Source organism: Dendrobates tinctorius, unplaced genomic scaffold, assembly GCF_039654945.1.
Source record: "Dendrobates tinctorius isolate UK_male_01 unplaced genomic scaffold, ASM3965494v1 ptg000165l, whole genome shotgun sequence".
Taxonomy (NCBI): domain Eukaryota; kingdom Metazoa; phylum Chordata; class Amphibia; order Anura; family Dendrobatidae; genus Dendrobates; species Dendrobates tinctorius.
The window spans coordinates 20,728,655-20,872,833 of NW_027361832.1; the positions used below are offsets into that span (position 1 = coordinate 20,728,655).

Here is a 144,179-nt window from a genome sequence, read left to right on the forward strand (position 1 = left end):
TGAAGCGGTTCAAATGGAGCTTCCTGCAGAACACTTAGGACCATGTTAAGGTCCCAGGCGTCTATAGGCGCCTTATAGGGAGGTACCAAGTGGGAGACTCCCTGAATGAAAAGTCTTCACCTGCCAATTAGTATAATTCTGCGCTGGAAGAGGATGTATAAGGCCGATATTTGTCTCCTGAGGGAACCTGGGGCAAAGCCCGGGTCTAATGCTCTACCGACTGAGCTATCCGGGCTCTCTAAGCCCGACTGGAGAAAAGCCAAGATGTTGGGGATCGAGAATCCCAGCGGGGAAACACTGCGGTGTCAACACCAAGCAAAGAACACCTTCCAGGTGTGGTGCTAAATTCGTGCTGAAGCAGGCTTCTGGGCACCAATCATTGTAGCGACCACCTCACTCCCGAACCCTGCCTGGGTTAGAATCCAAGATTCAACGGCCATGCCGTGAAACACAGGGTCCCTGAGTTCAGGTGGCCAATCGGCCCGAGACAGTAGATCTGGGTGCTCTGGCAGGCGCCAAGGAACGTCGGCGAGCAGCTGCATTGGATCTGCGTCCCACGCTCGACGGGGCCAGCAGGATAGCCGGCACGCCTTCCGTCTTGATCTTTTTGATGACTCTCGGAAGTAGTGGCAGTGGGGGAAATAGATATGGGAGGCGAAACTGGTTCCATGGCAGAACCCATGTGTCCACCGCGAATGCCTGCGGGTCCCTGGCCTGAGCGACATATATGGGCGCCTTGGCATTCACTCTGGAAGCCATCAGGTCCACATCCGGAGCTTCCCACAGTTGACAAACCTGCTGAAAAACTTCGGGATGTAGAGACCACTCTCCGGATGTAAGACCATGCCGGCTGACAAAGTATGCTGCCCAATTTTCCACGCCCCGGAATGTGGACAGCCGAAATCACTGAGTGGTTTGCTTCGACCCACTGAAGAACGAGCTCCCCCTCTGGTTGCTCTGCTGCGGGTGCCCCCTTGATGATGTATGTAAGCCACCACCGTGGCGTTGTGTGATTGAATCCAGACGGGGCGGCCTGCTAGAAAGTGAAGAAACATCTGCCGAGCCAGCCGAATTGCTCGTATCTCCAATAAGTTGATCGGGAGGCGTGCGTCCTGTGGCGACCACCGTTCCTGGGCTGTGTGGTGGCGAAACACCGCTCCCCCACCGAGGCGACTGGCGTCGGTTGTCATTACCAGCCAATGATATGGGGGAAAACGTTTCCCCTGGGCCAGAGAATAACTGGTTATCCACCATCCGAGCGGCTGCCTGACTTGAGAGGACAGTCGGCACCGCCGATCGATCGTGAAAGGATTCTTGTCCCAGGCTGACAAGAGGGCGTGCTGCAGGGGGCGAAGGTGGAACTGGGCGACAGGTATCGCTAAAGTGCATGACCCCGGACCTGCGAGCGTGGGCATGTCTCCCATCCGGGTCCCAGCCCAGGCTCAAGCTGCTTAGCGGCCACCACCTGACAAATGCAGTCACGCTCAGCCTAGAATGGCCGGTGGCCCACCATTTTCCCTAGAATCCTCATCCCGGATCGGATGGTATGAGGGACTGGTTGGCGAAGTGTCCGGACTCCCTGCCGGAGAGCTAGCGACTTTTCCTGAGGGAGAATTACCAACCCTCGGCAAGTGTCGAAGATCATTCCTAGGAAGGAGATCCTCTGAGCTGGCACAAGGGATGATTTCTTTGCATTGCCAACCATCCCAAGCGGGCAAGAGTATCTAGCATGATGTTGACCTTTTCCTCGCATGCCCGTATTGACGGGCCCTTGACCAAGAGGTTGTCCCGATAAGGCAAGACGACTGTGCCTCGAGAATGCAGTGTGGCCATGACAACTGCCATAACCTTTCCGAGCACTTAGGGAGCCGTGACTAGCCCGAAGGGTAGCGCTACAAACTGAAAATGTTGATCGCTGATGGTGAAGCGTAGAAACCTCTGATGAGGAGGAAAAATGGGAATATGCAGATATGCGTCCTGGATGTCTATTAAGGCCAAGTATTTTCACTGCTCCATGGCCGATATGACTGAACGGAGAGACTCCATCCGGAAATGTCTGATCCTGATGAATTTGTTCAAAAGTTTCAGGTCCAAAACAGGCCTGACAGACCCGTCCTTTTCGGGAACCGCAAAAAGGTTGGAATAGAACCCCTGAGCTCTTTCGTGTTCCGGTGCTGGAGCGATTTGATGGCTCCCAATAGAGCCCTTGCCTGGGCATCTACCCTGGAAAGCCGAGAAGAAAAAACCGTCTTGGAGGATATCTGAAAAATTCTATTCTATAACCCGAGGCCACCGTTTTCTTTCCCCATGCGTCGTGCGCGACATTGACCCAGACGTAGTGAAACCAGAGAAGGCGGCCGCCCACCTTGCCTGTGTTGTCTGGTAAAGGCCTCGAGTCATTTGGCCGACGATCTTTGGGATCTAGATCCCCTCTATCTGGGCTGCTGAGTATGCATTCTCCCCCAATGGGTTGGCTCTATACGAGACCCGCTGCTCCCTATCCTGGTTGGGGCGGCCTGAGGCGGCGGAATTGGCCGCTGTAGTCCACCCGGGGTTGCGAAAGGCCCGAAAACGTGCCTGAAAACGGGTGATGAAAAAGCGTTTTGACCTTTTGTTGAGGGAGAAACCCGTTCTTTCCTCCTGTGGAGTCGGAGATAAGATGATCCAACTTCTCCCCAAATAGGTAGCCGCACTGATAAGGCATGGAAGTCAAGGACTTCTCAGAAGTAGGATCGGCTCGCCATGTCCTTAACCATAGGGCTCTTCTGATAGAAATTGCATTAGCGGCAGCAAGTGCCGAGCAATTGTCCCCATCCCAAAACACATTGACTACATAGTCTCCGGCCTTCGCCATCTGACCTGCGACCTCCGAAATCTCTGCAGGTAGATCGTGCCCCTGCGCGACCTTGTTTAATGTTTCTGACCATGGTATCATAGCCTTGGCTACCCAAGTCGCTGCGAATGAGGGCGCGAGCGCTGACCCTGACGCCTCATATACTGAGCGAGCTATGCTCTTTATAAGGCGATCCGTGGGATCCTTAATTGAGGAAACACTAGGGACAGATAGCAGGGTCTTAGTGGCTAGGCGTGAAACCGGAGGATCCCCAACGGGGATTCCATCCATCTTTCACGGAGGTCCGGAGCAAACGGATACCTTGTTTCGAGTGCCTTTTGACCAGAGAAACGCCTGTCTGGACGTTCTCTGTACCGCTGCACTATGTCTTCAAACGCCGGGCGAGAGGAAAAAAATTCTGTGCGGGTGCTTCACTCGCTTAAATGCCACTTTATGCCCTGTAGCCGCTGCGGGATCATCCTCAATCCCCAGGGTCTGATTGACGGCTTCTATGAGGCTGTCCACTGTTTCACGTGACCCTGGAGTGTCCAGGTCAAGGGGCTCGTCTGAGTCGCAATCTGAGGTCTGCTCGCTACCAACCTCTGGTGACGGGGCGCGAGAAGCAGAGCTTACGGATGCCAAGGTACCGGATGGACTGGGCGACACCGTGTGGATTCGTTTCCTCCGGGTCTGCCTGGAGTGAGAGCGGCCCCTGCAGTCCGGAGGCTTTTGTGAGGTGGAGGTTCCTTCTAAGGCCGGCGAGCCATTGTCCCTGCCCCTATCTGGGGCTTGAAGGGACTCTATTGCTGTCGGAAGTGACACCATGGACTGTAACAGAGATAGGGCCCACTCCGGGGACACATTGGCTACAGTCGCAGGGGAAGGCTCCTGGGCGCGTTCGGAGTCACAGGCTTCAGGCTCTGTGCTCGTGGACACCTAACCCCACAAGACATGCAAGTGGCATAAAGGAACGTGTGCGATTTACCCTTTTCGGTCAAATTGCTGCCAGGCCTAATTTATATGAGGGTTGCGGGGAAGGGAGGGAAAAAAACCACCTTTTACCGCCCGTAGCGCGCCTCTAGGGTCGGGGGTCACACTTACCCCGTCCTGTGTCCCTGCCACTGCCTCTGCGCTACGCTCCTCTGGGTAAGCCGGGACATTCCTCTCCCCGTCGCGGCCTACCCTGCGATGAAGCCGGGGGCTCAATTTGCTCGGCGTCCGCCCTAGCCCGGGGGGCGGCACTGGAAATGATGTCCCGCACTGGCGGGAAGGAGGATTGCCTTACACTCCCTAAGATGCCTGGAGCTTCAGTGGATTCCCCGGAACGCTGCCGCAGGGCCCTCCCAAGCCCTTCATACCTGACTCCGGATCTAGCACACCAGGGGATGTGGTTAATTTCTGGACGGTGCAGGCACCCTAGCTCCGTCTAACCCCATTGGGGGGTGAGGAGAGGGACCGTCCGCCGCCTTGCAGCACTGCCGTCTAGCGTTGGTGGAGCAGTGGGGGCCGCACAGACTAGTCTTGTGCCTCTGTACAAGCCCATGGTTTCTATACCTAGGGGTGGACAGGGCTAAGTCCGGCATCATGTCCCACGTCGCGGGAGAGGATACGTGGAGGGACACTCGCATGTGCTCGCCTGTTGTTGGTTTGGGGAAATCGGACCATTTCAATAGGATCCGTTGCCCCTGTCTTATCTTCATAAAATAAAAAACAAAAATAGAAGTCTGGGGAAAAAGGCCCAGATATTTCCCTCTGTGTGGAAAAGGATACGTGGAGATGACACTCAACACATGCTCACCCGTTGATGGTTTGGGGAGATCGGACCCTTTCAATAGGATCCGTCACCCCTGTCTTATCTTCATGGAAAAAAGAAGTCTGGAGAAACCCAGACACGTGTGCCTCCAAAGACACTAAGCAAACAACTGAGTTCCGCCCGAAATAGGGGCGAGGGTGTATCACTTAGTGTCAGCCTCCAAGCGGCAGAAGCATACACCCACAGTATCTGTGTCCCCCAATGAGGCGAAGGAGAAAAAAAAAACAAATGTCAAAATTTTTGCAAATTTATTAAAAAAGAAAATCCAAAATATCACATGGTCTTAAGTAAACAGACCCTTTGCTCAGACTCATATTTAAGTCACATGCTATCCATTTCCTTGTGATCCTCCTTGAGATGGTTCTACTCCTTTACTGGAGTCCAGGTGTGTTTAATTAAACTGATAGGACTTGATTGGTAAAGGCAAACACCTGTCTATATAAGACCTCACAGCTCACAGTGCATGTCAGACCAAATGAGAATCATGAGGTCAAAAGGAACTGGCCAAGAAGCTCAGAAACAGAATTGTGGCAAGGCACAGATCTGGCCAAGGTTACAAAATAATTTCTGCAGTACTCAAGGTACCTAAAAGCACAATGGCCTCCATAATCCTTAAATGGAAGAAGTTTGGGACCACCAGAAGTCTTCCTAGACCTGTCCGTCCAGCCAAACTCAGCAATCGTGGGAGAAGAGCCTTGGTGAGAGAGGTAAAGAAGAACCTCAAGATCACTGTGGCTGAACTCCAAAGATGCAGTAGGGAGATGGGAGAAAGTTCCACAAAGTCAACTATCACTGCAGTCCTCCACCAGACAGGCCTTTATGGCACAGTGGCCTGACGGAAACCTCTCCTCAGTGCAAGACATATGAAAGCCTGCATAAAGTTTGCTAAAAAACACATGAAGGACTCCCAGACTATGAGAAATAAGATTTTCTGCTCTGATGAGATAAAGACAGACTTTTTTGGTGATAATTTTAAGCGGCATGTGTGGAGAAAACCAGGCACTGCTCATCACATTTCCATTACAATCCCAACAGTGAAACATGGTGGTAGCAGCATCATGCAAGGTGGGTGTTTTTCAGCTGCAGGGACAGGATGACTGGTTATCACAGAAGGAAACATGAATGCGGCCAAGTACAGAGATATCCTGGATGAAAACCTCTTCCAGAGTGCTCTGGACCTCAGACTTGGCTGAAGTTTCACCTTCCAACAAGACAATGACCCTAAGCACACAGCTAAAATAACAAAGGAGGGGTTTAAGAACAACTCTGTGACCATTCTTGACTGGCCCAGCTAGAGCCCTGACCTAAATCAAATTGAACATCTCTGAAGAGACCTGAAAATGTCTGTCCACCAACGTTCACCATTCAACCTGACGGAACTGGAGAGGATCTGCACGGAAGAATGGCAGAGGATCCCCAAATCCAGGTGTGAAAAACTTGTTGCATCATTCCCAAGAAGACTCATTGCTGTACTATCTCAAAAGGGTGCTTCTACTCAATACTGAGCAAAAGGTCTGAATACTCCTGACCATGCGATATTTCAGTTTTTCTCTTTTAATAAATATGCAAAAATTTCTACATTTGTTTTTTCAGTCAAGATGGGGTGCAGAGTGTACATTGATGAGAAAGAAATGAAGTTTTTTGAATTTATCAAATGGCTGCAATGAAACAACGAGAGAAAAATTTAAAGGGGTCTGAACACTTTCCGTACCCACTGTATCTATATCATATACACACACATTTATAATTTAAAATGTTTTACTATGTTTTTATAATTAAATAACAGAACACTTAAAAAAAGATTGTGTTATCATATTCTAGGAGCAATACATTTACTATTGCCTGAGATGTACGAGGGCTTGTTTCTTGAAGGATGAGTTGTAGCTTTCATTGGAACAAATTGAGGTCTACCACATTTTTTTGTGACGCAAAATTAACAAAAGACCACATTAACAATATTTTTTTTTTATTTTTGTTATGTATATACAAATTCTTCAATAAATATACAACTAAAAGAAAAGGACTTTAAATTACATTTGTATGGTAAACATTAAAAAAATGTTTTCTGGCTTTTTTTTAGTTTCCATATCACTATCTAAATAAATTAAAAAAAATCCCTACAATCTTGTAAATTTAGCTAAATATAACATTAGGATGATGCTTTATTATGCAGAGAGCTTTTCAGTAGTCCTTTGTTTAACCATCACAGACGGGACTACAACAAAAGTAGTACGGCTATATAGGCAACACAAGATCCATGCTTTAAAATAATTGGATAGTCACAGCTCACCTCCTCCGACTCCCTGCACAAAGAACCATTTTACCGCTATCATCGGTTCATGTAGCTTCTGTAAAGCATCAGCTACTTGGCTGCTACTATAATCAAGTACTAAAATAGAAAAAAAAAAATCTATAATCAAAAACTAAAAACTGATCTGAAAAAAAAAAAGTTTCCCTATCTGGTTTTAATTCTTAAATAAATAAGTGAAATACATGCCCTTTAATTCGCTTAGAAATTTTGAGGGCAAGCCTATTTAGTACTAAATTGAAGAATTGCATTGTGAGCAATCACTTAATATACATTGACTACCTAAATTGTACAATTTATACGTGAGTAACGAATTCCTGAATATTCCCAGGTTGGTATATCTTCACCAATAATCTGCATTTAATCACATTTTAAGTCCTTTTAAATCCTTCCCATGCTGCAGCTGTGTGGGGATCTGTTTGCACATCTGCCTATGTCTAATATACCATGATGAGGATGCAACAATAAAACGCTGCCTGAGAGAAGTAGAAAGCCAGACCTGCAGGACCTGTAACGGGCATTTCACTAATGCCGCACCAGGAATGAATGATGCAACATAAATAGCAAAGAAGCATGGAGGTGGGAGGAGAATTTCATGTTCACGACCTGTGTGGGGATAATAATGACACAGTGAAATCTATAGCTAACAATGTTTCGCATTGCCTAAAAATGAAATAAAAACAAAACTGCAACAGTCCTCAGTCTTTCTTCATTAACAAAACACAATGTGCAACAAGATCACAAACACGTTTAATTCCCTCTGCTAGACAATACAGTGACCATAAAGAGATGTATACCGAGTTACTTGCTGCTCCTGGCTCCTATTACAGGGGGATTCCCGTTCAACTATCTTCAGGATTCTAAGTCTAACGATGTTGAAAATAACAAGTAACTGCAATGGTCACCGTCCCCTGACCATTGATGCCTATACACCGGTGCTCCTGATTGCCTTCAGGCTGCTGCGGAGCTACTGAGCCCAGCGAGTGTTTACAGCGGTCACGAGTGCAGTAAACAATCATCGGGAGCAGAGAAGGGCGATTGTTGCGGTGCTTGTTATTTTTACAATCTAGAAGCCAATGGACTGAAAAAAGTTGAAAAAATATGCATACAGTTGTGAGAAAAAGTGTTTGCCCACTTTCTGATTTCCTCTTCTTTTGCATCATTTGTCGCACTTAAATGTTTCAGATCACCAAACAAAATTTAAATATTAGAAAAAGATAACACAAGTAAACATAAAATGCAGTTTTTAAATGAAGGTCTTTATTATTAATGTAAAAAGAAATCCAAACCTACTGGGCCCTGTGTGAAAAATGATTGCTCCCCCCTTAAAAAACATAAATTAAATGTGGTTTGTCACATCTTTGGGAAGCGGAGTTCAAATTCCCTAGTCACACCCAGGCCTGATTACTGCCACAACTGTTCTCAATCAAGAAATCACAAACAGGACATAATATCCTCAAAAGCTAGACATCATGCCGCGATCTAAAGACATTCTGGAACAAATGAGAAACAAAGCAATTGAGATCCATCGGTCTGGATAAGCTTAAAGTAATTTATAAAGCTTTGGGGCTCCAGTGAAGAACAGTGACAGCTGTTTACCACAATTGGTGACCGACCAACATTACCCCAAGAGCGCAGCGACAACTCATCAAAGAGGACACAAAAGAACCCACAACAACATCCAAAGAACTGCAGGCTTCACTTGCCTCAGTTAAGGTCAGCGCTCATGACTCCACCATAAGAAAGACTCAGCAAAAATGGCCTGCATGTCAGAGTTCCAAGACTAAAACCACTGTTGAGCAAGAAGAATAAGAATATAAAGGCTTGTTTCAGTTTTGCCAGTTCTTGATGATCTCCAAGCCTTTTTGGAGAAGACTCTGTGGACTGATGACACAAAAATTTTCTTTTTTGGAAGGTGTATGTCCCATTACATCTGGCATAGAAGTAACACAGCATTTAATGAAAGGAACATCATACCAACAGTAAAATATGGTGGTGGTAGTGTGATGGTCTGGGCTTTTTTGCTGCTTCAGGACCTGGAAGACTTGTTGTGGTAAATGGAACCATGAATTTTGCTGTCTACCAAAAAATCCTGAAGGAGAATGTCCTGCCATTGTTTGTGATCTCAAGCTGAAGCGCACTTGGGTTATGCAGCAGGACAATGATCCAAAACACACCAAGTCCACCTCTGAATGGCTTATGGAAAGACAGTTCATGCTCGGAAACCCGCCAATGTGGCCATTTTACAACAATTCAGCAAAGATCAGTGGGTCAAAATTCCTACAGAGCGTTGTTAAAGATTCATAACCAGTTATAGCAAACTCTTGATTGCAGTTCTTGCAGCTTAGAGTGACCCAACCAGTTACTAGGTTTAGGGGGCAATCACTTTTTCACACAGGGCCCTATAGGTTTGGATTACCTTTTTCCTGACTAATAAAGACCATCATTTATAAACTGCATTTTGTGATTACTTGTGTTATCTTTGATATTTAAATGTGTTTGGTGATGTGAAACATCTAAGTGTGACAAACATGCACAATAGTCAATCAGGAAGGGGGCAAACACTTTCACACAACTGTACATATGCACATTAAAATAACTTTTTAGAATAAGCTGTCAAGTGCATTCATGAGGAATAACACCATTTCTTGTATCCAGCATTTTAAACAGTTTTGCCCTCTGCAGGCTCTATCTCTAATTCGTTATTGACTCTGCAGTAGTGGAAGGAGACCAGCTGCCAAAATGTCTCTCGTATATTAAACACACGGACTTCCTGCTCTTTTTTCACTGGTAGCACACAGACAAGGTCAGCTATGGAATTGGAAGAAATTATATAGCAGTACTGATTGGTGTGGCTGCGAATCCAGCAATAGGAGAAACTAGCTAGAACCTGCACAAACTGTTCTCGGTCTCACACTCCTCCCCTTTCCATAGAGCAGAATAGGCGGTGTAACCTGATACTGCACTCAGCGAGCAGTTATTCTAGCCTTGAGCAAGATGAGTTTCAGCTGTTTTTCAAAGAGAATGATGAGTTCAGAAGGTAATGGATGAAGCGGTTCATAAGTGGAGATAAACAAGATTTCTCTGATAAGTTATATTACAAAGTTTGTTATAGTTTCTCGTACTGTTGAGGTGTGAAAAATGCAATGAAAGTACAGTTCCTACTCACCTGTCCTGCTATACCTTTATAGATGTGCACTGGATATTTTATATGCTGGTTGCACTGAACATGCACCATTCATTGATATATGCATTGCAAAGAAGTTTCTAAGTTTTGGGGTCAAATATGAGATCGGAATTACACTAAACGTAGGGTCGTAATTTATTTATGTACATGGGGCCTTAAAAAAAATATGTGTGCTGACCTTTTTTATTTAGTTTCCTGTAAATCAGTATTTTTGGGCATGTGGCCCCCTTGTGTTGTGAGTTATTACATACTCGGCTCTTCACAGCAGTTCGAATCGCGGTCACGCACTGGTCCTGCTCTGCCCTCATCTCTTTTGAGACCTAGTTGTCACAGACAGGTGAATCCCTAGAGTAGAAACCATCCTGATTGGGTACACCTTGTCGTGGCGGGATGGCTTTTATCTTTTTTTTTTTTTAAATAAAAAAAAAATGTTAAAAAGTAACTCATCATGTCAAAATACTCCATTAATCTGCAGGTAAATATTGTGCTAAAGCCGTGTGGCCGCCACACCGGAAACCCGGCTATTGGGACCAAACAGGTTTCCTGGCCCTTGTTTTTGGTTTGGTTAGAAAATAATTAGTAGGGTTTTCTCCAAGAGTTCCCTACTTTTAAAAGGTTGCAAAAATCTGGATTAGTAAACAGCACGTTGTGCGATTCCTTAGTCCTGTTTCACACATGAGTTTTCTCCCGTCAGACAAAGTCCGCCAATTTTTTAAAAAAACGGATCCGCAAAAAAAAGGGCAGATCCGTTTTTTCCCCCATAGACTTACATTTTTGGCGGATCTTGACTGACGGTCGTCCGTCCCACGTGGTTTTGTACGGATCCGCTAAGATTTTAGCGGCTCCCGGGCGGATGAGACGGACCCTGCAACGTTTTTTTTCGTTGACGGTCCACTAAATTGAGCATTAACCCATAAATGCCGTTTCGGGAGCCGCTAAAATATCTCTCTCTCTCCTCACCGGAATGGCGACCGGCCTCCCGCGAGATCGCGCCCATGGTGAGGGACGACCGGCCTCCCGCGAGATCGCGCCCATGGTGAGGGACGACCGGCCTCCCGCGAGATCGCGCCCATGGTGAGGGACGACCGGCCTCCCGCGAGATCGCGCCCATGGTGAGGGACGACCGGCCTCCCGTGAGATCGCGCCCATGGTGAGGGACGGCCGGCCTCCCGCGAGATCGCGCCCATGGTGAGGGACGGCCGGCCTCCCGCGAGATCGCGCCCATGGTGAGGGACGGCCGGCCTCCCGCGAGATCGCGCCCATGGTGAGGGACGGCCGGCCTCCCGCGAGATCGCGCCCATGGTGAGGGACGGCCGGCCTCCCGCGAGATCGCGCCCATGGTGAGGGACGACCGGCCTCCCGCGAGATCGCGCCCATGGTGAGGGACGACCGGCCTCCCGCGAGATCGCGCCCATGGTGAGGGACGACCGGCCTCCCGCGAGATCGCGTCCATGGGGACGGACGACCGGCCTCCCGCGAGATCGCGCCCATGGGGACGGACGACCGGCCTCCCGCGAGATCGCGCCCATGGGTACGACCAGCCTCCCGCGAGTTCGCGCCCATGGTGAGGGACGACCGGCCTCCCGCGAGTTCGCGCCCATGGTGAGGGACGTCCGGCCTCCCGCGAGTTCGCGCCCATGGTGAGGGACGACCGGCCTCCTGCGAGTTCGCGCCCATGGGGACGACCGGCCTCCCGCGAGTTCGCGCTCATGGGGACGACCGGCCTCCCGCGAGTTCGCGCCCATGGGGACGACCGGCCTCCCGCGAGTTCGCGCCCATGATGGGGACGACCGGCCTCCCACGAGTTCGCGCCCATGGGGACGAACACGGGCACTTTAAATCAAGCCACATTGCTTCTTCCACGGATCCGTTCTCCAACGTGGTCCGATGTCATCCGACATCGCTAAACGGAGACAGATCAGTTTCTTTCCACCTTTGGTGGATTTCAGCTGACCGCCGCCGACGGAGGTATGAAACAGGCCTTAGCATTTCATTGTAAGTAGCTCTAGAGGTGAGAATTCACTTTGTTATAGTAATTTCACGGCACAACCTATACTTCTGTACTAGCTTTGAAGTGTCCATAAAACATATGCCGTCAGTGTACAGTGTGGGCCATTTATATGGATACACCTGGTTGGGCCATTTATAAAGGTGCAACCCAAAATGGCCGCCACGGTCACCACCCATCTTGAAAAGTTTTTCCCCTCCCATATACTAATGTGCCACAGACAGGAAGTTGATCTCACCAACCATTCACATTTTATTTAGGTGTATCCATATATATATGACCCACCCTGTATATAGTGTTATTCAGAAATTATTCATCTAGAAATATACATTGAAAAATATCCACAAACTAAAGTAATAATTTACAGACACAACAACGATGACGACGACACTGGTTATAGGTGAACTCTTAAAAGGAGCCGAATGTCATCTAAGTTACCAACACACCTATGAACAGATGTAAGACTAAAGTCAGCGCAACGCTGGGCCAAGAGCTACAAGTCCTGCTGAATGTCACACAACGCGCTGGTCAGCCGCCTCATCTTCTCTTCCATGGCTTTCTTACTGGTTGCAGTTTCTTGTAGCAGGTGGCGCATTTCTTCCTCTACTTGATAAACCTATAACAGTAGGGTAGGAAAAACATAAGTATGGACATTGACACGAAGGCCGTATGTAAAAACGTCTATTGCAGATGGCTACAGATACCAGATGGGGCAGTATGAAACACACTTGGGAGTGTGGATAGATCCTTTAATTCTACAGTCGAGGCCACATGCTTTGATATGGACACACATTTTGGGTAACACAGTTTGCCACTTCTGTGTTTTTTGATATTTTTATGCCAAAGTATTAAGTTGAAAAACAAACAAACTGCCCCATTCACATAAATAAAAAGTAATTGTTAAAAGCGATTTACATGGCATTCTCCTATCGGACCTGGAATGCTTTCCTTTGAACGAATAAAAGGATCGCTCACAGCGGGAGGGCAGAGTTAGAATTAAGAATCGCAAGGAAAAACAGAAGATCACTCTTGACTGCATTTACCCCTAATGGCCAGGCTTGCTTCATAGATGTCGAAGAGCCGTAACTTTTTATTTTTCGGTTCTTATTGCTAAATAACCGCTTGTTTTTTTGCTGGAGGAGTAGTAGTTTTCCAATGGTACCATATTGCGGCCTAAGGCTAGGTTCACATTGCGTTAGGGCATCCGTTTAACGGATCGGTTAAACGGATGTGTTAACGCTGATGTCATTTTTGACATCTTTAGTGACCTATACCAAGAAAAAACCTCGGCACACAGTATAGTATGAATCTAGTGTCGCGACTCTTACTGGCGTCCGCCTGTGCGCCCCCTTGACGGTCACTTCTGGTGAAAGTTTTTTTCATATACTTCTCACATGGATTGAATGTATGGGAATCCAAATGGCAGCATAAGTGGACCATTTTCTATACAGATAAAATCTTGAGAAAGGCTTAATAGCCGAAACGTCGATTATCTGTCTGTATTACATTGGTCTCACAAAATTATATCAAGCTTTTTTGGGATGAATAAACACTAGATTCATACTATACTGTGTGCCGAGGTTTTTTTTTTGTTATATACTCTATTTTTTCCTCTGAGCACCAGATTAAAAGCAGTGAGCACCCCGTTCTCTATTATTATCTTTAGTGACCTAGCGCTAACGTTATGCGTTAACGCTAGGTTGCGCTCAGGTACCATGCGCTACCGAGCGTTAGCCCATACAGTTCTATGCACAGCGAACGGGTCTGTTCGCTGTGCATTACTGCCAACGCACCCAAAAACGCTGCATGCAGCGTTCGAGGGTGCGTCATGAATTAACGCATACTTTCTAACCCATGACGATTTTGGCATGCGTTAGTATGCGCATCATTGCGGGCAATGGGTGCGTTAACGGATCCGTTATATAGCGTTAGTGCTGCTATGTAATGGATCCGTCAGCGCATTGCCCCCTAACGCAGTGTGAACCCAGCCTAACTGAGATACTGATAGAAAACCCAGGAAATACAGTTAGGCCCCCAGCTGACATGGTAACCAATCTGCACCTCGCGATTACACTGCAAGTGCTAATAGGAATACAAAAGTAGAGCTCCCCCTCCCTGACAAACACTTTGGATGCTTGGCCACTACTAACCATGGCATCTAAAGGGGAAAGCTGCTGTCATTAAAGGTAACTCCAATGTCGGCAGTTGAAGCATGTGCCCGGTTAGGTATTATAGCCGCACTGCTGCTGGCATATTGTGAATACAGTGAACAGTACTAAATATATATATATATATATATATATATATATATATATATATTATATTATATTATATAACAAACTTCCTTCTCACCCCCCAATGGGGGTGGTCTTTGTTGTCCTTCCTCATTCTCGGGTCCTGTGCAGGATCTTAGTTGTTCCCATTATGGCGCTTTTCTGAACAGAGAGTTCAGATGTTGCTCCTGGGATCTGTTGTAGCCATTCTTCCAATTTAGGGGTCACTGCTCCAAGTGCTCCTATCACCACTGGAATCACTGTTGCCTTCACCTTCCATATCTTCTCCACTTCTCCTTTCAGGCCCTGGTATTTCTCCTGCTTCTCATATTCCTTCTTTCTGATGTTGCTGTCACTTGGCACTGCCACATCTATTATCATTGCTGTCTTCTGATCCTTGTCTACTATCACAATGTCTGGTTGGTTAGCCAACACCTGCTTATCCGCCTGGATCTTGAAGTCCCACAGGATTTTAGCCCTTTCATTCTCCACCACTTTCTCTGGGGTCTCCCACCTGGAATTAGGAGGACTTAGCCCATATGCCATTGTATACAATTCCTGCTACTTGGTTGTGGCGTTCAGTATACGCTGTTCCTGCTTGCATTTTGCATCCTGACACTATGTGTTGGACGGTTTCTGAGATTTCTTTGCATAGTCTGCACCTTGGGTCTTGTAGATCTCTAATATATACTTACCTTGTAATGTCTTCACATCCTGTTCCATCCAGATGTCTCCGGATCCCAGAGTTTACCGACCGCCATATTGGGAAAGTGATGGGTGTCTCAATATGGAAACTGCTGGTGGTACCAGCTTCTAGTAGCTAGGCCTATTTTGTGTATTGTGTCCTAGCGCTCTCTAGTCTGTATTATGCACTCCTCCTTATTTATAATCATGACCTATATAAGCTGCCAGAATTGGAGAAAATAATCATTGAATCTAATTTGCTCTTCAGCCTGAACCGCTCTCCGATAAAGACATCTAGCAATTTAGAAATATATATATATATATATATATATATATATATATATATATATATATATATATATATATATATATACACACACATACATACACATACACACACACACATACACAGTGTATATATATCTATCTATATATATATATCTATCTATCTGGCAAAAATTAAGAGACCACTGCGCCACTGGTAAAAATCAGCTTCTCTACATGTCTGACAGCCATTCCATTCCAGTGTCAGTTGAATTCCAACCAGAGTACACCTCATTCTACTTAATGTGCTTCTGATTAGGTGATCACCTGAACCAAATCTTATTTAACGACAGAAAGTATAAAATACCCTGCTGTTGTGTTCAGGGCAAGCCATGACAGTTAGGTCCAGAAATATTTGGAGAGTTACCGAATTTTCATGAGTAGAGCCCAATTAATTCACCTGTTGTGATCGCTTCCCTTTTTTAACCCCTTTCTGACATCGGACATAATATTCCGTCCATGTGACCTGGGCCTATTTGACCATGGATGGAATATTACGTCATTGCGATTGGCAGTGAGCACTCACGGTGCTAGTAGCGATCTCACCGCAGCTCAGCCGGGCTGGGAAAGGGCCCAGTGACCAGAGGTAACCTCTATGATGTCACCCTCGGTCACTGACGCTGCATTCCCAGCAGCTCATTCACAAGTGGCTCTCAGCCTGGACAGTTGCATCTTGGCACGGTCCAGGTTGAAAGCTAATTATCCCCCAGACATGGATTACAGCGTGTGACAGAACGTCGGACAGGTATGGTACACTGTTGTTTTTTTATTTTACTTTTATTAGATCGAGGGCTTCGGTGGAAAGAGGAGAGGCTATAATTATGGTTTAATTAAGATTATTAAAGGAGTCTGTGTCATTTTTTCAGTTAAAGGACTTTATTCTTGGTGTGTTTTTATACAATGTGACTATGAGGTTAGTAATAGGGGTGTCTTTATTGACGCCTCTCTAATACTAACCTCGGTGCTTGATGTCACCTGACAATACAAGCTCCATGGAAACACACTGACGTGCACAGACCCATTCACTTAAATAGGCAAATAGCGCTCCGTTCCTCCAGAGTCTCTCCATATGGCTAAGTAGTACTGTACAGCCATATATGGGGTAGAAATTGTGGGACAAATTTTGGTGGTAAAAAACGTAGTTATTTTGTCTCCACTGCCCAATGGTATAAAATTCTGTGACGCACCCATGGTATCAATATGATCACGGCACGCCTAGATTAATTAATTGAGAGGTGTAGTTTGTAAAATGGGGTCATTTTTTGGGGGGTTCTGCTGTTCTGGCACCTCATGGCCTCTCCCAGTGGGTCATGGCACCTGCAAACCATAACTGTAAAATCTGGGGCTCCTTGCCTTCTGAGCTTTGTACTGTGCCTCAAAAATATTCCCGATTCCATGTAAAGTATTGGTGCACTCAGGAAAAAATGGACCCCGGTTTGTTGTAAAAAAATTTCCTCTTAGCCTTTAGAAAAATTAAATCTTGGGGCCAAAACAACATTTTAGTGGTAAAAATGTAATTTATTCTTTATTCACCACTCAGTGGTATAAAATGCTGTGAGATACATGTGGTGTCAATATGATCACAGCACCCCTAGATGAATTCATTGGGGAGTGTAGTTTGTAGAATGAGTTCATATAGAGGGGGTTTCTGTTGTTCTGGCATCTCAGGGGCTCTGCCTATGTGACATGACACCCTCACACCATTCCAGCAAATCTGAACTCCAATATGGCGCCTCTTCCCTTCTGAGCTTTGCACTATGCCTCTAAAGTATAGTATTCCCCTTCATATGGGGTATTGGCGTATTCAAGAGAAATTGCAAAACAAGTTTTAGGGTCCAATTTTTCCTGTTACCCTTGGTAAAATAAAAAATTGGGGGTAAAAACAGGATTTTTAAGTTGCTTACCGTAAAATCTGTTTCTCGGAGCCTTCATTGGGGCACACAGAGACCATGGGTGTATGCTGCTGCCACTAGGAGGCTGACACTATGCACAAAAAAGGTTAGCTCCTCCTCCGCAGTGTTCACCCCACCGACCGGCAGGGAATTCCTCAGTTAGTGAGAAAGCAGTAGGAGAAGCAACAGAATAGATTGAAAAACAGAACAGACAACTCAACTGTAAATAACCAACAAACATAAGGACAGGAGTTGTAGAACTTGGGAGGGTGCTGTGTGCCCCAATGAAGGCTCCGAGAAACAGATTTTACGGTAAGCAACTTAAAAATCCTGTTTTCTCGTTCGCCTTATTGGGGGACACAGAGACCATGGGACGTCCCAAAGCAGTCCCTGGGGTGGGAAACAAACTTCCATCAGGCCAGCGGACTCACCACCGCCGCCTGCAGAATCCTTCTACCTAGGCTGGCGTCCGCCGAAGCGTAGGTGTGGACTCTGCAGCATTTGACAAACGTGTGAACTGATGAGCAGGATGCAGCTTTGCAAAGCTGCAGCACAGAAGCTCTGTGGCGTACCGCCCAGGAGGCACCCACTGCCCGAGTAGAGTGGGCCCTGATCCCGGAGGGGCTCCGCGACGCTTAACTCGGTAGGCTTCCAAAATTGCCGATTTGATCCAGCGAGCAACAGTGGCCTTTGACGCCGGGAGACCTTTCCGCGCCCCGTCTGGAATAATGAAAAGCGACTGTCTTTCGGAAGGGAGTCGTCCTCGACAGATAGACCCTTATCGCCCTAACCAGATCCAGCTTGTTGAAGGACCGCTCTCGGGAATGAGCGGGACTCGGACAGAAGGACGGCAGAACGATCTCCTCCTTGAGGTGAAACGAAGACACCACCTTCGGATGGAAAGAGGGCGGAGGCTGTAGAACCACCTTATCATGGTGAAGTACCAGGAAGGGAGATTGGCAAGAAAGAGCTGCCAATTCCGACACGCGCCGGACGGAAGTGATGGCCACCAGAAAGGCTACCTTCCAAGAAAGGAGAGAAAGGGAAATATCTCTGATAGGTTCAAAGGGAGGACCTTGCAGAACCCCTAGAACCAGATTAAGGTCCCATGGATCCACGGGCGCCCGGTACGGCGGAACCGTGTGAGCCACACCCTGAAGAAAGGTCTTGACCTGAGGACAGGAAGCCAACGTCTTTTGAAACAAAATGGACAGTGCCGAAACCTGACCTTTCAAGGAACTGAGGGCAAGCCCCGCATCCAGTCCTGCCTGAAGAAACGCTAGGATTGAAGGGAGCGAAAAAGACATGGGCGCGAAGCCATAGGACTCACACCAAGTGAAATAGGCCTTCCAAGTACGGTAGTAGATCTTGGAAGAAGATGGCTTTCAGGCTCGGATCATGGCCTGAATTACTTGGTTGGAAAATCCTGCTTGTTTCAAAACCTCGGTCTCAACAGCAACGCCGTTAAAATGAGCGGCCGAGAATTGGGGTGGCAAATCGGACCTTGAGACAGCAGATCTGTTCTGTCTGGAAGCTTCCAGGGGGCGTCCGCGAGAAGGTTGACAATGTCCGCGAACCAAGACCTTCTGGGCCAATTCGGGGCAAGGAGAATGACTGGAATTCCTTCTGCCTTGATCTTCTTCAACAGCTTGGGCAGAAGAGGCAGGGGAGGGAACAGGTAGGGGAGTTCGAACTGCGACCAAGGAACGGCCAGAGTGTCGGCGCCCACTGCCAGAGTGTCTCGAGACCTGGAAACAAACTGTGGGACTTTCCTGTTGAGGCGAGACGCCAGGAGGTCTACGTCCGGGGTGCCCCACCGACGGAAGAGCAGAAGAAACACCTCCGGATGTAGGGACCACTCCCCCGCCGCGAGGCCCTCCCGGCTGAGAAAATCGGCGGCCCAGTTGTCTACGCCGGGAATGTGTACCGCGGAGATTGTCAGAACGGAGATCTCTGCCCAAAGAAGAATCTTGGACACCTCCGCCAGAGCTGAGACACTCTGTGTCCCCCCTTGGCGGTTGACATACGCCACCGCTGTGGCATTGTCTGTCTGAATCCGGACAGGCAGTCCCTTGAGGAGTTTCTCCCAGTGAACGAGAGCCAGATGGATCGCTCGAATCTCTAGGACGTTGATCGGCAGAGCTGAATCCCGATCCGACCATCGGCCCTGAACCGTGTGGTTGCGGAACACTGCCCCCCAGCCGAGGAGACTGGCATCTGCTGTTACTATCTGCCAGTGAATGGGAAGAAAGGAACGACCCGATAGAATGAGAGGCGACGTCAACCACCAGTTGAGGGACCGCTTGATCCGGTATGAAAGATGAACAGGGCAATCCAGGGACAGAGGCGATCTGTTCCACCTCAACAGAATGGCCTGCAGGAGAGGTCTGGCGTGAAATTGGACAAAGGGAACTGCCTCTATCGCCGCCACCATCTTTCCCAGGACCCTCATGGCTTTACGGAGGGACGGGAGTCGTGTGATCTGCAGCGATCGTACTTCCTGCTGCAGGGAGAGAATCTTCTCTTGTGGGAGAAAGACCCTTGACCGACGAGTGTCGAACCGTAGGCCGCCTAGAAAGACAAGAGGTTGGGTAGGAATCAGAGAGGACTTTTTCCTGTTGATGATCCACCCGAAATTGGAAAGAGTGTCCAGGACGATTGACAAACTTTGGTGAGCCTGTTGAAATGAGGGAGCTTTGATCAGAATATCGTCGAGGTACGGGAAAAGAACGAGACCTCTGACCTTCAATGAAGCCAACAACGCAGCCATGATCTTAGTGAAGACTCTGGGAGCGGTGGCAAGACCGAAGGGCAGTGCGACGAACTGGTAGTGGTGCTGCCGAATCGCGAGACGCAGTAACTTCTGATGTCCGGAGAAAATTGGAACATGTAAATAGGCATCTTGGATGTCTATTGAGCACATGAATTCCTGCTCCTCCATGGAAGCGATGACCGAGCGAAGCGACTCCATGCGGAATTGGCGAAGGCGGACCCTCTTGTTGAGCGGCTTGAGAACCAAGATGGGTCGAGCTGCGCAGTTTGTTTTTTTTTTCGGCACTACAAATAGGTTCGAATAGAACCTTGTGAAGCGCTCCGATTCGGGAAAGGGCACAATCACCCCGGAACTGAGGAGAGAGGCGATAGCCGTAGAGAGCCCCGAGATCAAGGCTGGATCTTTTGGAGGCTGGGATTCGAAGAAACGATCCCGTGGAAGAGAGACGAACTCTATCTTGTATCCTGAGGATACGACCTCCCTGACCCAAGCTTCCTCTACGGAGGCCAGCCAAACGTCCCTGAAGGAAGCCGATCTCCCAATTGGAAGGACCCCTCGAGTGCCCGACGACAGTCATGCTGAAGTAGACCGTCCAGATCTAGATCTGGACGGTCTGCCCTGGGAAGAGTGGGATCACCAGGAAGGAGTGGGTCTGAAGGAAACTTTCTATCCTGGCGAGCCTGCGGTCTCTGTTGGCTGGAGTTGTCTGCCGTATTGAAACGGCGGAAAGCCCGAAAGGGTCGAAACTGATGCCTTAGTGGAGGACTGCGAGGCTTGGACTGAGGGAGGAGTGAACTCGTGCCTCCAGAGGCGTCCTTAATAATCTGGTCCGATTGGGACCCAAAGAGGCGCACCCCCTGAAAAGGCAGGTTAGTGAGGGACTTTTTAGAAGACAAGTCCGCTTGCCAGGCCTTTAGCCAAATTGTACGTCGAATTGCAACTACGTTGCTTGACGCCTGAACTGCGCAGGATGCGGCATCCAAGGAAGCGGAAAGAAGATAGACCCCCGCATGGAAGATCTGATTGGCGAGATCGGCCAAACGCTCCGGTTGCGCTTTATCCAAGATGCCCTGACGAAGGTAGTCTGCCCACGTGGCTATGGCCTTTGCTGCCCAGGAAGAAGCCAAGCTTGGACATACCGCCGCTGAAGCCGCTTCGAAGGCAGACTTCGCCAGGTATTCTATAATCCTGTCATTAGAATCCTTTAGGGACGCCACACCTGAAAGCGGGAGAACCGTATTATTGGAAAGCCTGGACACGGGCGGATCCACCGAGGGAGAAGCAGACCAGTTGTCCGTGAGCTCCTTAGCGAATGGATAGAGTACACCGAGACGCTTTCCTCTTTGAAAGCGTCTGGTCGGATCCTCTCTTTCCCTGGTAAAAATCTTTCCAAACTCGGAATGGAAAGGAAATACCCTGGAGGGAGTTTCTGCCCGTCTGAACGAAACCTCCTGATCTGAGGATTTCGCAGGGGAGTCAGCAATATCGAAGGTATGATGGATCGCTGCAATGAGGTTCTGCACTGTGAACTTCATGTTTGCATCCTGGTCTGAATCCAGCTCTAAAATCCCCTCAGATGACCTGTCCGAAAGCGCTTCACCTGACTCGGGAGAGGAGGCCCGAGTGGGAGGCTGCTGAGAAGGGCTATGCGGTGAGATGGGGCGAGGAGAGGATTCCGGCTGGGTCTTTTGCGACTAACGCTGGCTGACTCAGATGGAATAACTTGGGACCTGCTTGGCCCTGCCGAAGAGTCCAGGGGCAACGTATCCAGAACGGTCACCAGGGACTGAGACACCTTGGTGAGGTCTGCCACTGATTGAGATAGAGAGGAGGCCCAGCCAGGCGTGGGGGGGTTCACCCTCACCTGGGGCAGTAGATGGCCCCTGGACGGCGTCAGGCTGAAGTTAGACATAGTGAAAAGCTAAGGTAGTGCCGGAAGGTTGGGGGACAGAGGGCGGAGAAGGGTCAGTCTGCAGTGCAGAGCTACTCACGGTCCGGTGTCCCCAGAAGCGATGCTCTGCGACCTGTCAGTGGATGCGGGTCAGAGCGAAATCCGGCCGACAGACCACCTGAGCGAAAAACCAGCTGGCAGATGATGATATCCGGTGACGAGCTGGTGTCCGGCTGACAGGCTGGGAAAATGGCGCCTGCCTGAGAAAGAGCGCGCGTCCAGGAGACGAGGGAGGGCGGAGCACACCACAGGGTTAAAACTCTCTGCCCTCTGGCCCATAGCAGGCTGGGCATGTGAAGGACAGGCGGTGGGAGGGCCTGGGAAGAGCGGGAGAGAAGCCCGCTTAGAAGAAAGGGGCGGGGGGCGTGGCCGCGACGCTGCGGTAGGCCCGAACTAAAGCCGGGGCCTAAATTAGTTGCGGCGGCCGCCTGTCAGCAGGGGGTCGGCGCGGAGGTCGGAAAAAGGACGCCGCCGCCGCCGGAAGCCGCGTCCAAGGGAAGGAGGGGAAGAGGCCCTGTACTCCCTGTCCCCAGAAAGGGGGGAGGGAAGGGGGGAACGCGGGGGCCAGCAATATGGAGCATGGTGTGCCTATGGGCGTAGGGAGACTCCGCAGCGCCCGCTCCCTGTGCCATTGAAGAGGCGCACCCCCTGTCCGTCGGGAATGGGCAGCCAGGTAAATAAAAAATCCATACTCACCCATCCCCGATCCGTTACCTGGGACTGAAGAACTCCTGCGTCTCATCCAACCGACAGGCTCTGGTAGGCGAGTGGGAGGGAGACTGGCGACAAGGACCCCTGGAGTCGCTGGCACGTCTTGGTGTCGGCGTCCGTCTGGCTGGTCCTGCCGCGGAGAATTGCAAGGATACGGGGTGGCAGTACACGCCGTACTCGCAGACTCCATGTGGGAGTACAGATGTGACTTTTCACTCTGTATCCCTCCGTAGAACCTGTAAAGGAACGACGCACGACGAGGTAGATATGGGTCTAATGAAAGACCCGTGTCCACCTCCTACTGACACTAAGCTAAACTGAGGAATTCCCTGCCGGTCGGTGGGGTGTACACTGCGGAGGAGGAGCTAACCTTTTTTGTGCATAGTGTCAGCCTCCTAGTGGCAGCAGCATACACCCATGGTCTCTGTGTCCCCCAATAAGGCGAACGAGAAAAGATCATTTTTTTTAAAAAAAAATTGATTTTTATCTTTATGACTCTAGGTTATAATCTTCTGTGAAGCACCTGGGGGGGTTCAATGTGCTCACTACACATCTATATAAGTTCCTTGGGGGGAGTCTACTTTCCAAAATGGTGTCACTTGTGGGGGGTTTCCACTGTTTAGGCACATCAGGGCTCTCCAAACGCGACACTGCGTCCGATCTCAATTTCAGCCAATTTTGCGTAGAAAAAGTCAAACGGCGCTCCTTCCCTTCCGAGCTCTGCCATGCGCCCAGTGGTTTACCCCCACATATGGGGTATCAGCGTACTCAGGACAAATTGCACAATAACTTTTGTGGTCCAATTTCTCCTGTTACCCTTGGGAAAACAAAAAAAATTTTGGATCTGAAGTAAATTTTTTGTAAAAAAAAAAAGTTAAATGTTAATGTCTCTTTTTTAAACATTCCAAAAATTCCTGTGAAGCACCTGAAGGGTTAATAAACGTTTTGAATGTGGTTTTGAGCACCTTGAGGGGTGCAGTTTTTAGAATGGTGTTACTTTTGGGTATTTTATTTTATATAGACCCCTCAAAGTGACTTCAAATGTGAGGTGGTCCCTAAAAAAAAAAAAACGGGTGTTGTAAAAATGAGAAATCGCTGTTTAACTTTTAACCCTTATAACTTCCTAACAAAAAAAATTCTGGTTCCAAAATTTGTGCTGATATAAAGTAGACATGTGGGAAATGTTACTTATTAAGTATTTTGTGTGGCATACCTCTGTGATTTAAGGGCATGAAAATTCAAAGTTGGAAAATTGCAAAATTTTCAAAATTTTCACCAAATTTCCGTTTTTTTCCATAAATAAACGCAAGTTATATCAAAGAAATGTTACCACTATCATGAAGTACAATATGTCACGAGAAAACAAGCGTTCCAGAGTTATTACCTCATAAAGGGACAGTGGTCAGAATTGTAAAAATTGGCCCGGTAATTAACATGCAAACCACCCTCTGGGGTTAATGGGTTCTCTGAGAAATGCACTAAAATAAATTAAATACATAATACACTTTTAAAATATTAAACATTTTTCTTAATACCTGTATATAGCAAAAAGGTATGCTTTAGTTTGTGTACTCTGTCAGGATTCCAAGATGGCAGCTACCACCAATCACAACTGGTCCTAAATTTCAGAGGACATGCAGTAGGAGCAGGATGGGCTGCCAGAAGCAAGAGACAGAGGGCACGTCAGAGCAGTGTCCAGTCAGGCATCCTGAACACACAATCCTCTGTTCAGTCATCCTGACAGGACACGGAGTTGAGCCGGACTATAGGAGAAGACAAACACCTTTCCTCAGCTGACTGAGAATGATCATCCATCTCAATCACCCTGACAGGAGGACATGAAGTGGAGCCGGACTATAGGAGAAGGCAAACACCTTTCCTCAGCTGACTGAGAATGATCATCCATCTCAATCACCCTGACAGGAGGACATGAAGTGGAGCCGGACTATAGGAGAAGACAAACACCTTTCTTCAGCTGACTGAGAATGATCATCCATCTCAATCACCCTGACAGGAGGACATGAAGTGGAGCCGGACTATAGGAGAAGGCAAACACCTTTCCTCAACTGACTGAGAATGATCATTCATCTCAGTCATCCTGACAGTTTTGACTTGTTGCTTCTCGCAGTCCGTCCTACAGCCTGTCCCGGTACTTGCTTTATGTAAAATCCGGACAGAGCGCACTAGATAAAGCTTACCCTTTTTGCTATACATATTGCTAAAAGCATTTAGAAAAAAGTTTAATATTTGTGTATTACTTATTTTAATTATTACATTTCTTGGAGACCCCCGTTAACAAATCAGCTAAGTGTTTTAGAAAGCATTACTAGACCGGACAGGCAATATTCACACTGACCGTGCAAAATAAAGACACTTACTTTCTCATTGGCTGCATCTATGTCCTTTTGCTTCTTACTCGCTACTTTTACGAGCTCGGCCTGGTGTGTGGCCAGGATGGACTCTAACTGTCTCCTAAATGCGTCATCCACAGAATGAAGCTTCTCCATCACCACCCTGTGCACAAAGAAATCAGTGGTGAAAGGTGACCGGTGGGTGCACTCCACGCCCTTGATCATTAATGAAATGTCCGACTGGTCAAGGAAGTGAAAAGATGTATGGCAATCTATTAATTTCCGGAGGTGACCACTTGGGATTGAACGCCCCAGTATTAGATGACGGCAGTCATATCTCCACCTGTCCCGCGCAGAACTTCATGCATAGTGCAGGAACCCCACATAGATTTTTATTTGCAGAAATCTCTGCACTGAACTAAAGAGAGAAAGTGTTGAGGTACAAAAAAGCCAAACGTACAAAGGCTGATAGTCTCTCTCTGGCACCCCGTGACGCCATTTTGTTATAGACCTCTTGGAGTATAAATGATACGGATACACGATAGACAGTCATTAAACATCAAACACGGTCACTAACCATTTTGATAAAAAGGTGGGCTTCACTGCCTCCTTCCAAAGTTTCTGTAAACCAGAACAGCTTTCTACTTACTTATGGCTATGGAGGCTTTTGTCTCTCTCTTCAATCAGCTTCTTCTCCTTGGCATCAAAATTCTCTTTCATCTGCCTGACTTGTGTTTCAAGCTGGCTTAGTAATTCTGCTTTATGCTGCCACTTCTTATTCATTGCACTATGAATAGAAAGAGCAAATGCCTGAAATGAGCCAAGAGTCCACATCAAACAGCACAAGCTACATTTAGTAAAACCTCTGCTCCGCCGGCTGCCTAATCACCTGTAAGCACTCTTCACATCCAGCAGCTCGGCCTCCTTTTCTTCAAGCTGAAACTTGATTTCTTCTTTTCTCGCCGTCTGCCGTTCCAGCTTCTCTTTCGCTTCTTGCAATTGTGTTGCTCTTTCATCGTTTTGCTCTCTTAACGTTTTCTCTGTCTCCAGATTTTCAGCACGTAATTTTCTTATTCGTTCGTCCCTTTCCTGCAATCCCTGACAAAAGAATGTGTAAGAAATGTACCAATCCGTGTGAAACAGTTTCTTCCAGCTCAGATAGGAAGCGGAGACCGGTGGGGGATGCTGGCAACAACACGGAGGAGCGGTGGGGGGCTCGGGACCACCATGACCTCATTTCTTTTTTTATTTGATTTGTGGACAAACACTTTTGATTTTAGAATTTTCTTCTTGAATTGTGTGCAACAACACAGATGTATGTTTCCCATTTATTCCTCTATGGTCACTATTATTACCTAGCATACATTGGAGTGTGTATAAAGGAGACATATTACGCAGGCAATTGTTATATTAGTCAGGGCATAAATAGGTTTTACAGACATTTAAAGGGAATGTCAGATTTTTGCTGTGTAATCCAAGAACAGCACAATGTAAGGGCAGAGAGACCCTGATTCCAGCGATGGGTCACTTTCTATGTTGTGTTTCGCTGTTTCATTAAAATCAGTTGTTTTATCAGTATAAGATTACATGCGCAGTAGTTCTCTGCAGCTCTCATGCCCAAGATTCCCAGCCCCACAGTGCGAATAAATTATAAGCGACTGCGGGGCGGGATCTCTGGCCGCGCGTCAGCGCATTCACGATAGGAAGGCCAGGATGTGATGTGATAGCACGGGCAGCGCTAACTGCGCATGCCCAAGAAAATATAGTACAGCGCAGGCGCCAGGATTTCAAAAGAACGCTGAGGAGGCGGAGCAAGGGCTCAAGGAAGAAAAGAGTGATGGATGCGAGGCGTCTGTCAGAGGGGGAAAGACCTGCCCCCCCGGTCAAAATTCAAGTATTTTTGACCAATTTTAAAAACGATTATTTCTGCGGTGGAAGGGAGGCTAAGTAAAAGAGCCACCTTGGCAGAATGCAGCATTAGTGCTGCACAAGGTGGCTCTTTTACTTAAAAAAGCCTGGGGGGGGGGGTGACAGGTTCCCTTTAACCAAGACAAATCTACTAGTTTTTTTTTTGTGTGTTGTTTACGGGAGACATTGCACATCTATATAAAGATGCAAACTTGAGTCCTTTCTGCACCGCATGCCAACTGTTGCAGCAGAAGCCCTCCCATATTGTGTGTATATGTGATTTTATGTTTATGTCTAAAAGGTACAGTAAATCTATAAATAATTTAAAAAAAAAAGCGAAAGAGATACAAAAATACATAACAAAAAGAAGATCGGATTTTATGCATATACCTGGAAGACTTGGAGTTATCTTACGGCTTTCGGATAATATATTTTCACTTGATCTCTACCATTTTCATCTGTCAGGTAGATGGAAGGGCAGAGCCTACTGTAGGATGACCAATGGGGGGGGGGGGCTCCTACTGCAGCCAGCTGCTTACAACAACCAGGCACTTGGCTATAAGAAGGAGATTTGGAGAAATGGCGCATCTCCAGAGACTCAAATTATGTGAAATGTGAATATTATTTTCTCAGCTCTTATTCAAGTATGAGGGAGGATCTAATCATAGGAAAGGTGGAGATTAATGGAGGAAATGTTGGGATTTTTTGTGCTGTTTTATTTCTTCTATGTTTGGTATTCTTTCAGCTGGATTTAGATGGCCCAGTGGTCCCCTTTATTTGTGAGTGGAGCACTGCAGGCATTAGCCACTGGTCCTGCTATGCTGATGACCCTTTACAATACATGGTCCTGATTGTAGAAGGGGATGAGTAGAAGAATACTAAATGATGGTAGTAATGAAGCTCTACAACAGGAGCCGCCGAAATGAAAAGCAATCAATCCTGCCCAGTAAGTAGAGGGCGAGTCTGGGGCAACCTATACAAACTAATACGCTCATGGACTCACTTCTTTTAGTTTCCGAATAGTTTCAGTTTGATCATCCACCATTTTGCTTTTGATCCTCAGTGCATCATTATCTCTTTCATTTTGCTTTTTCAATGTCTCCAGCTCTGCGGAAAGAACGTCAATTTTTGCTTCCAGCCTTCCCCGGTCCTGGGCCAGTGCAACTCCTGGAGAAAAATAGTTGGATGTTTTCAAGGGATTATTTATAAATGAGATTTTCTCCTCACTGGAAATAAAGTGTATTCGGTGTATAACAAAACTTTCTTATACACTTGGGAGTATTCATCTTTCATGATTTTTTTTTTTTTTAAGATGAATGCCAGCTCTGATTGCATCTGAATCTCTTTTTGACCTGCTAGAAAAGGTTGCAAAACGACGCCTACACAGTTGGATGCGGCTGCCAGTGACTCCACTGTACAAAAAATATACTTAAGTCTGAAAGTGGAACTCCTTCAACAGAGAAAACGGGATCCAACTGCATCCTGGTCTAGCAGTTTGCATTAAACACATACGCCTCTGTTCACATCTCATTTCTCTATCCATTCTGCACATACACTGGTAAAACCCAAATGCAACTGCTAAATGCATCTTTCTGCCCCCATGCACCATCAAATGCTAGAAAATAATGAGATGTGAATGGAGCCTCAATTGTATGCCAAAAACACTGGGCACACTTAGCTTCACAAAGAGCTACTGTGAATGCATCCGGAAATGAACATTGAAGGTTTCTGGGAAATGACAAAAAATACAAGAAGTCACCGACACTGTGGACTGCATGGATAGTCAATACAATGCCGGTTCGCTTTGTAGCAGTCAGAGCGATAAAGGAACCAAATGTTACCAGGAATTGTAAAAGGTCAAAGTTGAGCAAAAAGATTTGCCAGAAACTGATCCCGCAGCCAAGTCGGTAGTCCATGGCTGCTGGACCAGAGACTTGCTAACCTTCTCATATCGGATGCCATTGCCTATCACCGCCACCAATTATAAGACCTGACGCAACTTCATCATTGCAGAGTCACACGCACATGGCGTCACACTGGGCCTACTAATCAAAAGACATGCTAGCAGGTAGGAGAAAGATGGCAGGGCTATCGTCTTCCAGCCATGGACTCCCGACTTGGCTATCAACCAGGGTACTGCAAGTCTTTTTGCTCAACTCTTGTGAACTTGCATTATTACAAAATGTAGTAAAAAATGCATGATTTTTCATTTAATATAGGTTATAATTACATACGGTAACTTAACATGAATGTTTAAGCGTGTATAACTGGGAAATTATTACTAGACGCACAATGTCAAAAGTCTCAAAACGTGCAGTTTTTCTATGGCCTGATCTCCCACAATGCTAACGACTAGATATTGTGGCTCGGGTGTGAAGAATATGGTCTTGTCTATCGTGAAGCATTTTAGGGTTTCATTACAAAGCACAATGGTTTTTACAACCCAATTTAGATAAAGTCTGGTGGGGGCAATAATCAGGGTCTTCTCCTTGAATCCACCACTATACTGTAAGCTAGATTGATGCTGTCTACGTTGGCCTCCATGTGATAATATATCTCCACATAGTATGCGCCCAGCCACACCGCTTCACCCAGTAACACCATCTTATCTCTGGAGATTGAAGCCAGGCGGGTGTCTATCAGTGGATTCCTAGAATAGCTTCTAGTTAAAAGGGGATTGTCTTTGTCATATACAATTAAAAAAGAAAAAAATTCTAAAAGTTCTGTAAAACTGAAAAATAGGATTCAATGGCTTCACCTTGCTGAGTTAATTCTTGTCCCCAGATTTTCCTTTCCGCTTTTAATCCATCGATCAGAGACTCTTGGGCTGTGAGCTGTGATAGGAGTTTGGATTTCTCCTGCTTCAGTAGCTCAATCTGAACAGTTTTTCGCTTTTCTTCTTCCGCCACCATCTCAAGGCTGCGGATTCTGCTCTATAGTAAGAGAAGTGTCCATATTAATCAAAGTGATCAAAGCCTAATCTACTATATAATCGTCTAATTCTGTCTGTCTGTTTGTAATGGAAATCCCGCGTCGCTGATTGGTCGCGGCCGGCCTGGCGCCACCAGAGACAGACGCAGTCCGGCTGCGAATTGGCGTGGAATTCGAGTGATGCACGCCACCGTCGGAGAGAGACCCCTGAAAGATAAGAAAAAAAAAAGAGTTAGATTATACTCACCGCAGCGTTAGGTCCGGTCCGATAGGTGTCACCGTCCCGTCCGGCGCCTCCCATCTTCATACGATGACGTCCTCCTCCTTGCTTCTTCGGCTCCTGCACACGCATACTTTATCGGCCCTGTTGAGGGCAGAGCAGAGTACTGCAGTGTGCAGGCGCCGGACCTCTCTGACCTTTCCCGGCGCCTGCGCACTACAGTAATTTACTCTACCCTCAACAGGGCAGATAAAGTACGCCTGCGCCGGAGCCGAGGGAGAAGCAAGGAGGAGGACATCATCGTATGAAGATGGAAGGCGCCGGACTGGACCGTGACACCCACTGCCCCCGCCCCCCGGTGAGTATAATCTAACATGTTTTTCTTATTTTTCAGGTTTCATCGGGGGCTTATCTACAGCATTACAGAATGCTGTAGATAAGCCCCTGATGGCGGTGGCCCCAGCTTATGGGTAAAAAATGGGGTGACAGATTCCCTTTAAATAAACTACATACATATCCTAGAAAACCTGATGCGTTAGAATTGGGCCACCATCTAGTCATAGATAATAACTCATGTAATGGGTTAACATGAACACTGGATTTGTGCAGCTTTTGTGCTGTCTTCACAGTTATTCAGCTTTTTCTCACAATCTACAGAGGATCTGAATAGTGTGAAAAAATAATGTAATGTGTCCTAAGGAATTGTGTGACTCATGGTCATCCAAAGGATCACATGTTCTTAGCATGTGAGGTGGGGATCACTAATCATGAGGGCCCCCTGCATCGACTGAAGCTTTGTGTCCTCCACCATAAGTCTTGCAGCAATATCATGGGACACCTTGGTAGTGACATCTCCAAAAGGTAGCTTTTACCATTGGTGAGGTCTGGGGATCACAGAATGAAAAGTGTAAAAACACGCCCATGTGATTAAAATTCCTAGTCTTTCCGAAATGAGTGGTTAGGAATTTCCTACCTCAAAGAATGAACTTATAAAAGGAACATGTCAGCTGGATTTCACACCCCAAACTATTTACCGTATTTTTTGCTTTATAAGACGCACCCCCAAAATGTTGAAGTAAAAAAGAAATATTTTTATGTTACAGTAAATGGGGGGTCTGTCTTATAATGCCAGTGTCCGTCTTACAAATCATATATATTTCCTTCATCCTGGTATCTATTAAACCCCCATTCTGGCACATGGCCCCCTTGTGCTGTCACATGGGCCCCCTGTGCTGCTGGCACAATGCCCCACTGTGCTGCTGGCATGCACATGGCTCCCCCATCCCATCCTGGATATGCCCCCCTGTGCTGCTAGCACGCACATGGCTCCCCCATCCCATCCTGGATATGCCCTCCTTTGCTGCTGGCACATACGTGACCCCCCCCATCCCATCCTGGATATGCCCCCCTGTGCTGCTGGCACACACATGGCCCCCCCCATCCCATCCTGGATATGCCCCCTTGTGCTGCTGGCACGCACATGGCCCCCACATCATATCCTGGATATGCCCCCCTGTGCTGCTGGCATGCACATGGCCCCCCCCATCCCATCCTGGATATGCCCCCCTGTGCTGCTGGCACACACATGGCCCCCCCCATCCCATCCTGGATACGCCCCCTTGTGCTGCTGGCACGCACATGGCCCCCACATCATATCCTGGATATGCCCCCCTGTGCTGCTGGCATGCACATGGCCCCCACATCACATCCTGGATATGCCCCCCTGTGCTACTGGCATGCACATGGCCCCCCCATCCCATCCCAGATATGCCCCCTTGTGCTGCTGGCACGCACATGGCCCCCACATCACATCCTGGATATGCCCCCCTGTGCTGCTGGCATGCACATGGCCCCCACATCACATCCTGGATATGCCCCCCTGTGCTGCTGGCACGCACATGGCCCCCCCATCCCATCCTGGATATGCCCGCCTGTGCTGCTGGCACACACGTGACCCCCCCATCCCATCCTGGATATGCCCCCCTGTGCTGCTGGCACGCACATGGCCCCCACATCCCATCCTGGATATGCCCCCCTGTGCTGCTGGCACGCACATGATAAAATAACAAACAGTTAACTCACCTTCCGATGATGGCTCTGTGCTCCCAGCTCCCCCGCGGCTCTTCCTGTCTGTGCTGACAACCAGGAGCTGCTCATACAGGCATTTCATTGTAGCTGCAGGACCTTCCATCACATGACCACAGTGCTGCACATTGGGAGTCACGTGACCGCAGGTCCTACTGGCACACACAGGAAGAGCCAGTGGGGAGATGGGAGCACAAAACCATCATCAGAAGGTGACTATAGTGACAGGGCAGTGGGGGGAAAGTGCAGGCACATGCAATATGCGCTGCTCCCTTGTCCACCAGCTTGGCGCGGCTTCAGCACCGAGGTGATGGACAGCGGGTGCAGTAAATATTACATGAGCCTAATAAGCGGGAGCACAGGACCTCACGCTGTCTCTGCAGCCAACTCACCCCAGCCCCCTGACACCACTCCAGAGTTGCCCACCCCTCCCCTCTACAGCAAACATTCGGATTATAAGACGCACCCCCCACTTTCCCCCAAAATTTGGGGGAACAAAAGTGCGTCTTATAATTAGAAAAATACGGTATATGTGAATGTAGCTCTTTCAAAGACAATTCCAGTAATACCGTTACATGGCCAGTCCTTTCTTCTTATATTGGGAAATCAGTGTTTGAATTGACATGCATATGGCTATTATACATCTGAAGCCTCTGTCACTCCAGCTCTGTTCCTCGCCTCCTCCTGCTTGACCAAAGACTCGTTAGCATGGAGTCATACATCATAGAGGCCATCGGTCAAGAAGGAGGAGGCGGCACTGGATGGGGAATAGAGCTGGAGTGACAGAGGCTTCAGATCTAAAAATTACTTCTTCATCCTCATTTGCATCTGAATTCCAACGCTGATTTCTCTACATGCACATAAAGAAATTTCAAAGAGCCACATTTATTTATATTATTGCCTTGTAATGTTTTCATTTCCTGTTCTGCCCAGATGTCACCGTATCCCAGAATTCCATGCGGAGAAAGTTCACTAACCGCCTTATTGGGAAACCCAAGTGATGGGTGTCTCAATATGGAAACTGCTGCTGGTACCAACCTATTGCGCGGTACCACCAGCGGAGCACTGTAGCACCACACACACACACACACACACACTCTCTCACAGCCTCTTGCGAGGCACCACCAGCGGAACACCGTCGCACTGCAATGCTGATCCCGGCGGCAGATGCGCGACTTGTCTACAGGCAGAGGAAGCCGGTCACATTAAAGTTGATTTTAAAAATTGTCTGTGTCGGACCGTGTATGGAGCATACCACATCTCCTGGGCAGGGGAGGAAGCAAAAGATAATACTGACATTACAGCAGGGGATCACAGAGGATTCATTTTGTGAGGTAAAATATTTCACTGACTGTTTTTAAACAATATTTTACCTCACAAAATGTATCCTCTGCGATCTCCTGCTTAATGTCAGTATTTGCTTCCTCCCCTGCCCAGGAGCTGCACATGGGAAGAGATAGAGTGGATAGGTGGGTGAGCACATGGGGAGAGAGATTCTCAACGCTGCAAAGCCTGCCCCCATCGTGACATTACCGTCCTCTAGATAGATAGATAGATAGATAGATAGATAGATAGATAGATAGATCTTGGAGGGTGAAATCCTGCTGACAGATTTCCTATAACAAGGTGAAGAAACACACAAAACCAACCTACTTTGAGAGAATTTGTGTTTTCTTGCTTTGCTTTGGTGAGGTCTGCTATTCTGGTCTTCTGCTCCTTTACCATGGTAGTGAGCTCCTGAATTAAACTCGCAGATTGCTTCTCTTTATGGCGGCTGTGAGAAAGCGCTTCTTTATGTTCCGCTAGCTCTGCCGTGACGATATCAAACCCATCTTTAACCTATCACATTGAGAACCACATTTATTTTCTACAAATCCTGCGGTTGTGATAATGAACAACTCATTTGAAATTTGCTTTACTTGATAAATTCTCCTAGATGCGATTGGTCACCAAAATATGAGGTCATCAAAAATAGCACAAACTGCCCCAAATCTGTCAACATTGCCCACGTGCCATGACAAATCCAGCAGATGTAATGATTCTCATATCTAAATCACTTTTATAGACACTTCTCAAAAGATTCTAGGTGCAGATATAAAGTGTGTAAAGCACATAATACACTGCAGGGCGCAGGTAATTTGCAGTGCAATCGGTGACAGAAGTCTGAAGTGATGACCTACACTCGCCTTTATACGAGAGTTATTGTCACTTGGCCATTACCACAGACCGTGCAGTGAATTATTCTGGCTGTGCGACATTATCCACAAATCCCTTACAAGTTTTACTTTGGAACTTTAGAAAATGACAGTAGTCATGGTAAGACCTGCTTAATTTCAGCCAACTATTCTCAAAAACAGCACAGCGTTTGTCAACTGGATGAGGACTTCAATAGAGAAGTGTGGAGGAGACGACGGGCAGAAAATCAACTTTCTTCTGTCGCGATAAACGGAGATTCATTGGGAAACATTCTAAAACAAAAGCAGAATTCAAGGTCACAGGGATGTAAAATAGACACGAGACCCACGGAAAAGTGTAAGCTCTTGTGTCTGCACATAAAAGAAATGACAAAGGCTTCATTTCCATTACGTGACCTGCCAGGAAAGACTGTTCTATAATTCTGGCCAGAAATACAAGGAGAGATCAAGGAAGATCTTTTCAGCAGCAAAATATGAAGTTTTTAAACTTTAGGTAAGAAAGGATTGAAAAAAATACCCTAAATTTTGTTAGTTTGTTATTTTTTAGGCGAGTTCCTTAATTATCAGGTGGTGGTTTGGCGGGAAACATTTTTTATTATGAGCCTACAATAAAAGAAGCACTTCTCACCTCACTGGTTACCTGCCAGCCCAATTCCCACTGCTCTCTACTTACTGCTGCAACAACATGTGACCACTGTAGGCAATCACTGGCTGCAGCGGGTCGCTACTGTGGGCCAAGGATTGGATACTGTGTCACATGTCCCTGAGTCAGGAGGTTGGTAGAAGATTAGGTAGCTAGGGTTAGGATCAGTGAGGGGAGTACTGGATTTTTAACATATTAAACCATTTTGAGTCTTTAAAAAAAAAAAAAAAAAAAAAAATCACTCACTTGACAACCTCTTAAAGTAACAGACGCTGAAGACCCGGTGTCGGGCAGCCATAGGTTGTAGCTTCCCTGTGAATTCCGCATTACTGTCCATTCATAGTGAATGTCCAGAAGTGACTTGGAATACAAGGGCTATAGTTATGGTGCTAGAGGGGTTCTGGGGTGGGGGACAAGGGCTATAGTTATGGTGCTAGAGGGGTTCTGGGGTGGGGGACAAGGGCTATAGTTATGGTGCTAGAGGGGTTCTGGGGTGGGGGACAAGGGCTATAGTTATGGTGCTACAGGGGTTCTGGGGTGGGGGTTTGATCACGTCAACAAACCACTCAGACTCAACGTATTTAAATACATGGCTACAGAGGTTTTGCACAAAATAACTGGATGAAGAAATTTAAGGAGACGTACAAAGAACTTTCCAGGACATAATTTGGGATCTCACCCAACTTGACTGGCCCTCACCCAATAAAATGTCAACTTCCCATTCAGTCGTCTCAAAAGTTGAGGATCCAAGAAAAGCACTTCTGAGCACTTTCTGTAGTACATATAATAAAGAACTTGAAAGATTTATATGGATTTCTGAAGAATTCTTATCACTAAAGCAGCACGGATGCTCAGAAGTGCTTTTCTTGGATCCTCAACTTATGATACCTAGTGGACGCTGTCCACCTGCACGAGCTCTGCAGCAGCTATATGACTGCAACAAACGTTGAGAGTGGTTGTGTCTGAACAAAACCCATAAAGGGTGAGTACTCCAGACTACTTTTATATTTTAATTGATTTATACCAGGTGAAGCCCTATGTCTGCGCCCCCTCCCTTGTTTTCTCTCATTCAGTCGTCTCCACATTCATCATACGGAAATACCTCTTTAAATCTTCCAGATTCAATAATTAGAGCAGTGCGAAATTCGTCTTCTAGATCCGTATATTGCTGTGACAGCGCTTTCATTTTCTCCTGAAACTCCTTTATCTGCTGATTATGGAGGCGTTCTGCTCTAGACACCTCCTTAGCCACAGCTTCTTGGAACTCGGGCCCAAGTAACGACACTCGTGTATCAAGCTCCTTTCTAGAGATGAAGAACGCACATTGTTATGGAAAAGATAATCCATGGACCCTCCTCCTTGTGTGTAAATCTAGAACAGTTAGCCAACTGGGCATGGTCCTGTTAAGAAAATGTTCCCAAAGAAAAGTTGGGGGGGGTCACACCCCTTTGACTGACAAGACTAGATTTATGTAGGGAGGGCAAAAAAAATATCATGTATCAGGAACATAGAGGCACAAGACAAAATAATGGCAGAATCAAGGGAACACAGAGGCACATACAGCAGGTAAAAAAGTTACATTGAAGGTAAGTGACAGAATGGCTTTAAAGGGAATCTGTCACCAAGTTTTTGTTCAAAAATCCATATGCAGTTTGCTCCCCCTAGTGGTTGTTGAAATCAGGCAGAATAACAGAATTCATTAAAGTGAATCTATCAGCACGTTTTTGCAACCTCACGACAGTATGAGGTAGAGGTTAAAACACTAAATTCAATGATGAGTCACTTATCAGGCTGTGTGCGGTTTACGTAAAATTAAGGTTTTATCACTAGAACTGGACTAGTTGCCTTATGCCAAGCTGTCTGATCACGCCCCCTCCTGTGATAAGCAGCTCACTGCCTATAGACAATGTACATACAGAACCTGCTGTGGTCGGAGGAAGCTTTATCAGCTCTGCTTCATCCTATATCCAAGAACTCTGAATCACAAATGCTGCACCCAGTAAGTGATACATTGCTGGAATTAGGGCATCTTTCCCTACATTACACTGCTCTCAGATGAGGTAGCAAAAACCTTGTGACAGCTTCCCTTTAAGCCAAAAAAACAAACAAAAACAAAAAAGCTTGACCATCCCGAAAATAATTAATTAAACCAAGACTTTAGCCTAAAAAAGAATGGGGAATATTAACTTGAATTAACACGTATACTACATATGACGTATATATACACATATGTCGTGTCTCCCCCCTCCCTTAGCGCCAGAACCCACATCTCTTCTGGCACATGACAGCTTATCTGATCAGCTGTTATGTAAATAGCGATCCAGCCGTGGCTGTTAACATGTTGAATGCAGATTTACCGGTTGAATGGGGATCTAAAACCATATGTACATGAGGCAGAATACATAAGTATGAAAATCAAAGCATACCGGGAGATCGTAAAATCTGCAGCAAGTCGACTGTTGTTGTCACTTGCCCCGATCTGTCATTTTCTTGTACTCCACATGGGGTTTTACAAGTAGCCTGGCACACTCCCATGTGTTGTATTTCATGGGCCTACATAATGCCTATATAATGCCTCCCAAGACCTACACCTCTGTGCAGAGGTCCAGTCCAAAGTCATCATGATGTCTCCTGGCTGTCTGCGGTGTGTTGTCCATGAGTTACTGGTCTGCGATTTCCGGTAACCTTGCTACCTGTCAATGGAGGACCTTGCCTACTTGTGGATTCCAGTATCGCAACAAGTCTGCAGGTTACCGGACCTCTTCCTGTCTTTCTGCGGCTTCCAAGGTATTCGGACTTTCTAGTTTCTCTGGAGTTTTGTCTGCCACCTGTCCCCGCTCTTCTAGGACCTCTTCTACATGCACGCCCGCGGTTTTCAGGATGTCTTCCTGGCTGTGTGCAGTTTCCATGGTATTAGACTTTCTTGTTAAACCTGAGTTTTGAGTACTACCTGTATGTAATCTCTTGGATGTTCCCTACGTTCCTGCAGTTTTTTTTATTATTATTTATTTATATAGCACCATTGGTTCCATGGTGCTGTACATGAGAAGGGGTTACATACAAATTACAGAGATCACTTACAGTAAACAAACTAACAATCACAGACTGATACAGAGGGGAGAGAGGACCCTGCCCTTTCGGGCTTACATGCTACAGGATGGTGGGGAAGGAGACAGTAGGTTGGGGGGTTGCAGCAGTTCCAGTGATGGTGAGGCGGTAGCTCCAGTAGTGGTGAGGCAGCGGGGATCACTGCAGGCTTTCCTGAAGAGGTGGGTTTTCAGGTTCCGTCTGAAGGATCCGAGTGTGGTTGATAGTCGGACGTGTTGGGGTAGGGAATTCCAGAGGATGGGGGCTATTCGGGAGAAGTCTTGGAGGCGGTTGGGTGAGGAGCGAATAAGTGTGGAGGAGAGATGGAGGTCTTGGGAGGACCGGAGATTACGTGAGGAAAGGTATCGGGAGATTAGTTCAGAGATGTATGGAGGAGACAGGTTGTAGATGGCTTTGTAGGTCAGTATTAGTAATCTGAATTGGATTCGATGAGGGAATGGGAGCCAGTGAAGAGATTTGCAGAGGGGAGAAGCGGAGGAGTAGCGAGGAGAGAGATGAATTAGTCGGTCGGCAGAGTTGAGGATGGACTGGAGAGGTGCGAGGGTGTTAGCAGGGAGGCCACAGAAAAGGATGTTGCAATAGTCGAGGCGGGAGATCATGAGGGCATGCACAAGCATTTTAGTAGATTGAGGGTTGAGAAAGGGACGGATTCTGAAAATATTTTTGAGCTGGAGGCAACAGGATGTGGATAGAGCTTGGATGTGCGATTTGAAGGACAGGGCAGAGTCAAGGGTTACTCCAACGCAGCGGACCTCCGGTACAGGTGAAAGCGTGATGTTGTCAATTGTTATAGAAAGGTCAGGTAAGGAAGATCTGTGAGATAGGGGAAAGATGATCAGTTCAGATTTGTCCACATTGAGTTTGAGGAAGCGAGAGGAGATGGAGGATATGGCTGATAGACACTCTGGGATTCTGGAGAGCAGAGAGGTGACGTCTGGGCCAGAGAGGTAGATCTGAGTATCATCGGCATAAAGGTGGTACTGGAATCCGTGGGACTTTATGAGTTGCCCCAGGCAAAGTGTGTAGATTGAGAAGAGTAGGGGTCCTAGAACAGAGCCTTGGGGGACTCCAACAGAGAGCGAGTGGGATGAGGAGGTAGTGTGGGAGTGGGAGACGCTGAATGTGCGGTTGGAAAGGTATGAGGAGATCCGGGATAGGGCGAGTTCTTTGATGCCAAAGGAGGAGAGGATCTGTAGTAGGAGGCAGTTGTCACCTGTGACAAAAGCAGAGGACAGGTCTAGAAGCAGGAGTATAGAGTATTGTCCGTTAGCTTTGGCTGTATGTAGGTCGTTGGTAATTTTGGTCAGGGCTGTCTCAGTGGAATGATGGGGGCGGAAGCTAGATTGTAGATTGTCAAAGAGCAACTTAGATGAGAGGGGGAGGAAAGTTCAGTGTGGACATGCTGCTCCAGGAGTTTAGAAGCGAATGGGAGCAGCAATATTGGGCGATAGTTTCCAGCATCCCGCCTGCTTGCCTGTTGTCTTGTGTACATCTCCTGCCTGTCATGGGTTTCCAGTATACCGCCTGCTTAACTGACGTCTCCTGGATGTCTCCCGCTTGCCAGCGGTTTCCAGCATCCTGTTTGCATGTCTGTGGCTTCCAGGACTTTAATAAAACATTATTTGCCTCTATGTGTCCGCCTGTGACTTCTAGTGACTCTGCTTTCCACGTGTTATACCACCTACTACGCAGACGCCTGTGGCCCGTATGCCCACCTGGACTTTGGATTGAGAGGATTCACCTCACTGCGTGAGCCAGCCTGCTTTGTGCTGCAATTCTCATGCAAATGTTTATAATGGATTCCACATTGGTCAATGTTCTGTACTGCAGCCAAATTAGAGACCCATTCAGATTTTTTTTTCTCACGCGTTGCATTTAAAAAAATAAAAACGAGAATTTATTATATTGTAGCTATCGGGAAACCCCTTTAACCCCTTAACGACCAGAGCTATTTTTGGTTTTGCATTTTCATTTTTTGCTCCCCTTCTTCCCAGAGCCATAACTTTTTTTATTTTTTGGTCAAAATGGCCATGTGAGGGCTTGTTTTTTGAGGGACGAGTTGTAATTTTGAACGACACCATTGATTTTACCATGTCGTGTACTCGAAAATGGGAAAAAAAATTCTAAGTGCGGTGAAATTGCAAAAAAAAAAGTGCAATCCCACACTTGTTTTTGTTTGCCTTTTTTGCTAGGCTCACTAAATGCTAAAACTGACCTGCCATTATGATTCTCCAGGTCATTACAAGTTCATTGACACCAAACATGTCTAGGTTCTTTTTTATTTAAGTGGTAAAAAAAATTACAAAGTTAGCTAAAAACAAAAACAAAAAAACCCGCCATTTTCCTATTCCCATAGCGTCTCCACTTTTCATGATCTCGGGTTCAATGCCGGCTTATTTTTTGCGCACCGACCTGACATTTTAAATTATATCATTTTGAGGTAGATACAATCTTTTGATTGCACTTTATTGCATTTTAATGCAATGTTGCGGCTAACAAAAAACTTAATTCTGGTGTTTTGAATTTTTTCTCATTACGCAGTTTAGCGATCAGGTTAATTTTTTTTTATATTGATAAATCGGGCGATTCTGAACGCGGCGATACCAAATATATGTATGTGTGATTTTTTTTTTTTGTTCTATTTTGAATGGGGCAAAAGAGAGGTGATTTGAAAAACTTTTTTTTTTTTTTTATACTTTTGGCATGCTCCAATAGTCTCCATGGGAAACTAGAAGCTGCCATAACCTGATCGGCTCTGCTACATACAGGAGATGATCAGATTACCTGTATATAGCTGAATTGCTATGAGCACTGGCCACCAGGCGGCGCTCATAGCAATCCGGCATTGACAACCATAGAGGTGTGCAGGAGATCTACAGTTGTCATGCCGAACCATCAGAGACCCGCGATCACGTGACGGAGGTCATCAATGGGCGGATTTCTGGCGCAAATGCCGGAATCACATGTTAAATGCCGCTGTCATTTGACAGCGGCATTTTTAGGTTAATAGCAGCGGCTGGATCACAATTTCACCAGCGGCTGTTTCTGGTACATGCCAGCTGTTCAAAACTGATGACGTGCTGAGAAAGATGTGGGCTCACCGCCGGAGCCCACATCGGCGTACTATTACGCCTGATGTCGGAAAGAGTTAAAAAAAAGCCTGTCACCCCCAAACACAAATCAAATCATCTGTACAGGTATGTAAGGGGCTTAACCCCTGTAAAAATCATACTTGTAGTATACATTTCAGTGGTGTAGTTGCTAAAAACACCAAATTATTTAGCATGCAAATGAGGGGCTTCGGTGCACCATCATTCAAGATATGACATAACTCATACCTGTGTACATGAGTGCTGCTGACAGTCATAGGTACCTGTGCACATGAGTGCTCCTGACAGTCACAGGTACCAGTGCACATGAGTGCTCCTGACAGTCACAGGTACCTGTGCACATGAGTGCTGCTGACAGTCACAGGTACCAGTGCACATGAGTGCTGCTGACAGTCACAGGTACCAGTGCACATGAGTGCTGCTGACAGTCACAGGTACCTGTGTGCTTGCTCCCTGGAAGTAAGCAATTCGTGGAGCTGCTGGACTTTTTCTTTGTGCTGACGTACAGACGAGCGAAGCAGCTCGTTTTCTCTCTGGGAGGCAGACACTTTACGCTCAGCTTCCTGCACGCGTTTCATCTGTAAGGAAGTGTATAAGTGTCATTTATATAATTAAAAAAACAAAAACAAAAAAAAAAAAACCCAAATACCGCACAAAGCATTCTTATTGAATGCTGTGATTACAAGATAAAGAAGACCAAGAATAAATAATAGCGTAAAACGGAAGATAACATCAGAAAATGACCTACAGTTTCTGTGTAAAAGTATTTTTTGGTAGTGGTTTTCTATTTCATCATCACAACCTGTGTTAAGAACAATTATTAGAAGTCTTGCAATTTTCACACAGGTCACTTGGGCTTTTTTTTTTTTTAGAAGAAATTTACCTTATAAGGTGTTCTCAGAGAAATGTAACGACAAATAAATAAAATACATTTAAAAATCACTAAATACCTTTATTTAGCAAAAATGTAAACTTGTCAGGATTTTAAACATGTCAGCTGCCATCTACAGCAGTTTCCCATATGATGTGCAATAGGATGTGTAGCATCGGGTGAGAGCAGCGTGCCGTCAGGTATCGTGGATGCGTATCCCTCTGTTCACTGAACCTGACAGCAGGGCTGTGGAGTCGGTGCTCATTTTGGTGGAGTCGGAAACGGTATAAAATGGACCGACTCCTAAAATATATAATAAATACAGTAGTTCAAAGCAGAATATGCTGAATATTTTTTCATAGGAATTTGGGAAAGTTATGAAATGTCCTATAAATGGCTGTTCTATTCCTGATCTAAGGCTACATTCACACACAGCATTTTTCCTGCCTTTTTTGCGGATATGTTTTTCAGCTGCAAAAGCAGATCAGCTTTTTAAAAAACCGCGTCACCTGAAACGTTTTTGAGCTCATAGATAATGTTTTCAATAGCAAAAGCAGATTAGAAATCTGCTCTATCTATCCATTTATCCATATCTTATCTGTACCAAAAAGAATGAAAGCCGGGTAGTACACAGACTAACACTTTTTTTTTTAGCACCAGTCAGGTACACCTCATAGCTGCCCAAAAGGACGCCCAGGACAGGCATTGCTCGTCTTCAGTAACACATCAACATCAATTGATAGTTGGAATAAACAGACTGCATTTATCATCACATCTTCTTAAGGTGCAGGCTTTATTTTCAAGTGTAGGGGTGTGCAGTATGAGGTTCTGCAGCAGCTGAGGTGTGCAGTATGAGGTTCTGCCCCCCCCCAGGTGTGATCCTGGCTACACCCGTGGTGTGAATGTAGCATGAGGATCTAGGGTTTGTCTTAGCTGAGGTAAGTCATAGTGATATATATATATTTATACTATATAAGTTGCCATAATACAAATTCTAACAGTCTATTCAGTAGGACTATCAGCTGTGTATCCACCAGACTTCTGCACAACACAACTGATGGTCCCAACCCCATTTATAAGGCAAGAAATCCCACTTATTAAAACCGACAGGGCACACCTGTGAAGTGAAAACCATTTCCGGTGACTACTTCTTGAAGCTCATCAAGAGAATGCCAAGAGTGTGCAAAGCAGTAATCAAAGCAAAAGGTGGCTACTTTGAAGAACCTAGAGTATAAGACATACAGTATTTTCAGTTGTTTCACACATTTTTGTTAATTATATAATTCCATATGTGTAAATTCATAGTTTTGATGCCTTCAGAGTGAATCTACAATTTTCATAGACATGAAAATAGAGAAAACTCTTTGAATGAGGTGTGTCCAAACTTTTGGTCTGTACTGTATACATGTATATGTAATCGATATTCCATAGTGTATTACATATTTACAATTTATTACAGTTTTTTGTGTTCTAAAGTTGTATTCCAATAAATATATATTATGTTCTATCTAAATATCTTGATTATTGTATCATAAAAATGATTAAATGTCTGATGTTCACATTGTACTACAATACATTTTTCACTTAAATACAAGCAATATATGTGGGAGTCGGAGTCGTGGAGTCGGTGTAAGGGAAATTGAGGAGTCGGAGTCGCAGGTTTGGCTTACCGACTCCACAGCCCTGCCTGACAGGATAGGAGCTGCTGTAAAACAAAACAAAATCTCTTCCGCAGTCCAAGCATTTCTGCTCAGTATGTCCGACAGAATCCTCCCAGTATCGAGAGTTTCTGGAGTAAAAATGTATGGATTGTCTATTACAATAGCTCCATGCCAACCTGCCCTCCACTAATCCTGTCAGGCTGACTGAGATTAATGTTTAGTCTTTAGCTTTAGTCCGCTCCTCCGTGGCGTCCTGTCAGCCTATACATATATTTTCATCTTTTACATTTGCAAAAAGGAAAATGGGCTGATGCAAAAGTTTAGGCACCTAGTAGCACCCCCTTTTGCAAGTATCACAGCTTGTAAACGCTTTTTGTAGCTAGCCAAGAGTATTTCAATTCTTGTTTGATTGATTTTCATACATTACTCTTGTTCTGTATGATTCCTGTGTCATCTTGCATGCTCTGCTATTTTGAGGTCTAGCCATGGATTTTCAATGATGTTCGGATCAAGGGACTGTGAGGGCCATTGTAAAACCTTAAATTTGCACCTTTTGAGGTCGTCTATTGTGGATTATGACGTGTGTTTAGAATCATTATCCATTTGCAGATGCCATCCTCTTTTCAACTTCAGCTTTTTTACAGGCGGTGTTATGTTTGCATCGAGAATTTGTTGAAATTTCATTGAATCCATTCTTCCCTCTACTCATGAAATGTTGCCCGTGCCATTGGCTGCAACACAAGCACAAAGCATGATTGATCAACCCCATGCCTAATCGTAGGTGAGATGTTCTTTTCCTGAAATTCTGTGCCCTTTTTTCTTCACACATAGCTTTTGCTCATTGTGACCAAGAGATCTTATTTAACCTCATCCGTCCAGAAGACTTGTTTTCAAAATGCTTCAACTTGTTTAGGTGTTGTTTTGCATTCTGAGGTTGAATTTTATTGTGAGCAGGAGACGTTTTCTCTCCCATGAAGGCCATATTTGTGCAGGTGTCTCTGTAAAGTAGAACAATGTGGCACAACTTCATAGTCTGCTAAATCTTTCTGATGGTCTTTTACAGCGAAGCGGTTTCTGATTTGCCACTCTAGCAGTCCTATGCGCAGCTGTCACTGAAGCTTTGTTTAGTCTTCCAGACCTTATCTTGACCTCCTCTGTTGCTGGTAACTGCCATTTCTTAATTACATTTCAAACTGAGGAAAGAGCAACTTGAAAAATGCTTTGCCATCTTCTTATACACCATTTTCAGAGTGCTAAGCATCTGCTTAGAAGAACCCATGGCTGCTGTTTTTTGGTACAAGATTAGAGGAGGCTGGGTTTTTTATAAAGCTGGGAAATTTCCATCACATGACCTTTCTAAAAGAGGATAGTGAACAAGCCATAACCATAACAGGCTAATTAAGGTCTGAAACCTTGCTCAAAGTTATCTGAGTACACAAATCTCCAAGTGTGCCCAAACCTTTGCATCAACCTATTTTCCCTTTTTGTAATTTTTAAAAAATTAAAATATGATTTTTTTTGCCTAAAATACAAATTAAATGTGTCATCTTGAACTGTACGCCTCTTAGAGTTCATTTCATTTTCAACTTACTTAACTGTTCACAATACCAGTAATTTTGACCAGGAAAGCCCAAACTTTTACATGCCACTGTACATTAGACCTATCTTCTCCCTCCTCTACCTTCTATCTTACCTCCCCAACTCACCTCTCCCCCTGACCACCATCTACTCACTTTCTCATCCCGCTCCTCATTATCTGCCACCATACTCAGAAATTACCACACCCCTGCAGAAACCTCGACACCTAGACATTCACATGCTCTCCAACTAGTCTACCACTGTCCTTTATATCTTCACATGACACAGACAGTGCCACCGTTTTCTACAACATCACATTAGCATCAGCTATTGACTCTGTCGCTCCTCTATTGCATGGAGGAATGTGACGAATCAATAGACAAGCTTGGAAGAATAACCTCCCTAAAAAGCTTTGACAAGTGTCCAAAGTTGCGGAGCGGCGTTGTGTTTTCTTCCATTTGGGTTCAAAACAGCAACTTTCACATTCAAAACGGCCCCTCACCTCTGCTAAACAGGTGTATTTCACAATCTATGCATCTTCTTTATCCCACAACCTCAAACAGTTATTCAACACTCTATTCCCTCCTCCACCTTCCACTGCCCGATCCTACCTTCTCGTCTCTGCAGAACTTTGCCGCACATTCAAAAAATAAGGTCAACCAACAAGGCAAGTCTTTACTGCCCATTCACCACAACCTCTATGTATAAAAGATCACTTCCACTGCCCCATAACCTTCCTCCCGACCATCACTTAGGGAGAGCTCACTCACCTCCTCTCTTCTTCAAATCGCACCTCACCGGGGGCGTAGCTATGCCGTGAACGGGAGAAGACGCTGGCTAGGAGAGCTCCTCAATATCCTGCTGCATCCTGGATTCTGGACCCCTTCCTGTTGGCTTGCTTTGCGCTGTCTGGACCCCCTAGACGTCGGTACCCTCCGGGTACCCCGCAGCAGGTCGTGCGGTAACTTCTGAGAGCGGGCGGCGGGGGAGACAGGAGCGGGTGGCTAATCCTCCACGAGGCGGCGGCCATCTTGGACGCGCAGCTCTGCCACTGAGAGCTGCGGCGTCGGTCACACCGCTGCACCGCCGCCGGGCAGTGAAGATACCGGCTGATAATCTTGAGGGGACGCGCGGTGTGTGCCCTGAAAAAGTGGGCCCTGCGTGTTATCCCTCCTCTAATATTTGCTCACTGCGCCGGCTGGCGCCATTACTACGGGAGGCTCTGCACATCCTCCCCCACTGCAGCTGTCTCTGTGGGGGCCCCTCTCCCTCCCCTGGCCACAAGGAACTGTGCTGAATAGTGTTGGTTGCCATCCTCATAATCCCTGTGGCACCCTTCTGTGGCCCGAACTATAATTAACCATTACTAGCCCTGCTGTGATCCCCATCTGTGGTGGGTGATACCCAGACCACACGTTTTCAACTATTTCATTAGACCGCACTGCAGATAACCATGAGTCGACTTAAAGGGTCAGGAACGGCGGAAAAACTGAAAGAGTTTGTCAGACCTGACCCCGCTGAAAGTGCACGACCTAACAGGAACACTTCCTCTCAGACTCAGCGCAAAAATCGCCCTTCTGGGGGTGAGGAGGAGACGGAACAGGAGGAATTGACCCTTAAACAGACGTCTGAGCACTTGATGCAGGCTCTCTCTCTGACAAGGACGTCCCTGACAGAGAAAATCGAGGATGTTTATACGGAGGTGGGGAGACTTCGTCAGGATATGCAGGCCATGAAGGGACACATCACGGAGATGCAGACGAGGGTGTCCAGGGTAGAAGACACCATCACACCTATGGAGGCTAAATTAACGAAGGTGGCGGGCTCCATGAATGCTTGGAAGCAAATGGCAGATGACCTGGAGAACAGAATGCGCCGGAACAATATCCGCATCGTTGGTCTGCCTGAGCGTTCGGAAGGTCAGCATCCTGAGCAGTTTCTGGAGGACTGGCTTAAGGTCTCCCTGGGAGATGAATTCTCCTCAATGTTCACTATTGAAAGAGCTCACAGGGTCCCTACAAGACCCTTGCCTCCGGGGGCCCCGCCCCGACCTTTCCTGGCACGCTTGTTCAATTCTAAGGACAGAGATACCATTCTGCGTCTTGCACGACTAAAAAGTCCTATTAAATTCAACAATGCTGTCATCTCCATCTTTCCTAACTTTTCCTTGGAACTGCAGAAGCAGCGGGCACAATTCATCAAGGTCAAGAAACGGCTCAGGGACAGGAACATTGTATACTCGATGATATATCCGGCCCGACTTCGGGTCGTTCATGAAGGTTCCTCCGTGTTTTTCACTGATCCAGCGGAGGCGACGGAATGGCTGTGGTCCCATAGGGGATCCCCTGCGAAGGAATCCTAATGTGGCGGCTGTTACTTTGGATCCTTTCAACCAAAGGTCTAATTGGAGCTCTCTCGGCGAGTATCCAGTTATCAACAATACCGGACACTGTGTTCAGTGATGGTATCCCCTTTTTTATTTTTTGATGGGGGAGTGAGACTGTGCTCCTATATAACTAGGTTCCTGTTTTGTTTTTTCTTTTTCAAAAGTTTTAGTTTGTATAGTTATTTAGGTAAATGCCACAGCCGACACCAATATTGCTGTCTGGGTAGGATCTCTGCACTCGGTTCGGGCACCATTATGCAACATATCCGGATGGACGGCAATGGGTTCTGAGTTGATTTGTATGACTTGGAACGTAAGAGGCATAAAAACCCCTCAAAAGAAAATTAAGGTGTTCTCACAAATTAGACACTATTGTCCTCACATTGTGGCACTGGTTGAGACGCACCTGACTAGGGATACGGATTGGTGGGTACAGAAACCGTGGGTACAATGGTTTATACATGCTTTTCACACCAGCTATTCGAGGGGAGTTTCACTGTTAATCCATAAAGATGTTTGGTGGGAGACCAGGAAGGCCCGGAAAGACCCTGAGGGACGATTTGTGTTTGTACATGCGCTGATTAACTCTATTTATAATCCCCCCCGGCCAATATGTCAATTATCCAAAAGGCATTGAGCTTCGATCTCAACACTCAGATGCATATGTCATTTGTATGGGAGATTTTAATTTGGTCATGAAGAGTCATCTTGATAAATTGATATTAGATGATGGTGTACAGAGTGGGGCCTCTCCCCGGTTACATCCCAACTGTCACAATTCATGGAGGGTAGTGGGTGGCTGGATCTTTGGAGAATGCACCATCCTGAGACAAGGGAGTATACTTGCCATTCCTCCACTAAACGCTCTCTGTCTCGCATAGACTACATCTTTGGATCCAGCAGTCTGGCGACATGGGTGGATGATATTGAACATGGCAGTAGGGGGATTTCAGATCATACCCCAGCTGTTCTTAAACTTAAATATGGACCATCGACTAATAGGATAACATGGAAGTTGAATCCTTTTTGGCTGAAGTTGATAACATCGCCTGATAGAACGATAGATCAGTTACGTTGCTTTGTCTCATCCCACCCTGAACCCCGAAATATTAATGTATTTTGAGATGCTCTTAAAGCTTATTTACGGGGTTGTTTATCCTCTACGATCTCTTAGGCTGTGTGCACACGCTGCGGATTTAGGTGCGGATTCATCCGTGCGGATATTGTACAATCCGCAGGTAAAACCGCAGGTCAAAAGACCTGCGGTTTTACCTGCGGATTGCTCTGCGGTTCTGCCCTGCGGTTTTTCATCTCCTCAATGTAGGAGATGGCAAACCGCAGCGGAATCCGCAGAAAGAATTGACATGTCAATTCTTTCTGCGGTTTCAAAATCGCAGAAAAACCGCGCAGAAAAATCCGCACCGTCTGCACTGCGGTTTTTGATTCCCATAGGGAATCATGGTACTGTATACCGCAGCAAAAACTGCTGCAGGTCCGCAGCGGCCAAAACCGCTGCGGAACCGCAGCAAAATCCGCAGCGTGTGCACACAGCCTTACATTAAACGGGTGACATCGGAGGAGGATGGCGAGAAGGAGCGACGTCTGAAAGATTCGGAGGCAGCCTATATATACAATCAAACTAACAGTAATAGGGTGGAATGGCTGACTGTTCAAAGGTTATATACTCAATATATTGACACCAAAACGAAATGTAAATTATTTTTTGCCCGACAATCTTATTTTGAGATGGGGAATCAGGCAAGCAAATTTTTGGCTTACTTAGTACGACAGCATAATACAACTAACACAATTCTACAGAATCGTGATTTGGGTGGTACTTTGGTTTCTTCAACTGAGGAGATACTGAAGTGCTTTTCTGACTATTATGGTTCATTATACAATTCTAAAACTGATGTGGATGGCCCGGGGTGTCTAAATTATTTGTCAGATATATAGTTTCCTACACTGAGTCCTTCCCAACAGGCCTTTATGGATGCTGAGTTTACTCTAGAGGAGGTAGAGGATGCCATAAAAGATATGGCCTCCGGGAAGGCCCCTGGGCTGGATGGATTTCCTGTGGAGTTATATAGTAGATATCAGGATATACTGGCGCCCCTTTTGTTGACGGTGTTTCGTGGGATTTGGGAGGGGGGATGTATGCCGGAATCCTTTTATGAGGCTAATATAATAGTTCTTAAAAAGGAGGGGAAGGACCCTTTAGATTGTGGATCTTACAGGCCTATATCACTAGTAAATGTGGATTATAAGATTTTTACAAAAATTTTGGCCAAAAGGCTGAACTCATTCATATTAGACCTCATACACTCTGACCAAACTGGTTTTATGCCTGGTAAGAGCATCTCCATCAATATTAGACGTGTCCAGTCAGTGGTCCAATATAGCTCTCTGGTACCAGATAATGAATCGGCATTGGCATCGCTGGATGCGGCCAAGGCCTTTGACTCTCTTGAATGGCCTTTTCTCCGTGCATGTCTGCAGAGGTATGGATTTGGTGATAGATTCCAAAAATGGGTCAGTGTTTTATTCATGAAGCCCAAGGCCCGGGTCATCGTAAATAACTCCATATCGGAGTCATTTTCACTGCATAGGGGAACTCGTCAGGGGTGTCCCTTGTTATGAATGAGTCACCGTAGGAGGCAAAAGCACTTATACAAGCTAAGTCCAGAAAACCAGAGAAGTTGGCAACTATCAGATTGCAGACCCCTGAACCTATCAACACAACTAGCAGTAGCCGTGGGGGGTTCCTATGATTCCCTAGACCCCTCGATCACAGCCGGAGAAATACATAGGCCTAAAGAAAGAAAGGGGAAATCTAAACTGCCCCAGAGCAGACCCCAAAGCAATAGGCAAACCCCAACATATAATGACGGTGAAGCAAGATGAAAATACTAACACAGACAGAAAGATAGACTGAGCAAAGACGGGGCCCCAAAACTACCTAGATAGGAAAGGAAAGGAAAGGAAGGCTGCTGTCTGCAATCTGCAAAAACCCTATCAAAGACATAAGCCAACCAGCTGATATGAAAAAAGGCCCTGAAGCAGCTAGGCTTCAAAAACTGAATCAGCACTCAGGTATTTTCAAAAGACAGAGCTAAATGAATTCAGCACACCCCAGAAGGGTATGGCAGAAATCCAGAAAAACAAAGCAAAAACAAAGTCAAAGCACAAAAGCAAAAGGCCGAGCAGCAAACTTAGCTTTGGAGGAGCAGGAATTCAGACTGGTCTCCAAGGATCCCACAGAGAAATCACCCGCAGGGCAGAAGGGCGTCGGCAGCATTATATCCAGTCCGTAACTCCACTCAGCCAGTCACAATCATCAGCCTCAGGTGTTTGACAATCAGGCTCACTACCTTTCTTTACCAGAAGAGGGAGTTCCTCGGGCCTGAGTAATGAAGGGGAAAATGAACTCACAACAGTCCCCTTTCCCCGACCCTTTTTGCTCTTGCTATTGAGGCACTGGCAATTCGTATAAGATCTTCCCCTAGTGTTGTTGGTATAGAAATAGCGGGTCGAACAGACACCATAGGCCTGTATGCTGATGATATGGTGATATTTATGGACAAAGCGGAGGAAACCTTGACAGGAGTTATCACTACCATAAATAAATTCAGTAAATATTCTGGCCTATACATAAATTGGGAGAAATCTGCTTTGACGCCCCTTTCCCACGCTCCAATGCCAAGACTTGAGACCCTCTCCTTACTGCCCATTGTAACCAATTTTAAATATCTGGGTGTCCTTATTTCTCAGGGCAGTAAACTTGATCTACAACTTAATATACAACAATTGCTGGAGATGGTCAGAGGTAAATTCGCGATCTGGGGTAAACTTCCACTGTCTGTAGCCGGACGTATTAATTTAATTAAAATGATATTACTCCCCAAGCTTAGCTACTTTCTCCAACATAGTGCAGTAGCGGTGCCCAAATCCTTTTTCACTAAATTCCCAGATCACATCCTTTATATGGGGGAAAACCAGGCCTAAACTTAAACTATCCACTCGATAGAGACCCAAGAGGGGAGGGGGGGCAGAGTTACCCGAATTCTTCCTATATTATTTGGCTGGACAGGCCAAGGCCATAAATACATGGATGCCTGGAAGTCATCTCCCTGATTCTGAACATCATCTGCTTCATGCTGCACAAGCTAGTTGCCCACTGGGTTTTTTGGAAATGAGGAAAATGAATGTCTCAAGATTGTTACCCCTGCTTCGTCTGGCACGATCGATATGGAGACAGAGTAAAGGGGTGGTTGGATTTGGGGATATTATAGCTGAAATGCCCCTATGGAATAATGGCTACCTCCCGGTGCTACTTGAACCCAAGTTTTGGGTTCAGTATGGTGTCTCTATGATAGGTGATCTATATGATCATGGAACTTTGATGTCCTTTGAACAATTACAAGTTAATCACAGTGTCTCGAGATCCCAGTTTTTCCGTTATTTGCAACTAAGGTCGGCTTTTCAATCGCACATGAGATGTATAGGTATGAATAATGCTGTTTCGTCTCTACCCTTGATAGGGATCCTTAAATCACAGGGCCCTCAGGGTCTCATTTCCTCTTTGTATACATATATGTTGTCAGTGGGGACAGAATGTACCTTAGATTCTGTTAAGAAATAGGAGAGGCTCATCCCAGATACACAGGGAGAGGAGTGGGAAGAAATCCTGGAGTCACCAATCTGGGTATCTCCGTCTGCCAATAACAGGATGATACAATTATATATTATTAATCAATCATATTTGACTCCAACTCGACTCTTTAAGATGTGCCGATACCAGTCATCGGAATGTTTGAGATGTCACTCAATAGATGCAGACTTTATCCATATGATCTGGTGCTGTCCTGTCGTTGCACAATACTGGAGGGAGGTGACATCACTATTGACATCTTTGGTGCAAATCCCTGTTCCTCTTGAGCCACTGGTCTGTCTATTTGGAGTATGGGATGAGGAGGCATGGGGTCAATATATTGGGATTTTTCTACGGGAGACACTGTTTATGGCACGAAAGGTACTAGTACTACGGTGGATGGGAAATTCACCTCCTTCTCTTGGGTCCTGGATCACTTTAGTAAATTCGATTATCCCATATGAACGTACATTGCATCAAAACAGAGGGTGCCCGGGTAAATTCGAAAAGATTTGGGAGAGGTGGAATTCCACTCACCTCACTTTGCAGAGTAGAGATTTTGCATAGTAAACAGCTCATTATGTGGAAGTAGGCTGCGGAATAGTTTATGTTTTTGTAGATGTAGGTATGGTTAAGAAGCTAGGCAGGTTTCATCATTGGAATAATAACACAAAGCTATTGTGATTTAATTGGTATTATGTTTTGCTTTATTTATATACAACTGATGCGCACATTATGCTTCACATTTTCAAGTCACCTGAACATATGTATATTTATTCGGACTCCCATGACAGCACCACGAGAGAGGGGATCCGCCCTATAGGAACAGGAAACCTACAGATACAAAAGGGCGGCACCTCTCCCACGCATCAGTTGGTTTCCTGTTCCTGAGGGGACGGGATCCTACAGAAGACCGGATCCCAGACCGGCCAGCCGATACAGGTAGTGAGGGGGTCTCCTACCTCGGCCTGGTGCGGATCTCCTGGAGGACGCCACGGTGGCCCAGGATGGGTGGCACGGCGGTGGCGTGTTCGTCAGGGAGCGGCGTCCGGAGGATGTCCGTCTCCGGGTTAGGCCGCCGCCGGTGAGTATGCTCCCCCCGGGGGTTCCCGGCTCTGGCGGCGCAGGTACGGCGGCAGCGCGGCTGCAGGGGGCTGTGACCGGGTGGCGCTGCTTCCAGGGCTCCCGGGCGTCCCGCGTGACTTCCGGTCTTTCCCGGGGTAGCGGTGACGTCGGGGGGCGGGCGGAAGATGCGCTTCCAGGTCGGCGCGCCACTGCGCATGCCCGAAGAATCCAAGATGGCGGCGCCCATCAGAAACACCGATAGCGTCGGCTTTCGGGCCGGGTGCGGCGCCAGCTGGGGTAGGGAGCCCTGTTAGGGGGGGGAGGGGCGCGGCATGGATACTGCTGACCGGAGGAGGGGTATTTAGGCAGGACCCTGGCAGGGTACCTTGCCTTGGCCACATTATTACAAGCAGCAGCGTACAGCAGCAGCAGTGGTAATGGAGAGTGATCGAGAGCAACACCAGCAGCAGCAGCAGCAGAAGCAAGGGCGACAGCAGCGGCAAGCATCACTGCCGCCCCTGGATGACCTTCGGCAGGTCAAACAGAAAAAGAAGGTGTCCCGTGACAGTAATGAGCGGGCGGGACGAAGTGACCAGTCCACTCGTAAGAGCTCCTCCAGGCAGACAGGAGCATCGACAGAGAAATCCCCCTCATTCTCCGGTACTTGATTGTGGCACTGGTAAGTGATCTTCGTGAAAGTTCACTCAGTGACGGGACCCCCCTTCTGTGTTTTTTTCTACGGGAAAAAGGCTACAAGTAAGACTAAACATAGGGAATGCGCACTCTGTGCATGCCCATTACCGGACGCATGCCTCAAAAGATTGTGCCCCCCCTGTATTCAGCAGACGGTGGCAGAAGAGTCGCCCGCGGTAGCGGCGAGTTTAAGGGACATTGTCAGGGCAGAAATGAGGGAAACCCTAAAGTCCTTGTCCCAGCCGGAAAGTCTAAGGGGCGAGGTCCCGGTGGAGTCCGATTCCTCGGTAGAATGGAGAAAAAGCAGAGACTCCCAGGCTTCATCTCCCTCGTCCTCCTCAGGAGAAGAGGATTCGGGGCGATTTTGTCTGCCTCTTGACCGGGTAGACAAGCTGGTCAAAGCAGTCAGAGGGACAATGGAGGTAGAGGAGCCTAAGCCCCAATTATCCATGCAGGATGTCATGTTCTGTGGGCTGGAACAGAGGAAGCGGAGAGTCTTCCCATTAAATCAAAAGATCCAGGATCTGATCCACAGAGAGTGGAAAAAACCGGATAAAAGAGGGTCGCTACCACCAGCCCTCAAACGCAGATACCCCTTCGACGATCCGGCAGTGAATACTTGGGACAGAGCCCCCAAATTAGACGCAGCCATTGCAAAGGCATCAAAAAGATCCTCGCTACCCTTTGAGGACATGGGATCCCTTAAATATCCCCTAGACAGAAAGGCAGATACTTTCCTTAAAAACACCTGGGAAATGGCGGCCGGGTCCTTAAGACCAGCAGTGGCATCAACGTGCACGGCCAGGTCCATGATGGTCTGGTTCGACCAGTTGGAGTCACAATTAAAACAGGGTACATCAAGACAGACAATTCTTGGGGCCCTACCAACCATCCAAGAGGGAGCAGCCTTCCTAGCAGATGCCTCAGCAGATGCAGTGAGAATGGCCGCCAGAGCAGCAGGTCTCTCTAATGCAGCTCGTAGAGCCCTGTGGCTAAAGTGCTGGCAGGGAGACATTCAGTCCAGGGCAAAGCTCTGTGCGATTCCATGTGAGGGCGAATATTTGTTCGGCGCTGTCCTAGACGAGCTGCTTGAGAAGGCGGGGGACGACAAGAAAAAATTCCCAAACCTTTCGTCTGCGTCCTACCGTTGTCCATTTGGTAGAAGGAGATTCGGCCAGGGGAGAAGGCGCAACTCTTCGCCTATTAGAGATCGCCCCAGATGGGAAGACAGAAGGAGAAGAGGTACGGGCTATAGGTTCACACGCTCGTCGAGAGATCAAAAGAGACCAAATCAATGACTAGCAATTCCCGTGGGGGGTAGACTGTCATCCTTCTTCCCGGCATGGTCACAGATTACAAATAGTGACTGGGTGCGCAAGGTAATATCCACCGGGCTTAGATTGGAGTTTACCCAGGTACCTTTAAACTAACCCCTTTAAGATCTTATCCTCTCGAACAGGCGGCTTTAGAAGCGGAAGTCTTGAGCCTATGCCAGAAAAATGTCCTGGTAGAGGTTCCAGAAGCTGAAAGAGGAAGAGGGTTCTACTCTCCCGTTTCTAGTCCAGAAACCTGATAAGACATTCAGAACGATTATAAACCTTCGTTTCCTTAACGAGTTTTTGATTAATCGTACATTTAAGATGGAGTCCATTAATACAACAATAAAAATATTGTTTAAAGGTTGTTTTATGGCAGTCATAGATCTGAAAGATGCGTACTATCATGTACCTATCCATACAGACTTCCAGCAGTTCCTGAGAGTGGCGGTTTCAGTAGGTGGCACAGTGCGTCATTATCAGTATAGAGCCCTTCCCTTTGGTCTCTCAGCAGCACCCAGGGTATTTACAAAGATAGTGGCCGAGGTTATGGCTCATTTACGGGAGGTTGACGTCTTAATCATCCCATATTTAGATGATTTCTTGATTGTGGGAAAATCGGTGGGTCATTGTAGATCCCAGATAGAAAAAGCTAAAACCAGATTAGAAAACCTCGGATGGATTTTAAACTACGAGAAATCCCGACTCCAGCCCTTAAAAATACAGACGTTTCTAGGCTTATTACTAAATTCAGAAACTCAGCAGTGCCTGATGCCACTAGATAAATTGCAAAAGATACAGGAGCAGGTTCTTCAGGCAATTGATAATCCGTCTATGACCCTCAGACAGGCCATGTCCCTGTTAGGCTCTCTAACTTCATGCATCCCAGCAGTCAGGTGGGCACAATTCCATACTAGAGCCCTTCAGAACGACGTCCTGGTTAATAGCAGGGCCTTAGAAGGCTCCTTACAAGGTCGAGTGTTGCTAAGCCCCTCAGCTGTTACATCGCTTAGATGGTGGCTCGATAGCGAGAACCTAGCATCAGGGGTGCCCTGGATAACACAGATAACCCGTATTATAACCACAGACGCTAGTTCCTTCAGTTGAGGAGCCCATATGGGGGACATAGTGGTACAGGGACATTGGGGGTCTGATTCTGAAATCTCATCCAACCAGAGAGAGCTATTGGCGATAGGACGGGCAGTCAAGAAACTCATTATGTACCTACAGGGCCATCACGTGAGGATACACTCGGACAACCAAGTAAAGGTAGCATATGTCAACCACCAAGGTGGAACCCGCTCCAGCGCTCTGATGCAGATAACAGAACGGCTCCTTCAGATAGCAGAGAGAAATTTTCTATCTTTAACCGCACTCCACATCAGCGGAAAGGACAACGTAAGAGCAGACTTTCTAAGGCAAGGAGAATGGGCTTTGAACAAAGATATTTACCACCAGATTGTCCGCAGATGGGGTCAGCCAGAGGTAGACCTCTTTGCCACCAGAGAAAACAGAAAAGAAAAATCGTTCTGCTCTCTGAACCCCAGGGAAAATCCCCTGGCGGTGGATGCCCTCCTGATAAGATGGGACTTTTCTCTGGCATACGCCTTCCCGCCATTCAATCTTCTTCCTCTGGTAGTCAGGAAGATCAGAGAGGATCGGGCAAAAGTCATACTAATTGCCCCCTTTTGGCCCAGGAGGACCTGGTTCGCATGGTTGAGGACCATGTCGGTATGCGATCCCTGGGTACTGCCGAACCTTCCGGATCTCCTCTACCAGGGGCCAGTCAGCCACCCACAAGTAGCAGGACTTCAGTTGACGGCGTGGTGTTTGAAAGGTCACTGTTAAAGGATAGAGGGTTCTCCAAGAACTTAATTGACACCCTCCTAAAGAGCAGAAAATTAACTACCACTAACATCTATGCTAGGACCTGGAAACGATTCCTGTCCACCTTTCACTTTGACGTCAGAGACGGAATTTCTCCAGAAAGGTTTCGAATTGGGTCTCTCCACAAGTACGTTAAAAATACAAGTTTCAGCCTTAGGAGCCCTGTTTGCAGGTGATATTGCAAAAAATTATTGGGTAGCAAGGTTCATCAGAGCAGCGGCCAGATCGAGACCTATACACAAAGACAGATGTGTGCCGTGGGACTTAAACTTAGTCCTTACAGCCATGACGGAAAGTCCGTTTGAACCTTTAGATTCTGCCTCACTAAAGGTTATATCTCTTAAGACAGCATTTCTGGTAGCGATAACATCCGCACGTAGGGTGAGCGACATACAGGCACTTTCCAGATTGCCCCCTTACACAGAGTTCTTGCAAGATAGAGTAATCCTAAGGCCAGATCCAGCATACCTTCCCAAGGTAGCAAGACAATTCCACAGGACACAAGAGATAGTTCTGCCTTCCTTCCTCCCTAATCCAACCAACCCTAAAGAGCAAAAACTTCAGGCATTAGATATTAGGAGATGCTTACTTACATATTTAGCAGCCACGGATCCTTGGAAGAAGGAGAACGCATTATTCCTATCCTTCCAAGGTCCCAGGAAAGGATACAGAGTATCAAAACGCACGTTAGCAAGGTGGATTAGGGAGGCTATCTCTCTTGCCTACACAGCAGGTGGCGGCCCAGCTCCACAGAATCTGAGGGCGCATTCCACTCGGGCCATGGCATCATCCTGGGCAGAAAGATCTGGAGTATCTATTGATCAGATATGTAAGGCGGCCACCTGGTCATCTCCTTCCACCTTTTTTAACCACTATCGGTTAGACATGGGTGCCTCCTCAGACCTCACCTTCGGGCTAAGGGTGCTGCAGGCTGTAGTCCCTCCCTAAGTTAGTTTACATCTCTGTAATTCTCTCGTGGTGCTGTCATGGGAGTCCGAATAAAGTATTAAGTTACGTACTGTATTTTTCAGAAGCCCATGACAGCACCCTTAGTTTCCCTCCCTTGTTCACGTATAGGGGTGCACTCCTTTAGAAGACTGTTCATAAAATTACCTTATGTGGGAGATGGTGTAAAATAATTCTGGTAAATAGGGTAGATAGGTTGTATATATTATATGTTGTGTACTAACCATGGTAGCCTCTCAAGCTCTGTAATCCAACTGATGCGTGGGAGAGGTGCCGCCCTTTTGTATCTGTAGGTTTCTTGTTCCTATAGGGCGGATCCCCTCTCTCGTGGTGCTGTCATGGGCTTCCGAAAAATACCGTTACCGGTACGTAACTTAATACTTTTTTGTATCAAGTTTAACATCATATACTAAATGTGTGTATTGTATAACTGCTTCCGGTTTAATAAACGAATTAAAAAAAAAAAAAAAAAATCGCACCTCACCACTTGTGCGATTGACCCCATCCCATCTCACCTCCACCCCAACCAACCTGACCACCATGATTATCCTAGCCTTTTCAATGTATCGCTATTCTCTGCTAACTTCGCTTCTACTATCAAATATGCAACATTCACACCTATGCTAAAGCAGCCATCCTTCGACCCTGACCTCTACGTTCAGCTATCGCCCCATATCAGTGCACCCGTTCTCCTCTACTCTTCGAACAGCACTGAACTTTCCTCCCTTATCTCATCCAACTCCCTCATTGACTACATACAATCCAACTTCTTTCCCCACCACTCCACTGAAACTGCCCTGACAAAAATTACTGATGACTAACTTACAGCTAAAGCTAACAGAAAATTCTTTATACTCCTCCTTCTAGACCTGTCATCTGCCTTTAACACAGTCTACCACTCCCTACGACTACAAATCCTCTCTTCCTTTGGCGTTAAAGACTTTGCCATCTCTTGGAGGTCCTCATACCTCTCCAACTGCACATTTAGCATCTCCCACTCTCACACTACCTTGTTATCCTGTTCTCTCTCTGTTGGAGTCCCTCAAGGCTCTGTTCTGGCGCCCCTACTCCACTCAAACTATACCTTTGGCCTGGGACAACTCAAAGTCCCATGTCTTACTGTACCACTTATATGCTGATGATAATTTGATCTACCGCTCTGGCCCAGATGTCACCTCTCTGCTGTTCAAAATCCCTTAGTGTTTATCAGCCATATCCTCGGTCTCATCACGCTTCCTAAAGCTCAATGTGGATGAAACAGAACTCATCATCTTTCCTCCATCTCACCTAACTCCCCTACCTGATTTATCACAGAAAATGATATCACGGTTTCCCCTGTACCGCAAGTCCGATGCCTCGGAGTCACTCTTTGACTCTGCCCTGACCTTCAAACTGCACAACCAAGCTCTTTCCACCTCCAACTCAAAAATATTTCCACAATCCATCCTTTCCTCAATGATGCATCTAATAAAATGTGAACGCATGCCCTCATCATCTCCCGCCTCCACTACTGCAATATCCTCCTCTGTGGCCTCCCCGCAAACACTCTTGCACCACTTCAGTCTGACCTTCACTCTGCTGCACGACTAATCCTCTCTCCTAGCTACTTCTCCGCTCTGCAAGTGCCTTCACTGGATTCCAAATCAACAGCATATCCAGTTCAAACTATTGACACGAACCTAAAAAGCCATCCATAATCTGTCTCCTCCGTATATCTTCAAACTAATCTCCCATTACTCAGGGGTGTAATTAAAAAAAAAAAAGAACACAACAATAATTACCTCCTGGACCAGCACCTCTTTTCAACTCTCCAAGTTGCCTCCAATGGGTATAATGCATCTAATACGATGCTATGGCAGAGGATTGCTTACCTCTAGTGCTTCTTGCTGTATGCTTTGAGTCTCTAGTTTGGACATTCCTTCTTCCATTTTTTTGAGGCTTCTTTGGTAGTCATCTTCTCTACTAGCAAATTGTTTAATTTCATTTGCCAGCCTTTCATTTTCCTCTTTTAATTGATGAATGAGTGCTTGCAGTGTAGTTTTGGCATTTTTTTCCTTCAAAAGCAATTCTTTAATACTTCAAAAAAAAAAAAAAAAGAACCATGAGAATAAAAAAGTAACTTTTTTTCTCTCCTTACAACACTAGCAAAATCTTTAGGGAAAATGAAAAGTTGGATCACAGTGTCTTATAGCTGTAGAGTGTTCTTCTGAGAACAGCATTCAGAGAAAAAAAATAAAAACAATTGTATATTCTTGGGTTACATGAGAGGATCTTATACCCTTGTTCATTTTAAATGAAAAAATTCCTTTGAAGGTCAAGGACACCTTTGATCTGGTAAAATTATTTTCAGCCATGTTACTGGTTACCTTTAGGGTATGTGCACACGTTGAGTATTTGATGAAAAAAAATCTGCAACACATCCCTAGGAATTTGATCACCGCAAAAACGCAACAGAAAAAAACTTACATTTTTTATGCGCTATTGTACAGCAATGAATATTTTTGGAGCTAAATAAAAATATTTGAAAAACGGGAAAGTTTTGTGGTGTAATTTCTTTGTTCAACCCTTCTTTTTCGTGCTTATTTGTCCCGTCCCAGGCTAAAATTACCAGCCCTCAGCTGCTCCAGAAATGACACTTCATATTTGAAACGCCAATTCTGGCACTTAGCCCAGCCTCTTTCCAATGCTCTGGTGCAGTCGAATCGGGTTAACGGGATTAGGGTCAGTAGCTGTTGCTAACAACAAGCCCTAGGTTTAGTAATGATCAGGTGTCAGACAGACACCCTCATTACTAAACCTGTAAAGGCCCTGTCACACTAAGCGATCTCGCTAGCGAGATCGAAGATTTTGTGACACGCCAGCGAGATCGCTGTGTGTGACGGGGATCAGCGACCGGCCCCCCTGCCGGTTATCGCTGATCGTGCTCGAGCGGCCTGGGCCGTTTTTCGATCGCTGGTCTCCCGCTGCCCAGTGCGCATCGCTGCGTGTGGCAGCGAGAGACCAGCGATGCTGGTTGCTAATGTAAACGTCGGGTATCCAGGAGCCGCAGCTCCTACATACCCTATGTTTACCTTGGAAACCAGCGTGTACGCCGGTTTCCAAGGTAAACAGCGGGTATCCAGGAGTCGCGCGGCTCCTGGATACCCGACGTTTACATTAGAAACTAGCGTCCAGCGTCACTGGTCCTGATCGCTGGAGGGGCTGTCTATGTGACAGTTCACCAGCGATCAGCCTAACGATGTCCCAGCGATCCCATCATGTCGATCGTTGGTGGGATTGCTGGGACATCGTTTAGTGTGACGGGGCCTTAAGTAAGAGTTAAATAATCACACACAGAGAATATAGAATTGTAGCGTCCTGAAATTGTCCTCTTATATTGGACTAGACTCCCCAATGTAAGTCAATGGGTGCGGGAGAAAAAAAAGAAAAAAGAAAAAAAAAGCACGTCACTCGGACCATGTGAGTGCCATTTGATTTTTACACACCCATTGACTTAAAAACCTTACATTTCATCGGCCGCGTACTGTAAAATCACAGCATGACCTGACAAAATATGACATATACAATCATTACAGTGCTTGTGCAGCTTATTGTACATGTATTTAATAAATGATTAATTTTCTGCAAAAAATAGCGTGGGCTCCCATGTAATTTTCATAACTAGCAGAGGGAAAGCGGACAGATATGTTTATAGCCTGGGAAGGGGGTAAAACCCATGGAGCTTCCCAGGCCTTTAATATCAGCTCACAGCTGTATACAAAACATGAGAGAACATGTGGGAGCTTTAGATCTCCAATCAATAAAGAGAGAAAAAATAAAATAATATTCAAATAAATTCTGAGTCTTGTTTATAACAAAGTACAAAATTATGTTTTTATTTATAATCACATAAACAAGACTTGCTGATATAGACTTTTTCACCACACACAGTATATCACAGAGAATGTAAATGGCGGGCAGTGATGCAACTCTGAGGCAGCGAAACAGGCAAATCAATGCAAATCACTGCCCCCCTGAGGAAGCAAGTGCGAAACGCGAGTTGCGGCTTCTGCACAGCATACAGGACTTTATAACATGCTTGGCTGAGTCTTAGGGAGTTGTTGTGGCTACCATGCCCTGATGAGTGTATTGATGCAACACACAGCATTTTCAGCTGCATATTACTCTATGTGTTTAAAACCAAAATTGCATGTTACTTATCTTTATATCTGTGGTTGTCGGTTGTGCTGTGTGTGTGTCACTTATCTGTTACCTCCCTCCCCTGATCATAAAATGCTCGTAGCTGCTATTTTGGCTACTATGCTAGTCCCCTACCACATGTTTTGATTTGCCTGTTTCGCTGCGTCACAGTTACATCACTGCCGGCCTTTTACATTCACTGTTATATATGTGGTGAAAAAGTCTATACAACATGTCTTATTTGTGTTATCTATATATATATATATATAAAATTGAATGTGTGTGTGTGTATTTGTGTATCAACAACTAATCACGAAGCATCTTTCATTTCACCAGAGCTGTTTAAAAGAAGCTGAGCTGTGATTGGTTGCTATGAGCAACAGTTTTCCCACTCCACAACAACACCTCAGTAGACACTGACCGGGTGGGAGAAATCTAGCATCCCCGGGAACATAAGCTCCCAGCCATTGGCTGCCCCCCAGAAAGGAGCAGAAAGCACATGACAGAAATGAGTCACCCCCTCCCGTGCCCATATCCCCATCACACATCCTCCATCCCATAGGCACATCTTCCTTCTTAAAGGGATCCCCGGTATGGAAGATAGGGAAAATCCCTCAGCGCTCTTATTTTCACCCCAGGCTTCTATTTAAGGGATCATTGGTATGGAAGTCAGGGCAAGTGCATCCAGCGCTTTGGTTTTGACCCCAGGCCTCTCTTAAAGGGATCCCCGGTATGGAAGTTAGGACCGTTCCACTCAGCGCTCTGGTTTTGACCCCAGAGTCTCTTAAAGGGATCATTGGTATGAAAGTTAGGGCAATTCCACTAAACACTCTGTTCTGACCCTAAGCCTCTCTTAAAGGGATCTCCAGTATGGACGTTAGGGAAAATCCCTCAGCGCTCTGATTCTGACCCCAGGCTTCTATTAAAGGGATCATTGGTTTGGAAGTCAGGGCAAATTCATCCAGCGCTTTTTTTCTGACCCCAGGCCTCTCTTAAAGGGATCCCCTGGTATTGAAGTCAGGACAATTGCCTTCAAATGCTCTGGTACTGACCCCAGGCCTCTCTTAAAGGGATCTCCGGTATGGAAGTCCTTCAGCGCTCTGATTCTCACGCCAGGCTTCTATTAAAGGGATCATTGGTATGGAAGTCAGGGCAAATCCACTCAGCACTCTGGTTCTGATGCCAGGCCTCTCTTAAAGGGATCCCCGGTATGGAGGATAGGACCGTTCCACTCAGCGCTCTGGTTCTGAACCCAGGCTGACAGGATGATATGGGATATTAGGGGTTTAGCCCCCTGAGGAAGCCCAAGCAAAACGCGCGATGGGGCTGCTTTACATGTGGTAATTTGGACACAATAAGTAAGAAGTCTTTTTTATGATTGTAGTTTTGTACTTTAAATATTTTTGGAACTTAATATCCTGGGTATAGGTGATTATTATGCACTTAGTGATATAGACTAGTCTCCTATTTTAATTGGTCACATAGGCACCGGGATAAATGGTTGTGCAATACCTATAGATAATTTAATTCAGATTTTTGTACCCTATCCTTACAAGAATTATTCATACCACATTGTCACTGTTCATGTCCTTTGTAATTTTAATTTTTGAATTATTTTTGAACAATGTATTGTCCTTAAAATAATTTTTTCTATGATGTAATATTAATAAAATGTGATATTTTTAATATTATATACAGATCTTTGTACTCCTTTTTCTCGGTTTTGGGATATTAGGGGTAGTAGTCCACTGGCTCTGGTTGACGGAATGATGTGGGATATTAGGGGGAGTAGTCTGGTGGCTCTGGCTGACGGGATGATGTGAGATATTAGGGGGAGTAGTCCGGTGGTTCTGGCTGACAGGATGATGTGAGATATTAGGGGCAGTAGTCCGGTGGCTTTGATGTGATGGTGTGGGATATTAGGGGTAGTAGTCCGGTGGCTCTGGCTGACGGGATGATGTGGGATATTAGTGGTAGTAGTCCGGTGGCTCTGGCTGACGGGAAGATGTGGGATATTAGGGGTAGTAGTCCGGTGGCTCTGGCTGACGGGACGATGTGGCATATTAGGGGTAGTAGTCCGGTATCTCTGGCTGACAGGATGATGTGGGATATTATAGTGAATATGGCTATGCTGAGTCGGGGGGGCTCTACACTCAGCTTTATATATATAGATATAATCATTATAAATTATTTTATCCATAGTTAGTTACTATGCCCAGGCAACGTCGGGCTCTTCAGCTAGTTATAAATAAAAAAATAATTGTGTACTTTGTTATAAACAAGACAGAATTGATTTTGAATATTATCCACATGTTAGAGATTTAAAGTTCCCACATCTACTCATGTTTTCCATTTGCATGGAAAGTTTCTCTTGGTAAATAATATGTTATCTTCCTTAATTCACATCTCTATCTATGTGTTTATAATCACAGCTGTATATGAAGTCTTTCCTGATAATTAAAATGGGGGACCCCCCAAAAAACCTGACATGGGGTCCCACTATGGCTTGTCCCAGAAAAGGCGCATCCATAAGATGCGCTAATTCTGGCATTTAGCCTCACTCTTCCCATTTGCTCTGGTGTGGTGGCCAGTGGGGTGATAGTTGGGGGGTCGATATCACCTCTGTATTGTCAGGTGACATCAAGCCCAGAGGTTAGTAAAGAAGAGGTGTCTATAAGACGCCCCCATTACTAACCTTTGAAAAAAAAAAAAAAACACACACCCAGAATAAAGTCCTTAAAGGGAATCTGTCACCCCTTTTTTTCGAATATGAGCTGCCGGCACCGACATCAGGGGCTTATCTACAGCATTCTGTAATACTGTAGATAAGCCCCCGATGTAACCTGAAAGATAAGAAAAATGAGTTAGATTATACTCACCGGGGAGGGGGGGGGGGGGTGGTCCGGTCCGATGGGGGTCGCGGTCCGGTGCCTCCCATCTTCATACGATGCCGTCCTCTTCTTTCCTTCCTGTCGTGGCTCCGGTGCAGGCACACTGTTCTGCACTCGGAACTCTCCCGGCGCCTGCGCACTGCAGGACTCTGCTCTGCCCTCAACAGGGCAGAGCAGTGCGCTTGCGCAGGAGCTGCGACGGGAAGGAAAGAAGAGGACGGCATCGGATGAAGATGGGAGGCGCCGGAAAGGATCGCAACACCCATCGGATTGGACCGCTCCCCCTCCCCTGGTGAGTATAATATAACTCTTTTTTCTTATCTTTCAGGTTACATCGGGGACTTATCTACAGCATTACAGAATCCTGTAGATAAGCCCCTGATGTCGGTGCCGGCAGCTCATATTCGAAAAAAGGGGTGACAAATTCCCTTTAACTGAAATAATGAGACAGACTCCTTTATTGAATCTAAATTAAAGCATACTCATGTCATCGACCATTCCACTGAAGCCAACGTCTCCTGTAACAGAATGAATAAACAACAATATTACTCACCTGTCCGAAGTGAACAGATAATCCATAATGTCCCACAACGATCCTGATGACTGAGAGCAGTCACTGATGTAACTGCTCTTAAGCATAGCTGGCTACACACTGGCACAGGAGGTAATCGTTCCTGCAGTGTGTAGCGCTGAGCTGCGGTGGGAAAGTTCACAGAAGTTTATCAGCTGATGATCCACGGTGATCTCACTTACGTTACCTCTGCTGTGTGAGAACTTTCTGTGTGACCATCTGCGGGTCATAGCCACATCTGCGCTGACATCTGACAGCATGACCCTGCAGTGCTTTGACCGACTGTAACGATCTACTGGCAGTAACGTTACCTCAGATTAGAACTGCTGCAACGGAGTTTTTCACGTTGCCAAATGCAAGCAAAAACTCAGCAAACACCATAGCCAGCATTTTTGCTGTGTATTTGACTGACTCAATTGAAGTCAATGTGTGAAAAACGCAGCAAAAACGCACAAATAATTGACATGCTGAGAATTCAAAAGCAGCACAATCCAGAAAGGAAAATTACTGATCATGTGCACACCACTTCAGGATTCTCACTGACTTTGCTGGCATAAGGATTCCCTTGCGCTTTTGGGCCAATTCCATACGGAAAAATGCCGCAAAAGTGCACACAGACTTGGTTAATAAAATTGCCATCTGCAATTTTTATTCATTTTCAGATCTTCTGAAATGCTGTTTGCAGCGTGATCCAAGTTGCAGATTTATTACTTATGAGATTGTCGCTTCCAGTATTATAGGTTAGATGTAAGGTCTGTGTGTATCCTGTCTTCATTAGCTCAGCTTCTATCCTGTACTTATTTCCTCATGTGCTTTCCTACTTTTCAATAGACTATCTCTAACACTTAGAGAAGGGAGAAAGCCATGAAAAAAGTAAATGGATTTGTAAAATTCTTGGAAAAGAACTGAGCTAGGCAAAAAACTTACAGACATACGAAGCAGCAAAACTATAATGAACACAACTGTGAAAGTTGCTTAGCTTTACATATTTGAAGCAAATGAATTAAAATAAATACATAAATATATGTATGACGATATACCTAAATTTATGGTTTTTAATGTTCATTCACTATTGTTTGAAGGTAGAGTTAAGCAAGACCAATGTTGAAAGGACCTTATAAAAAAGTTGGATGGTGCATTTTGAAACGGGGAATTACCAGTAGATCTATAGGTCACTGTTTCCAGATAGTCCCTCAGGACAGCACATCAGGAGGTAGTCCTACTTGACCTATACAGGGACAGGATCAGAGAGGCTACATGGCCCTTTCAACCTCCACCCTCCTCTGGAGAGAACACCAGGAGCAATACCAAAGCAACAGCACCTGGGTGGTTACAAAATCCCTAAAGGACCATAGTCCAGGGCAAGAACTAGATTAGATAAAGAAAATGATCTGGAAGATCAGCAGAAGATATAAACAATATAATCAATTTACCATGTTCCTGAAAACCCATAAAGTGCATCTCCCGTTCCTTAACCAGGAACAATATGCCCAGTTCTAGATTTATATCTCCATGGAACAGCAAAACCCTGATGAAAACAAATTGGAAATATCAAATTCTTGAAAGGTAAACCATAGTACTGAATGTCTGATATATATGTATAATGCTAAATATTCTGCATCAATGTGGTAAACCAATCATTATATGACAGAACCAGGATCGAGCGCGACACCCTACTGCTGTATCACAACACCAATAATGAACCACAGTAATTGTGATAGATGAATTATGCGGAAGAACCACAATGTCCACAAAAATCCACAATAAAGACCTCAAAAGGAGCAAGCTGAAGGTTTTACAATGGCCCTCACAGTCCCCCTGATCTGAACATCATTGAAAATCTGTGGCTAGACCTCAAAATAGCAGAGGATGCAAGACGACCCAGGAATCTCACAGAACTGGAAGAATTTTTTTAAGGAAGAATGGATGAAAATTCCTCAAACAAGAATTCAAAGACTCTTGGCTTGCTGCAGATAGTGTTTACAAGCTGTGATATTTGCAAAAGGGTGTGATGCTAGGGTATTAACCATGGAGGGTGACCAAACTTTTGCATTTGCCCATATTACTTTTCAGAATTTTTAAAATGTAGAAGATGAAAACTTTTTTTTTGCCTAAAATACAAAGGAAATGTGTCATCTCTAACTTTAGGCCTTATAGAGAGATGCACCTTTTCTGGACTGCTGTGGGCTGCTATTTTTAGGCTTGGGGGGTGGGGCAATATCCATGCCTGGGAATATCAGCCTGGGAATACCAGCCCCCAGCTGTCTGCTGCTGCAGGGCTGGTTGTCAAAAATGGAGGGGGGGCCCAATGATCTTTATTAAAATTATTTACTTAAATAATTACAAAAAAACAACGTGGGTACCCCTCTATTCTTGACAACCAGCCTGGCTAACGCTGACAGCAGAGGGTTGTGAACCTTTTACCTCCGATCACAGATGTGGGCTCACGCTGTCCTTTGACAGTGTGGGAACTGAGGCTCTCTGATCTGCGGTAATGATTTTACCGCAGAACAGAATCAGTGTTTGCCACGCTGTTAAGCACATAAAAGTGTGGCAGAAACTGGATGTTCGGGAACCCCATTCAAGTGAATGGGTTCCGGATACCGTTCTGGTACTCAAACTTTTTTTTTTTTTTTTAACTATGCAGCTGGACCCGAACATCCAGGGGTCCGTCCATCTCTACTCATAAAGGACTACGGGACTCAAATAAAAAAGATAAAATATGAAGCCGATTTCCTGCAGCAATTAATCAGATGTCTCCTTGCCACTCTCCACGGCAGCTAAAAGCAGTGACTTTGTTCTGTGAGCATTTGCCTCATTATTTGTCTGCACTATTTACAAAAGTAGCCCTTACTCATTTTTTACTAGTAAGACAAGGGCACGCATATTTTTGACACTAAACAGCCACATTGAAAAGTACAAACTAATACTTAAAAAAAACACAGTTAGAATAGGCTCATTTTAGCAAAACTCTTAAAAGGAGAGATCTCAAAAAGAGGTCCCTCCTCTATGGGGGGAGCAATGTTGCTTCAAAAGTCTAATGCCAGACTAAGGACGATGACTTTCATGCGATTTTGTAATTATAATCTACATATCAGAACTTTCTACTCCTAAAAATGTTCAGTGAATGGTTGGGCATGAACTACATGAACTAAAACGCCACTTCATTCAATGCTCTACTTCCCACAGTTCATTGATGTTTACCCACCGATCAGTAGTGTACATGGCCATGCTGTTAATGTCTTTCTCTTCCTTTGCCTGGCTTTGTAACCCTTTGATATTTTCCGTTAACTTCATCACAAGTTGTTCAGCCTTCCACCTTCGCTCTCGCTCCAGATCCAATTCCTGAACGAGCGCCTGCGGAATAATAGGAAATATGAGTGGACTGATAATTGTTACTTGCGGATGAAATATACAGGACGGTCTCTCACCCTGTACGTAGATTCCTCTACTGCTTGGGTACCGGGTCCTGCGCCATCTCTTATACTTGGTGGAGATCTAGACGTTCCTGACAGTTTGACGCTGTGCACTCTTTCTGAAGAAAAGCTGCTTGGACTTTCAGCTTTCCTAAGAAGAGAAGGACTTTTTTCCATCCTTGTGTTTTGCCTTGGTCCACTATAAAACAGTGAAATACCATTATGTAGCCTAAATATAATATTACACAATGGCTTGTCAGTTACTACTTCTGCCTGAAGTTCGTATGCTCTCCATGTCTTTGCATGTAATTCCTGCCAGGTTTTCTTCTCCCCCCTTCCCACTAAAACAAAAAAAGATGAAGTGTAGTTGCACTTTAAGGTAATTTTTCAGGTGCTTTGTCTGGGAGTGATAGGGAAGGAGGGCTTCATAGAAGTTTATATGGGTTTATATATTTATAGTTTGTATATGAAGCCTCCTCCCTGACAAAGCAATGTGTAAAACGCACATTGGAGTGTGGGGCAGCAGTGGCAGCAAAGGCAGGATGAATCCTGATTAGTATACTTACTTTACTTTCACTTTTATGGAGGTTTTCTTAGGCTGATATACTAATTGAGACACTCTACGGTGTTTATATACATATAGACACCGCTTTACATGAACCATATGTTTATATATTTTTTTATAATTTTCTAATAACATTTGGATCATTACTACGCACAGCACTTTATTATTTGAAATATATAGGTTGATATTACGGTTATAAATTCTCCTTTTGCATTTGTCATATACTCCTTGATCATGTGTACACTTCGTGTGGTGCTCTGCTCACCCTGTTTTTAATTGCATATTATACCCTTTTTATCATGTCCTGTCTTTTTACCATTTTAACCTTGTCCGGATTGGTGTACCTAATAAAAAACAGGATTTTTGGTTACTTACCGTAAAATCTGTTTCTCGGAGCCTTCAATGGGGGACACAGGAACCATGGGTGTATGCTTCTGCCACTAGGAGGCTGACATTATGCACATAAGAAAATTAGCTCCTCCTCCGCAGTATACACCCCACAGACTGGCGCTGAATTAGTCAGTTAGTGAGAAAGCAGTAGGAGAAGTAGTAGAATAGAGAACAAACACACAACTCAACTGTAACTATAATACACAAAACCAATGACCGAAGTTGTGAAAAATGGGAGGGTGCTGTGTCCCCCAATGAAGGCTCCGAGAAACAGATTTTACGGTAAGCAACCACAAATCCTGTTTTCTCCATCGCTTCATTGGGGGACACAGGAACCATGGGACGTCCCAAAGCAGTCCCTGGGAGGGAAAGCAAACTTCCATCAGGCCAGCGGACTCACCACCGCTGCCTGCAAGATCACTCTCCCTAGGCTGGTATCCGCTGAAGCATAGGTGTGGACCCTGTAGAATTTCACAAACGTGTAAACAGATGACCAGGTTGCAGCTTTGCAAAGCTGCAGTGCCGAAGTTCTGTGGTGCACCGCGCAGGAGGCACCCACTGCCTGAGTGGAGTGAGCCCTAACCCCTGGAGGAGGCACTCTGCTCTTGGCCCGGTAAGCCTCCAAGATTGACGATCTAATCCAGAGAGCAATAGTGGCCTTGGAGGCCGGCAGGCCCTTTCGTGCACCATCCGGTATGACGAAAAGGGAGTCTGTCTTCCGGAACACCTCGGTCCTAGCCAAATAGACCCTCGTGGCCCTGACCAGGTTCAGTCTGTTCAAGGAGCGTTCCCAGGGATGAGATGGAGCCGGGCAAAAAGAAGGTAAAACGATGTCTTCATTCAGGTGGAAAGCAGATACCACCTTAGGAAGGAAGGAAGGCTGAGGTCGCAGTACCACCTTATCCTGGTGAATCACCAAGAAAGGGGGGGCGACAAGAAAGGGCCGCCAATTCCGAGACACCGGATGGAAGTAATGGCCACCAGAAAGGCCACCTTCCAAGAGAGAAAGGATAGAGAGACCTCCCTGATAGGTTCAAAGGGGGGACATTGTAGGGCCTCTAGGACTAGAGTTAGATCCCAAGGATCTACAGGCGCTTGATACGGCGGTGCAGTGTGAGCTGCCCCCTGCAGAAAGGTCTTGACCTGCTGACGAGAAGATAACGACCTCTGGAAAAGCACGGAAAGAGCCGAAACTTGCCCCTTTAAGGGCAAGTCCAGCGTCCAGGCCCACCTGGAGGAAAGCCAGAATAGAAGGGAGCGAAAAAGACATAGGCGAAATGCGATTGGATTCGCACCACCCAAAATAGGCCTTCCACATTCGTATATTCTGGAAGAAGACAGTTTCCTAGCATGGATCATGGTGTGAATTACTTGGTCTGACAGGCCCGATTTTTTCAGAACCGCGGTCGTCAAATTGAGAGACCGAGAATTGGGGTGGCAGATCGGACCCTGAGACAGTAGATCCGGTATGTCTGGAAGTCTCCAAGGCGCATCCGCGAGAAGGTTGATGATGTCCGCGAACCAAGCCCGCCTGGGCCAATCCGGCGCGATGAAAATGACTGGCACCCCTTCTGCCTTGATCTTCTTCAACAGTTTGGGGAGAAGAGGAAGGGGAGGAAATAGATAGGGAGTGCGAACTGTGACCAAGGAATGGTCAGAGCATCGACACCTACCGCGAGAGGATCGCGTGCTCTGGACATGAACCGAGTCACCTTCCTATTCAGACGGCACGCCATAAGGTCCATGTCCGGGCTTCCCCATCGCCGACAAATTTGATGAAAGACCTCCTGATGCAGGGACCATTCCCCTGCCGCGAGGCCATTGCGCCTGAGAAAGTCGGCAGCCTCGTTTTCCACACCGGGGATGTGTATCGCGGATATCGCTGGAACTGAGGCCTCTGCCCAACGAAGGATCTTGGATACCTCGGCCAAGGCCAAGGCACTCCGAGTCCCTCCCTGGTGGTTGACATATGCCACCGCCGTGGCATTGTCCGTCTGGATCCAAATTGGCAGACCCCTGAGTTGCCTGTGCCAATGAAGAAGGGCCAGAAGAATTGCCCGTATCTCCAGGACGTTGATAGGGAGGGCTGCCTCTTGCTATGACCAACACCCTTGGACGGTCAGATAGCGAATTACCGCATCCCAGCCGAGGAGGCTGGCGTCCGTCGTCACCACCTGCCATTGCACCGGAAGAAAAGACCGGCCCTGGGAGAAGAGAGGTGATGTTAGCCACCAATTAAGGGACAGTCTGACTCGAAACGTGAGTCGGATTGGACGATCCAGGGAGGACACTGATCTGTTCCACTGCGCCAGAATGGCCTGCTGAAGTGGTCTCGAGTGGAACTGGGCGAAGGGAATCGCTTCCGCCGTTGCTACCATCCTCCCTAAGACTCTCATGGCTGAACGCAGAGAAGTGGGACGAGGACTCTGAAGCAAGCGAACATCCCGCCGGAGAGTTACTCTCTTCTCTTTGGGAAGGAAAACCTTCGCCTGACGGGTGTCAAAAAGTAGGCCTAGAAACACAAGACGTTGCGTTGGGATCAGGCAGGATTTTTTCCTGTTGATAATCCACCCGAATCGGGAAAGGGTTTCGCAAACGATGGCGAGACTTTCGTGAGCCTGGGGCAGGGACGGAGCTTTGATGAGGATGTCGTCGAGGTATGGGAAGAGCACGAGACCTCTGATCCTTAAAATGGCCATCAGTGCTGCCATGATTTTCGTAAAAACCCTGGGAGCAGTGGTGAGACCGAGCGGTAGAGCGACAAATTGGAAATGCTCTTGATGTATCGTGAACCGCAGGAATTTCTGATGTCCTTGGAAGATGGGAACATGTAGATAAGCGTCCTGAATGTCTATGGAGCACAGAAACTCCTGTGCCTCCATGGAAGCGATTACTGAACGAAGGGACTCCATTCTGATGCGTCGCAAGCGGACCCTTTTGTTTAGTAACTTTAGATCCAGAATGGGCCGAACCGTACCGCCTTTCTTTGGTACTACAAACAAGTTCGAATAGAAACCCCTGAAGCGCTCTGCTTCTGGAACGGGGATAATCACCCCCGAATCGAGGAGAGGCGATGGCGTTATGGAAGCCCGGGATCAGAGAGGGATCTTTTGGGGGTCGGGATTCGAAGAATCGATCCCGAGGACGAGAAACAAATTCTATTTTGTATCCTGAGGATACAATTTCCCTGACCCAAGCGTCTTCCACCGAGGCGAGCCAGACGTCCCTGTAAGCAAGAAGACGGCCGCCCAAGCGGTGGGATGTGCCGGGGTTTTGACGCCTGTCATCCTGAGGAAGACCTTCCAGGTCTAGACCTGGTGGATCTACCTTGAGAGGAATGGGAGCGCCAGGAAGGAGTGGGCATAAATGAAACTCTTTTCCTATCTTGGCGCACTTGTGGCCTCCGTTGGTTAGAAGGCGACTCTGCTGTCGCAAAACGACGAAAGGGTCAAAAGGGCCGAAACTGACGTTTTGGAGGAGGCCGACGAGGCTTGGACTGGGGCAGAAGGGAGCTTGTTCCCCCAGTGGCGTCCTTAATGATCTGGCCTAGTCTGTCACCGAAGAGGCGCAAACCCTGAAAGGGTAGGCTGGTGAGGGACTTTTTTGATGATAAGTCCGCATGCCAGGCCTTAAGCCAAACTGTGCGCCGAATAGCCACAACGTTGCTAGATGCCTGGGCTGCGCAAGACGCAGCATCTAGGGAGGCAGATACCAAATATTTGCCCGCATGGGAAATCTGGTCGGCGAGGTCCGCCACTTGCTCTGGACGAGCCCCGGCCAGAATGCCTTGTTGGAGATCCTTAGCCCAGTTGGTTATGGCCCTAGAAACCCAGGTAGAAGCGAAGGCCGGACTTAGGGCCGATGCCGCCGCTTCGAAGGCTGATTTCGCAAAAGATTCTATGATTCTGTCGTTAGGAACTCCTAGCGACGCTCCCCCAGAGATCGGAAGGACAGTGTTGTTAGATAGTCAGGAAACCGGCGGGTCTACGACAGGAGAAGTTGACCATTCTGCAGTAAGCTCCGGCGTGAAAGGGTATAAGACACCAAGGCGTTTCCCTCTTTGAAAGCGCCTGGTCGGATTCTCTTTCCCTAGTCAGAATCTTCTGAAACTCAGAATGAGGAGCGAAGACCTTGGTAGGCGGTTTAGACCGCCTGAACGAAACACCCTGATCTGCGAGTTCCGTGGGCGAGTCCTAGATCTTAAAGGTTTGGTTGATCGCACCAATGAGGCTCTGGACCATATCCCTCATGTCTGCGATTTGGTCCGTGTCCAGCTCCAAAACATCCTCGGAGGGCGCGTCCGAGTAAGTTTCGCCTGGTTCAGGAGAAGAGGATCTGGCCAACCCGGGCCGCTGTGACGGGCTATGGGGCGAGACGGAGCAAGAAGACGAATCAGAGCGGTGCCCCTGTCTGGATCTTTTGCGGCTAATGTTGGTAGGCTCAGCTGGAGCTTCCTGTGGCCTGCTGGGCCCTGCGGAAGTCTACAGGGGCAACTTATCAAGTACAGAAACCAGGGTCTGAGACACCTTGGTGAGATCTGCCACAGATTGAGAAAGAGGAAGCCCACTCTGGAATAGGGGTGTCACTCTCACTTGGGCCAGCCGGGGGCTCCTGAGCGGTGGGATCAATGGGGTTGCTGCAGTCCTGACAGGGGAGAGGACTGGCCTGATGGAAATTTGCATTTGCAAGCAGAACATGCAAAGTAACTGACCACAGCTGAGGAAGAAGAGGAAGTTGGGGGGCGAGAGTGAAGTGGCTTAGAATTAGACATGGTGAGCTAACCCACTAAGCGGCGCCATACGGTCAGGGGACCAAGAGCTGAGGAGGGTGTCAGTCTGCAGTGCAGAGATACTAACGGCACCTGTGAAGCAACTTTCAGCTATTGCTCGGCTCGCTTAGGAACGGCTCCTGTAGACAGGGAAGGCAACCGGCTCAGGCTGAAGAAAATGGCGGCTGCCTGGGAGAAGACGCGCTCTGCAGAGGAGAAGATGGGCGGAACAACCGCGCTTGGACGCTCCCCCGGCAGAATTAGTGGGTGGCAAACGTGGCCGGAGGAGAAGGTGGGCGGAACAACTGCGCTTGGACGCTCCCCATGTAAAAGACCCGCTCGGAGCCCATAGGACGGCTGGGGGGAGAGGGCGGAACCATTTGCCACCCCTAGTCCCCTTAGTGTGGCGGTGGGAGGTACGAGACGGGCGGGAGAAAGCCTGCCCGAGCGAGTGGCGTGGCCTCGCCCAGCACAAGGCCCGAATAGAAGCTGGGGCCTAAATTTGAAGCGGCGGCCACCGGAGGGGCGCGGTGCGGCGGTATCCCGCCAGCCGCACTGTCGCGGCGCTATGAGGGCACGGGCTGGAGACGCCGCAACATCCGATGCCTAAGCCAGCGCTTGCTGACTTAGGACCCCTGGAGCAGCGCTGTCACCGGGCTTCCCCTGGAAGGAAATGTACCACAAATCCAGGTCGCTCTGTTGTGGTGCTCTGAGAGCCCAGGGCTGTGGACGCTGCAACGTCCGATGTCTGAGCCAGTGTTTGCTGCATTAGGACCCATGAAGCCGCGCTGTACCTTACATCCAGTGAGGAAATAAGACGTCCGTACCATTCAGCGGACGTCTGTGCCTTCATCTACCGACAGGCTCTGGTGGGCGAGTGGGTGTGAGGCAGGGGCTAGGATCTTTTTAGTTCTTGATCCTGCCGGCTAGACCTATGAGGATATGGGGTGGCAGTAAACGCCGTACTCATAGTCTCTTTGTGGGAGTACAGATGTGACTGTTCACTCTGTATCCCTCCGAAACCTGAAAGGGAACGACGCACACTGAGGTAGATAGGGGTCTAATGAAAGACCCGTGTCCACCTCCTACTGACACTAAGCTAAACTGGCTAATTCAGCGCCAGTCGGTGGGGTGTATACTGCGGAGGAGGAGCTAATTTTCTTATGTGCATAGTGTCAGCCTCCTAGTGGCAGCAGCATACACCCATGGTTCCTGTGTCCCCCAAAGAAGCGATGGAGAAACTTTGTTATTCTGATACATATTTTTTGCATTTATATTTTTGCTTATCTTAGTGCTCAAGCAGTTTATGTATAGTTTCTGATATCTACATGAACCTTATATAGTATAATACTAGCTTACATTAGATTATTAAATTACTCCTTGTTCTTTTTGGTATAAAGATTATCTGTTGTAGATGTAGCAGTGCTCTGAATGTTGAGCTGTGTATAACTTCGCCCACACCTCTGATTGGCTGCTTCCTCTCCACAGTAGAGTGTACATTGCCAGTAAGCGGCCAATCAGTGGTGAGGGTGGGGGTCACACAGATTAGCCTGACTGATCTGCACTTGAGACCTAGTCAAGCAGTCATAATCTCCGGTTGATAAAACACTGATTGTATTGAAACCACAACACAGTCTAATAAGTGACATATCCCTGTCATCAGGCTCTCTAGTTCCATGCTGATCAGAGATGAAGTAGCATAATACTGGTGACAGATTCCCTTTAATTGCACCATTGACTTCCTAAATAATAATCCATTTTCTTATTCTTTGTACAGTACAACAGAATATATCCAGGCCTCACAGGTTACAAAATAGCAGAAATATCAGAAACACTAATAAACCTACTAGTATACCTGGTTACAGATTTGGTCTTGTTTTTTTGCAGACTGTGGCATTTTGGAACATGGCTGTTCTTCCTAGAGCCGGGGATTTTGCTCTTTTTTGTCACAGAACTTTTGGCGTTCTCTTTGCCGCTTTCACAGTCGCTCTCTGTTGTGAGGTCAGTGTCTCTCTTAGGTGTCAGGATTTTTTCTTCCCTCTCAGTTTTGGAATTGGAAGTCTGTAACATACATATATGAAAAGCCATAAAATATGAACAGAATACAGATCTGTGTGCTGTGCGGCAAATCCTGCTATCAAACCTTCTTCAGAAGCTCGGATATCTGATCTTCTAACTTCTTAATCCTCATTTCTCGCAGCATGTTGTTGGCATCTTGATTTTTCATAAATTCTTGCTCGGAGGACGAAGACATATCCGTACAGCTACTTTTATATCCTGAGCCAGAGGTAACAGGTCGCTTTCGGTACTGAGATAAAACCTTATCAATTTCGGGAGTAACAACTGGAACATTTGTAGAATTCTAATGATACAAATGAAAAGATTATTAAACATAAAGTTAACTGTTTGTGGCGCATCCAAAAACCTAAAAACGTCAGGCTAATCTTGCATACTACTCTGCAGTGACAAAAGCAGGGAGCCAGTTATCAGAGACGGCCAGACTCCCCATGGTGGAAGCAGAAACGGCTTATTACCGTGTCTGCCTTCTTCTACATAGAGTGCTGAACAAGCACTGCATATACAGTATAACAAACGCCTTTAACAGCTGTGGGTGGATCTTAACATGTGATCGCGGGGCGCTGATGGATTTTCATGACAGCCGGAGATCTACAGAAAACGCCTGTACTTGTCATTACCATACTCCTGTGAATGCCAGCTCATGGCCGTCGTTCATAGTCGTGATTTCTGCTATAAAACAGCAGAGCTGGAGTACTACTATGTATAGCACAGGGATTTTATGCATGTTTGGTATCTGCATACTCGTAATGACCTGGAGAATCATATTTCCAGGTCAGTTTTATCATATAGTGAACATGGTAAATAAAAATCCCAAAAAATAATTGTGGAATAGAACTTTTTTTTTTTTTTAAACTTCACTGCACTTAGAAGGTTTTTCCTATTTCCCAATAAGCTATATGGTAAAATCAATGGTTTTGTTCAAAAGTACAACTCGTTCTGCAAAAAACAAAGCCTCACACTGGTATATCGACAAAAATCCATAAAAGTTATGGCTCTGGGAAGAAGAGGAGGGAAAAAGTAAAACAACGGAAAATGTCCACGGTGTGAAGGAATTAAAGACCTGATGCTTTTTACCGATTTTGCACATGTGATGGTTTATGACCAAATCATCAGAAAAATAACCCATTGTTTAAATCTGGGGGGGGGGGTTGTGCATTAAATGTAATTTTTTGAAAACTTTGGCAATGTGCATATTAAAAAAATCTTGCAATTTTTTTTTTTACACTGGCCCCTACAGATATTTTAGACTCACACATCCTGTCATGTTCTGTACATATTACTTTTCAGCAGCCTCATTATCATCACAAGCAGGATTATAATGACTGGTAACACATGATCCACCAACCACAATAGGTGAGGTCACAGCTCGCCTTGTCCTCCTCCATTGCTTTAATACAAGAAATGGGGTTACTGTCACCCTATTGCTGCTAAAGATCATGTGAAGTTTGAGTTTAGAAACTACGCAGAGGTCAGTGTGAAAATTTCAAGTTTTTTTTTTATTATTATTAAATACTGATTATGAAAAAGAAAAAAAAATTCTGTACATATTTCCCTATGATGATGTTTTTTTGCATGACATATTGCTACAGTGTATCAGGTGAAAGGCAGTTCTCTTCAATTAAAATAAGTACACCTATGTGTAACTATAGAGGTCAGAACAGTCACCTTTATGTCCTTATCTGCAGAGTCACTGTCACATGTAATCAGATATTCCAGGAACTCCAGATCCGGCAGATCTGCGGAATCTATGTCAAATCCAATACCAGATTCGCCCGATCTACTTACACCATCAAGGGCTTTTAACTGTGACACATGTCCAAGAATTAAATCTCTGTATCCTAAGCAGAAAATAATAATAGATTCTTTAATGAAAGCCACAAAAGTAACAAGCCATGAAATGGTTACTTCTCTTGTACTGACCCTGACTTAGGGGTTGTCTGGGCACATATTCATGACCTAGCCTCAGGATAGGACATCTATATCAGATTGGTGGGTCTTTGACACTTGGCACTCCCCCCGATGAGCTGTTATTAGCCTTGGTGGCAGTCAGATGTAAACATTAAAGGGGTTATCCGGGAAGATTTTAATTTTTGCTTATGGGCCCAAAAACTTACCGTACCTACCTGTTCTGCCCGGAGTGGATCTCTACCGGCTAAGTGCGGTCACGTACCGCTTCTGTGGCTTCCAAAATAGTCACATTGGCAGAGCAGCCGCTTCTCTTCCACTCTGCTCCGTTCACTGGGTGACACTGCTAATGTCATGCTGATTGATATCTGGATCCCTGCTGACTCGCTGTAGGGAATGGGCTGTCAATCAGCATGACATCGGCAGTGATGCGTCATTGACAGAGCGGCCTGGAAGAGGTAGAGATGTTCTGTTGACAAAAGGTCAAATGAAGCAGCAGAATTGCTGACACGAGCGGTCCGTGAATGCCCCAAGACCACCTGCATGTCAGTCCTTAGCACCATGAGAGGAAAAAAAAAAAAAAAAAAGTGTTGGATAACCCCATTAAACAGAGTCGAACATCATACCTGCCTTCAATGTGCTGCGACAGCTGCTAGGTACTGTAGATCAATTAAAAACACATGTGACCTGCACAAGTGTGAACAAGTCGGTAAGACAACGTTCACACCACCCACTAACTGAGACATAGCAAGAAAACAGATTTGCAAAAATACTCTGCAGTAAAATATATGACAGTAATCAGCAAGTGCTGGATAACAAATACAGGGTATTTAGTCGATACGTTTTTTTCTTGGTGTACATTTTTTTGCAAAAAATAACCTATTTGCTGCATTTAGTTCAAATCCCACCAAGGACAACATCAGCAAGTAGTTTGTATGTTCTCCCTGTGTTTGTATCCCATATTTTTTGGACTATAAGACGCACTTTTTCCCAAAAAAATTTGGGAAGAAAATGGGGGGGTGCATCTTATAGTCCGAACGCAGGCTTACAGAGGGCTGCGGCAGTGGTGTAGCAGCGGAACCGGCGGCGGCAGATGTGTGGCGATGCTGAGGCTTGGTGTCAGCGATGGGCCTCCGGAAGATGGCTACTGAGAAACTGGTGATGCACTCATCTCTGCTTGCCATGGACAACGGGCTGCGGCGTCGCCACATTTCTGCCGCCAGCATCCTGAGGAAGGGACCCTGCTCTGCCTCACCGCCGACACCGAACCTGCAACATCGCACTCCGGGACTGCAGCATTGCCCCACTTCTGCCGCCACCCGCTTCCTGAGGAAGAGACCATGCCTCCTGTGACCCCGCTTCTACCACCGCCGGCCCTCAGGTAAGATACATTAAATTCGGACAATAAGGAAGACACCCATTTTATAAACATCTTTTTTTGCCATTTTCCACCCCAAAATTTGGGGTGCGTCTTATGGTCCAGTGCGTCTTATAGTCCGAAAAATACGGTAAATGAGCATAATAAATAGATTAAAAAAAGGAGATTTTTTGTGTACTCACCGTAAAATCTCTTTCTCTTAGCCTCTAATTGGGGGACACAGAACCATGGACACAGAACCATGAGTGTTATGCTGTTGTCCACTAGGAGGCGACACTATGCATAATCTGAAAAAGATTAACTTTGGCTCCTCCTCTGCAGTATACACCCCTGGTGACGCCCTTCTCCAGTTTTTTGCAAAAGCATTAGGAGGAACATAACAGAAATAACATAACCATGCCTGTAAGAAGGCTACTATGTACGAGCTCAAAGAACAATATGAGAACTCAACCGTAACAACGGCCCGTAAGGGCAACAGGGTGGGAGCCGTGTCCCCCAATTAGAGGCTAAGAGAAAGAGATTTTACGGTGAGTACACAAAAATCTCCTTTACTCTGTCGCCTCATTGGGGGACACAGAACCATGGGACATCCCAAAGCAGTCCCTGGGTGGGAAGCAATGGATGAATATTGTGCTGACAGGTCCCTAAACTTGGGGCACTGCCGCCTGCAGAACCCGTCTACCCAGGCTCGCGTCCGCTGAGGACTGGGTATGAACTTTGTAATGTTTTGTAAACGTGTGTAGGCTAGTCCTTACACACTTGTTGTGCCGAAGCCTGGTGCCGAATGGCCCAGGAGGCCCCTACCGCCCGCGTAGAATGTGCCGTGATACCGGCCGGAAGAGGAGAGTTGTTAAGGCGGTAAGCCTCTTGTATGGTGGACTTGATCCACCTGGCAAGGGTAGCTTTGGAAGCCGGCAGACCCTTGCGAATGCCTTCCAGAAGAAGGAAAAGGGAATCAGACTTCCGGAAGGGTGCAGTCCTAGACACGTATATACGCAATGCCCTGACGAGGTCAAGCGTATGCAGAGCCTTCTCCACTCTATGAACCGGAACCGGGCAAAGGGATGGCAGTGAAATTTCCTCATTGAGGTGGAAGTTGGACACAACCTTCGGAAGGAAGGATGGAACCGTACGGGGAACCACCTTGTCCTGGTGAAAGGCCAGGAAGGGCCGTCTGCAGGAGAGTGCCGACAGTTCAGACACCCTGCGTAGCAAGGTGATTGCCACCAGAAAGACCACCTTCTGTGATAGAAGGCAGAGTGGGACTTCTTTAAGGGGTTCGAAAGGTGGTGCCTGCAATGCTGTCAGGACCAGGTTGAGGTCCCACGTCTCCAGTGGACGTCTGTAGGGGGGAACCAATAGGGAGACCCCCATGGAGAAAAGTCCTCACTTGCGGCTTGTTAGCAATGCGTCTCTGGAAAAGCACTGAGAGCGTTGACACCTGGCTCTTAAGCGAGCCAAGGGATAGACTCGCGTCCAGGCCCGATTGAAGAAAACCAAGAACTTTTAGGAGGGAATAAGGGAGTGGGATCTGGCCGCGGGATTTGCACCAGGAAAAGAAAGCTCTCCAGGTACGGTAATAGATCTTGGCGGAGGCTAGCTTCCGTGCCCTGATCATGGTTCTAATGACATGCGGTGAGAGCCCTGCCTGGGTTAGAACCCAGGTCTCAAGGGCCATGCCGTCAAATTGAGGGCCCCTGAGTTCTGGTGGAAGAACGGGCCTTGAGACAGAAGATCGGGATGGTCGGGGAGACACCAGGGGGCGTCTGCTGTAAGTTGTACGATGTCGGCGTACCATGTACGTCTGGGCCAGTCTGGCGTGATCAGGATGGTTGGAACTCCATCTTGTTTGATCTTCCTCGCGACTCTGGATATCAGGGGGAAGAGGTGGAAAAATGTACAGAAGCTGGAACTGGGTCCAGTCCTGAACCAGGGCATCTGCTCCGAGCGACCGTGGATCGCGTGTCCTGGCCATGAAATTGGGGACCTTTGCATTGAGATGGGATGCCATTAGGTCCACGTCCAGGGTCCCCCAGCGATGGCAGATCTGGCGAAAAATTTTCGGGATGGAGAGACCACTCCCCCGAGTCCATTCCTTGTCTGCTGAGGAAGTTGGCTTCCCAGTTGTCCACACCCGGAATGTGGACCGCAGAGAGTACCGACCTCGTGTCTTCCGCCCAGTGGAGGATATGTGCCACTTCTCTCATCGCCTGGACACTGCGGGTCCCGCCTTGGTGATTCACATACAGTGGGGCAAAAAAGTATTTAGTCAGTCAGCAATAGTGCAAGTTCCACCACTTAAAAAGATGAGAGGCGTCTGTAATTTACATCATAGGTAGACCTCAACTATGGGAGACAAACTGAGAAAAAAAAATCCAGAAAATCACATTGTCTGTTTTTTTTTCATTTTATTCATACTTTTTGGCCCCACTGTATGCCACCGCCGTGGCATTGTCCAACTGTACTCTGATATGAGAGGCTGCCAGCAATTGACGAAAAGTTCTCAATGCCAGGAAGATGGCCCGAATTTCCAGGATGTTGATGGGCATGTTCGCTTCCACTGGTGACCACTTACCCTGTGCTTTGTGATGTAGGTGCACCGCACCCCAACCTGTCAGGCTCGCGTCGGTGGTCAGGACCTTCCATTGACCTGAAAGGATTTTCCCGTTGCAAGTGAGGTTGGCTTGAGCCACCAGTGTAGGGACCTCCTGGTTGCCGATGTTAGCCGGAACTCCCTGTCGAGGGAGAAAAGATTCCTGTCCCTGGACTTGAGGATGGCTAATTGAAGAGGCCTGAGGTGAAACTGGGCAAATGGTACCGTCTCCATTGCTGCTGCCATCCTGCCGAGTACTCTCATGGCAAACTGGAGAGATCGGGGGGAATTGCGGAGGAGTATGCGGACTCCTAGACGGAGAGCCAGTGACTTGTCCCTGGGAAGGAGCACCAGACCTCTGGAGGTGTCGAATAACATTCCCAGGAAGGTCAGAGACTGACTAGGGATAGTTGATGACTTTTGTAAGTTGACTAACCAGCCCAGGCGAGTCAGGGTGTCGATAGTGATTGAGACGCTGACCTCGCAATCCATTAAGGTGGAAGCCTTGATGAGGTCGTCCAGGTATGGAACGACTACTATGCCTCTGGAGTGTAGAACGTCCATGGTGGCTGCCATGATCTTGGTAAACGTTCTGGGAGCTGTGGCGAGTCCGAACGGGAGAGCCACGAACTGGTAGTGGTCCTGCTTGATTGTGAATCTGAGAAATCTCTGATGGGCGGGAGCAATCGGTATATGTAGGTATGCGTCTTGTATGTCTATGGAGGCGAGATATTCTCCCTTCTCCATGGACGCAATGATTGACTGAAGGGACTCCATGCGAAAATGACGAACCCGAACATACTTGTTGAGTTTTTTAGGTCTAGTATGGGCCAAACGCTGCCTCCCTTCTTGGGGATTACAAACAGATTGGAGTAGAACCCTCGGAACCCCGCTTCTGCAGGAACCGGTACTATGACTCCTGCCTGAAGGAGGGAGGAAAAGGCTTGATGGAAGGCACGAGCCTTGTCTGGCGGTTTTGGGGGAACAGAGAGGAAGAACCGGTTCGGTGGACTGGAAGCGAACTCGATCTTGTATCCGGAAGACACTATTTCCTTGACCCACCTGTCTTCTGTAATAGGCAGCCAGACCTGCTGAAAGAGTAGCAGTCGTCCGCCTACAGGTGGGGTGTCTTCTGGAATTCTTGAGTCATGAAGAGGAGAAAGTCTGAGGTTTCCCTCCTTTGGGCGTGGCCTGGCCTGCTTTCGACTGCTAGGTCCTGTCTGGCCTCTGCGCCGCCCGTGGGCTGCCGGGCGCGAGACGGACCAGCCTGAAGAATTCTGAAAGGATTGGAATCGAGTTTGGTTACGCCTTTTGAACGTGCGTTTAGGTTTTAGTTGAGGGAGAGAGGTACTCTTACCACCAGTGGCATTGGATATCAGTGTGTCCAACTTTTCACCGAAAAGCCGCACACTGAGGTACGGGAGATGCGTGAGGGACTTCTTTGAGGTCGCGTCCGCTTTCCATTCCCGCAGCCAGAGGATACGCGCGGATCGTGATGGCGTTTGATGCTATTCCCGCTACACCTCTTGCCGAATCCAGAGCTGCATGAAGCATGTAATCTGCTACCACCGCTATTTGAACCGCCTGGTCCGACAGCTCAGGATTTGAGGCTTGGAGGCCAGCCTGCAATTTTTTGGCCCATGCCAGAATGGCCTTGGCCGCCCAGACTGAAGCGAACGCAGGAGCCAGAGAGGCCCCTGCCGCTTTGAAGATTGAACGAGCCATGCGTTCTACCTGCCGGTCTGCTGCGTCCCTGAGGGTTGAGCTATCCGGCAGTGAGAGGAAGGTCTGTGCTGCTAGCCTAGAGACTGGGGGGTCCACTTCGGGTGGATCTGTCCACTCCTTGGTGTCCTTCTGTGGAAAGGGGTACATTGCTTCCAGATATTTGCGATTGGCGAATTTCTTCTCAGGCTGCGAAAACTGCTTAGTATCGCCTGAAATTCCGGGTGATTAGAGAAGACCTTAGGTGGTTTTAGAACACTTTCAAAAGAAATTTTGTGTTCTGGGGCTTCCGGGGGTGGATCAGAAATGTCCAGCACCCGATGGATGGAAGAAATTACGTCTTCAACTAGCGCCGTATTGCTCGGGGGGGCAAGAGACCTCTCCGTTTCGTTGTCTGAGTCGGAGTCACAGATGCCTTCCGATTCCTGCGTGTTGCTAAGGCATTCCCTGGTTGTCTCTGTTAGGGGACAGTCTAGGTGACCTGGAACCACGGTGTCTCTCCCTGGAAGGTGATGACCATGTGCTATGGGATGACGCGGATGAACGCGACCCGTGGGTCCGCTTACGTCTGTGAGTGTCGGAAACGGCATGTCGTTGACACGAGCTGTCCCTTTGCTGGGTAACGTTCATAGCCGAGGCATGACCCTGCAGAGCCTGGAGTAGTGTGGATGTTAGGTTATCTATGGACTGTGTCATAGACTGCGACATCTGAGTAGCCCATTCCGGCATGGTAGCCGGCGCTGAAGCAATGGTAGGGGCTTCTTGGGGCTCTGACCAAGTATTCTGGATACAATCCCGGCAGTGAGGGTACGTTCTGCCACTGGGGAGAGTGGTTTTGCAGGCTGTGCAGAAAGCATAAAAGCAGTCCTGCCTGGTTCTCTTCCTTGACCCCGGCATAGTGCACAGACGCTGGCTAGCAGAGGACCCTACAGGGGTGGCTACGCAGAGGAAAACTATCGGAGAGCCTTATAGGTGTGACGAACGTCAGCTTACGCTGAGTCGTTTTCCTTTTGAATGAGTGGACCCTCTGGGCTGTGGCACCCACCCACCTAAGGCGAGCTGACCTAGTGAGAATCCACCCCCTATACAGGGAGTGTCAGGGGCAAGACCAAGGGAGTGAGCCACCACAGCAGCTGGACCAGACGGCCGGCTCAGGGAAACAAGACAAGGCGAGACAAGACGTTAGTTCAAGGAAACTTCATTAAGGAATGCAAGGGCACGCCGGGGTCCAAGGCATGAGGAACACGTCAGGGTAAAACAGGTGCAAAACGTGAACATACAGAGTACATAGAGCAAGGTGCGTGCAAGAGCATGCCGAGGTCCAAAGCATGGTATGTGCAGATGGTAGACAGAGGCACGAGGACATCGGACTCCGGACAGCAGGCAACGATCAACCGGGACATCAGGTTCTGTAGCTCTGAAGGTGATCGGCAGGTTCCGGACATCCGGTAAGCAAACCAGGGTTCCATGCAAGGAGACAAGACAAAGTTAGAAACAGGATGCGTGTCAATGAACACGCCCGGATCACAGGACGGAGGCCTGCGCATGCCTAGGGGCATGCCAGGGACAGGTACAGGGACGGTGGCCTGCGCGTGCGAAGAGACACGCCAGGGAGATACAGGACGGAGGCCTGTGCGTGCTGAGGACACGCCAGGGACAGGTACAAGGACGGAGGCCTGCGCGTGCAGAGGGCACGTTAGGGACAGGTACAAGGACGGAGGCCTGTGCGTGCAGAGGGCACGCCAGGGAGAGGCACAAGGACGGTGGACTGCGCGTGCAGATGGCACGCCAGGGACAGGTACAAGGACGGTGGCCTGCGCGTGCGAGGACATGCCAGGGACAGAGTACGAGAACAGGGTTAGGGCCTGTGCGTGCAAGAGGGCACGACAGGATACATGGAAAAACCTGCGCGTACTTTTATAGAAGCACGGGGGAGGTATGCCAAGGGCAGGCGAGGACTTGCGCGTGCCATAGAGAGCACGCAGAGCACAGTGCAGAAACAGCGTGAAGTGCAAGGAAGCACAGAGAGCACGGCTGGGGCACTGGCTAGCTGATCGGGCTGCGGCACTGACAGACGGGCAAGACTCCAGCGAACCCGACTGAGGCATGGCAGGCGACACAGCTGTCACTGACCGACGAGCACGGCTGAGGCACAAACAGGAGGCTAGGAAGGCCAGGCGCATGCAAAGGGCACACGAAGCAACAGAGCAAGGCAAGACAAGAAACCAGGCAGAGCACGGAACAAGGCATAGCGAAAACAGGCAAGGCAGGGAACATAGAAAGTACTACAAGGCAAAGCAAGGCACGGACAAACATGGCACTAAGGACAAACACTAGACAAGACACAAGACCAGAGACGGAGTACGAGCACGGAGCGTGTCCAGAGACGCACGACAGAGCAGAGTGCACGGGCACAGAATAGAGGGAATGACCCAGCAGACCAAGCAGCCATGCAGGGAAGCAACACAATACTCAGGCCCTGATCATAGGAAGGGGCAGTCTGATATAGGGCATAGCACCTCCACTTCCGGGTCAGGACCAGGGAAGAACTTCCAGTTCAGATCCTCCAGGATCACAGGGAGCAGTCACATGATCAGGATTCCAGACATGCAGGGATGATTGCAGAACTAGTGCTGAAACCTAGGCAGGTCACATGATCAGAATTCCAGACATGCAGAGATGAATGCAGAACCACCCTCTGCTGGAACATAGAAAGGACACATGATCAGGGGTTGTAAACATGACGAGATGATCACAGAAGGCAGAGCAGAAACGCAGGCATCCCGCAGCTCAACAGTCATGAGGTGAGTGTGCACACTGCTCTAGAAAACATGCAGGATAGCAGACATGAAATGCGCGTGCACACCGCTCCAGGGGTCATGAGGCAAAACAGACATGGCGGACATGGCGAGAATGACAATAGGTAATATGGATTCACAGCCGAGTAAACAGAACCCAGCTGTGATCTTACCCCACCAGTGTTGCCCTAGGTCACCATAAGGGGTCTTCATCCTCGCCTCGACCTCAACCCAGACCCAAAAGGGATTGGGGAAGGAGGGGGGGGTCTCGATTTCGAACCAGTACCCGAGGGACTGGGAAAGGAGCGACATGGGGAATAGCTATCTCAACTTCAACCGGGCACCCCATAAAAGGGGGCCGAGGAAGGAGCCATGCCGGGAGTCTCGCTGGAGACCCACTTTTCTTCATCTGTAATCCGTCGGAAAAACATAAAATCTTTAGGTGTGCCTCCTTGCGACACTAAGCAAAAACTGGAGAAGGCTGACGCCGTCCAGGGGAGTATACTGCAGAGGAGGAGCCAAAGTTAATCTTTTTCAGATTATGCATAGTGTCGCCTCCTAGTGGACAGCAGCATAACACCCATGGTTCTGTGTCCCCCCAATGAGGCGACAGAGTAAAAGAAGTTATTGGATGAGATTTCCAAACTCTCACAGCTTTTGCTGGTGCTGTAAAACACATCTTATATGTATGAAAACAAGTTGCATGTGAACATACCCTTAATGAGCTGTTTTGCACACTGTCAGCAAGGAATATTTTCATTAGTACTTTACCTTCTGTAGCACACACAGGGTTGCCTTTTCCATCCTGCTCCAACGTCAGGTGAACTAAGGAGTGCAATCCCACCATGGCGTGCAATACCTGGTCTAAGCTGCTGATGCAGTTACTGTGGAGATACAAGTGGCTAAGTCTGTGGTTTCGTCCATGAAGGGCAAATAACCCTGAAAAAAATAGATTAAGAAAACACATAAAAAATGAATTTTCTATACAGCTAACCTGAAAAGATACTACTGAAATGTGAGAAGAACTACTCCTACAGTCAATGATGGAAATTAAAAGGGTTGGCCACTACTATACAAGTCCCTTTCATGTGAACTACCTGCCACAGATAATCCCTTTACTAAATACTTTGCTTTGTCAGATCCTTCCATAACTGGTGCTGCTCCCCTGGTTATACAACCTCTGGCTGAGAATCTGCTGCTTTAGGTGAGGTCACGTCAGAGTCTCCCTCACTTCCGGGCTCTGGAAACGGAAGTGGTTGGTGCGGCTTGTCATGCGGGTGAGCGGGTTGCAATTAGCAGAGCGCACTCTGTTTCTGAGAATGTTGTGAACTCTCCCTATATCTTTATGGATGCAGCAGGCTGTATATACAGATGTACACACACTGCTGGATACCCTGTGAAATGTATATACACCCCGCTGTGTTCCCATTATGTGAAAACATTCAGATAACGCCCCATTTATCCATTGATCAATCCCATCATCCATATAAGTAGGGGATAATCTTTATTGTCAGGGCTGGTGTAATGGTGCTTTGTGCATTACTTCTATTCCCTGCAGCGTCCTGTCTAGGAGATAGGGCTGATGCGGTGTGTGACTCTCGGGAGGAGTGGGAAGGGATAGGGCGCAATTACAGGTCTGTGCTCATTGCTGGCTTGCAGCACAGAACAAGGAATGGGAAATGGAGTAAGAAGAGAACTGAGGGTTCTGAAGAGGAAGAGATCAGTAATATAAGTGATACATCATTGGACTCCGCTTCTCTTTGCCTACATCAGGCTGTTCTCAGATGACATAGCAACAGCCCTTTAAGTATTGTCCCTTCCTATGAAGAAATTCCCGGTAAACTTCCATTCATTTTGATCCCCTTGTGATCACGTGACCTATGAAAATTGAATGGTCTTAGATTCTGTGAATAGTTCAAAGTCCAGGTCAGTGGTATCTGGTGCCTAGATGTGAGTCCTTCAAATCTCTTACCTTTCGGCTTACCCGGTACAGCATTTGATTTGCAGGGCTATGACAGGACAGACGTGGCTATTCAAAAGAAGTCGAGAAAGCTGGAAGGTAAGTGATTTGCATGACTCCTGTCAACGAGCCAGATACCACTGACCTGAACTAGTCCCATGAACCGATCCTCTCATGTTAAATGTGGAGGACTTAATAACAGCAAGCTTACTAGTCCTATAATGATAATCTCCTGCTGATAAAACAGCGATTTTATCAAAGCTACCCTAAGCAGCCCAGTAAGTGACACATGGCTGGAAATAGGGTCTCTGCAGTACAATGATAGCCTTCTTGACAGATTCTCTAATAGAAATGCAGGTCTCTGAGCGGTCCTGTCTGTGCCAAGAGCTGGATCACATTAACAGCAGACGCAGGGGAATATGAATTTATGCATCCACTTTCCTATTCAGGAGGCCTTGGATTTCAGAGGCCAATAAACTGAAATGTTAATATGTTAAACAATTTGAAAACCAATCTGCGGTTCTTCATTGTGTACAAAGTGATATTATCATAAAGATGTTACTGTCACAATCCATTACACTAACGGGGAAGATGAAGCCATCGGACGCATTACAATGCCTCGCTAGAAATGTCTTCTCATTAATAACACCTCTTCACTGGCAATGCAACAGCTAACCGCAGAAATGAGGGGACGGGGGTTATCCATCCACTTACCACTCAGGTCATGTATACGGTTGTAGGAGAAGTTCACTTTCCTCAGATGTAATAAGTTCTGCAGCCCTGAAAACACATTAATAATATCACCGGCAAATAGGTGGGAACGACGCCACTACCCCCCGAAATAACGACACCCCCATGAAGGTGCACTTATTAAATGTATTGCTTCTGCATGAAAAATACTAAAACCCTTGATTATATTATTATTTTTATATAGAAAATGAAGTAGGCTGTCAACACCGGGGTAAATAGAATGAAATTATGGGATGTTAAAGGGAACCTGACAGCAGATTTGGCAGATATACCTCGTAAGATGCGGCCACTGCCTTTCAGGGCTGATATACAGCATTCTATAATGTAGATAAGCCCCCGATCCAACCTGCAAGAGAAGAAAAATAAGTTTTATTATACTCACCCGGGGGGCGCCTCCTATCTTCATGCGATGCCGCCCTCCTGTTTGCTTCATCGCTCTCCAGCATCGCACTCCTGCGCAGGCGTAGTCATGTGCCCTGTTGAGGGCAGAGCAAATTCCTGCAGTGCGCAGGTGTAAGGACTGTGTACCTGTTTTGTCTGCTCTTGCCCTTAGTTCGGTTGGATACTGCCCTTAACCAAAATGGAGTAGCTGGCTTCACGGGGGCCATCTTGCTTCCTGTCTGATTCTCTGGTTTCCTGTCTGCTGTGTATATAAAGGAACTCTGCACATTGTACCGTGCAACCTGCTTGCTTCTTCTAATCTTCGGGATACTCCGCCTGCTTTGGATCTACGTACCACGGAAGGACTCTGTTGTTCTCCACCCGCTCTGCACCCACCTCTGCTACGGTCTGCTTTCCTTTAGGAGCCGGCCCGGGCTCTGGGCCCCGGACCCTGCATTGCTGGACTGGTCTGTACTACTTTGAGACTGTCTTATTTGCCTGCTTATCTGTAGAGTCACAGTTTGCATCTCATCTGAAGTTCATATCTCTGCAATATATACATCTTGAACTGTGATATACCGTGTCTGTCTTCATTTCTGACCCACGTCATCGGACTCCATAGAACTTTAGCATAAACTTATAACAGCAGGTGCCGGGAAAGGTCAGAGAGGCCCAGCGCCTGCACACTGCAGGAATCTTCTCTGCCCTCAACAGGGCAGATGAGTACGCCTGCGCAGGAGCGCGATGCTGGGGAGCAAAGAATCAAGCAGGAGGGCGGCATCGCAAGAAGATGGGAGGCGCCGGGCCCGGACCTGCAAAACCCATCGGACCAGACTGCCCCCCGGGTGAGTATAATAAAACTTATTTTTCTTATCTTTCAGGACGCACCGGGGGCTTATCTACAGCATTATAGAATGCTGTAGATTAGCCCTGAAAGGCGGTGGATGCATCTTATAGCAGCCACAACTGCTGACAGGTTCCCTTTAATTATTACAATAATGGCACTAGCGCACAAAATAGATGAAGACGTCATCTAACTAATGCGATGTGCTTACTGCCTGTATTAGGCAAGTTTCACACTAGCATATGGAGGAGGTGCGGAGGGCTGCGGACTTCCTCCGTGAAGCTCTGCCTTGCCTCCTCCCGTGAGCTCCGCCCCTGTCGGCATGCGTACCCTATCTTTAGCATTGGGTATGCAGGTCATGCTGATGTATGCGGATGCCTCCGCATGCGTTGTTTTGACGGTGCGGCAACCTGCGACAAACGCAACGTGTTGGATTTTGTTGCGGTAGCCGCACCTTCAAAACGACGCATGCGAAGGAATCCGCATACATCAGCATGACCTGCATACCTAATGCTAAAGATAAGGTACGCAGGCCGCATGCAGACGGAGGCGGCGCTGAACGAAGGAGGCGTGGCAGGGGGCAGAGCTTCACGGAGGAAGTCCGCATCCCTCTGCAGCTCCTCCATATGCTAGTGTGAAACTAGCCTTACTGGCATCACAGAGAAATTCGGCAAGCTTTGCAGCAATCTCCCAGCATTCCTTACAGTCTTATTGTTTGCGGTCACGCTAATGCTTTACATTCTGGGATCTGTAACCTTTACACCAGATGTTGGACACTGATATGATGTAAGAAATGGCATTTGCACTTTTGAGTTTTTAGGGCCTCAGCTAAAGTGTTAAGCCCCCATACACATTAGGCTAATGTCGGCTGTCCAATTTCTGACTGCTTGATTGTTCTCCCGCAGATAATTCTCAGTCCAACATTTCAGCAAGCAGTTTTCTCTTGAGAACTCAGGAGCACTCGGCCAAATGACTGCTCCTGTGTATGCCGAGTCAGCTGAGATAGCTGATGGCTGAACAATCGGACAGACATCAACCATCTAATATGTATCGCCAGCCTAAGGGATGTATGAGTTTATATGTGAAGCAGTAGATCCAATTACTTTATCATTGGTAGGGTCCAATCTGTGCGACCCATCCACCAAACCTGACAAAGAAGGGGTCACAGAACTAATTAAAGGGAATCTGTCACCACTTATGACCTATCTAAACTATTAATATAGGCATACAACTTATAGAAAGCTAAGTAGAGTGCTACCTGTATGCTTCATATCAGATGCCTTGTTGGGACATGAGCAATCGGCTCTTCCAGGAAAAAGCAAGGAGTTACTGGATTAATTAGGGATTTTTTTCTAATTTTGTGAGTTAAGAATGGAAAACTTCTGGCTCCTAATTCTACGTGCAAAGAACAATCTGATGATTAGAAACAGTGTAGATTGATTAAAGAGGTTGTCCACTACTTTTTAATTCATGACCTATCCTCGATTGCGGAGCTGCTCCCTCTTCTCATAGTGGCCGCGGCAGGGTACTCCACATCTGCCTACTATTGATTTGAACTGCCGACACCGAGAACAGCTGATCGGCGGGGATGTCGGACCTCGACCAGATCAGACATTGGCGACCTATCTTAAAGATAGGTCAATGAAAAAGTAGTGAACAACCTCTTTGAAGTAAGACTTGTGCCTTTTTTCACCCTTAATCTAAACTATGGTTGTTTCATAGGCATACAGATAGCAGATAGCTCTGTAGTTCCCAAGTGCCGGCTCTCCACCACTGCCTCCGATCAATCCAATGTAGATTGTGGGTAGGGTTTTCGGTTCTGCCCTGTCCTGGTCCCTACGCCTGCCTCTGGTCGCTGTATCTGCCTCATTTTCTAAAGTTCACGCTGGTGCAGTCCTAGATGCTGGTGGCGCTTGCACAGGTTCATCCCCTGATAGTCTTCAGAAAAATGGCGCCGATGCAAAGATTGAGATCTTGGCTCGTCATGGATTTCGATCTGAGCATGCGCAACCACCGGCACCACTTTATGCCTAAACTTCAAACGCGGATTAAAGAACAACCAAGGTGCGGATTTCTTCACTAAAGGTATCTAATGAATCTGTGTAACAGCGACATTATAGTTATGCCTTTATGCTCACATGCAAAATTGTGGTGACAGGTTGTTTTTCACTAAGAATATGGCAACAACATTACAAAAGATTTTTCACAAAGGCTATAACTAACCTTCTATTGCTGTGAGCCTGTTACAGGACAGATTCAGGCTTCGTAGACTTATCAGGGAGTCCAGACCTTCAATTCTGGAGATAAGATTGGATGACAAGTCCAGATGCTGTAAACCATGGAGATAGGAGAGGCCTTCAATCCTGCAGATCTGATTGCAGTGCAGATTGAGTGACAAAAGGTGGGGATTCAAGGTAAGTTCCAGCAAACTAAAGGAATAAAAAAGGAAGACTAGTAAACGATCATAGTAACATAGTTATTAAGGTTGAAGGAAGACTTTAAGTCCATCTAGTTCAACCCATATTCTATCCTAACTTGCCCTTGATCCAAAGGAAGGCAAAAAAAAAACCCATGTGGCAAACAGTAAAGGGGGTTTTACACATAGTGATATCGCTAGCAATATCGCTAAAACGCCACTGATTTTGTGACGTTATAGCGATATTGCTAGCGATATCGCTATGTGTGATACTTACCTCCGACTGGCTCCCCCACTGTCCGTCGCTGATCGCGCGAGATCGGGCGGCTCCATTTCTCATCGTCTGCTTCCTGCTGTGTGAGACGAGCGACGCTGGACGCGGGCGGGAGGACGTGTGGATCGCTGTGTGTGAAAGGTAAGTATCGTCCGCTGCATCGCTGTGAGATCTTTCTGTGTGAAAGCTCACTAGCGATCATTTAGCGATGCACCAGCGATCCTGACCGGGTCGTATCGCTGGTGCATCGCTAAATGTAAAAGGGCCTTAAGCTTCACATTGGGGAAAAAAATTCCTTCCCGACTCCACATACAGCAATCAGACTAGCTCCCTGGATCAACGCAATATCAAGGAAACTAGTGTATATACCCTGTAATATTATACTTTTCAAGAAAGGCATCAAGTCCCTTCTTAAATTTTAGTAGGGAATCACTCATTACATCATATGGCAGAGAGTTCCATAGTCTCACTGCTCTTACAGTTAAGAATCCGCGTCTGTGAGTATGCTTATACCTTCTTTCCTCCAGACATAGAGGATGCCCCCTTGTCACCGTCACAGGTCTAAGAGTAAAAAGATCATTAGAAAGGTCTTTGTATTGTCCCAGCATATATTTATACATTGTAATAAGATCACCCCTAAGCCTTCGATTTTACAAACTAAATAACCCCAAGTGTAATAACCTGTCTTGGTATTGCAGACCCCCCAGTTCCCTAATAACCTTGGTCGCTCTTTTCTGCACCCGCTCCAGTTCAGCTATGTCTTTCTTATACACCGGAGACCAGAACTGTACACAGTATTCTAAGTGTGGTCGCACTAGTGACTTATATAGAGGTAAAATTATGTTCTCCTCATGAGCATCTATGCCTCTTTTAATGCATCCCATTATTTTATTTGCCTTTGCAGCAGCTGCCTGACACTGGCCACTAAATGTGAGTTTGTCGTCCACCCATACACCCAGGTCTTTTTCAGTGACAGTTTTGCCCAGTGTTTTACAATTAAGCACATAATTATACATCTTGTTCGTTCTACCCAAGTGCATGACCTTACATTTATCCCCATTAAAGCTCATTTGCCATTTATCAGCCCAAGCTTCTATTTTACATAAATCCTCCTGTAATATAAACTTGTCATCCTCTGTATTGATTACCCTGCAGAGTTTAGTGTCATCTGCAAATATTGAAATTATACTCTCTATGCCCCCTACAAGGTCATTAACATGTTAAAAAGAAGCGGACCCAAAACTGACCCCTGTGGTACCCCACTGCTAACCGTGACCCAGTCCGAGTGTGCTCCATTAATAACCACCCTTTGTTTCCTATCCCTGAGCCAGCTCTTAACCCACCTACACATATTTTCCCGTATCCCCATTGTTCTCATTTTATGTATCAATCTTTTGTGTGGCACCGTATCAAAAGCTTTTGAAAAGTCCATGTACACCACATCCACTGCATTCCCTTGGTTCAGTCCGGAACTTACCTCTTCATAAAAACTTATCAGATTAGTCTGACAGGAACGTTCCCTTGTAAACCCATGTTGATATTGGGTCATGAGATCAGATCTAGTAAATGTCAAAACTGGACAAGTAACAAGTGGCAAAAGTCAGAGCTAAACAGAATTTGTCATCTGACCCCTGTGCACTGCGTAGCATCACACCTGTAGTGATGGGACTAGCCCTTTAAATAAGAACTCCATGATTTAGAGGGATAAAATCTTGGCTAAGACAACAGTGATGGGACTTGACATGCAGAGATGAAAAGTACAAATACTTTAATCTTAGTTTACTTGGTTACATAATGCACTTTACAGCTGTCATTTGCTGGGACCATCTTATCCTGCATGGCTGTCAGATGACTCTGCAACCATTTACATTAAAGGGGTTCTCTTAGCAAAATCCTGCTGACAGGTTTGTGGTAAGTAAACTACAGACATTGCCATGTTGGTGTTGTTATACTGATTAAAATAATACATGGGGTGCAGAAATCCGGCTTGTGATTCTTGCGTTATCAGTGTTAGAAGTTTTCAGTTAATGAGATGCCTGTGCTCCGGGGCGGGACTATAGGCAGAGTCTTATCTCCTGCACTAAGCCAGAGAAACCAAGCAAAGACCTGCCCACAGGCCGCCCCAAAGCACAAACATGTTCCTCATCCTAGAGACACAGAGAGAGACACAGACTCTTTGTGCTTTGAGGAGCACGGGCATCTCAGTAACTGAAAACTTCAGGACAGGGACCCAACTTTGAAGGACGCCTTGAAATGGTGGTTGGGTTCACATATATTGGTCAATCTATGAGCTACGTAGCTTCTTTTTTATTGTATTTTTAATAGCAATTTGGCAGATGAATATTATTATTATGCATTTATATAGCGCCATTTATTCTATGGCGCTTTACATGTGAAAAGGGGAAATATAGACAAGTATAATAAACATGTGTAAGACAAGGGACACACAAGTACATAAGGAGAGGGGACCCTGCCCGTGAGGGCTCACAGTCTACAGGGATGGGTGAGGATAAAGTAGGAGAGGGTAGAGCAGGTCGGGCGGTGGTTCAGTAGACCGGAGATCATTGCAGGCTGTAGGCTTGTCGGAACAGGTGGGTCTTCAGGTTCTTCTTGAAGGTTTCCGTTGATGGTGAGAGTCTGATGTGTTGCGGCAGAGAGTTCCAGAGTATGGGGGAAGCAAGGGAGAAGTCTTGTATGCGGTTGTGGGAAGAAGAGATAAGGGGAGAATAGAGAAGGAGATCTTGAGAGGATCGAAGGTTGCGTGCGGGTAGGTACCTGGAGACAATGTCACAGATGTATGGAGGAGACAGGTTGTGGATGGCTTTGTATGTCATGGTTAGGGTTTTGAATTGGAGCGTCTGGGCAATAGGAAGCCAGTGAAGGGCCTGGCATAGGGGGGAGGTTGTGGAAAAGCGGTGAGACAAGTGGATTAGTCGGGCAGCAGAGTGTAGGATGGAATGGAGTGGTGCCAGAGGAGAGGCCAGAGAGTAGGAGGTTGCAGTAGTCGAGGCGGGAGATAAGAGCATGCACTAGTTTTTTTGTGGTTGAAGAATGAGCGGATCCGGGAAATATTTTTCAGTTTGAGGCGGCAGGAGGAGGCGAGGGCTTGGATATGTGGTTTGAAAGAGAGGGCAGAGACGAGGATCACCCCAAGGCACCGAGCGTGCGGGACTGGAGAAAGCGAGCAGCCATTGACATTGATGGATAGGTCTGGTGGAGGGGTAGAATGAGATGGGGGAAAGATGATGAATTCTGTTTTGTCCATGTTCAGTTTGAGAAAGCGAGCAAAGAAGGCTGAGATAGCAGACAGGCATTGTGGGATTTTGGTCAGTAAGGAGGTGAGGTCGGGTCTAGATAGGTAGATCTGCGTGTCATCGGCGTAGAGGTGATACTGCAAACCGTGGGATTTTATGAGCTGTCCCAAGCCGAAGGTGTAGATGGAGAATAGTAGGGGTCCTAGGACTGAACCTTGAGGAACACCGACAGACAGGGGGCGAGGTGAGGAGGTGGTGTGTGAGAGGGAGACACTAAATGTTCGGTCTGTTAGGTATGATGAGATCCAGGATAGGGCCAAGTCTGTGATGCCAAGAGATGAGAGAATCTGTAGAAGGAGGGAATGGTCCACGGTGTCGAAGACAGAGTACAGGTGCAGGAGAAGGAGGACAGAGTAGTGTCGTTTGCTCTTGGCGGTTAGGAAGTCGTTAGTGACTTTAGTTAGGGCAGTTTCAGTTGAGTGATGCGGTCGGAAGCCAGATTGTAACCGGTGAAAGAGGGAACAGGAGGAGAGATGGGAGGACAGTTCAAGATATACAAGCTGTTCCAGTAGTTTTGAAGCGTAAGAGAGAAGAGATATCGGGCGATAGTTAGACACAGAGGATGTGTCAAGGGAGGGCTTTTTGAGGATGCGTGTGATTGAGGTATGTTTGAAGGATGAGGGAAAGACACCATTTGTAAGTAAAAGGTTGAAGAGGTGTGTTAGAGTTGGGATAAAGACTGTGGCCATGTTAGGGAAGAGGTGGGACGGGAGCTGGTCGAAGGCACAAGTGGTGAGGTGCGATGTTGATAGAAGGGTGGAGAGCTGATCTACTGTCATGGTGGAGAAGCTGGCTTTTGCAGGACAGGGCTGAGCGGCTAAGAGGGGCAATGGGGGCTGCGGGCCAAAGTTTTGTCTGATCGTATCGATCTTCCGCTTAAAGAAGGAGGCAAAGTCTTCAGCAGAAATGAGAGAAGAGGGAGAAGGTGCTGTGGGACGGACTAGAGAATTGAAAGTGTTGAAGAGCTGTTTAGGGTTTTGAGACAGGGAGGATTTGAGAGATGAGTAGTTTGTTTTGCGGCAGAGAGCGTGGACTTAAAGCTGGCAAGGGACTGCTTGTATGCGTTGAAGTGCTTAGTAGAGTGGGTTCTCTTCCATCTCCGCTCAGCAGCCCTGGAAACCCGTCGCAGTTCTTTGGTCAGGCTAGTCAGCCAGGGCTGCCTGTTGATTGTTCGAGTTTAGCTCTGCGTGAGGGGGGCAGCCGAATCAAATGTTGCTGTTATTGTGGTGTTATAAAAAGTGGCAGCAGCATCTGTGTCATGAAGGGAAGATATGTCTGTAAGAGGGAGAAGGGACTCAGAGAGTGATTGCAAATTGAGGTGTTTTGAGGTATATTTCATATACACATTATATAGATCTTTTTTTCCCTTTTTCCTCCCATTTTCTATGGCAGTAATGCAGTTTCAATGCTCTAGAGTAATCATTCTTGGTAATTCATAGTGCAACCTTATAGTTTTTCAACTGATTACACAAGAACCACAAGACGGATTTCTTCACCCCAGGTATGATTTTAATCAGTATAACACTGCCAACCTGACAGTGTCTGTAGCAAAATCCTGCTGACAGGTTCACTTTAAGTTCATAAAAAGGTTAAAATTGCATTGCTTGTAAAAACAAGCAATTTGCAATTTGACCTTTCTTAAAAACCCTCACCATTCTCAGGAACGAAGAGTTTTTTATCTTTCCATTTTCTAGCGTACAGCTCATAGCCTCTAGGCAAGCAGTGCGATGCACGTTGCTCTGAAGCTGGCTGGAGTCAGTCCCACATCACTTCTTCCATGCTGCAGAGACAGCCTCTGCTTGCAGCCCGGGAGAGCGCTCAGTACAGACCAGCACTGCCACAGTGACTCTGGTCTGAACTGTCCATCTTCAGAATTGCACCACTCCTAGCCAAGCAGGAGGCCGGGGACCAGTAGTGTTACACAGCTAACGATTCATCTAGACACAAACCACTTTAATGGAGCGTGAGCAAGCAGCTCCACTAACCACAATAATGTAAGGGTTAATCAGACCGTGTGCAGATTATTTCTGTGGGAGTAGACAGGGGTCTGGATCACCATCATATGTGTGGCTATTCAGCTACTTGTATAAAGATAGGTGGTCTTAAACTGAGGACTTTAGGGACTGTTCACACCTCACTTTTTTATTCTATTTTTCGTGAACGACACAAAAAAAAAAAGTCAACGTACATTGTGCGTGCATATGGCTATTTTAGCGATAAAAAGTCAAAATTACGTTAATTAAAGGGTTTGTCCAGCCTCCTGCTGCAAAGTTGCAGTCACTCTATGCACGCTGTGAGGAGTCCTCGGTGCTGGAAGCGGGTGGTCATGTTTCTCGCATACTCCGGGCGACATTCCGCACCCGTCGCTCCCACTACAAAGTCCCCACAGCGTGCACTGCGTGAAATGTGAGGCTTCACAAGTCTGCAGTCAGGTATTGTGACTGCAGGCTTGTAGCCTGAGGACACACAACCCCTTTAAGGTCCTCATCTGATCAATATAGTCAGTATCCCAATGACTTTGTACAGACTAGTGAAGTAGAGTTCTGTATTTTGCACTGCGGGGTCCAACCGTGCTGTATACTTTTCTTTTAAATTTGAGATCCTAATGGCCATAGATGCAGAACGTCATCTATTACACGCTTTCATTGAAAGACTATATCATGGACTTTTTATGATGTGGCTACAAACCAGATGTCAATTAGTGACAAAGACCTTAGAAGCAATACCAAACAGTGGCACCTGTCAACCAGAGGCTTTACACCATGAAAATCTGATTATAACCGTGCCGTAAGGACACCATTATAGCCAGGGGTGATGGATCTCACTGTTAGACATCCATGTAACACATACAATGACATCCTTTACACACAGACTGAAAATCTGACATGAACAGGTCCTGGGAAACATCTTAAAGGGAATTTGTTACCAGATTTCAAAATATTAACTGCATACATTAGGAGTTCGATACATTGGACCTGATGAGGTTGGTGTACCTACTCTGAAAATCCACTTCAGAATGGCTGCATAATCCTGATAGTAAGATGTGTGTTTTATAAGTCCAGTTAAAGAGAGTTCACCAGTATTCATTGTCCGTCCTCCCGCCAAGTCGGTCAGGTTAGCTTGTACGGCGCAGTCTTAGATCTAAGAAGCAGAGAGGTGGGATACGTCAATCAAGCCAGATGGGCAGAAAATAAACACACTTTCATAAAGGATTATACAGCAATTATGACATGGATTTTCAAAATAAATACAGCAGCCTCATCGGGTTTAAAAGATCTATTTAATAACGTCTGCAGCATGTATTGTGAAATCTTATGACAGATCCTACTTGCTAAAAGAGGTTGTCGGAGCATACAATAGTGGTCTGCGGTATTTAGCAGCGGCATACAAAGTGCTGTTCAGCTCCCTTCAATGATTACATCTAGATCCTAGTAACAGGTGATTGGGTATTAAACCACCCCATCTGATATTGATGAACTACTGCAAAATACAACAACATCACATGCCGCAAAATACACCATCATTACATGCCCAAACAACCACTTTCATTTTCAGATTTGGGGCTCTTACCTCGTGATCTGTTTATCCATCAAGCTCAGTTCCTTGCTATCTTGATCCCAGGCAGCCATCTTTATTATGGCTGGAACCTAAACACAAAGCATTTCATAGACAAACATTTAGACATACAAGATCACCACCAAACCAGTCACATGGCAGTAGTGGAGGCAGTCAGAACTCATTACAGGGCGGTAGTGAGGGTAGTCAGAACTCATTACAGGGCGGTAGTGAGAGCAGTCAGAACTCATTACAGGGCGGTAGTGGAAGCAGTCAGAACTCATTACAGGGCGCTGGTGGAGGCAGTCAGAACTCATTACAGGGCGGTGGTGGAGGCAGTCAGAACTCATTACAGGGCGCTGGTGGGGGCAGTCAGAACTCATTACAGGGCGGTAGTGGAGGCAGTCAGAACTCATTACAGGGCGGTAGTGGAGGCAGTCAGAACTCATTACAGGGCGCTGGTGGAGGCAGTCAGAACTCATTACAGGGCGGTAGTGGAGGCAGTCTGAACTCATTACAGGGCGCTGGTGGGGGCAGTCAGAGCTCATTACAGGGCGGTAGTGGGGGCAGTCAGAACTCATTACAGGGCGGTAGTGGGGGCAGTCAGAACTCATTACAGGGCGGTAGTGGGGGCAGTCAGAACTCATTACAGGGCGGTAGTGGGGGCAGTCAGAACTCATTACAGGGCGGTAGTGGGGGCAGTCAGAACTCATTACAGGGCGGTAGTGGGGGCAGTCAGAACTCATTACAGGGCGGTAGTGGGGGCAGTCAGAACTTATTACAGGGCGGTAGTGGGGGCAGTCAGAACTTATTACAGGGCGGTAGTGGGGGCAGTCAGAACTCATTACAGGGCGGTAGTGGGGGCAGTCAGAACTCATTACAGGGCGGTAGTGGGGGCAGTCAGAACTCATTACAGGGCGGTAGTGGGGGCAGTCAGAACTCATTACAGGGCGGTAGTGGAAGCAGTCAGAACTCATTACAGGGCGGTAGTGGGGGCAGTCAGAACTCATTACAGGGCGGTAGTGGGGGCAGTCAGAACTCATTACAGGGCGGTAGTGGGGGCAGTCAGAACTCATTACAGGGCGGTAGTGGAGGCAGTCAGAACTCATTACAGGGCGGTAGTGGGGGCAGTCAGAACTCATTACAGGGCGGTAGTGGGGGCAGTCAGAACTCATTACAGGGCGGTAGTGGGGGCAGTCAGAACTCATTACAGGGCGGTAGTGGGGGCAGACAGCAGAACTCATTACAGGGCGGTAGTGAGGGCAGTCAGCAGAACTCATTACAGGGCGGTAGTGAGGGCAGTCAGCAGAACTCATTACAGGGCGGTAGTGAGGGCAGACAGCAGAACTCATTACAGGGCGGTAGTGAGGGCAGACAGCAGAACTCATTACAGGGCGGTAGTGAGGGCAGACAGCAGAACTCATTACAGGGCGGTAGCGGAGCAGTCAGAACTCATTATAGGGTGGCAGTAGTGGGAGCAGACAGAACTTATTACAGGGCGGTAGTGGAGCAGACAGAACTTATTACAGGGCGGTAGTAGTAGTTCAGTCAGAGTTCATTATAGGGCGGTAGTGGGGGCAGTTAGAACTCATATAGGGCCGTCCATTAGTAGTTTCTCGTTGTCTATCCCTCCTGAGAACAGACTGTTGACTAGCAATGGACATGATTATATGACTCTGTAGAGAGCAGCAACAAGGATTTCTACAAGGGCTTGCTCACGTAAATCCAATGAGTACAATATGATAAAAAAATATATATATATTGCACTCGGACCAATATTATAACGAAACAGTGCTGATCAGCATTTTTTTTACAGATACAGTATATTGTAGTTCTTTAACATAGGAAACTGTAAAGGATTAATAACTCCTGAGCAACAAAAATGATTGTATACGGACAGCATATGGATGACAAGTGAAAAAAAAAAAATTGCCCCACTTTTTTGGATGAAAATAGGACTGATAATTTATGTGCTCGTGTGACACCGGCAGAAAGATAAGCTTAGTTCCTTGAGGATCGGTGTTAACTTATGGTGATGCGATTGCTGGGACCCCCAACCCATCAACAGCGTGGGGAGGCAGGACACATGCTCCACCACTGTTCCATTCATTCCATATAGTGCTGCTGGAAAAAGCTGAGCGCAGCCCCATAGACAGTGAATGGAGCATTAATACTGCTGCTCCAGTCTATGAGGATAAAAGTGCCCCAGCCAATCAGAACAGGGCCCTGTGATCAGCTGCCCCATCCAACAGCCCCCTCACCTATCAATAAATTATCACCTACCCTGTGGATCAGTGACGATTTGTTATCATCCATGCAATCTTTTAAAGGGATGGTCCAAAATCCAAATTAATTTTCATTCTTAATCCCTATCTAATCTAAACTATTTCCTAATATGCTTGAATTAAAAATCCCCCTAGTCTTCCCTAGCTGCACTATCGAACTGACTTTTATTTTTTGCTTTCACTTCCTTTTTTTTGATGGTTTGTTTGACAATCCCATTGCATGCTGGGATACTCAAACGAAACATCATTAGGAGGGCAGAGGCTGCGGTCACTGATGCAGCCCCCTGCTCCCTCCCTGAAACAATACATCATCAGTGATTGTTTCAGAGCCTGGGCTAGTCCCTGCGCAATGTGCACAATGGCAGTGCGCTCTTTGTTGCCAGCTCAGATCAGCAGTAACAAGTCAGCAATAGAGTGCACTGTCAGAATACCTGGTGTGAAGAGAGACCGACGCCACAAGTGCCGTCACAGGTATTCTGACAAGGCGCACTGACAGTGAGCGGTGTTGCCGGCTCGCGACTGCTGATCTGAGCTAGAAACAAAGAGCGCACTGTCATTGTGCGCAGTGAACATTGCGCAGGGACTAATCCAGCACTTGAGAGGAAGTTCACCGATGTTGCTAAGTTTCAGGGAGGAGGCAGGGGATGCAGCGGTGGCCGCAGCTTCTGCCCCTTGATGATGCTTCATTTGAGTATCCCAGCATGCACCGGTGAAAGCATCAGTAAAAAGGAAGAGAAAAAAAAATAGAAAAGCAGTTAAATAGTGCAGTTAGGGAAGGATGGGGACTTTGTAACTCAAGTATATTAGAAAATAGTTCAGATTATCACAAATAGGGATTTAGGAGGAAAGTACCTTAGATTTCGGACCAGCATTCGATGGCTCAAGCTCTAAAGAAAATATCTGTAAACTTTTGGACAGGCCCAATCCCTTACCCGCGGGTTATGTCACTGTGGCTGGCGGCTGTCAGTAAGGACGCCCCGTCATCCATGGAGGTCCCAGGGGTCCGCACAGTGGACAGGTCACTGGATCACAGATGACTGCTGGGACAAACAGGACAATCCCTTTAAATAAAGCTCGTGTCAATAAAGGAAGGAAACTACTATAAAGGCAATTCCCCAGCACCGAGCACTATGTGCCCCTCATACCTGCGCACTACATGGGGCTACACTGCAGCTGCTGCACGTTACCGAGGCACCACAAGCCCCTGAAGAACCTGCGGTGACAGGAAACGGCTGCAGTGTGTATTATATACTGCTGTCAGTGACAGAGGCAGAATACCGCACTCACCCCGGGTCTGCACAGGACGTAGCTCCCGCTGACTGAAGGCGGCACGTTACAAAAAACCGGAAGCTGTCGGCGGCATGGCAACCATACGCTTCCACCACGTAGCTCCTCCCACCTTCAGCCTTACAACCAATCAGTGAACCGCGCCGCAGAACCGGAAGAACGTTACGCTACTGTTAGTTTATAAATTGAGCTGTGTGCCAGTGAGGCGGCGGGCGCTGAGGGGACATGCGCGGTGCTGATTGGTTGGGGCTTATCACGTGGGAGAGACAACAGCGTCAGGGACTAGAAGTGAACAATAAAGGCTACTTCAGTTCAGTCCCGGATTGTTTCCCCCCAATCAGCACTGAAGGGTTTTTGTTTTTGATGTTTTTGTATTCATGTTTTAGTGGCTGCAGTAAAGCATTTCTGGGCCATAAGTTTACGTGATTTTGCTTTTCTGACAATTTTATTTCTAACCACCTTTCGGGGCACATCTGACATGTGAGTCATTGAATAATTTGTATTTTTGAAGGGGGGTAAAGCAAGCTGAAAACATAAATTCTGTCGTTCTTTTGTGAGTCTATTTTTTATATTCCCGTCTTTCATTGTTCTTAATAAATAGTGTTCCTGTCATCCCGCGGATCGGACAAGAAACACTACTATTTTTTACCACTTTCACATTTTAAGAAAAAAAAATGTTTTCAAGAACCAAATCCCAGGAGCCGCAATATTCTTACCAGTCCATGTAGTCAGGGAGTCAGATTGTGCGTTGTGGCACAAGTCAAAGCTTTAAACACCGCCCCGAACACCGCTCCACACACTGCTCAAAACACCGCCCCGAACACCGCTCCACACACTGCTCAAAACACGGCCCCAAACACCCCTCCAAACACTGCTCAAAACACCGCCCCGAACACCGCTCCACACACTGCTCAAAACACGGCCCCAAACACCCCTCCAAACACTGCTCAAAATACCTCCCCTAACACTGCTCTAAACATCGCCCTAAACACCGCCCCGAACACCGCTCCACACACTGCTCAAAACACGGCCCCAAACACCCCTCCAAACACTGCTCAAAATACCTCCCCTAACACTGCTCTAAACATCGTCCTAAACACCGCCCCGAACACCGCTCCACACACTGCTCAAAACATCACCCTAAACACCGCTCCACACACTGCTCAAAACATCACCCTAAACACCGCTCCACACACTGCTCAAAACACCGCCCCGAACACCGCTCCACACACTGCTCAAAACACAGCCCCAAAACCGCTCCACACACTGCTCAAAACACAGCCCCAAACACCGCCCCGAACACCACTCCACACACTGCTCCGAACACCACTCCACACACTGCTCCGAACACCACTCCACACACTCCTCAAAACATCACCCTAAACACCGCTCCACACACTGCTCAAAAGACCTCCCCAAACACCACTCCAAACACTGCTCAAAACACAGCCCCAAAACCGCTCCGAACACCGCTCCACACACTGCTCAAAACACAGCCCCAAAAACGGCTCCAAACACTGCTCAAAACACAGTCCCAAAATTGCTCCACACACCGCCCCGAACACCACTCCAAACACTGCTCCAAACACCACCTCAAACACTGGTCAAAACACAGCCCCAAAACAGCTCCACAATCCGCCCCGAACACCACTCCACACACTGCTCAAAACTCAGCCCCAAACACTGCTCCAAACGCCGCCTCAAACACTGCTCAAAACATCGCTCCAAACACCACTCCACACACCGCTCAAAACACCTCCCCAAACACCACTCCAAGCACCACCACAAACACTTCCCCAAACACTGCTCCACACAACACCCCAAACACCACTCCACACACCGCTCAAAACACCACTCCACACACCACCCCAAACACCACTCCAAGTACCACTCCAAACACTGCTCAAAACACAGCCCCAAAACCGCTCCACACACCGCCCCGAACACCGCTCCACACACTGCTGAAAACACAGCCCCAAACACTGCTCCAAACACCGCCTCAAACACTGCTCAGAACACAGCCCCAAAACTGCTCCACACACCGCCCCGAACACTGCTCCACACACTGCTCAAAACACAGCCCCAAACACTGCTCCAAACACCACCTCAAACACTGCTCAAAATACAGCCCCAAAACCGCTCCATACACCACCCCAAACACCACCCCAAGCACCACCACAAAAACCGCTCCAAACACCACTCCACACACCACCCCAAACACTTCCACACACCGCCCCAAACACCGCTCCACACACCCCCCCAAACACCGCTCCACACACCGCCCCAAACACCGCTCCACACACCGCCCCAAACACCGCTCCACACACCGCCCCAAACACCGCTCCACACACCGCCCCAAACACCGCTCAACATACCGCCCCAAACACCTCCCCAAACACTGCTCCACACCTCCCCAAACACCACTCCACCCACCGCCCCAAACACCGTTCCACACACCGCCCCAAACACCGCTGCACATACCGCCCCAAACACCGCTCCAAACACCTCAAACACTGCTCAAAACTCCGCCCCAAACACCACTTCAAGCGCCACTCCAACCACCACCCCAAACACCTCTCCAAGCACCACCACTCCTAACACCTCCCCAAACACTGCTCAAAACACTTTCCCAAACATCTCCAAGCGCCACTCCACCCACCACCCCAAACACCTCCTCAAACACTGCTCAAACACTGCCCCAAACACCACTCCAAGTGCCACTCCAACCACCACCCCAAACACCTCTCCAAACACTGCTCCAAGCACCACCGTAAACACAGCTCCAAACACCACTCCAAATACTGCTCCCAACACTGCCCCAAACACCGCTCCAAGCGCCACTCCAAACACCAGCGTGTTTTTTTGTATTTTCTATTGCAGTTCTGGAGTTTGCCATTAATCTAATCTAACATTAATAAATAACATTTCCCTCATGTCTGCTTTAAATCGGCACCATTTGAAAAATGTTATTTTATTTTGTTAGCCTTTTAGGAGATTTAAAATGTAGCAACAAGTTTTCCTTTTTCCAAGTAAATTTACAAAATAATTTTTTTTAGGGACCTATCCAGGTTTAAAGTGACTTTGGAGGTCCTATATATTGGAAACCCCTCAAAAGTGATACCATTTAAAAACCAGCACCCTCTGACATATTGAAAACTGCTGTCAGGTAGTTTATTAACCCTTCAGGTGCTTTTCAGGAATTAACTCAAAGTGACATCACATAAATTAAAAAGTATATTTTACCTTCTGTCCCTATCATCTGAACAGGTCACTGTAGTCAGCAGACTCTTAGACTACTTTCACATTAGCCTTTTTTAGCATTGCGCTTGGTGCGCAATAGAAACGCATGCAAAAAACGCATCATGCGTTTTGCATGCGTTTGCCTTTTTAGGCGCATGCGTTTTAACCAGTTTCTAGCCATGTTAACTCTTAAAATGCATGCGATTTTAAACGAAGGCGTTCCCATAGACGGTAATGTGTTATTTTGGCGCATTCCGTGCGCAAGCGTGCGCATGCGTTTTTTTTCACGCAGGTTGGACGGACCAAAAATGCAACAGGTTGCATCTGGCGTGCCTAGGCGCACACTACAAAAAACACATGCGCATACAAACGCGTGCAAATGCTAGACCATGCGCCCCCCATGTTAGACATAGGGTCGCATGGCACATGCGCATGGACGCGCACGATGCGCTGTGCTAAAAAACGCTAATGTGAAACCAGCCTTAGGCTGCTATTTGGTCATGAATTGCCAGGGCAAACATTAGAGCTACACTATCATGATCTCAAGGTGCCAATGGGGATAAAGAGGAAGCCCTCCACACTCTGTTAACCATTGATATAATGTGGTCACTATTGACAGCAGCATCTTAGGGGTTAAACAGATATGGACGGTGCCAACACTGATCGTGGCTGATGCGGCATGTTGTCAGCTATAGTGTACAGCCGACAGCTGCTGAATTTTCACCTGTATGGGGATGCTATTCTCTTACAGGTGAATCTCACAAAATTAGAACATCATCAAAAAGTCAATTTATTTCAGTTCTTCAATACAAAAAATGAAACTCATATTATATAAAGTCATTACAAACAGAGTGATCTATTTCATATGATTATTTCTGTTAATGTTGATGATTATGGCTTACAGCTAGAGATGAGCGACTTTGCCTTTTTTCGGGTCAAGTCGAGTTTCATGAAACCCGACTTTCTCAAAAGTTGGGTCGACCGCAATCGGCCGATTATCGTGAAAAGTCGAAGGCCGACTGAAAGACGAAACCCAATGCAAGTCAATAGGGAACCAAGGTCGGCAGTGAGTGGAGGACAGTAAACACACCTACAGTGCCATTTTAATGCCAAAAACATAAATTCTTATTACTTAAGCTTGTTAACCTTAATTTACTTTATAATAATAGTTAGGCATTGAAAACTGGGGGTTATTTGGCTAAAGTTGTGGGGGGGGGGGGGTAGTGCTGGCAACAGATTTTTGTGGGCCCAGGGCCAAAGAGTGTCACTGGGCTCCTTTAACACATGCTACAATTCATGATCCTTTGATACGGCAGAGAAATAGCGGTATAGTACAATGAAAAATACTTCACTTCTTACATCTCATGACTGATATCCATTTTAAATTCTCCAATAGCTCCAAAAATGGACAGTATATTCCTCCATACAGTATTATGGCCACCGCATAGTGCGCTATACAGAGTAATGAGGCCCATATATTTCTCCATACAGAATCATTGGTCCCATATAATGTTCGATACAGTATATGATGAGCTCCACATAATGCTACAGTATATGTTGGTCCCCATGGATGAAGCTCCACTGTGTTATGGGCCCAAATAATGCTCCATATATAATGGGCCCCATTTCTAATGCTCCAGTGTATAATAGTGTAAATGCTGCTCCAGTGTCTGATGTACACCTTTGGAATGCTCCAGTGTATGGTGGGCCTCATATATCATTCTCCAGAGTATAGTGCTCCCCAAAAATAGCTGTCCCAACGTTGAAAGCAATTAAATAAGTCTCCTCGCTAGGGAATCCCTGTACTAATCTGGACTCCTCGTCGTCCCCATCTTCCATCTCACTGCACTTGGACTGTTTAGGCAGAGGGTGTACAGACGTGATGTCATCGCGCTCTCTGACCAGAATGTCACTGTCAGGAAACGCGGAAGACGGCACGGCGGTGGAGCAGGGAGAGGTAAGTATTTCAACTTTGCAAGTGCTGTGATCCTGAGCAAGCAGGGGGGGCCCACTTGGCGACGGCACTGGCACAGGGCCCCTCAAGTACGCCGGTGTGTCTGACGGCGGGTGTGCACCCCCACCGTCAGAGACACTTGATTGTACTATGAGGGACCCTGTGCCAGTGCCGTTGCCCAAGAGTGGGCCCACCCACCTGTCCAGGGCAACGGCACTTGCACGGGTCTGTGCACCAGGTGGTGACCCCGGCCTTATGGGGGGAGGCAGCCCAGTTAGGTAGGTGGAAAAAATGGCATATGTTGATGTTGGACATTCAGCAGCTGCAAATGGAGTAATTGGAGAAGTCTGCGGAAGAGGAGGACAAAAGCGAGCCATTTTTCTGGCAACCTACGTGTCAGCAGGGGAGGGTGGGACAAAATCCTTTGAAACCCATGCATGGTTCATTTTAATGAAGGTTAGATCATCAACATTTTGGATCGACAGATGGGTCCTTTTTTCTGTCAGGATTGATCCAGCAGCACTGAAGACTCTTTCAGATAAGACACTAGCAGCAGAGCAAGCGAGCTCCTGTAAGGCATATTGTGCCAATTCAGGCCAGGTGTCCAGTTTACTGGCCCAATAGTCAAAGGGGAATGACCGGTGAGGGAGAACATCGATATGGGAGGAGAAGTAGTTTGTTACCATAGTTGACAACTGCTGTCTCCTGTCACTTTCAATCGATGCAGTATTACCAGTCGTGTGAGCGGTACTTGAATAATCAGTCCACAACATGGTCATGAAACCCCTGTGTCCAACGCCACTTCGGCTGTGTGCACCACGAACACCTCTTCCATGTTGTCCCCTACGGCTCGTGGGAGAAACATCACCACCGCTGTGTGCTGGGAATGCCTCAAACAAACGGTTTACCAGAGTTGCTTGTTTGTTAGCCAATATTAGCTCTAGGTTCTCCTGTGGCATGATGTTTTGGAATTTGCCTTTATAGCGTGGATCCAGGATGCTGGCCAACCAGTAGTCGTCATCGTTCATCATTTTGGCAATGCGGGGGTCCCTTTTTAGGATCTGCAAGGCATAATCAGACATGTGGGCCAATGTTCCAGGTGTCAATGATGCACTGCGAGTGCTGGGTGGAGGAGCACTTTCTGGCAAATCAACATCCCTCCAGTCACGCACAAACCCTGTACCAGACCTTGCCACGCCAACATTTTGTCTTGCCCCCTGAGAAGCATCCTCCTCCCCTAAATAATCATCCCCAACATCCTCCTCCTCCTCCTCTTCCACTTCTTCCTCCACCTCGTCCACGAGACTTCCCTGAGCAGACAATGGCTGACTGTCATCAAGGCTTCCCTCCTCTTCCTCCTCGGCTGCAGAAGCCTGCTCCTTAATGTGCGTCAAAGTTTGCATGAGCAGACGCATAAGTGGGATGCTCATGCTTATGATGGCGTCGTCTGCGCTTACCAGCCGTGTGCATTCCTCAAAACACTGAAGGACTTTACAGAGGTCTTTCAGCTTCTACCACTGCACACCAGACAACTCCATGTCTGCCCGCAAACCACCTGACCGTGTATCCTCCCACAAATGAATTACAGCCTGCCTCTGTTCGCACAGCCTCTGAACCATGTGCAGAGTGGAGTTCCACCTTGTTGCAACGTCGATAATTAGGCGGTGCTTGGGAATGTGGAGCAATCGCTGCAGCTTCTGCATACGACTGGAGTGTACGGGCGACCGGCGGATGTGCGAGCACAATCTTCGCACCTTATGGAGCAGGGCTGTTAACTCAGGATAATTATTGAGGAAGCACTGCACCACCAGGTTCAAGGTGTGAGCCAGGCAAGGTATGTGTCTGAGTTTTGAAACGGCTATGGCTGCCACAAAATTCCGGCCGTTATCACTAACTACCTTGCCTGCCTCAAGATGTAGACTGCCCAGCCATGACTCAGTTTGTCACTGCAAGTAGTCGGCCAGTACCTCCGCGGTGTGTCTGTTGTCACCCAAACTCATCATCTTCAACACAGCCTGCTGACCCTTACCACTAACTGTTCGATAGTGGGACACCTCGTGTGCAACACTGGCAGCTGCGGATGGAGTGCTCGTGCGACTGCGCTCTGTGGATGAGCTTTCGCTTCTGGAGGAGGAGGAGGGTCGAACGCCGACAGCCAACTTTCCTATACCGTGGGCTAGGCAGCACTGTCCCACCGCCGCTGTCCCCTGTGGACCCTGCATCTACCACATTAACCCAGTGCACAGTGATGGACACGTAACGGTCCTGGCCATGCCTACTGGACCATGTATCTGTTGTGAGGTGCACCTTTCCACTCACTGATTGCTTGAGTGCATGGACAATGCGGTCTTTCACATGCATGTGGAGGGCTGGGATGTCTTTTCGCGAAAAGAAGTTCCGCGGAAAGCTTTGCTTTCAACCAACTGGTAGGGCATCATCTCTAGCGAGATTAGTGGGCGTTCAAAGTCAGTGTACGCGGATGAGAGGATGAGTACTTTCTTGTCCTACTCAGAGTCTCTGGTAGGGTGAGCTGGACTTGAGAGCTGCATATGGTGGAACTAGCGGTGGACATGGCGGACTGAGAGAGGGTTGGTGATGGTGATTGTGTTGGTGGTGTTGCTGATGGCCTAGATTCAGTCTTTCGTAGCAATAACATTGTGATTCCATGACTGATTTGCCCTTGTGACGACTCCTCGACATTTGCTGCTGGTGGTGTGCTAACCGGTGGGCTTACAGTGGGGGAAGCGATGTAGCGTTGCTGACTACCTTCATTCGGAGCAGGTGCACATGTGGTACGTGAGGTTTGGTAGTCCGTCCACGCTTGCAAGTGCATGGTGGTTAAATGTCTAAGCATGCAACTGGTATTCAAATTTCTCAGATTTTTCCCTCGGCTAAAGGTCTTTGCGCACTTCTTACAGATAACTTTTGCCTGATCATTAGGATTTTGTTCAAAAAAGTGCACTCTTCCTACTATGGAAGACATTTTGAGGCCTTGCACTCTGTGCTAATTTGACCATCTGGCCAAGCTGTCCTGCAACTCTTTTGGTTTTGTAACCCGTTTTTGGACTGCTACGGTCCTGCCAGATAACAACTGTTGCAATGTCACTGCCTGCTGCGGATCCTCCTCCTCTTCTGAGCTATTGGCAGCGGCACCCTCTTCCCCCAATGGATGCCAATCTGGGTCAACAACTGGGTCATCCATCACCTCCTCTTCAATTTCATGTGCACCTTCCCCTGTGTCACCGTGTAAGGTGGTATAGTATGCGGGAAGGGGCACCTTAGTTTCATCAGGGTCTGATTCTGCCTCAGTACACTGCGAGGACAATGTAGTGCTCAGAGTGAATGTACCAGCAGAAAAATCTAGCAGTGAGTGTGCATCAGTATACTCCATGTCAGATTCATCTTGGACTGGGGAATTCACGATTTGACTTGATAACCCAGGCATGGCATGTGAAAAGAGCTCCATGGAGTAATCTGTAGTGTGGCCTGCCGCATCCTTCACTTTTTTAAGGGGTGAAGGACACATGGAAAGGTGTTGTTCCTGACCAGGAGCCTCCACTGACGACTCAGTGCTTTTATTTTTTGAAACTTCAGAAGAGGAGGCGAGAGAGCTGGAGGCTGAGTCAGCAATGTAAGACAAAACTTGTTCCTGAAGCTCCGGCTTTAAAAGCGGTTTACCTACTCCCAGAAAAGGGAGCCTTCGAGACCTTGTGGAGCCAGACGATGACGCAGGCTCAACACCTCCTGCCTTAGGTGCTATTGTGATTTTGCCACTACCAACAGATGCACCACCAACACCACCACCATCAGGACCAGCTGGCAACCCCCGCCCACTTCCACGGCCTCTTCCACCATACCTCCTCATTTTTGTGAAAATGTACCCAAAATGCCACCAGCTACTATAGTACTGTAAAACAAGGTAGAAGGTGTATATAGTATTGGTGAGAATTTGAATCTCACTAGAGATTTGAGGACGCTGAACTATTATCTCAGGCCCAGTAGAGATTACACCTCAATGTAACAGGCTGAAATTGGATGGTGCATGACAAGGTGGAGGGTGTATATAGTATTGGTGAGAATTTGGTTCTCACTAGAGATTTTAGGAGGCTGACAATGATGTTCTCAGTCCAAGTATGGACGCAGGCAACCTAATAAGCAGGACTGCTGCACACAAAAGGGTGGAAAAATGAACGCTTGGTAACTGTGCAGAAAAGAGGAAGACAAGTATGTTTGCTTTTAAAAAAGCAGTTTGCACAGCAGTGTGCAAACAGAAATGCAGCTATCAGGGAGCCTTATAAGGCAGCCTAATAACCAACAGAGCTGGTGCACAAAAATATAGCCACCACTGTCACTGCACACAAACTGTTGTGTTGTAAGTGGAAATCGCTAACAGCAGAAGCAATTTTTTGGTTCTTCTTCCCTGCCTAACGCTCTCCCTTATTCTGAATCAGCAGCAGCAACCTCTCCCTAATGCTAAGATCGGCAGAAGTAAGATGGCGGTCGGTGTGTACGCCCTTTTATAGCCCCTGTGACGCCACACAAAGCCAGCCAATCACTTGCATGCCCTTCTCAAAGATGGTGGTGACTGATGCCTATGTCATCGCATTGTCCACTGTGTGCGTCCTCCATCATTGGCTGAAAAAGGGCGCTGGAAGCATCATTTGAAACGCGACTTTGGCACTCGGGTCGCCGACCTCATGGCCGACCTCACGCTATGGTCGGGTTTCGTTTCATGAAACCCGACTTCAGCGAAAGTCGCCGACTTTTGAATCTTGACCGACCCGTTTCGCTCAACTCTACTTACAGCCAATGAAAACCCAAAAGTAATTATCTCAGTAAATTAGAATACTTGATTACATCAGCTTGATAAATGATTTTAAAATCCTAAATGTTGGCCTACTGAAATGTATGTTCAGTAAATGCTCTCAATACTTGGTCGGGGCTCCTTTTGTATCAGTTACTGCATCAATGCGGCGTGGCATGGAGGCGATCAGTCTGTGGCACTACTGAGGGTTTATGGAAGCCCAGGTTGCTTTGATAGCAGCCTTCAGCTCGTCTGCATTGTTGGGTCTGGTGTCTCTCATCTTCCTCTTGACAATACTGCATAGATTCTCTATGGGGATAAGGTCAGGCGAGTTTGCTGGCCAATCAAGCACAGTGATACTGTTGTTTGTAAACCAGGTATTGGTACTTTTGGCAGTGTGGACAGCTGCCAAGTCCTGCTGGAGAATTTAATTTCCATCTCCAAAAAGCTTATCGGCAGAGGGAAGCATGAAGTGCTCTAAAATTTCCTGGTAGATGGCTGCGCTGACCTTGGCCTTGATAAAACACAGTGGACCTGCACCAGTAGATGACATGGCTCCCCAAACCATCACTGATTGTGGATACTTCACAATAGACCTCAAGCAGCTTGGATTGTGGCCTCTCTACTCTTGCTCGACTCTGGGACCTTGATTTCCAAGGTCTAGTGTGAAGTATCCAGAATTAATACACAATAGTGAAGGGGTTTGAATGCTTTCCGTACCCACTGAATATTCAGGTATTCTTGCCTTCTGTTAGAAAAACATATTCAGGTGTGGTGTAGTAACCACTGTGTCCGCTAGGGGCTGCTGTGTGGCTGTCCCAAGAGAGAGGATGAATGGCAGAATACGGAATGGCCATTATGTATCCCAAAGTGGGTGGCTTTGGGATGGAGACTTATGTGTTGTTCAGCAGTGATATTGCTGAGGTGTTGTTTCAATGTGTCAGGGAGAAGTCTCCAGGTAACTAGAGAGATGGGCAGGCCTGGTTACCTACAAACCCACACAGGGGGTGTGTTTAAAGCACTGTTGGAAAGAGTGTGTAAATGCTTGAAGGACCTATGATGAGGTCAGAGTGATGTGACCCGGTGGGCGTGGCTATGAACCATATAATGTGGCCAGGGTAGGTCACAGGTGGTGAATGCTTGGACCCGGTTGGTCCAGTGTGGAAGGTCCCGCTGAGATGGGGCTTCCTGCCTGACAGCACGTGTGGACGCCGTGAGTAATGGCTGCAAGTGCCTGAGAGTTCCCTGGAGGGAATGAATGTCTGCAGTATGGAGAAGCAGCCATGAGAGAACCCTGACGGGGTGAGATATAACTGTGAGGCTGAAAAGCCTGCATATTGGACATTGCTAACAGAGTGAAGCTCTGTCATGGACGCTATGCCGTTTATAGATTGCTCATCATGGTTTATGATGTTTAATAAACCGCATGGACTATACTGGTTTATGGAAAACCTGTGACGGATTTGATTTTGTGGCTGCCAAGCGAGTGATCCCCTACCCGAATAACAGCGCTACCTCACACAGGACTGAGCAAATAATATACAGCAAACCATAAGAAGAATATAAAACAAATGTCTAATATAGGAGAGTGGTGACATATACTGTATTTGCTAGGACATGAATGGCAGACTGTTGGCAGCTGTAATCTTTAAAAGTAACTACATTCCCCTTTAGCGTGAACTTCAGAGCTTATCCACACTTCAGTGTTTTCCTTTTCGGCATCTGGGTTTGGTGATTGAGATTCTTATTCTTGCTTCTTAGGTTGAATAACTGTTGTAATTTCATGGAATTTGAGCGATACAGAGTTTTCATCAATCACTTCATCTCTGCTGGCTGTTACGGTGTTGGTCTCTATCTGTGCATCATCTACAGCAGGCTGCTTCCTTTTCCATACACAGACACAGGAAAATGGAAAACACTGAAGTGTGGATAAGCTCTGAAGCTCACGCAAAAGGGGAACGTAGTTACTATTAAAGATAACAGCTGCCAATAGGTTATGGGCCCAAATCCAAAAACACATGGGGGCACCACTGATATATATACAGGGATCGAACCTTGAGCTATAGAACCATGTAGCAATATAAAAAGAGAAAAAGGAATAGGCCACACACAGGGGATCACCTGAGACAGGAATTAGCATAACATTAATCAATCTTTATTTAACACAAAAAGACAAGCACAAAAAAGGGTTAAAAATATTAAAATTCGTCACACATGTGACATACAACAATCATTAGGCTCACAATAGGGCCAACCACCTATAACACAACACTCCACATTAAATTTGTTTGCAAAAAAACCCATGTCCATATAAACAGCATACCATGATATATAAACCATCTACAGGATATAGTTAGTGTCCATACAGAACAAACAACAATAATTCCTGCCCACATAGATATGCATAGGTTGTAAACAATGAGGCCTTAGATGACAACAAAATTGTTAGACATAGACATAGAATAGCCGCCTATGATAAGATATGGGTCGCCCTCCCAGGGCTGTGGGGTACTCGGTACCGGGTCGGTGTCAGGGGGATGTGTCACAGCAGCGGTGACCCAGTCCGTGACCCTGGGAGCCCAAGTCAATGGCGGATGAGGTTTGTAATGTAGTTTATATGGATAGTTCATGACACCACCTGTGGTGTTTGGCAAGTAAGATGTTAAGCCAACGCTGCGTGCAGATCCACTGGGACTGATGGAGTGATGCAGCAAAGATGGTGTAGCTCCCCACAGGTGGAGCTGTAGTCCCAGGGCAATGTAGGTGCAATGGCTGAGGAGAGGCACAGAATGGTGTGGATGCTGATACCCAGATGTAGTGGCGCTGATGCAAGAATGAATGGAGGACACCAGAGCTTGCAGTTTCAAAGCTTTACTCACAGTTCGTAGTGCACTCAGGTGCCTGCTTCAGTACCGTGTCCTCCGGGGCAGAGGCCCAGCCAACCTACAGGCGAGATAGGACTCTCCCTGGCAACATGTGCCTTTCTGAACGACTCCGCCAATGCGCCTTTAATGATGAAGCACTCCAGTACTTAGTTACCCTGGAATACCTCCTTATAGATGTTCCTAGAACTCTCACTTGTATGACAGACAGCTGTAGCCTGCTCGGGGATGCTCCTGGATCCCAGCTCTCTATCAGTTTGCTGTTGTGTCCCAAGTCTTGGATGGTGTTACGGCGGCGGAACACGCTTAAAAAAATATAAACAAATTGTGTTCGCCGCCCGGGGTCCACCGTGCGGCAGGTGTAATAACCGCTGATAAATAGGCAGAGCACAAGGACGGTAATGTGCACAGGGAAAACTGCACCTGGTGCACAAAAGCAAGCTCTGTTAAAAGACTCACAGAGCTGCACACATGAACACAAATACCAAAACGCTGGGTCTGTATTAAGTTCACAGACACTCAGCGGCACACGTGCGGTAGCCTAAGATCGGAGTAGTTTGTAGATGTCACTACAGCTGAGAGGACTTACCGTGACTGAATGTGTGCACGGCGTCGCGACTGCGGACGCCAAAACGACTGCAGGTGCAAGTTAGCAGGCGCAATGCAGGACGCAGGCTGCTGCAACAGAGGATGCTTGAGTGCGCTGGCGCTAGCGCGCACACTGGCTGTATCCCAATCACTCACATGTTCGTATTATCAGAGGGAAGGGGTTTCATAATAAGTCATTCACCAGTCCAAGCATCCATCACCAAACACACAGCAGCAAGTATGGAAAATACTAGCACATGGCATAGCGGCCATGCGCACTTTTTATAGCGTACGGGACCTGCTGGAAATCTCCAGAGCCCCGAGCATAACCAATCAAATCAGGAGCAGGACCTGAGCACCTGACTCCCGAACCCCAATGAGAGCTAGTCCCGCGAGCATGCTCAGAAGCAGGGAAAAGGGACTTAGCCTCTGGAGACAAATGTGAGAATCTGGGTTGCTGCATATGCATAGAATGACCCAGATTCCTAACATTACCCCCCCTCCTAGGGCCCCCTCCTCCCTGAACCCTCCGATCCACCAGCCTGTGCCTGACAGCCGCACAGGTCTCAGACTCGTCAAAAGACGAGCCTGATCTCCTGGTAGGTGAAACCGAAAACCGGGAGATGCGGACGGTATTGGGGGAGACCAGATCATCAGGTCTCAGGAGGGACACCCGGGAGACAATGGGAGTTTTAGGAGAAGGCCGCCGTGTATCGGTGGGCATAGCCGCTCTCCGTTCGGGAAAGCTATCCCGAACACATAGGATGCATGCACGAATGAATTTCTTTACATCCCGAGCCCTCTGCGGCCACCAATACAAACCGGCCAGTGACTTCGTGGTCTGCATATAGCCACGATGGCTGTCCGCATTGGGCACGTGTGCCCACGCGAGAACTTTAGGCCGCTGGCGAGGAGGGACAAAAGTCTCGCCAACCGATTCGCAATCAGACCATTGCGGGGCGCTGTCTTCCTGAGAAGCAGCAGGCAGGTGGTGACAACCGCACATAGTCTCTTGTGCCGGACATGTCTCCGAAATGGTGCGAGACACCTCCATGGGCTCGGGGGGTAGAACCTCTGGCTCGGGCAGATCCAAAGGCTCAAAAAATTTGGGAGCCGGAGTACCTCTACGTTTGGTGTGAGCACGCTCCAAACCACGCTCCGAAAAACGGAGGTCAATATGGGAGGAGATGGAGATTAGCTCCTCCAGAGTGGTGGGGATCTCTCTAGTGGAGAGAGCATCCTTTACGTGCTCAGCTAGTTCTCTCCAAAAAACTGGAATAAGTGCCTTGTCAGACCACTCTAACTCAGACGCCAGTGTCCGAAAACGGACGGCGTATTGACTTACTGAGAGTGATCCTTGAGACAAGGCAAGCAATTGGAGTGAGGTATCGTGTGTAACCCGTGGACCGAGAAACACCTGCTTAATAGCGGTAAGGAGATTAGCTGCGGTCCGAACGTGGCGTTGCCCATTCCAGCGCCTTGCCCGAGAGTAGGGAAATAATAAAGGCCACCTTGGCCCGTTCTGTAGGGAATTGCGCAGCCAGCAGCTCCAGATGGATTGAGCACTGGCTGATAAAACCCCTACAGGAGGCGCCATCCCCAGAATATTTCTCAGGTAATGGGAGTCGGGTAACTGTCGGTGCAAGGGTGGACATGGACATACGACCCACCGCATCCGTAAGTGCCTGGACAGCAGCATCCGTGGCCTGCGAAGCTGCGAGGGCCCTCTCAAGGGTAGTCAAGCGAGCCTCGAGCTGTCGCACGCATTGCATGAGTTGCTGCTGATCTGCCATTTAGCCAGACCCTCGCGCTAGTATTATGCTACGGCGGCGGAACACGCTTAAAAAAATATAAACAAAGCGTGTTCGCCGCCCGGGGTCCACTGTGCGGCAGGTGTAATAATCGCTGCTAAATAGGCAGAGCACAAGGACGGTAATGTGCACAGGGAAAACTGCACCTGGTGCACAAAAGCAAGCTCTGTTAAAAGACTCACAGAGCTGCACACATGAACACAAATACCAAAACGCTGGGTCTGTATTAAGTTCACAGACACTCAGCGGCACATGTGCGGTAGCCAAAGATCGGAGTAGTTTGTAGACGTCACTACAGCCGAGAGGACTTACCGTGACTGAATGTGTGCATGGCGTTGCGACTGCGGACGCCAAAACGACTGCAGGTGCAAGTTAGCAGGCGCAATGCAGGACGCAGGCTGCTGCAATAGAGGATGCTTGAGTGCGCTGGCGCTAGCGCGCACACTGGCTGTATCCCAATCACTCACACGTTCATATTATCAGAGGGAAGGGGTTTCATAATAAGTCATTCACCAGTCCAAGCATCCATCACCAAACACACAGCAGCAAGTATGGAAAATACTAGCGCATGGCATAGCGGCCATGCGCACTTTTTATAGCGTACGGGACCTGCTGGAAATCTCTAGAGCCCTGAGCATAATCAATCAAATCAGGAGCAGGACCTGAGCACCTGACTCCCGAACCCCAATGAGAGCTAGTCCCGCGAGCATGCTCAGAAGCAGGGAAAAAGGACTTAGCCTCTGGAGACAAATGTGAGAATCTGGGTTGCTGCATATGCATAGAATGACCCAGATTCCTAACAGATGGGAGTAGTGAATTTACAGCCAACTACTCCACCGGTGTCTGCTGCAGAACCATAAGTGTCCATACAACCTCGGGGACCGGTCCCCGGCCTTGCGCTGAGAACCTATAGGCAGGGTTCCTATCAACCCACTCCTCCTCTCTGTTCTCTCTCCTTCTTCGTTCCGTACTTGTCTTTCTCTCTCTTATGGAAATGCAGGTTACAGTTCTAGGTCTCTCTCCTTCTCCTTCCTTTCCCGTGCCAGCTGGCTCAGATCACTGAGGCAGCTGCAGCACTCCTTCTTCTATTCCTTTCCTCGGGAGCTCTCCAATAAGACCAGTCCTCAGCCTCTCCTGACTGACTGTCTTTCCTCCGCCTGACCTCCCAGCAGGCTGACCTCCTGTCAGCCTGCTCTCTCACTCTCCGGTCAGACTGACTGAACTGAACTCTAGATCCTATCTTTCCCCTTCTTTTATACTAACTCCACCCACCTCCCAGCACATCTCGTGTTATGAAGCAAGGATCCACGAAAGGTGCTCTGCTACCTACTAAGCATTTAGCTGCAATCTGGTCCTCTGCTGAACTATCCTGTGTGTAGGATGCAGGTGTTGGAGTGTGGCAAGGAGTTCCCACCTTACCTGGATGGTGGGGCACTACACCTTAGGAGAAGGTGCAGTGCCTCAGGGGCGCCACAGATATAGCAAGAGTCCTTGCTCCACCTGGCTCCACTCCACTTTACATGGGCTTTTTGCACAGATAATGTTAATCTGTGCTATATCTTTTCATAGGCGGCTATTCTAGCCTTTAAACTGTGCTATATTTATTTTTTTTCATAGGTAGCTATTTTAGCCTTTACTCAGTGCCTAGTTCTGCTTGGCCTCATGATGCGTCTATAGACTCCTGCGTTTGCTCTTGGGACCCTACTAACTACATTGGGTAGGTTGGCTATTTGAGTCCTTTATTTTAGACTTCTGTGTATTTTGCATATACATAAGCTGCTTTTTGGTCACGTAGTTATCTATTTTTGTTGTTATATTTTATGCGTTTTCTGATTGCAGCAATGTCTAACAATTTTGTTGTCATCTGAGGCCTCATTGTTTACAACCTATGCATATCTATGTGGGCAGGAATTAATGTTGTATGTTCTGTATGGACACTAACTATATCCTGTAGATGGTTTATACATCATGGTATGCTGTTTATATGGACATGGGGTTTTTTTGCAAATAAATTTAATGTGGAGTGTTGTGTTATAGGTGGTTGGCCCTATTGTGAGCCTAATGATTGTTGTATGTCACATGTGTGACAAATTTTAATGTTTTTAACCCTTTTTTGTGCTTGTCTTTTTGTGTCAAATAAAGATTGATTAATGTTATGCTAATTCCTGTCTCAGGTGAACCCCTGTGTGGGGCCTATTCCTTTTTCTCTTAGGTTATGGGCCCAGGGTGACACAGAAGCCCAGAGTAACACAGCAACGGAAGCCCAAAGCAAAAGCAGCACAGAGCAACAGAGAAAATGTCCACTAGCAGCAATCCTGTCAAGTTCTCATTGCCCAGCCTCACCAGAACCACCAGTCCACGAGATTCAAGGTGAAGATGCTGCTCATAAGAGAAGGTACATGGAAATATACTCAGGAACATGTGCCTCAGCCATTACCAGATGATAGGCTAGAGAAGGATCAGAAATCACAAAGCACAATCTCCCTGAGTGTAGATGATAATCAGATTGTGCATACATGCAAGTGTGCAACTGCAAAGGAAATGTGGAATGAGTTACAGAAAGTGCAAGAAAGATCAAATCTCAGCAATAAGCTTTATCTCATGAGAAAGCTGTATCAGTCTACGCTAAGTGGTGGACAGAATATGCAGGACTATATAAGAAACAACCTAGAGATTGTGGAGCGTTTCAGGGGTATTGGAGAAGAAAATAAAGAATTTCATGTTGCTGCACTTCTATTAAGTGGTCTTCCAGAAAGTTATGAGACACTCGTGTGTTGTGAATTCGATTTCTGGCCTCCCTCTGGTTATTACTGAAGGTAGTGGAGCTGGTCAGATTGACAGAGGGATTGCGAGTTCTCTTTCTGGGCTCCCTCTGGTGGTTACTGGAGGTAATGGAGCTGATCTGATTGACAGAGGCTTGCCACCTGATAATGAGGATGACGATTGGAGATCTGGGGTTTCAGATTGGGATTTAAGACAGCCGACTCCTATCCAAGCTGGTGATTTTCTTCCTTCCTGTGCCTCCTGAGGTCTGATGTCTCCAGTTCTGTCCCTGCATGTTCAGCTAAGTGGTTAATTTGCTATTGTGTTACATTTAATCTGGTTTTGTCTATCTCTGCTTTGTGTGGGTCAGCCGGCTCCGGCTGGGGCTGTGCTGAATCACAGCCCATATGTTACTGATTGAGCCAGTTTGTTTTGTAACCTGTTGGTCTCTTTTTGCTCTGCTTTCAGAATATACCAGAGTGCTGATATAGTGGGGGTGAAGTCGTGCGACTTCAGTGTTTTTGTGCATCAGACTTATTGGACTTTTTGCAGGGTTTTTTGTGTGATTGCAGACAGTGTCTTTCCTTTCCTGTCCTGTCTAGTCAGTGTGGGCCCCATCATTTGCTCAGTCTATTTTCCTGCCTGCATTTGGGTTTTTATCTTGTCTCACCGACAATATATGTTTGGGGGCTATCTATTCCTTTGGGGTCTGCTTTGGGGCAGTTTAGATTTCCCCTTTCTTGCTTTAGGCTTAGTTAGCTCTCCGGCTGTGCCGAGGCATCTAGGATCATCGTAGGCACGCTCCACTGCTACTGCTAGTTGTGTGGATAGGATCAGGGGTCTGCAATCCGCTTAGTTACCAACCTCTCTGATTTTCTGTGGCTTAGCCTGGGCCTGCTCTCCTCCTCGGTGACCCATTCATAACACTCGTGACTGCACTAAATGCACGGCCAGATGATGAGCTGACACTAGAGTATGTTAAAGGCAAACTTGTGGATGAATTCAAGAGAAAAATGCAGCATTTATGCAGCAGTAATGAATCCAGATCAGAAACAGCATTAAAGACACAGGATTTCCCTAAATATAAGAGCAATCTAAGAGAAACTTGTGAATGTTTTGTCTGTAAAAAGCCTGGCCACCTTAAAGCAGACTGCAGCATTTGGAAAGCAAGAATGAGTCATCTTAAAAAGCAGAACAGTCATCAAAGGGTTAAAACAGCTGTAAAGGAAGATTCTGCATGTACTGAAGCTGCATTTAATGCCAATACAGGCCCATCTGCAAAGCATATATGGTGTATAGATTCTGGTGCAAGGAGCCATATGACAAATAACAAGGATTTCTTCACTGACCTTAATGAAAGCAAGTCAAGGTCATCTTAGCTAATGGTCACTATATGACTTCAGAGGAAGTAGTAGACGTCTACCTCCACTGTCCAGTTTCCATAGCACAAAGCAGAAAGATCCCAGTAAAGGATGTTCTCTATGTTCCCAGGCTTGAAATCAATATTCTGTCAGTAAAGAAGCTCTGTTGTCACATGCTTGGAGAGTATCCTGAATAATACGCTGCCAACACAGACTATTTGGAAATATTCTGAAAACCCAATATTAGAAACACCAAACATATGGTCATAGAAGATCAGAAACGTAAAGTTTTAAAAGTAAAAGACCTTTATTTCACAAGCAAATGGTTACAAGGTTTCACTGAAGAAAACGGGAGCCCACACTACATAAAATCAGATATAGTAGTTATATAAATACACAAATATTTAAAAATATTCTGAACCACATAGGAGCAAATCATACACAAGTGAGGGAAGGCCGAGCATGTAGTACATAGAGCATAGTACAGCATGTCAATGAACACACAAAAGGGAGTCACAAGTGAAGAATTTGCAAATAAAGTCTGTGGAGCCTCATTTAAGAGTCTCAAACACGGGACTAGCCAGATCTTCCTCCAGGGAAGGACCCAGCCAAGGGGTGGCTCCTTTCAGAAACCACCATTACCACCATTTTAAGTGGCCCTTTAAGTCAATATCCAGCTCTTTACGAGTTTACAGATATGACAAGGTAAACACCAAGGCCAGGTATCCATCCACAGACAGCAATGCCTAGTAGACCAACATCATGAAACAATCACTGACCTCAGGGAGACCAGTCAAAGAAAACACTGCGGCAGCCGGCAAAGACGCTCAATCACAGTGAAATCCTAGGTGCAATGCTCCCTGGGAAATACGAATATGCAAATAAAGTCCGTGGAACCTCATTTAAGAGTTTCGTATTTCCCAGTGAGCATTGCACCTAGGATTTCACTGTGATTGAGCTCCTTTGCCGGCTGCCTCAGTGTTTTCTTTGACTGGTCTCCCTGAGGTCAGTGATTGTTTCGTGATGTTGGTCTACTAGGCATTGCTCCCACCTAGCCAGAATCCTACTCCACACTGATGAGGGGCAACACCCTGAAAGAGCTGTCTGTGGATGGATACCTGGCCTTGGTATTTCCCTTGTCATATCTGTAAACTCGTAAAGAGCTGGATATTGACTTAAAGGGCCACTTAATATGGTGGTTTCCGAAAGGAGCCACCCCTTGGCTGGGTCCTTCCCTGGAGGAAGATCTGGCTAGTCCCGTGTTTGAGACTCTTAAATGAGGCTCCACGGACTTTATTTGCATTTTCGTATTTCCCAGGGAGCTTTGCACCTAGGATTTCACTGTGATTGAGCGCCTTTGCCGGCTGCCGCAGTGTTTTCTTTTACTGGTCACCCTGAGGTCAGTGATTGTTTCGTACAAGTGAAGAATTAGTACTCAATACTGAAGGTGTGAATAGTATAGCATGAATCAAATATAAATTCAATATGACCCAACATGAGCAAACCTGATAAATCAGTCAGCAAAAGTCCCTATTGTAGAAAGTTAGTAGAAAGCTTGTAGAAAGTCCCTATTTGACTAGTGTTAGAATGGGAAATTCAGGTTCTAAATAGATCATATAGGGACAAAATGCACACAATACCTAACCACTGAGAAGAAAAGTGTATATCTCAGGCAGTTAAATCAAAAGTGCTCAGTGCCACACTCAGTGTTCTGGACCACAAATGTAGTATTCCTCATGTTTTTGCCCAACTTGGCTTCTATAGTCTACATTTCTTATACTATTTAACTTATCCCTCATGATTTATACTATTCATACCATCTAACCAGTATCTAGAGGGCGCATGATAAACCCTCACCCTCTTCACAGCCTGTCATATAAGTACTGAGCACTTTTAATTTAACCGCAGACGCATGAACACAGGTCACCAATGGAAGACATATGTGAAACTATGAAACCATGTTTGGTTTAAAGGGCAATTTGATCAAAGTATTTAGTTGAAAAAGAAAATGTTCACATAAATTCATGTAAAAATACACAATTACAAATGTAACAGTGGGGGAAGGTGAATTGGTTGGGAATAGTTTACATAAGACATTGGCAAAGCATTGAGTTTGTAGGAAACTGTTTACTTTCACACTTTGGACGACCCTTGAGATGTTTCCACATTACAAATAAAGAAGTAAAAAAAACCTGTTTGGTATTGTCAAGTACAGTGGGGAAAAAGTATTTAGTCAGCCACCAATTGTGCTAGTTCCCCCACTTAAAAAGATGAGAGAGGCCTGTAATTGACATCATAGGTAAACCACAACTATGAGAGTAAAAATGAGAAGACAAATCCAGAAAATCACCTTGTCTGATTTGGCAAGATTGATTTAGAAAATGATGGTGGAAAATAAGTAATTGGTCATTAACAAAAGTTCATCTCAATATTTTGTTATATATCTTTTGTTGGCAATGACAGAGGTCAAATGTTTTCTGTAAGTCTTCACAAGGTTGGTACACACTGTTGGTGGTATGTTTGCCCATTCCTCCATGCAGATCTCCTCTAGAGCAGTGATGTTTTGGGCTTGTCGCTGGGCAACACGGATGTTCAAATCCCTTCAAAGGTTTTCTATGTGGTTGAGATCTGGAGACTGGCTAGGCCACTCCAGGACCTTCATATGCCTCTTACGAAGCCACTCCTTCGTTGCCCTGGCGGTGTGCTTGGGATCATTATCATGCTGAAAGACCCATCCACGTTTTATCTTCAATGTCCTTGCTGATGGAAGGAGTTTTGCACTCAAAATCTCAAGATACATGGCCCCATTCATTCTTTCATGTACAAGAATCAGTCGTCCTGGTCCCTTTGCAGAGAAACAGCCCCAAAGCATGATGTTGCCACCCCCATGCTTCACAGTTGGTATGGTGCTCTTTGGATGCAACTCAGCATTCTGTCTCCTCCAAACACGACGAGTTTTGTTTCTACCAAACAGTTCTACTTTGGTTTCATCAGATCATATGATATTCTCCCAATACCCTTTTGGATAATACAAATGCTCGCCAGCAAACTTCAGACGGGCTCAGACATGTACTGGCTTAAGCAGGGGGACACGTCTGGCACTGCAAGTTCTGAGTCCCTGGTGGTGTAGTGTGTTACAGATGGTAGTCTTTGTTACGGTGGGTCCAGCTCTATGCATGTTATTCACTAGGTCCCCCCATGAGGTTCTGGGATTTTTGCTCACTATTCTTGTCATCATTTTGACCCCACGGGGTGAGATCTTGCATGGAGCCCCAGATCGAGGGAGATTATCAGTGGTCTTGTATGTCTCTCCATTTTCTTATTATTGCTCCCACAGTTGATTTCATCACACCTAGCTGCTTGCCTATTGCAGAATCAGTCTTCCCAGCCTGGTGCAGGGCTACAATTTTGTTTCTAGTGTCCTTCGACAGCTCTTTGGTCTTCACCATAGTGGAGTTTGGAGTGTGACTGTTTGAGGCTGTGGACAGGTGTCTTTTATACTGATAACAATTTCAAATAGGTGCCATAACTACAAGTAATGAGTGGAGGACAGAGGAACCTCTTAAAGAAGAAGTTACAGGTCTGTGAGAGCTAGAAATCTTGCATATTTTTAGGTGACCAAATACTTATTTTCCACAATTATTTGAAAAATAAATCTTGCCAAATCAGACAAGGTGATTTTCTGGATTTGTTTTCTCATTTTGACTCTCATAGTTGTGGTCTACCTACAGTTGTGGCCAAAAGTATTGACACCCCTGCAATTCTGTCAGATAATACTCAGTTTCTTACTGAAAATGATTGCAAACACAAATTCTTTGGTATTATTATCTTCATTTAATTTGTCTTAAATGAAAAAACACAAAAGAGAATGAAGCAAAAAGCAAAACATTGATCATTTCACACAAAACTCCAAAAATGGGCCAGACAAAAGTATTGGCACCCTCAGCCTAATACTTGGTTGCACAACCTTTAGCCAAAATAACTGTGACCAACCGCTTCCGGTAACCATCAATGAGTTTCTTACAATGCTCTGCTGGAATTTTAGACCATTCTTCTTTGGCAAACTGCTCCAGGTCCCTGATATTTGAAGGGTGCCTTCTCTAAACTGCCATTTTTAGATCTCTCCACAGGTGTTCTATGGGATTCAGGTCTGGACTCATTGCTGGCCACCTTAGAAGTCTCCAGTGCTTTCTCTCAAACCATTTTCTAGTGCTTTTTGAAGTGTGTTTTGGGTCATTGTCCTGCTGGAAGACCCATGACCTCTGAGGGAGACCCAGCTTTCTCACACTGGGCCCTACATTATGCTGCAAAATTTGTTGGTAGTCTTCAGACTTCATAATGCCATGCACAAGGTCAAGCAGTCCAGTGCCAGAGGCAGCAAAGCAACCCCAAAACATCAGGGAACCTCTGCCATGTTTTACTGTAGGGACCATGTTCTTTTCTTTGAATTCCTCTTTTTTTCTCCTGTAAACTCTATGTTGATGCCTTTGCCCAAAAAGCTCTACTTTTGTCTCATCTGACCAGAGAACATTCTTCCAAAACGTTTTAGTTTTTTTCAGGTAAGCTTTGGCAAACTCCAGTCTGGCTTTTTCATGTCTCGGGGTAAGAAGTGGGGTCTTCCTGGGTCTCCTACCATACAGTCCCTTTTCATTCAGACGCCGACGGATAGTACGGGTTGACATTGTTGTACCCTCGGACTGCAGGGCAGCTTGAACTTGTTTGGATGTTAGTGGAGGTTATTTATCCAACATCCGCACAATCTTGCGTTGAAATCTCTTGTCAATTTTTCTTTTCCGTCCAAATCTAGGGAGGTTAGCCACAGTGCCATGGGCTTTAAACTTCTTGATGACACTGCGCACGGTAGACACAGGAACATTCAGGTCTTTGAAGATGGACTTGTAGCCTTGAGATTGCTCATGCTTCCTCACAATTTGGTTTCTCAAGTCCTCAGACAGTTCTTTGGTCTTCTTTCTTTTCTCCATGCTCAATGTGGTACACACAAGGACACAGGACAGAGGTTGAGTCAACTTTAATCCATGTCAACTGGCTGCAAGGGTGATTTAGTTATTGCCAACACCTGTTAGGTGCCACAGGTAAGTTACAGGTGCTGTTAATTACACAAATTAGAGAAGCATCACATGATTTTTCGAACAGTGCCAATACATTTGTCCACCCTCTTTTTTATGTTTGTTGTGGAATTATATCCAATTTGGCTTTAGGACAATTCTTTTTGTGTTTTTTTCATTTAAGGCAAATTAAATGAAGATAATAATACCAAAGAATTTGTGTTTGCAATCATTTTCAGGAAGAAACTGAGTATTATCTGACAGAATTGCAGGGGTGTCAATACTTTTGGCCACAACTGTATGATGTCAATTACAGGCCTCTCTCATCTTTTTAAGTGGGAGAACTTGCACAATTGGTGGCTGACGAAATACTTTTTTTCCCCGCTATATGTAAAATCAGGTCTTTCAAAATATAAAATTAATTAACAGATAAGGTAGCAGTCGTAAAGAAAAGCACAATTCAAAATACCAGAACTGCCTTTTTTTTGGCTTCAATACCTCTTGAAAAAATGCAATAAAAAGCTATCAAAACATATCTGCGCAATAAAACAGCTTGCCAAAACACAAGCCCTCACACAGTTCAAATGACACGAAAATAAAAACGTCAAAGGCCTTGGAAAATGGCGAGATACCACATTTAAAAAAAAAAGTTCTGAATTAATGTTTACTATGTATAGGGAATATTCATGACTTTGCTTATTTTTTAGCATATGGTAAGAACTAACTACCTGCCTGGTATCTGGTGGTGACTCTGGCCTCCTTTGACCTCACGCCAATATCGGGCTGTCAATTAGAATGACATTAGCAGAGACACCCTGTCGACAGAGCAGAGTGAAAGCAAGGAAGCTGCTCCGTTGACGTAACATCATAGGAAGCCACAGAATTGCCAGCAGGAGAGGTCCAAGACTGCTCTGAGCTGGCGTAGATCGGCGCCAGGCAGAACATTTAGGTTGTTACCAACTACCTGCCTGTAAGTTCTTAGTAACATACAAAAAAATTACAAAGGTCCCAGATAACTCCTTTAAATAATAAAAATTAACCTATTCAAGTTTAATATTGCTGTATTCACAGGTCACTCGTCGGCGTTACCTTCCTTCTCCGCTGGAGATGTTGCACAGGTGTAATCATACCCTTCGAAAACCGCTTGTGCATAGTCATTGACCGGCCTTCTAAGCGCCATTAGGACTTGACTGTGCATGCGCCACCCCAGGGAATGATGCCACCTACCCCAGATTAGGGGTAGGAAGACCAAGACTCTGTGAGAAGGGTGACCTGTCAGTGGAGAAAGAGGGAGAAAGGCCAGAGAGCTCTGACTGTAGGGCCAAGCCTCTCGCACTTACGACTCATTTACATAGAAACTGGAAAAGTTATTACTCAGGAATGGAATTACAGATTGAAAAACCAAAGGTAAGGATTTAATCTGCATTACCCTAACCTAAGAAAGGATCAATCAATTGGGGGTAATACACTCACCTGACAGGTTCCCTTTAATACTGTAACTTCCTCTATCCATATTATTTTGTAGGTGTCTATTACTTCTATATGAAAAAAGGTAATGGGATATTAGAAGCATGAAATCATTACCAATTGATCAGGAAACCACACTGAGCACAGGATGATGCAGTAAATTTCATGAAAAAAAGCCTAAAATATATAAATTACACATCAGTGAAATGCATATTCATGGCCAAGTCATTATGAATAGAAGCAGTAAATCACGAGCCCTGATAGCGCCTTGTTTAATGTATGAGAGCCAGAAGCCAGAATAATGCACAAACGTGAACGATCATTACTACAATTTTTGAGTCCGCTGTGGAACACTTTTCATCTTTAATTTATGAATGGCAATTATTTATTTGCTACAAATTTAAAGAGATGAATCTCCCAGTGGAAAGCGAGCGTAATCTCCATGTTTCATAATATAGTAGGTGATAAATGAGTGTTTTGTGATTAATTCATCTGAACAGGTGTAAATACCCTGGGACAATATTAATCACTGAATTGTACTGCATTCATCTTCTACAGGCGATTTCAGAACAACGCTGCTCATCTCACTGTAGATCTGAATGGGACGCTGCCGAGTGGTTGGTGTCTGTAAGTTTAAGACGTGATCCATTTCCTGGAAATAATGGTTATTCTTTGCATTATGAAAAGTTAGACAATTTTCTTATATTTTTTTCCGCATTACTTCCAAATACATCTCTATTTCTCTGCCTGCAATCATTGAATGGGAACCATGACTTTCAGGAGATGAAAAATCGCAACTGGTCATGTGAAGAATACATGAATTTTCATCCCTTAAAAGTTTTTAAAGCTGTGCTATAGAGAGAGCCTTGAAGGGGTTAACTGGGGACCTCTTTTACCACCTTCAAAAAAGTAAGCTCAGCAATAGTTCACAATAGATTAATAAAGTAAATTTCATGAAGATCAAGGTGCATCTTTATCCTTGCAATTGTTCGTGTTACTGTTTTACGCTGTTCCTGTCTCTGATCCTTATATCGACCCTTGGATCTAAGGCTGATTCTTTTGATTTCATTATTCATAGACTATCCCTGTTACATTCATGACTTTGCTACTAGTTCTACTCAACAGTACATCCGACACCAATTGGTGACTAAGCAACATAAAAAATTTACTGAGAAAATCAGAACTTCTTCATCTGCTGAAGCATGGCCTTCATGAATCATACACTGGCCGCATTATTACAGAGAAGTATGTCTTACTATGAAACACTGCGCGATTCAGAGAAAACATAGATTTAAAGGTTGAGCAGGGCGCATGCAGCTCAGGTTACTAGTCTAAGAGATGGGTCCCCAGCAGATTCTCACACACCAGCTTCCCTTTAGTGATGGATTTGTCTCTCTATGATTCAGGGCTGAACAACATGTTTTGGTCTTAGGGCCACTAAGATGTACTGAACCAATCCCAAGGGCTTAAAAAATGTAAAGGAGTACTTACATGAATACAGTGGGAACACAAGCTAACTTATCCCCCAAGGGTGGTTTGCACGTTCATGACCGGGCCAATTTTTACAATTCTGGCCACTTTTTTTTCAGGGTGCAGTTGGGCCCAAATGGTTCTGTAAACTGTGGCCTCTGTTCACACGGGATGCATTATAGTTAGCACTGGGCAGCCCCCCTATATGGTGTTACTAAGAGGCTGTGAACCACATGTTCTGCATTCCCTGTGTGAACATTGCCGCATACGGATTATTTTTTTGCACTGATGTGCCACACGGCCAATCCCTGATTGTAGGCTTGCTGTTTCATTAGGTATTATTGCACCTGTGCAGTTGCCATTTTACTTGGGTCCACTGCACCCTGTTAGTGCATTTGTTTTGAGGCCTGTTTATACAAGTAAGCATCTCTGCCTGTTTTGCACTTTCCCATTATGAGGTAATAACTCTGAAACACTCCCATGTATCCTGGTGATTCTGACATTGTTTTCTCATGACATATTGTACTTCATGTTAGTGGTAAAATTTCATTCAAATAACTTGCGTTTATTTGTGAAAAAAATGGAAATTTGGCAAAAATTTTGAAAATTTCGCAATTTTCCAACTTTGAATTTTTATGCCCTTAAATGACAGAGATACAGCACACAAAAAACTTTACAAATAACATTTCACATATGTTTACTTTATATCAGCACAATTTTGGAAGTTATAAGGGTTAAAAGTTGACCAGCGATTTCTCATTTTTGCAACACCATTTTATTTTTAGGACCACATCACATTTGAAGTCACTTTGAGGAGTCTATATGATAGAAAATACCCGAAAGTGACACCATTCTAAAAACTGCACCCCTCAAGGTGCTCAAAACCACATTCAAGAAGTTTATTAACCCTTCAGGTGCTTCACAGGAATTTTTTTGAATGTTTAAAAAAAATGATCATTTAACTTTTTTTCACAAAAAATTACTTCAGGTCCAATTTTTTCTATTTTACCAAGGGTAACAGGATAAATTGGACTGCAAAAGTTACTGTGCAGTTTGTCCTGAGTACGCTGATACCTGATATGTGGGGGAACCACTGTTTTGGCGCATGGCAGAGCTCAGAAGGGAAGGAGCGCTGTTTGACTTTTTCAATGCAAAATTGTCTGGAATTCACATCGGACGCCATGTCACGTTTGGAGAGCCCCTGATGTACCTAAATAGTGGAAACCCCCCCACAAGTTACCCCATTTTGGCAACTAGACCCCCCAAGGAACTTATCTAGATATGTGGTGAGAACTTTGAACCCACAAGGGCTTCACAGAAGCTTATAACGTACAGCCGTACAATTAAAAAATCAAATTTTTCCACAAAAATGTTCTTTTCACCCCCAATTTTTATTTTCCCAAGGGTAGCAGGACCCTAAAGGTTATTGTGCAATTTGTCCTGAGTACGCTGATACCCCTTATGTGGGTGTAAACGACTATTTGGGCGCATGACAGAGCTCGGAAGGGAAGCAGCGCTATTTGACTTTTTTGGCTGGAATTGGGATTGGACGCCATGCTGCATTTGGAAAGCCCCTGATGTGCCTAAACAGTGGAAACCCTCCACAAATGACACCATTTTGGAAACTAGACCCCCCAAGGAACTTATCTAGATGTGTGGTGAGCACTTTGATCCCCCAAGGGCTTCACAGAAGTTTATAATGCCCGGGCATGAAAATAAAAAAATCATATTTTTTCCACAAACATGATCTTTTAGCTCCCAATTTTTTATTTTCCCAATGGTAACAGTAGAAATTGGACCCCAAAAGTTGGTGTCCAATTTGTCGTGAGTACGCTGATAACCAATATGTGAGAGAAAACTACTGTATGGGCACACGTCAGGGCTCGGAAGGGAAGTAGTGACGTTTTGGAATGCAGACTTTGATGGAATGGTCTGCGGGTGTCATGTTGCCTTTGGAGAGCCCCTAATGTACCTAAACAGCAGAAACCCCCACAAGTGACCCCATTTTGGAAACTAGACCCCCCATGGAACTTATCTAGATGTATGGTGAGCACTTTGAACCCCCAAGGGCTTCACAGAAGTTTATAACGCACGGGCATGAAAATAAAAATAACATATTTTTTTCCACAAAAATGATATTTTTGCCCCCAGGAGAAATTGGACCCCAAAAGTTGTTTTTCAATTTTTCCTGAGTACGCTGATACCCCATATGTGGGGGTAAAGCACTGTTTGGGCACATGGCAGAGCTTGGAAGGGAAGGAGCACCATTTGACTTTTTCAATGCAGAATTGGCTGGAATTGAGATCAGACGCCATATTGCGTTTGGAGAGCACCAGATGTGCCCAAACAGTGGAAACCCCCCAATTCTAACTCCAACCCTAACCCCAACACACCCCTAACCCTAACATCTCAGCCCTAACCCTAGCCCTAACCCTAGCCCTAACCCTAATGGGAAAATGGATATAAATACATTTTTAAATTTTATTATTTTTCCCTAACTAAGGGGGTGATAACGGGGGGTTTGATTTACTATTTATGGCGGGTTTTTATTTTTGGCAGCTGTCGCACGCTAAAAGACGCTTTTTATTGCAAAAATAGTTTTTGCATCAGCACATTTTGAGAGCTATAATTTTTCCATATTTTGACCCGAGTCGTGAGGTCTTATTTTTTGCGGGACGAGTTGATGTTTTTATTGGTACCATTTTTGGGCACGTGACATTTTTTGATCGCTTTTTATTCCGATTTTTTTGGACGCAGAATGAAGAATGAAGAAAAACCAGCATTTCAAGAATTTCTTTTGGGGGGTGCGTTTACACCGTTCCGCGTGCGGTAAAATTGATAAGGCGGTTTTATTCTTCGGGTCAGTACGATTACAGCGATGCCTCTTTTATGTCTTTTTTTATGTATTGGTGCTTTCATGCAATGAAAACAATTTTATATAAAAAATAATTATTTTTGCATCGCTTTAATCTGCGAGCTATAACTTTTTTGTTTTTCCGCGGATGAGGCTGTGTGGCGGCTCGTTTTTTGCGGGACAAGATGACATTTTCAGCAGTACCATGGTTATTTATAACTGTCTTTTTGTTCGGTGGTATGATAATAAAGCATTATTTTTTGCTTTGTTTTTTATTTTTATTTTTTAAGGGGTTCACTAAGGGGGTTAACTAATGGGACAGTTTTATAGGGACGCGGTTGTAGGGAAGGTGACCTGACGGACGGACGGACTAGTCAGAGTGAAGAAAGATAGGTTTGCACAGTGTAGGTAGGAGTCAGTGATTACAGTGGGGAAACAACTAGGAAAGTGTAGTGGACGTGCAGTACCTTGGGATGACCATTAGATGGCAGGGTGGAGTGTGAGCAAAGGACTTTACAGCAGCTTAGGGCTTTAGAAACCGTTGGTCATGGGGGGCGTGGTGACAGTTAGTGACAGTTTCAAGGAACCGGGGGAGTTATAAATACTGAGGGAGGGTTCCAGAAAGTTCCAGTCCCCAGGGGGAGCTCAGGTGACAGGAGGACTACGCCAGTCTGTGTGCCCTGAGGAGAATCCGACCAAGGGGACTGAGGAGAGGAAACGTCAGGGGGGTGGTCCTGACAGGAAAGGACCGCAGCAGAGACGAGGCTCTGGGTGAAGGACACCGTATGTGTAACGACGAAACTGGCCAGTAAAGTGCTGATGGTGTACGGGCCTAAGGCGGCCACAGTGACTGAGCTGTCAGGATTGTCACAGTGTGAGACGGGACGGTACGTATAAATACGTCCCTAGTGTAACGTACGGTGTTGAAGCGGCCCTGGACACGGAGGGCTGAGAGAGAGATATCGCGGTGTGCTGCGAGGACCGTCAGTCGGACGGTGAACAATAAACTTGGACCTGTTGCACCCAGAATCTGCCTCATCGTGTCTCTGTTTTCGTCTCTGCGCGGTAAGAAGAGGGACCACCCCTCCAGCTCGCCCTACCGACCCTACATTTGGCGTAGTCGGCAGGATCGCCGCCGCTAATACGCTATCTTCTGCGGCAGGCCTGCAACTGAAGGACTGAGGAAAACTTGGACTGCTCTATTTCGGATTATAAACACCTGTGGACTACCAATTACTGACCTGTGGATTACAAATTGGGACGCTGTGTCGGATCTGTGTTGCTTGCAGAGGATCCAAGGCAGTAGCTGATTCTGCCCAAGATGGCGGTATTACTTCAGCGCAGAGGAGAGGTCCGGGTGTTTGCAGTTGTTCAGAATGGACTGGGACCCCCTCCAACGTACCCCAAAAGGAAGCAATATATGCCCGGAGACCGACGTTTCCATATATTGGACCCTGGCAGATGGATGGAAAGGTCTGCCAACGCCCCACCCAGCAGGAGGAGTGGCACAGAAGAAAAACTTGGCTGCGGCTGTCTGACGCCATTCGAGTGCTGCCCAACGGACGGTATGAGATGCTGCGGGTGTCGGGGCATCGGCCGCCTAGAGTGGCAATGGCGGCGAGAGATGGAGCTGCACCAGAAGTCATCTTTAGATTTACGGGCAGGCAGCGGGATGCTGAGCCGGGGAGCGGAGCCTGAGGGGAGTCAGCGAGAACGGCTGCCACCAATACCAGCAGAGGACTTCTCAGCGGAGCCCCCGAGTCCGGAGGGAAGGCCCGCAGGACAGTGGAGCAAGGAACGGAGGCTGCGGGGGAAACTGCGTGATGATGGAACGGAGGCCGCAGCGCCGGGGAAGGTGAGAGTACCCCCGGCCCTACCAGTGCCTCCGCAAGCGGCCCCCACCATTCTGCTGCAGCACGCGGCCCCCTGTGCACCGGAAGGCCTAGTTACCACGGGCCCCGTGGTGTATGCAGAGCTGAGCGAGGTCCCCGCTCATGTCCCCGAACTACCCCGCCCGGAGTCACCAGTGCAGAGCTCACCCAAAGAAGATGCTGCTGCGCTTTCCCTGCTAATAGCAGCTGCATTGTTGAAATCGGCCGTTACTCCGACTCCGTTGGAAGTAGTGGATGCGGTCTGTCCTGAGGCCGCGGTTATGCCGCTGCTGGAGTCGGCTGCGACCGACTTAGCGGGCCCTGTGATTCCAGCCCTCGAGGACCCGGTTGTCCCCATTTGCCACCTGACCCCAGCGGCTGCTGGGCCACAGAAATCTTCGGCCGTTTCTGTCTTGCGGTCTTTTTCAGTGGAGGCCCGCCCACCGGAGTCCAGGGTTCATGCCGGACCCTCTGTTTGGGTCGCAGGAGTTATAGAGAAGAAGAGGGCCAGGGGGCAGGAAGTCTGGAACCTGCTCCATGAGAGGGGAGAGGCTGGCATGGCGGCTGCACGACCCCCGGGACGGCTCGTTTATACTATCTTGCAGAAAGGGACACTTCTTGCATCCTGGGAGCTCCACGGTTGTGGGGTCCCATACTACTGACCACCGAAAGGAGGATTGAACTGTCAGGAGTTCGTTGCACCGTTGTGCAGGTCAAAAGGACAGTTCGCGGTCAGCTTTTAAAAAAAAAAGAAATGTTTATCTGTGATTTTTATGTCTGTTTTTCTATGTTCCTCTTACAGGATAGATTGTGTTTACTTTTTAAACTTGACAGAACGGGGATACGAAGACAAGAGGGAGTGTTCATGTCCAAGGAAGGGGGAGGGAAAAGGAGTACTGGCGATGTTTATTGTTGAACGTTGAGTTTTAAAGCAAAAGAAAATGAAAAAAAAAATAATATAAAAATGGGTACTTGTGCTATTATAAAGTTGTTTATTGTATGATATGCCAAAGTAAAATGCAACAGGTCCGGGTAAGGGAAGGTCTGCGGGACCAAAGGAAAGTGTGAGATCCGGTAGGGATCTAAGAGTTGAGGTCTGGGAGACCGGGACGCCGACCATGACATGTAATTGAAAGAAGGAAAATGAGTGGGAAGACGTGAGAAAGACAGCCGTCCTAGGTCAGGTCCCCAACACCACGGACACCCCTGAAGAAGGAAAGGCGGGCACCGGCAATGATCTGGTAGGTGAGTGGCCTCGATCATGGCGTACCGGATAGTGAAAGGTAACAGTAGGGGAGAGTAGGGGAAAGATACACGCCGTAGAGAGAATACGGGTGTACCTTGCCCAATTTGAAAGACATTGTCATGTGGCGTGCGCGCTGGTGAGTAGCAGTAGGCTGCTCAGAGCATAGTGCTCCCAGTATAGTTCGGCCCCCGCAGATAGTGGGTTTGGCTCAACTTCTGGTCCGACAACAGAATGTAGGTGTAGATTCAGAACGACGAAGGCAGGGATGACGATTGTCGAGGACGACAATGGACAAAGGAAGGGGGAGTGTAGGGAAGGTGACCTGACGGACGGACGGACTAGTCAGAGTGAAGAAAGATAGGTTTGCACAGTGTAGGTAGGAGTCAATGATTACAGTGGGGAAACAACTAGGAAAGTGTAGTGGACGTGCAGTACCTTGGGATGACCATTAGATGGCAGGGTGGAGTGTGAGCAAAGGACTTTACAGCAGCTTAGGGCTTTAGAAACCGTTGGTCATGGGGGGCGTGGTGACAGAGTGACAGTTTCAAAGAACCGGGGGAGTTATAAATACTGAGGGAGGGTTCCAGAAAGTTCCAGTCCCCAGGGGGAGCTCAGGTGACAGGAGGACTACGCCAGTCTGTGTGCCCTGAGGAGAATCCGACCAAGGGGACTGAGGAGAGGAAACGTCAGGGGGGTGGTCCTGACAGGAAAGGACCGCAGCAGAGACGAGGCTCTGGGTGAAGGACACCGTATGTGTAACGACGAAACTGGCCAGTAAAGTGCTGATGGTGTACGGGCCTAAGGCGGCCACAGTGACTGAGCTGTCAGGATTGTCACAGTGTGAGACGGGACGGTACGTATAAATACGTCCCTAGTGTAACGTACGGTGTTGAAGCGGCCCTGGACACGGAAGGCTGAGAGAGAGATATCGCGGTGTGCTGCGAGGACCGTCAGTCGGACAGTGAACAATAAACTTGGACCTGTTGCACCCAGAATCTGCCTCATCGTGTCTCTGTTTTCGTCTCTGCGCGGTAAGAAGAGGGACCACCCCTCCAGCTCGCCCTACCGACCCTACACGGTGATACCAAATATGTGTACTTTTATTCTTTTTTTATTATCTCCAAAAAAAGAATTTATTAGGGAATATTTTTTTTTTAATTTATTTAGCGATTTTTTAATAAATTATTTTTACACTTTTTTTTAACTTTATTACATTGTCCCAGGGGGGACATAACTGTCATGTGACAGATCGCTGATCTGTCACATCACAGATCGCTGTGACAGATCAGTGATCTGTCACAGGCAGTGCAGAGGGCTTCCTCGTGCCTGCGCTTTGCATAATATCACTCCCCCACACACACTGCCCCTCTCCAAAACATTCCCCCAAATTGACATTTTCCATAATATTGCCACTACACTGCCTTTCTGCATAAAGTCATTCCACTCCACTACCCCTCGCTATACTAAGGCCAGTTATACAATTCCCTCCCTAATAAAGTGACTTAGCAGCAACCTCAAATCTCCCCTTCTCTGCCTCTCATCTAAAATGATTACACATTTCATATTCAGCTCCTCCATGAGGCACTTACAGACGCTGGACGTTTCTGCTGTCTGTGCGGCTTCTGCAGCAGTGTGGTGATGTCAGTAGAGTGCTGACCTCATCACGCTGCGGCACGTCAGGGTTGGTGCTGACACACGCTCCTCTGCCCCAGTGCCCAAGGGTTTAAATGTATTCACATCTGACTAATATGACTTATAGCTTTTTCTTTTGCCGTGAAAGTTTTACCCAGCGGTTTACCATTTAGTAGATGATTATACATTTTATTTTCTCAGCATTGCATGACCTTACATTTACCTACATTAAATTGGCAATTGGCATTTCTCAGGATAAGCTTTTTCAAAGGTCCTTCTCTCATATGCATCAAAGGTAACTTGGAGTGTGACGTAGAAAATATTTTAGATTTTCATGTGACGAGGGGATCATTACATTTGGTGCACTGAAGAGGGCATTGTCCAGAGGAGAGATCTTGTGTTTCACCGAGTAACATCAATTATTATTATTATTATTATTTATATAGCACCTTTGATTCCATGGTGCTGTACATGAGAAGGGGTTACATACAAATTACAGATATCACTGACACTAAACAAACTAACAATCACAGACAGATATAGAGGGGAGAGAGGACCCTGCCCTTTCGGGCTTACATTCTACAGGATGGTGGAGAAGGAGACAGTAGGTTGGGGCGTTGCAGCAGCTCCGGTGTTGGTGAGGCAGTAGCTCCAGTAGTGGTGAGGAGGCAGTGGGGTCATAATGCCGACATCAATGCCGGCAACCTAATTAGGAGATTCCATCTGCTGTTTCCTGATAATTCTGGTATTAAGGTACCGGAGACCCCACAGAAAAGAAAGGTTACTGAAACAGCTCCTCCTTGACCTGCAACATCTGAAAATGTCACTCTGTATTCATTCTGAGGCTGGAGCTGGTGTCGGAGGAAACGTCATGACCAGAAACTCTGGGCAGTGCAGGCTCTTTCTACCAAGAGATACCAATGTGGCTGACAGTCTGATAGTATGGCTGGGGTCACACATGCAAGAAACTCGCATGAGTCTTGCATCTCAATACCCGGCACTACCGCCGGCACTTGGGAGCGGAGCGTGCAGGTGAATAGAAATACATGCAGCCGCACTCTCCACTCCCGAGTGTCGGCGGCAGTGCCAGATATTGACGTGCGAGACTCGTCTGAGTTTCTCGCAAGTCTGACCCCGGACTATGAGCATGTGTGCTTTCTAGCATATATCTGGGAGGAGCCAGCTATAGTTTATATTTGCTTTAGTTCACTCCTGTTATGTAGCACTTATTAAATTTGTTTGATTACTGATTTCTGACCTCGGCAAATCTTTAGCCGATCCTTCTGCACGATTGATTCTATTCCTGTTTTTGACCTCTTGACATTGATTTGACTTTCTGATCACCACCTACCAGCTCGCTCCATTGACCAGCAGCCACTCTGTGGACCCAAGCCAAGTGTCCTTTTGCAAGTCCAGCTTGCTCCATTGACCAGCAGCCACTCTGTGGGCCCAAGCCAAGCGTCCTTTTGCAAGTCCATGTTCTCACATAGGGTTTAAAGGGAATGGAACCACCTGGGATCTGCTAGTCTGTGTGGCTAACACAAAGCCGTGGAGGCCATATTTAGCTTTGTCAACCTTCTCACTGATAGTTCTCCCTGACACAAATACTTTTTGAAGCTATTTTCTTCCTCTAGATAGTAGAAATAGTAAAAAAATAGGTCCCATTCCATATTGCAGTAGTTCAAATTGTTTATGGTCACAAGTAATAAGGTCTTATTAGGTTATATAAACCAAGCAATCACTTGAAATCCAGACTCGCCTCTAACACACAATTTTATTAGTAAGGTGTTCATTAATGTATCATTACTTTATCTTGATGATACACTGTGACACAGCAGTAAAATAAACTTACTGAAAGCTTCCCATACTATACATTTATCCTTTGCAGTGACGTTTTTTGTGCGCTCAGGAAATGTTTGTCATTCTGTAGATGTGTCTTGTCAAATGTTGAATTACAGGTGCAACTTGCTTTCCTTGAGGACTATACTTCTATGTATTATTTTCTCATATCTGTGGGATCTAAACATTACAGATAACTGCTAAAAATACATTTAAGAGCACCTGTGGATCAAATCATGACAAATAAATACAGCTTCTGGAACAACAGAAAAAATACCATCCCTCAGATCTTTATTAAATATCCTGCCAGGTGAAGCTCTCTTTATTTCACAAAGTAAATGATCACCTTTAAATAGTATTTTTATGGCAGTTAAAACTTAATTTTTGTCATCAAGAGCTCCATATCCCCTGCATATACATAGATTTAGGGCCATCTCTTATTTTTAACATAAATTTATACTGTTTGTACTGTAAAAGTTATCATTTTGTTGCTTTAGACTTGAGCTCTTCTACCACTAAAGGGGGGTTGCCCACATCTTAATATTCTTGGAACAATTTCCACTGATTCATGTCACTGCATAGAAGTAGAAAAATACATATTTCACGGATGCAAAAATCACTAAGGACACTCCAATCAATATAGATCCTACAGTAGAAAAACGGAGTACACACGTCCAAGATTGTAAGAATATCAAGAAGACTTTATTAATAAAAATATCCACATAAATGACAAAATGCTGTAGTATACAGACTCAGAAACACAAAGCGTACTCCAAAAGCTCATGTGTGAAGGTCACAAAAAACACTGTTGTAGCAGCATGGGCATTGGCAAAGAAACCTCACCTAGGATTTACATAAAAAAGAGGGAAATGGCCTCATAACAAGTAAATCACAAAAAGGTGCATAGTGCATATAATGTGCAAAGGAGGGATTTCAAGTGAAATGCCAAGAAGCCATTGAATCACTGTCACTCTCATACAGATCATAGTGATAGAGACCCTAGTAAGGAAATGTATGTCTTACCCATAGTTAACTGCCAGTGTGTGTGCCGTAATGCAGCCCCAACACGCGTTTCGCGTGGGCTTCCTCGGGGGAAGCACAGCATTTTTAATGTCCACATGATTTCAAACTATTAGTGGAAAATGGATGGTAAGGCTCTGTCCTGTGGCCCCTACTTTTTTCCATCTATAACCTTGGCCTAGAAGAACTCATAAAATCCCATGGCTTCCAGTACCACCTGTATGCGGATGACACTCAGATCTACCTCTCTGCCCCAGATGTCACCTCTCTGCTGTCCCGAATCCCAGAGTGTCTATCAGCCATATCCTCCTTCTTCACCTCTCGCTTCCTAAAACTCAATGTAGAAAAAACCGAACTCATCATCTTTCCTCCATCTCATGTATCTTCTCTACCCAATCTGTTATTATGGTAAACAGTATCATGCTCTCTCCTGCACCTGAAATCCGCTGGGTTGGAGTAACTCTCGACTCTGCCCTGTCCTTCAAACCAAACGTCCAAACTCTTGCCACCTCCTGTCGCCTCCAACTCAAAAATATTTCCAGAATCCATCCCTTCCTCAGCCCTCAATCTACTAAATCTATTGTGCATGCCCTCATCATCTCCCGCCTTGATTACTGCAACACCCTTCTCTGTGGCCTCCCTGCCAACTCTCTTGCACCACTCCAGTCCTCAACTCTGCTTCCCGACTAATCCACCTCTCTCCTCACCACTCCCCTGTTTCTCCCCTCTGCAAATCCCTCCACTGGCTCCCAATTCCCCAACGAATCCAATTCAAACTACTAACACTGAACTACAAAGCCATCCACAATCTGTCCCCTTCCTATATCTCTGAACTAATCTCCCAATATCTTCCCTCATGTAATCATCGATCCTCCCGTGACCTCTTACTCTCCTCCACATTTATTCGTTCCTCACAAAATCGCCTCCAAGATTTCTCCCGAATATCCCCTATCCTCTGGAATTCCATACCTCAACATGTCTGTTTATCCACCACCCTCAGATCCTTCAGACAGAACCTGGAAACCCATCTCTTCAGGAAAGCTTACAGTCTGCAGTAACCATTCTGCCGCCTCACCACCCGATCTGCTGCCTCACCACCACCAGAGCTGTTGCACCCCCGACCTCCTGTCTCTTCCCCATTATCCCGTAGAATGTAAGTCCGCAAGGACAGGGTCCTCTCCCCTCTGTACCAGTCTGCCATTGTAAATTTGTTTACTGTAAACGATATCGATAATTTTGTATGTAACCCCCCTTCTCATGTACAGCACCATGGAATTAATGGCGCTATATAAATAAATAATAATAATCAGAAGTAGCCAAGAGCATATTAAACAACACACTGCAGTATCAGACGTTTTAGGCTACATAATTTTTATAAACTGTCTTAAAATGATACCTTTCCGGGGGGAGATGCATGCATTGCTATTGTGTATAAACAGGTGGTTCAAAAGAAAGAAGCCATGGCATTTTCACATGGTTAGGTGTAATTGTTATCTCTGTTTGGTAACAATAATTGAAGAAGCAATAATTTTTGCTAAATGAAGAAGCAATAATTTTTTGATGCCTTATAAAAAGCTATCTTTTTAATTAGGGAGACAAAACAGGTGC

At 46.6% G+C, this 144,179-nt stretch overlaps 1 protein-coding gene across 4 annotated transcripts; it reads right to left on the minus strand.

Annotated features, from left to right (window-relative positions):
- Window positions 1-6,595: 6,595 nt before the first annotated feature.
- Window positions 6,596-104,840, minus strand: LRRCC1 (leucine rich repeat and coiled-coil centrosomal protein 1). 4 transcript variants are annotated; one of them, XM_073550576.1, is made up of 22 exons: window positions 104,704-104,840; window positions 104,349-104,456; window positions 101,147-101,223; window positions 93,796-94,001; window positions 90,312-90,377; window positions 88,409-88,576; window positions 78,907-79,079; window positions 77,306-77,524; window positions 77,018-77,223; window positions 69,455-69,638; window positions 69,232-69,380; window positions 60,254-60,458; window positions 41,747-41,886; window positions 36,193-36,394; window positions 33,906-34,091; window positions 29,775-29,949; window positions 28,020-28,183; window positions 25,998-26,206; window positions 25,758-25,895; window positions 25,136-25,271; window positions 12,596-12,765; window positions 6,596-7,560 (listed from the first exon to the last, which is right to left on the minus strand). In XM_073550576.1, exons 3-21 carry the CDS (start codon window positions 101,203-101,205, stop codon window positions 12,643-12,645), a joined length of 3,108 nt encoding a protein of 1,035 aa, XP_073406677.1. In that variant the 5' UTR covers window positions 101,206-101,223; window positions 104,349-104,456; window positions 104,704-104,840; the 3' UTR covers window positions 6,596-7,560; window positions 12,596-12,642. The 4 variants fall into 4 exon arrangements, with proteins under 4 accessions (XP_073406677.1, XP_073406678.1, XP_073406679.1 ...); XM_073550577.1 differs by having other exon boundaries at window positions 104,349-104,453; window positions 104,704-104,831; XM_073550578.1 differs by lacking the exon at window positions 104,704-104,840 and adding an exon at window positions 104,562-104,690.
- Window positions 104,841-144,179: the final 39,339 nt, after the last annotated feature.

What these genes read in the sequence shown, in the direction of transcription:
- LRRCC1 (XM_073550576.1), bottom strand. Translation starts at nt 101,205, where the DNA reads ATGGCTGCCTGGGATCAAGATAGCAAGGAACTGAGCTTGATGGATAAA. An exon ending in AAAACACAAATTCTCTCAAA is followed by an intron (nt 29,950 to 33,905) that starts GTAGGTTGGTTT and finishes CTCTTACTATAG; the next exon opens with AGCAGAATCCGCAGCCTTGA. An exon ending in AAAAGCCTCCATAGCCATAA is followed by an intron (nt 25,272 to 25,757) that starts GTAAGTAGAAAG and finishes CTTTGTGCACAG; the next exon opens with GGTGGTGATGGAGAAGCTTC.